The sequence below is a fragment of the Lynx rufus genome, unplaced genomic scaffold, assembly GCF_022079265.1.
Source record: "Lynx rufus isolate CCGP_SWC_20201006 ecotype Redwood Valley unplaced genomic scaffold, mLynRuf1.p SCAF_2, whole genome shotgun sequence".
In the NCBI taxonomy this organism is placed as follows: domain Eukaryota; kingdom Metazoa; phylum Chordata; class Mammalia; order Carnivora; family Felidae; genus Lynx; species Lynx rufus.
The window spans coordinates 130,089,931-130,234,109 of record NW_025814834.1 but is presented as its reverse complement, the minus strand read 5'-3'; the positions used below and the strand labels follow the sequence as shown (position 1 = coordinate 130,234,109).

Here is a 144,179-nt window from a genome sequence, read left to right as displayed (position 1 = left end):
TGATGTTTATTATTTTTCTTCAAAGATAAAATAAGAACACTTAAAAACAAAAAAGGATGGTTTTAGACTAATAAAGAATTACCTGAGACAATAAAAGATCTAGACTACTTTGTAAAGTATGTTAAATAACAACACTGTTAAAATTTTCCTATAATTGTTGGGTAAACAGAAGTGTACTGTCTTGAGATGGAAAGAGGAAATAGAGTTTGGGAATGTCTTTGATAAAGCACAGAAAGGGATATACATTTAGAAAGACAAACCATTTAATAGAATAATGACCATGAAAGTTCTCACCTAGGCATGGGGTGATGCTGCTCTAGGAATCGTCCTCCTAACCAGAAGTGGAGAACAACAGAAAGAGAAAGGAAGAATACTAATCATTCTACCTCCCAAATATTTTCATAAGCTATATGTTGCTCATCCAGACAATCCAAAATGCTGGTGAAAACAACAATCTGACTTGCTAATAACAAGTCTCTAACCTTGAGATTTTTGCTGAACTTACATTTTCAAGTGAAGAAGGTGTGAGTTTGAGAGATAATTTGTTGCTATCTGAAATGAGAGCATTAGAGTAAAACTTCCAGTGCTTTCCATGCTTGAAAGCTACACTTTCATTATTTTTAAGGTTGACACTCGGTAGTTCTAAGATTGCCAAAAATTCTTGGAAATAGGAAGAACACTCATGATTTCCCTCAGCAGAAGCAAAAGAATTGTATTAAGTGGATTTTAAGTCAAATGATGTCCAAACTCTTTTCTTCTGGGAAAGAAACAAAGCAGCCCAAACCTGGTATAGATGTGGCACAAATGGGAAAACATCAAGGTCAAAACCATTACTCCTTTAGTCTCCTAGCCTAAGAACATAGCTGTAGTGAGTTGGAATAAGATTTGACTCCAAATAAAATGAGAATGAAGTGATGTTTTTCCAGGAAACTAGTTAAGGAATTAAGAGGAATGTGGAGGCTATGGCTATTAAAATAAAATTTAGGGGGCACCTGGGTGGCGCAGTTGGTTAAGCGTCCGACTTCAGCTCAGGTCACGATCTCGCGGTCCGTGAGTTCGAGCCCTGCGTCGGGCTCTGGGCTGATGGCTCAGAGCCTGGAGCCTGTTTCCGATTCTGTGTCTCCCTCTCTCTCTGTCCCTCGCCCGTTCATGCTCTGTCTCTCTCTGTCCCAAAAATAAATAAACGTTGAAAAAAAAAATTTTTTTAAATAAAATTTAGTCGAAGTCAATCAAGTATTTAAAAGATAAAAACAATTGTTTACAGTGAGTGAGAAGGCCCCAGTCTATAGTGACCTAAAGGGAAAATCTACAATATAATGAGGTGTCCTCCAACTCCAATCATAATTTGAGGAGTCTCAAGAAACAGAAGAAATGTACATAACCTGTCACTTTTTATGGCAGTGAGTAACAATCAGTTATTTGTAATTACCTTAGAATGGGTTGGCTCCCCAAAATCAGGTATATATGCATACATTGCTCAATTTAGGTTATGGCTACATAGATAGTCACTGAACAATTCATTTTACTTTTCTGTGTTGAAATTTTTTATGGTAAAATATGTCAAAAATTTTTAAAGGTAAAAAGCTAATTGAACAAGAAGGATTTGAAAACAAACTGTATAACGGCTAAATAATTCAAATATCCCAGTAGCTGGTGCCAAAAAGAACCAAATATGATTAAGACTCTTCCTAAAACTTGGTTAAAAGGCACTAATGAAGACTACTTTCTCTCCTAGGCTTATTATAAGGGCTTACATATTTTTATTACATGCTGAGAACTGAGACCCCTGGGAAATGAGGGAAGTGAATAAATTTTCACTGTAGTCTATTAAACATAAAGATGTTTTGGTGTTTGTGTTTACACTAAAGAGATATACAGTATCTGTCAATGAAAATAAGGAAATTCTAAGACCATCAGGTATGTGCCCAGCTCTGCAGATGATATACGCCCCCAGAGGATTCATACTCGGGCAAGAAAATGAGACTATACACAACATAATTAGAAATGATATAAAATACAGAGCTAAATTAAATACAATTTTGGATTAAAATGTACTCCAGATACACAAACATAGGGCATATCTGGTAGACATTAGAATAATGGTCCCTAAAAGATATCCATGTCTTAATCTCTGAGAACATGTTACTTGCCATGGCAGAAGAGAATCTGTAGGTGTGATTAAATTAAGGATGTTGAGATGAAGAGATTACCTGATATTATTATGGTGGTATTACTACAATCACAAAGGACCTTGTAAGAGGGCAACAGGAGATTCAGAGATGTGATAAAAGAAGCAGATGTTGGAATGATGTGGGACAACAAGCCAAAGAATGTGAGCAGCCTCTAGAAACTAGAAAAGGGAAAGAAACTGATTCTTCCCCAGAATCTCCATAAGGAACTTAACCTTGCCAACTCCTTTTAGATTTCTAACTTCCAGAAGTGTAAAATAATAGATTTCTGTTGTTTTTAAGCCACTAAATATATGGTAATTTGTTTAGCAGGAATCAAAAACTAATACATCATATTATAAATGGGGTGCTATAGCAGTCCAGAAGGAGAGAGATTAATATTTATTAAATAGAGAGGAATTTATGGGGAAGAGGAAATAAGTGAAAGGCTTTAAAAAGACCATGTCTTTTGGGGATTCCCTTTGAATGCATGTAACAGAAAGCTATTATAATGTTGTAAACAGTACAGCCACTTATTGTTTCCATACTACAAGGAATCTGAAAGAGAACAAGCTACACTGGCAAGTGACTCTATGACGTTAAATCTTCAGGCTCCTTTTAACTTTTGGTTCCTCCATCCTTAGCTTGTGGTTTTCAGTTTTATGGTTGCCTCATAGCCACAAGGCGGCTGCTCCTTCTCTGGCCTAATATCTTCATCCCAGATAGGAATAAGAAAGCAAAAAGAGGAAGAAGTGGTATCTGTATCAGGAAAGCAAAAATTTCCTGACAGTCTCCAGCAGATAAACCAGACTTGTGTTATATAACCTCTCTTAGCCCCAAGGAAAACTGGCAAAATAAAAATGCTCCAAATAAAACTAGGATTTTGTCAGTAATGAAGAAGAGGAGAATATACACTAGGTAGGCAACTAAGAGTATCTGAAACAAAGGACTTACAAGTTTTGAATAGTTGCAGAAGCCAAGAGGGCATTTTAAATAAGACAGAGCATCACAAACTCAGGTGGAAGTAAACTTTGAAGTGGGTAAGAGAGAAGACCACTATCACTGACTCCAGTACCTGATTCTCCTATCTTAGCATGGTTCTCATGCCCATAAATTTCCTGTGTCTTTATGCTTTGTGGTATTATCAACAAGAAAGCACTCTTTCTCCTTCCCCACCATGTGAAAACTCCCCGAGCTACAGAAACTTCCAGGATCCTCTTCCCTCTTCTCTCTTCCATTTTCTTCTTCCCAAAAAGAGAGGGTATGCTGATATGGACAGGTAAAGAGCAAGGACATTTCCTGGGCAACCATTTTAGGAGCATAATCAAAGTATGATCAGCCTCTCTCTCTCTCTCTCTTTCTCTCTCTCTCTCTCTACCCCCTCCACCTCCCAATATCCTCCTCTGTCTCTCGTTCTCTCTCTCTCTCTCCTGAGTCCATCATGAAAAAATATTTTTAGGGTGCCTGGGTGGCTCAGTCAGTTAAGTGCTTGACTCCTGATTTTGTCTTAGGTCATGATCTCACAGTTGTGAGATCAGCTCTGTGCTGGGTGTGGAGACTGCTTAAGATTCTCTCTCTCCCTCTCCTGCCCCTCCCCCTCTCGTGTTTCTCCCCCTCCCTCTCTCCCTCTCTCCCTCTCTCTCCCTTCCTCCCTTCCCATCCCCCCCCCCACCAAAAAACAGAATTTTTTTTTCCTGGTGATTTCCCTTAGGGATAACTAGAGTGGATAGCTTAAGCCAGATGTGTTTTCAGTTAACAGGAACGTCTCCTTTACTTTTCTTCAGACTGCTTGTTAAGATGATGCCAGAAGAGACGGTAAAAGAATTTGTGCATTGGAGTTTGCCATTTCGTGCTGCTGGAAATCCCCTTGCCACCATATGAACAGCCCAGGCCACCCTCAGGAGGAAAAGAGACAATGTAGAAATGGGCCCAAGCTATTCCCTGCCATCCTTGCTGAATCCCCTGACGTGTGAGCAAGGTCATTCTAGACAATCCACTCCAGCTGAGCCAGTCTAGACCAGAAGAACTGTCCAGCCAACCCACCAAATCCTGAGGAATAACAAATGTTTATTGCTTTAAGTCACTAAGTTTTGGAATCATTTGTTATGCAGCAAAAATTAACTGATATACTGATTTTCCTTGGATTCAGCTTTCTCCACTAGGAGAACAGTAAAATGCTCAGGGCCAAGAGTCGGGTACGGACAGAGGGAAAGAGTCCAGGGAGGCCACTCATAGACCATGTATACCTAAGACTCTGCCTGAGCAAAGGGACTTCTGCATAGTCTGGTCTTCTTCTAGGAAGCAATTTGCAGTTTGAGTCCGAAGCTCAAAATATTAAAGAGTGTCATTTCCTTGGCCTTGTACTATGGATTGGAATTAAGGAAGAGGACTATAGCAACAAAGGACTTAGGTGTTTGGATCCCAGACCAAATACCACCACCCCACCCATAAACTTACAATTATGAGTAGGAATTTATGGGAAAAAAGATTAGATAAATAAAATGGATCCAAATTACAGAGAACTTATGAAAAGCTAGCATGAGGAAAGACAGGAAAAGGAAAGCAGGATTTTTATTATTTTTTAATTTTTTTTAACGTTTATTTATTTTTGAGACAGAGAGCGACAGAGCATGAACAGGGGAGGGTCAGAGAGAGGGAGACACAGAATCTGAAACAGGCTCCAGGCTCTGAGCTGTCAGCACAGAGCGCAACGTGGGGCTAGAACTCACAGACCGCGAGATCATGACCTGAGCTGAAGTCGGACGCTTAACCAACTGAGCCACCCAGGCGCCCCGGAAAGCAGGATTTTTTAAAGACTCATCTACTGGAGCTTTGCAGGGTGTATTTTCAGAAATATAAACTGAAAACAAGGAAGCCACTATGACATTGTCACCATGATTCAGGCATGAAGAGGAAATATAAAAGGCCACTAGAAAATCACTTTAAAGCAAAATGTAGAACGCTCAACAAATATTTTATATAACTATGTAAATTAAACGAAGCAGAGACTGGATGCTATTTACCAATTCTGTTTCTCTTTCCTCTTAGGCCCATAGCTAGTCTACATTTCCCAGACTCCTTTGCAGTTAGGTGTAGCCATGTGACTGCATTCTCATTACTGCCCATGTCATGAGGGGAAAAGTGAGGTACTCCACTTCCAGATCTGATCCATAAAGACTTTGGTGGGATTCTCTGCCTTCTCTCTCTTTCCTTATCTACTGGCTAAATGGACAGGATTCCAAGAATATAGAAAAGGGAGGATCTGCAAGATGAAGGAGACTAGGTCTGCAAACAACCATATGGAAGACTACCCCCTAAGCAGAAACATCTGCTTTGAACTCTGCGGGAGCAAGAATTAAATCTATATTGTATTAAGCCACTGAGATTTGGTGGTTTCTTTGACATAACAGCTAGCATTTCTTACCCTACATAACACAACTATATAACTTCAAACCTAATGATTTATAATATTTTAACAACAAAAAAAGTGGAGAGGGTGCTATATTTTAAAGCACAAGGAATAAAGAACAGGCTAACTTAACAGGAAATGTTAATGGAGAACAGCAAATACAATCTGAGACTTTTAAAGATGGAACTTAAAACTCAATATTGGAAGGGCTTATCTCATTAATAAAAAGCAGATACACAAGAAAGGAGGCAGAGAAATGGCAACACTCCAGAGTAAATCACTCCAGAGTAAAGCCCTGTCTGGGAATCCAGGATTCTGATAATACATGCAAATTAGAAAGTATTTAGTCGGGGATAAAAAGAGAAAGAAGACAAATTAAATGGCTGTGGGCATGCTCCATAGAGCACCAAGCTAGATGAAAGTCACTGCTTTCCTAATAAAAATTAAAAATTCAGTGTAGAGTACAATTGCACTAATGACATCAACAGCTTCTAAAAGTCCCCTTCTGCTACAAATCAAGTATCAGACTCAGTCTTTACTTGCCCTCCCTATAATTTCATCTCTTGGAAGACAGAGGAAGCCACAAAGGGAACTCATGTTCCAGATCTAATTCTGAGAACTAAGGGGAATGTGGTGGGTTATGGAATATGACAGGAAGTAACTATGTCACTTTGAATTTTTAATATGGAAGGAAAGGAAAGCTGCAAAATTTTGGATGTGTACCATCAGCTAGAGAAAATAGGGTATTTGATTATTTTAGAGAAAAGATAGCTATGACCAGAGACCCTAAAGAGGAATTTGACACAAGAGGATTCCAATATTTTCAAAGCATTAAATTCTAGGTATACAGCCCTGAAAACCCTGTCCTCAGAGGGAGAAAAGTGGAGAGACATTTAAATAAATCAATGAGATTGCATAAAAGCTCTCTGATTAGCTCAGATTTAAAACTATATGTTGGGGGGGGGTGGGAATGGGTAGAAATATAGATATAAAACCTGGAATAAATAGCTACAGATATAGACTTGGTGAGGGTAGAAATGGCACCTATTGTCCTTAATTCTCTATCTGTAAAAACTGCACCAGAAAATATAAAAACCTCCATAAATAGACCAAAAACTCTAAGGGTAACTACTGTTTCAATAATATGGTATAATCTCAACAGATGGTAGAAAGAAGACATCTCTATTTTTGCTTCCATATTTTCCATCAAAAAGAATGATCTTCAAATATTTAAACTGGGATAAGCAAGTCAAATATTGTAATAAAGGGGAATGATTCTTTTTTTTTTTTAATTTTTTTTTAACGTTTATTTATTCTTGAGACAGAGAGAGACAGAGCATGAACAGGGGAGGGGCAGAGAGAGGGAGACACAGAATCTGAAACAGGCTCCAGGCTCTGAGCTGTCAGCACAGAGCCCGACGCGGGGCTAGAACTCACAGACCGCGAGATCATGACCTGACCTGAAGTCGGACGCTTAACCAACCAAGCCACCCAGGCACCCCGGAATGATTCTTAAAGTAAATAAGAAGATAGTAATAAGTCATCCAGATTTTTTCAACATGTTTAATTTAAAAACAGTTCAAGAGGACAGACTGTGCATATGTTTGGCTCCCTTTCCACTAGGTCCCATTGATATAGAATAAAAATATACAAATGTAACCCAGGTAAATGCCTGCGTTCTTAGTTACATCTTCAATATGGTGTCTTCTTCAAAGAAAAAAATTCTGACATGTAAGTAAAACAGTGAAGAGTGCATTCTTAATTAACAGCAAACATCTGTAATGTCCTTTTTTCTATCACTTCTTCATCTTCTCCACTTCTTCACCTAAGCAGCATCTATCCCTAAAACTCCCAATGTCCCATCTCTCTCTCCCCCCTCTCTTTCTCTACCCCTCTGTGTGTGTATGTGTCTGTGTGTCTGTGTGTGTGTGAGTGTCAACTTTACCAGATACCTACTCCCTCAGATTCTTGTATTTCCCCCCCCTCCCTACACCCCTGCTGTAATATCTCACCACTCTGCAGCTGGAATGTCTGCCTTCCATGTGAACTGCATCAGATCACTACAGAATTTCTGGAAGACCTATTGTCTCCATTTTTTCCTCAATGAAGGAAATGCATAGAGTTTCCTGAGAAGTATAATTTTCTCACACTAACACATCTTCAAATCTTTATGGAGAATTTGTGACGAAGAAAATCCTCATTATCCAAAAAGAATAATCTATAGATGTGATGAAGTAAGACAAGGTAGCAATCAGACAAATGTTTTTGACAATTTTTGATGGAAAATGAGTCAAATCATACTGACAGAATTGGAAAAAAACTAATGAACAAACAAATAAAACTCCCAGAAGCCTAGAATGCCAGAGGCAGCAGACTAATTTTTCCTTACAGAACCAAGAGGTCCAACTCAAGGATGGCAGGCAGAGAATGCAGCATTCCAACTGGGGCAACAATCAGGTAAGAAGTCAGTGAGATGCACTACTGTCCCTGTCAGGTAAAAGCAAACCACTCTGCTGGTCTTTGCTACTCAGTTGAGAGAAACAACATATTTTCCAGATCAATAGTTGCACACCAGATGTGAGACACTGTGTCAATTGATTCTAGCAAAAAGAAAGTATTAGGAACAATAGATGAAATTAAACTCACAACCTTATTAAGTTTACGATATTTTACTGTCATCATCTAGGATCCATCTGTCTTCTGCATGGGCCAAATAGACAAGATAAATGAAGAAGTAATAGGAATCACCATCCATGCGTCTTTCAAGCCCTTGATGGGAGCATTAATCTCTGTAGTTACCCTATATATTCAATATTGCTTTCGGTTTATAAATTTGTGCTTTCTACTGAAATAAATCTTAAATTACACTTCAGAATGAATATTTTGCTAGTTTTTTAATATGTCTATTCAAACTACACATTCAGGTCCTGGGGAAATAACCACAAGACAGATCTGTGGATCCACTGGGCCCACTGTGATAGACACCTGGGGGAAACTTCATTTAACACCTGCATTAGTCAAGACTGTCAATGCTATGCAGCAATAACAACTCCAAATACTGGTGCCTTACAAAAACAAAGCATAATTTCCTATTCATGTTATATATCATCATTGATTGGGTATAGCTCTATCTTACACTGTCTTCACTCCAGGAGTCAGGCTAATAGCTGCTATCTGGAGCATTGTCTATCTTGTGAGAAAAGAAAAAGAACATGGCAAAACATTTTTTAAAATGTGTCTGAAAGCTGTTATCCAGAAGTGACATATGTCACTCCTGCCCTAATTTCATCAGTCAAAGCAAATCACACAGCCAAACATGGCATAATATAATCATTCCATCATGAAGGCACTTGAAGGAGAAAAAATGTAGTATTTGGCAAATAGTAATAAAATCCACTACATCATCTGACCTGTACGGCCTTCCACCCTGACTGATGGATCACAGTGGCATTTGGATCCCTAGGAAGTAGTTTCAGTCCAGAGGCAGTGGACAGTAATCCCAGAAAAGTCTGGGAAATTTTCTATAGAAGATGTACAATATACAGTTATAGAAATGTCATAGGAGTCTTCCTCCAGGAGATAGACCTTCCCTTCTAATCAAGGGGTTCCAGATTTGAGAACCAGCTCAGGTCTAGAAATAGTAAATACCATTAGCTCACCACTGTGATTAAAATTAAGCCTCTACTCACAGAACTACAACTTTTCTATTTCATACATGAGGTAAAACCTTGCCACATAAAAATAAAGTTTCCCATCTCTATCAGTCTTAGAGATCAATTTTTCATGTCTTCATGATCAATTAGCCAGCTTTAAAAATGCCTGTAGATTAAACCATTCTAATTATCACTATTCGGTCTCAGGCTCACCTTGTCTTGGCATTATCCACTGCCACTCTGTCACTGAGATCCATCATCCACATGGAAATCAAAGAGTCTATTTCTATGGCAGCATCTTCAGCTGTCACCTCCATCCTTCAAGGACAGACACTAGAGCACTTTCAAAGTGCTCCTCTAACTAATGTCTTTCCCCAAGTTTTGATAAAGGTAAAATCCTCTGAAAGGATGTTATTAGTTTACTAGGGTTGTCATAATAAAATATCACAGATGGGATGACCGAAACAACGTAAATTTGTTTTCTCATAGTTCTGGAAGCTGGAAGTCAAGATCGAGGTTTCAGCAGGTTTGGTTTTTGTTGAGACCTATTTCTTGCATCCCTAGTATCTCTTCCTCTTCTTATAAGAATACCAGTTATATTGGGTTAGGGCACCACCCTTTATGACCTCATTTAACCTTAACTGCCTCTTTAAAGGCCCTGGCTCCAAATATACTCACATTGGGTGTTAGGGCTTTGACACATGAATGGGGAGAGGGGCACAGTTCAGTCCATAATACACTCTTTCCTAATATGTCCTAACTTTCAAATATTAGACTTCTTGAGGTAGTAAATTCATTTGTTTTGCAGTTCTTCAGTGTGCAAGATCAAAGTTTTGGTCTGAATTTCGTAATATTGGTCCTATAATTCTAAAAGATGAGATTTTATTTTGGGCAGTCACAGAAACACTCTATAGTTTTCTGAGAATGTCTTAAGCAATAATTTTACAACCCTGAGGTCATCATTTCTTTCTGTAACCTCTCCAGTGCACTCAGAAATATCCAATCTACTAGTTCCTTTAGTCCTCACTCCAACAGCATCCAAATATTGCAGCAGCTAAAACTGTACCATTGGCCTCCCAAAACTGTACCATTAATATTAGGCACTTCATGCTATGCAAGTACAGGTAATAATTTATGCAACTATTTTGTCAGTAGTTAATAATAATCACACTAAGTAGGTCATCACTACTTCAAATCTTGGCAATTCCAAATAACAAAGCCTAAATTCTCCTACTTTTGAAGCTCTTTTTCTTGAAACCCCTCTTAATAAGTATTCAATAAGAAAAAAAAATCTATTATAGGCAGTCCAAGCAGGAAATGATCTAATATAGTGATCTCACGTTGTTAAAAGGGGCTAGAGGGTGGGAAGGAGCTACCCAGCAATCAGGAAACCACATAAATCTGCTGGTAAAACTATAATTGCTAGGTCTAATGGTAAAATGTAAGAAAGACACTGCAGAAGCTCATGTTAATCTATCACCATTTCTGATGGGAGAAAAATAAACCCCATCTACTTCTTCCTTCAAAATGTCATATGAGTACCTTGAATTGGCCTACTCTAAACAAGAATATTGCTGGCAAGGAATTCTGGTAAATGTAGTTCCCTGGCTTCCAGCCTCTACCATGCAAGGGCAAACCATGAAAGTTACTGAAAGCCAGTACATATATCTAGCATACACCTCTTTCCAGAAGCTTTTGAAAGATATGCTCCATAAAAATGAAAAATTACACCAAAAAGGAGGAAATCATGAGATCCTAGAAACTGAGAATTCAGAACAGAAGAGAGACAAAAGAACTTTCCAGGCAAATGGAAACAAGAAATTCTAGAATGACAGCTGTGTTAGCTGCCTAAAGAGCGGCCAATCCAGATTAGAATGAGAGGTTATAGGATTTTTAGAAAGGACTCCAAGGAAAACAAATGAAATTGATAGAATAATCTGACTACATTCAGAGGATTTTTACAGCACTGTTGGAGAGATAAGGAAGAATTAGGTATAAGATAGGTACATAAAAATCTAAACAAATTAACAAAGCAAGGCAATAATTAACTCCAGGAAAAAAATTTTAAAGTATACTACTTGGTTTAACAAATAATGTTTACAGTCACAATACTATAAACACTAAATATTAGTTTAATCAAAATTGTATTAAAATTATGTTGGGTGGAGGGGAAGGAAGGAAAGTCAAGGTGGTTGTTTAAAAGTTAAATTCTTACCTTTTGTGATAATACATGTTAGTTCTAAAATTAGTAAATCTATAAATAATGACATGATCATATTAATTTTTGTCTTAGAGGTAAACATTAGAAGAAATGGTTAAAAGATCCAAAAGTGGTTGATTCTAGGGGTGCCTGGGTGGCTCAGTCAGTTAAGCGTCTGACTTCAGCTCAGGTCATGATCTCACGGTTCGTGACTTTGAGCCCCGCGTCAGGCTTGGGCTGACACTCAGAGCCTGGAGCCTGCTTCGGATTCTGTGTCTCCCTTTCTCTCTGCCTCTCCTCCACTCAGGTTTTTTCTCTCTCTCTTTCTCTCTCCCTATCAAAAAAAAAAAAAAAAAAAAAAAAAACATTGAAAAAAAAAATTTAAAGAAAACCAAAGCGGGAGGCATCACAATCCCAGACTTTAGCCTCTACTACAAAGCTGTAATCATCAAGACAGTATGGTATTGGCACAAAAACAGACATACAGACCAATGGAATAGAATAGAGAACCCAGAATTGGACCCACAAATGTATGGCTAACTAATCTTTGACAAAGCAGGAAAGAGAGTCCAATGGAAAAAAACTCTCTTTAGCAAATGGTGCTGGGAGAACTGGACAGCAACACGCGGAAGAACAAAACTAGACCATTTTCTTACAGCATACACAAAAATAAACTCAAAATGGATGAAAGACCTGAATGTGAGACAGGAAACCATCAAAACCCTAGAGGAGGAAACAAGCAACAACCTCTTTGACCTCAGCTGCAGCAATTTCTTGCTTGACACATCTCCAAAGGCAAGGGAATTAAAAGCAAAAATGAACTATTGGGACCTCATCAAGATAAAAAGCTTCTGCACAGTGAAGGAAACAATCAGCAAAACTAAAAGGCAACTGACAAAATTGGAGAAGATATTTGCAAATGACATATTGGATAAAGGGTTAGTATCCAAAACCTATAAAGAACTTATCAAACTCAACACCCAAAAAACAAAGAATCCAGTGAAGAAATGGGCAGAAGACATGAATAGACACTTTTTCAAAGAAGACATCTAGATGGCCGACACATGAAAAGATGCTCAATGTCACTCATCATCAAAGTTAAAAGTAGAACTACCCTGTGACCCAGCAATAGCACTACTAGGAATTTATCCAAAGGATACAGGAGTGCTGATTCATAGGGGCACATGTACCCCAATGTTTATAGCAGCACTTCCAACAATAGCCAAATTACGGAAAGAGCCCAAATGCCCATCAACTGATGAATGGATAAAGATGTGGTTGAATGGATAAAGAAGATGTGGTTTATATATACAATGGAATACTACTTGGCAATGAGAAAGAATGAAGTCCTGCCATTTGCAGCAACGTGGATAGAACTGGAGGGTATTATGCTAAGTGAAACAAGTCAGTCAGAGAAAGACAGATATCATGTTTTCACTCATATGTGGAACTTGAGAAATTTAACAGAAGACCATGGGGGTAGAGAAGAGAAAAAAAATAGTTACAAGCAGAGAGGGAGGAAGCCAAACCGTAAGAGACTCTTAAATACAGAGAAAAGACTGAGGGTTGATGGGGCGGGGGGGCAGGCAGGGAAAAGGGGAAAATGGGTAATAGGCATTGAGGACGGCACGTGTTGGGATGAGCACTGGATGTTGTATGTAAGCGATGAATCACAGGAATCTACCCCCAAAACCAAGAGCACACTGTACACACTGTATATTAGCCAATTTGACAATAAATTATATTTAATAAAATAAAATAAAATAAAAAATAATTTAAATAAATAAAAATGGTTGATTCTAGGAAGTGATTAGTGGGAATGGAGAAGGATAAAAAAAGGGGTCTGCCATTTTTGCTATGAACCTTGTAAACCTTGTATTATTTGACCACTAAAACCACATACATGCATTAGTTACTTATAAAATAGTCTTTTTAAAAGATCAAATGGGAGATAAGGAAGATATCTTATAGATAAGGAAGATAAGGGAGATAAGGGAGACACTAGTTGTAGCCTAGTGCTTCTCAAACTGTAATCTACATACAACTTACCTGAGGCTTTTGCTTTAGTAGATCTGGTGGGATCTAAGAGTACATTTCTTTCGAGCTCCTGGTCCATGGACCATATTTTGAGTAACAAAATTGCATACTATTCTTTGTCTTAGGGAAAGGGGGACAGAGAGAAATAATTAGAAGTATACCAAGGATAAAAGTGAGGTTTTAGTTGTGAGAGTTTCTATGGTATCCCCATTACCTTCTCCCCACTCTACCTTTTCTGCCTGAAAATCTGATTCTTTAAGACCTAATTCACATATCATCTTCTCTAGGAAACTTCCCTGATCTTTTGCCCTCTCCCAGTCCCAATCAAAATTAATTACTTCCCAGTGAAGGGACTTCCAGAAAAATCTACACCTATAGTTGCATTTGTCTCACTGTATTGCTACAGTTGGTATCTTGTCACTCTTCTCCCACTAACTAAATAAATCATGATTTCCCCTCCCCCATATCTGTGTAATTCTTGAACTCAGCATAGGTATTAGAAATATTGAAATTTAAATGCTTGTTAGAAACAAATCATGATGAATGAACAGAACAACAAATTATAGTCACTAGAAATGTTTGAATGACAGATGTATGCTCATAGAAGAGATTCATTTATTCCATAGGAAGTTGATCATCCTATAAATCCCCTCCAGGATTCCATAATTCTATACCCTGGATGTTATGAAATAATAATAATATGAATATATGAAATAATATTCCAAAGGAGATATGTTATCATTCTTTCATTAACTTATGTGTGGAATATTTTAAGCTTTTAACATAGCTGGTTACAGTTGATGACTAAGTAATAGGAAAAAATATCCTCTAATATGATAGAAATAGGCTTAGGGAATCTACACAAGGTTTTAGCTGTCAAGGTCACTTTGGTAAGATTCAGATCCCACAAACAAAACTGACCTCAACTTGGCAGCTTCTGTACCCTAAATTACAGGGCTGAAAAGAAAGTCAACACTCATTCTAATTAGGGTGATAACCAGCTGTTAGCAATGAGCAAATGGCCTAGAGAGGGTACACTGCCAGCACAATTTTTAAATTGCAGGAAGTTCATTAAAATGATAAGGGAAGAGCCTGTAAGAGACTGACACATTGTTCCAGCTAGTCCTGGGAGGTGGGAAGTGCAGGCCCCAGCTGGATAGATCATTCCAGATCCTGGATTTAAGGCTACAGATGTCTGCTGATACAGGAGCTAATTATCATAACTGGAAAAAAAATTAACAACAAAACTAAACTACCACAAGATGACAGGTAAAGCCCTGTCATCTGCCAAAATTTAGGCTTCAATTTATACCCCAAGGTCTAGAAGGGAACTTACACATCAGTTATTAGTCAGTGGTTCTCATGCCTGGAAACAAGTTAGAATCACCAGGATGCTTAAAAAAAAATTACTAATGCTCAATCCCACAACCAGGGATTCCCATTTACTAGGTCCCTGCTGAGGTCTAGTCTCAAGGTCATTAATTTGCTCAAGATCATCCAGTTTTTAGTTAGTTCCAGGCTAGAGATGATCATCGTTGGTATCCAGATCTGCACATGCTTTCTCCTACCCAGCTTCTGTTGCAAATATCCCCTGATAGGCTACAGATGCAATGCATAAACAGCCTTGCTCAGCATTTCAAGAACATCTTTCATGGTGAGATCAAAAGGGCACTCAAAGCCATGTGTGGCTCAGTCCAACTAGAGAGACCATGTCAAAAGAGTCTTGTTTCTATCAGGTAGAGTACTGTCTATTCCTATTTACTCATATCACAAGCCAATCTTGCAGAAGCCAGGAAGTTCTAAGTAAGGTCTGGGCAAAGAAATAATAATTCTATAATTCCCAATTGGCCTGCTTCATCCTGCAACCAAACAGCTGTTGTCTGTTTGCTGAGTGTGCGTGCCCCCACCCCACACGAACCACAATTCACACTCAGCTACAACCAGTTTTCTCATGCCATTTGCAGCTGCCTCTAAAATCCAGAATGATTTTAGCATTGATGTATTAGCACTTTCCTAAAAATATCAGTATTTAATTCCATTAATGTCCATTCCTGACAAATACCTTGACACCTAAATTATAAATAAAGAAATCTATGTGGCCAATAATTTTTAAATATATTCCAAATGGACAAAAACATATCGTGGTAGCCATGACTCATCATGTTACCATTACTGTGACACAGAACCTTCTCTCCCTCTCCAGATGGCAGTTGGGCCCCCTTTCCTTCACCACGGCCTGAGGACTCCCAGTTAGTCTGCTGGGGTGATCCCGGGGCTCACCTCAGTTCCTTCCCATTCCTCAGGGATCACTGTTCCTTGTTGCCAGATATTTCAATCTTGAAACATATTGAAAACCGTTATTTCATATATTTTGTTCTACTTTTTTAGTTCTTTCAGACAAGGGTTAAATATAGTCCCTCTTATTTTATCTTGGCCCTAAAGTAAAATCCTTGGATGCAATTTTAGTTTAAAAAGAGAAAATATTAAATGTATCATGTTTAGAGTTTGATGAAGAGAAAATAAAATTGCTTCCTAACTGTCCTTACTAGATTCACAGGGGAAAACGATTCAGAGGCTATTCTTTTCACTTTTCATAGCACGTTCTGACTGCCAGATTTTCTCACTTCTAAGGTGGGTCAATTGTAAGACACATCATTAATTTAAAAATAGTATTAGAGGGTTTGGTGAGAAACACCACACTGAATGTATACACCAAGTGTAAGGTATATCTTTTTTTTCAGAAATATTAACCTGTGGAAAACTATTCATCTTAAAATGGAGGAAATGTGGTGATTTCCTTTTAACCTTGCATTTTTGTTACCCTCATTGCAAATGCACCCTTGGCAGGCCATAGCACTACTGATATGGCAAAATGACATGACAGGACCCCGGGATCCTAAACTTTGATGACTAGGTTGGTATGAGTATTTCACTCACATTGTGGATGAAATAATCTACTGTGGACCTTCTTAAGATCCTAATCAGCACATGTAACATTGTTTGAATGGAAAAAATGGTTTCTGGGCAAAGAGACAACCACGTTCTTCCCCCATCCTCCCGAAGTCTCCAGGTTGCTTAGGTGGCAAGAGGGGTACTGGTGGTACTAAGACCATTTCTCCCCCACCTCTTGGATTAGTGGTTCTCAAACTTCACTGTGGGTCGGAATTATTTGGAAGGTATGTTATCACACACATTGTTGGACCCCACTCCAGAATTTCAGATGTGGGAAGTCTGACATGAGGCCTCCGTACTTGCATGTCTAACAAGTTCCCAGATGGTGCTGATGCAGATGGTCCTGGGATCACACCTTAAGAATTAATGGTCTGGAGCTTTGCAAGCATGTAAGAGAAAGATAATCCACTGTCTTGGGAACTCCACTCCCTCTTCTAGATTCACAGGGCATTTATAAATCAGATGTTGCCACTTTGAGGAATCCCCATCCTTAGGGACCCAAGATCATTTATCCTACAATTTTGATACATTTTACCTTTTTGCTTTTTAAAGGAAAAAAAAAAAAAGAATGAGTTTAAGATTGCCATTTTCCATTACAATACTGCAGGGGAAATATATATAGGTTGCTTTTACCCAAGAGAAAAGAAGATGCCAAGCCAATTATTTCTTCTAATCTCTTCCAGTTTTGTTATCCTGTTATTCAATAATCAACAGCCAGTAGTGAAAATGGAAACTGTTGGCTCCTGAAGTCAGGAGTATCTTTATTACTACATATTGCTGGTGACAATTTTAACACAAATCTCATACAGTAACAAACAGTCCCACCAGCTGTCTCTTACTTCTAAATTGTGGGAGGCTCAAAACCCTCATGTCTCTTCTCACCTCCCTGCTGCAAAGCTATCATCTGCTTCGCTTTCCAGCATCAGGCAACTTCTTGCACCTGATCTGTCCAGCTGAGGAGACAGATGTTTTTAAAAATGCAAAATTCGCTAAGATCTTATGTTTGCTTTTTAGTTTATTAAAAAATATATATTGACCCAGTAAAAGGCCTAGAATTCAAGCCTTCTCTTGGCTTTGGAATATTTTGGTGATAAGTAGTTTTCATATTTTGATGTATATCAGAATCATCTTGGGAGTGGGAGCTGGATATGTGTATTTTTTAATTAATTTTTTTATTAAAAGACTTTATTTTCTACAACAGTTTTAGATTTACAGAAAATTAAGGCAATAATACAGGGGGTTACCTGTGCTCCCCTACACAAACACAGTTTCCACTATTAGCATCTTACATCATATGGTGCATTTGTTAATATTAAGGAACCAAAACTGGTGCATTATTATTAACTAAGGCCACATAGTTTACTTATATTTCCTTTGTTTTTTTAATTTTTTAAAAAATTTTATTTTAGAAAGAAAGAGCACAAGTAGGAGAGAGGGGCAGAGGGAAAGGGAGTGAGAGAGAGAGAGAGAGAGAGAGAGAGAGAGAGAGAAAATCCAAGCAGGCTCCACACTCAGCACAGAGCCAACAGGGGGCCTGATTCCACAACCCTGGGATCATGACCTGAGCTGAAATCAAGAGTCAGATGCTCAACCAACTGAGCCACCCATGCTCCCCTAGATTTCCTTAGTTTTTACCTAGTGTCCTTCCTCTGTTCCAGGAGACTATATTATAATATAGTTGTCATGTATTCTTAGGTTCCTCTTAGCTGTGACAGTTTCTCAGAGTTGTTTTTGATGCCCTTGACAGTTTTTTAAAAAAGTACCAGTCAGCTATTTTGTAGGAAGGTCCTCTATTGGAATCTATCCAATATTTTTCTCATGATTATATTGTGGATTATGAGTTTGGGGAAGGAGAATCACAGAGGTAAATTTCCATTTTCATCACAGCATGTCAAGGGTAAATACTGTCAACATGATTTATGACTGTTGTTGACCTTGATCATCTGGCTTATAGAGTGTTTATCAGGTTTCTCTTCTATAAAGTTACTCCTCCCCCTCCTTCCATATTGTACTCTTTGGAAGGAAATCACTATGTGCAGCCCACAAGTGAGGAGTGGGAATATATGGTCCCCCTCCTTTAGGATGGAGAATCTACATAATTATTTGAACTCTTTCTGCATGGAAAATTTATCTCTTCTCCCCAATTTATTAATTTATTCAATAATTTATTTATATCAGTATTCTGGCTTAGGCCATTGGGAGTTCTTTCAGTTGGCCCCTGTGCACCTTTGACATACTCCTTCAGTGTGTGTGTATACATATCTATAAATATTTCTATGTTAACCATCTACCCTGAGTTTTTACTGAAGCCCCCCATTCTAATCCATTATTACATCCCTTCTCTGAAAACATCCATTCCAACAATAAAAAATGGTCCCTACCCAGCCACCGTTCATTTACTTTATTGTTCTATTCCTGCATACATCTACAGCAGTATCAGAATCACTAATGCTCACCTCTGTGAGAAACGATCTTCTGACTAGAGGCCAGTACTCATGTGCACTCCTTCTTGCCTTTGATCTTAAAGACTCCACTCACTTTCAAAGTTACCAGGTCACACACCAGTGAGGGGGCTTCACACTTACGTAACACACTTAGATTGTCTCATACTGGCCTGTCTTCTTCCCTGGGACCCCCTAACCTCCTAAATGATTTTTTTTTAATTTGCATACACTAAGGTTTACTCTTGTGTTGTAAAGCTATAACAGGTTTTAACAAATGCATAATAGCATGTATAAATCATTACAGTATCATACAGAATAGTGTCACCACCCTAAAAATTCCCCAGGCTCTGCCTATTCATGCTGTTCTTTCCACCCCCAAGGACCTGGAAGCTACTGGCTTAGGCTGGCTTCTTTCACTTAGCAATGTACATTAAACACTCTTCCAAGTCTTTTCACGGCTTGACAGCTCATTTCTTTTTACTGCTGAATAATATTCCATCGCATGGAAACCACAGTTTGTTTATACATCCACCTATTAAAAAAACACCTTGGGGGGCGCCTGGGTGGCGCAGTCGGTTAAGCGTCCGACTTCAGCCAGGTCACGATCTCGCGGTCCGTGAGTTCGAGCCCCGCGTCAGGCTCTGGGCTGATGGCTCAGAGCCTGGAGCCTGTTTCCGATTCTGTGTCTCCCTCTCTCTGTGGCCCTCCCCCGTTCATGCTCTGTCTCTCTCTGTCCCAAAAATAAATAAACGTTGAAAAAAAAAATTTAAAAAAAAAAAAATAAAAAAAAAAATAAAAAAACACCTTGGCTGCTTCTAGTTTGGGGTGATTATAACCAAAGCTGCTACAAACATCTGTACACAGGTTTTCAGGTGGGCTAAGTTTTCAAGTCAGTTGAATGAATACCTCCTCAGTTGGGTTGAAGAGTGTGATTGCTGAATCGTATAGTAAGACTATATCTAGTTTTGTAAGAAACTGTTAAACTGTCTTCCAAAGTGGTTGTATGTGTTGCATTCCCACCAGGATGAATGAAAGTCCCTGTTGCTCTGCATCCTTATCAGCATTGGGGTTTTCCATTTTCTTTCTTTTTTTTTTAATTTTAACAATTCTAAAAGGTATGTAGTGATATCTCATTTTAATGTGCAGTGCCTTAATGATAAATGACATTGGGCATCTTTTCACATGCTTCTTTGCCATCTGTATGTCTTCTCTGGTAATGTCTGGGAATGTGTATTTTTTTTTAACAAGTCTTCTAAGTGATTCTAATGAAAACCAAATTTGAGGGCCATCATTCCATAACCATCATTTGCCACTCTCATCTCACCTTAACTGCTTGTCCCTCATTACTATCATCCTAGACAACAACAGGGGCATATTTCCTTTTGCCTGATTTCAGAGCTAAACATTTTTTGTCTTTGAAATTTTACCACTTGCCTCTTCATTAACAATCTATTTAAATAGAAAAGTAATCAACTCCTGAAGGACTGAGATGGAGGTAAATATGAGGATGCCTATGCCTGAGGATGGGCTCTCAGCTTATACCTCTAGCTTATAGACACACTAGTTTCTATAGTTTGGTGAATCTGTACCCAGAGAAGTGTGATTCCATGGGCCATGGCCACCTGGTCCACTGTCCAGGATCTCCCTAGGTGGAGATTTCTGGTTCCACAGCACTCAGTTCACAATTTACAACACATGCTTCTTTTGTGGAAATACAGTTTCTTAAACAAAATAGAACATGTATGTCCATTTGTGAACAGCATGACATGCAATTTAAAATAAGGCTTCAGGGGCGCCTGGGTGGCTCAGTCGGTTGAGCGTCCGACTTCGGCTCAGGTCAGGATCTCGCGGTCTGTGAGTTCAAGCCCCGCGTCAGGCTCTGTGCTGTCCGCCCAGAGCCTGGAGCCTGTTTCAGATTCTGTGTCTCCCTCTCTCTCTGACCCTCCCCCGTTCATGCTCTGTCTCTCTCTGTCTCAAAAATAAATAAACATGAAAAAAAAATTTTAAATAAGGCTTCAAACTTAAGTATAAACAAATAGCTTCTCACACTATAAACATCAATCCTTGAACACTGACCAGTCAATCCAACACTGCTTCTATTTTTCACCTTAAGAACTTTCAACTTTGTCTTATGCTTTGATATCTGAAGTCAGGGCCTGTGCAACTCAGACTTTCTGGGGACTCGTCATTTCACACACCCATTCTCAGGAGCTTCAGAGGGTATTATGGCCTTCATAGAGGAGGGGCTGTCACCAAATCAGCAGCAGGCTGTCCTTATATCCACTCAGATCCTCTCAAAAGGGATTAGTAGTTTGCCTCACATGTTCTATTTAGTCTCTTTAAAAGGTGAGACCACAACAAAATAACAATAATCGTCTGGTTACCCTTATGCATTCCTAAACATTGGCAGGTATCACCAACTGCCATCTCTTCAACACTCCCAGAAAGGGTGTGTCCTCATTCTTCAAGACCAAGTTCCTACTCTCAGTTACCAGCCCCCATGTTTTGCAGCACTGGGCAGCTGTGAATGTTTCTGTAACTAATTCCTTAAAATTATCTGGTAATTAGCCCTACCACCTCCTCTTAAAGCCACCTCTTTTGACTAGTTATTCCTTAAAACCTGTTTTTTTTAATATGTCCAAAAAAAAATTTTTTTTAATCTCTCCAAAATGTTTAACGTTTGAGTAGAGCCATTTTTTAAGGATTATGATGTAGTTTCCTCACAAGGACCCAGCAGTGGAAAACAAGGTCATAGCTACTGCTTTCCCCTAAGGAACACAATCCATCTTCTTTCTGTATTAATTGTCATCTGCCTTGGTTTATGTGGGAATCCATTTGAACGGGGACTATATTTGTCTCTATGCTCTGTATTACATATTCAGTCTGGGCACACTGTTAGAGATGTGTACCTGTCAAATTATGGCCATTGGTTATTCTTGGCTGCAGTGCTGACTTCAGCTATGACCTTCCTCAAGTCACACAGATTTCTCTGTTTTTCAAGTTTCTCCTCCTGTAAAAATACTGACCTACTTAAATAGAAACACTCTGAGGCTTAACCAATAGATTGTTCTGAAAATGTCAGGGTCTATAAATATTGTTATTAATGTGTTAAGCTATAAATATATATATCGAAGAAAGCCCTTGATTTTTAATTTCAAAAAAAAAACCTGTCAGCTTGAATAGTTTAATATTGTTACCTCTATTTCCCAAGTATAATGCCAGATTAAAAAAAAAAAAAAACTACTAACACTTTGTTTCTCCCAAGACAATGGCCAATATACACCAAGGAATTTTTTTAGCTGTTGTTTTTAATTTTTTAATGATCTTTAATGTTCACGTCGAATAGTTTCCTAGAATTTAAAACTAGGAAGAGATAATAATGATGATATCAAGCCTCCTACCCAAAGTAGGGCTATATTGTTATTAAACCATTTAAAGATCTGGTCATCCACCCTCTTGATAAACTCTAGGCAATTGCCCCACTTCATATGGTGCCCTCCCAAGTGAGGTAGAAGCTAATTATTAGCAATATTTTCCTTCATACCGAGATGATTTCTTCTTTCTTTGAATTTCTCCTCTCTGGTCTGCCACCTAGAGCTAAACCCACCAAATCTAATCACTCTTCTACAGGAAAGCCTTTCAAGGGGACAGTTGTCAGAAGCACCCAAAGGTTTTTCTTCTCCCAGTTTCTAGTTCCTTCTCTCATTCCTAAAGCAACATAGCTTCCTGAACTCAGCCTTCTTCCTGTTTACCCTTTCAAAACAGGCCCCAGTTTCTCATGCTACTTTTCAAGTGTAGCACCAAGGGCTGATGACAGAACTCTACAAGTAGCCTCCCTCCCAGTGGGAAATAACGCTGGGGCCGCCCCCCTTCCTGTCCTCTCCCTCATGACGCCCAGCTGCAGGCAGTGATAAGATGCTGTGCACCTGGGCCCTATTCACTTCCACCCACTGGCTAAGGGCTTCAGCTGCAGACCATCAGAGCTCCCTAGAGGCAGGGGCCCCACTATACATCCTGCCGCCTGGGTGCCAAATGCAGGTGCCACTCAGCACCTACCCCACCTCCAGCTTCTGGAGGCCCACGTCACCTTCAGCACTGAAACCTCTTTATGCCCAAGGACTCCTTGTTAATCAGTGACCTGCCAGCCTGACTGCATACTGGAAATCTCTGGGGACTTTACAAACTGCTGCTGTGCCCTACTGATGATGCTATCAGATTCTGATAGAACTGGACTGGCATAGAACCTAGGCATGTTGCATTTTAAAAGCCCCCTCCCACCCCCCAGGAGTTATAATGTGTAGCCAGGATTAAAAACCACTGAGGAGGGACGCCTGGGTGGCTCAGTCTGTTAAGCGTCCGACTTCAGCTCAGGTCATGATCTCACGGTTCGTGGGTTTGAGCCCCGCATCCAGCTTTGTGCTGACAGCTCAGAGCCTGGAGCCTGTTTCAGATTCTGTGTCTTCCTCTCTCTCTGCCCCTCCTCCACTTGCACTCTGTCTCAAAAATAAACATTAAAAAAAATTGTTTTAAACCACTGAGGAAATCTGGATCTTTCCTAAGCCCACTCCTTCCCAAGTGAAGGTATTTTATCTCCCTCTTACAACTGAGTTAGTAGGCGGTTCCCCCAGTTATGTTCCACTGATACACCCAGTCGTAATTGAAGACACTTAATAGAGCCTTAAATGAACAACCTCATGTTGCTTTGAGACCCATACCCTCAAGAGTGACAACCTCTTCTCCACTTCACTTCTGCAACATGCCCATCTCTTGTCTACTCGCTCACATTCACCATGAACTTCACGTTGTCATCTTTCTCACCATCTCGCTATTATCTGCTTGAGGATCAATGGGCATTGATAGACTGTTTCCACACATGGGCTTCCACTTCCTTGATCTTACTCCAGGGACTTCATCTCATGCCCCTCAGCCACCCACTCCCAAGCCCACATGCAGACCTTGTCATCACTCAGAATAGCTCCCTCAGAGATTTTAAACCCCACTGTCCTAGTCCGACCATTTTCTGTCTTGTTCTCATTCTCTTTTCACTCCTATCCCAAATCCCTCTTTCTTGCACAACAAGCTTTTAAAAAGCATTCTGTTTACTCACCAACAAACAGTCAGTTCGCTACCTCCCAGCTATTCCCAACCCGCCTCACCCTGGCTTCTCAGCCAAATGTGTCACAGAAAATACTCTTCCTGGGGACACTTCTGTGTTCATTTACCTGAATGCTTCACAGCAGATGGTGCTTCTCTTGAAACTACTTCCTCCCTCAGCTTCTAGAACCACACTCTCCTGGCTCACCTGTTACTTCACTGACCACTGTCTTAAGTGTCCTTTGCTCTTAAGTGTCCAGGCTCTTCTCATGCAGACTCTTTTTTTCTCTTAAAGAAAGAGAGAGAGGGTGAGTGGGGAAGAGAGGCAGAGGGAGACAGAATCATAAGCAGGCTCCATGCTCAGTTCATACCCCAACTCAGGGCTCCATCCCATGACCCTGGGATCATGATTTACACCGAAATCAAGAGTTGAGAGCTTAACCAACTGAGCTAGCCAGGCTCCCCTCTCCTGCCAGACTCTTAAACATTGCTGGTCCCTAAGTCTCCAGTCTGGTCTCCTAATAACCTTTAAACTCATTTAAACATGCCCATCGCCTCAACTACTGCTCTTATACAGATGACTCTCAAAACTAAATCCCCAGCCAAGACCCCTTATTTGATATATGAACTGAATTTCAGTTTACTACATATCTCCAAAAGAATATCCCACAGTCTCCTCAAATCCTGTATATTCAAAGCAGAACTCATTATCTCCATACTAACATAGGATTCTAAGGCCAAAAGGAACTGCAGAGGCTGTCTCATTCAACCTCTGATTCCACAGCTTTGAGAGTCTCTACAAATACAAGTATTACTGCACAAGAGCAACCTTGTGGTTTATTCAACTCAATACCATCCTGGGAAGAGCCCTTTTGGAAAGTACACCCCAAATTGATCCCTTCCTAGATTCCCTATCTTAGCCTATGGCACCAAACTCACCCCGTTGCAAAAGGCAAAACAAAACAAAACAAAACAAAACAAAACACCATGAGGTCCTGCTAGTTGTACCCTTCCCTCTTAATTCCCCATTCAAGCAATTACCAAGTCCTATTAATTCTGCCTCTCAAAGTTCTCACAGTATTTATCCTCTTCAGTTGTTTCATTTAAAAGTATTTATTGAGATGCAGCACCTGGGTGGTTCAGTCGGTGAAGTGTCCAATTCTTGATCTCAGCTCAGGTCATGATCTCATGGTTGGTGAAATCGAGCCCTGCATCAAGCTCTCTGCTGTCAGCACAGAGCCTACTTCAGATCCTCCGTCTTCCTCTCTTTCTGGCCCTCCCTGCTTGCTTACTCGCTCCTCTTTATCTCTCCCTATCTCTCTCTCAAAAATAAATAAACATTTAAAAAATAAAAATAAAAATAAATATTTATTGAGCATCTACAATCTTCCAGGCACTGTTCCTAACTCTGGGGACACAGTGGTAAATAAGAAAGTTATAGTTTTGCCCTCTCCATTTTCATTCTCAGTATCATTCAGGGTTCAATCAGAAAAGCAAAACCATTCAGGGTGATGGGACCAATTATAGCGAGTTGACTGTATGCAGTTTTGGGGACCTGGCTAAGGAGTTTACGTACAGCTGTTGCTTCTTCATTTGGTGCAGGCCTGAAGTCAGCAGGGCAGGCAGCTGGGAAGGAAAGGTAGACAGGAAGTGGGGGAGAGCAAGGACAAACTGGAACCCACAGGGTAGGTTGGAGCCCAAGAGGACAAGCCGAAACTCTCCTCATTTCCCAGCACCTCTAAGTTTTCACCCTTTATCCAGAATCTAAACCACAGCTGGCCCAGAAGCAGAGGAGCTGAAAGAGGAGATCAACAATAGTTGGACTAAACACAGGCCCAGCTGCTGCCTGGAGCCAAGAATGTGAACGAGCAGATTCCCAACTATGTGTGAGCTGCAACGGCGCCCAACCCTACATCCACTTCCCATGTAAACATGGCTGCTGCTTCCCTCTCCCCTTCCAAATCTTGTGAAATTTCTCTTGAAGCCAGTCCTAACAACCACACAGAGAAGGGAAGTATAATCCCAGTTTAGCTAGTTTGACCCAGTACGAAGCCACTATATCACCACTGAGTGGCTCTACCCACCCCACATGTGTCCTGCTCTAATTCACCTTCACAGTGTCCTGAGGGGGTAGTTCTTTTACATGACTCTGACTGTGTTGCTGTCCCAGCAGTTCTCCACTCAAGTTTCCCACTGCCTCTCTATCAGCAATGGTACAAAATCTAAACTCCTCTGCAGAATGTATTAGTTAGGGTTAGATATGTTTGCAAGAGACAGAAAACTCAAAATAACAGTTGTTTAAACAGAATAGAAGTTTATTTCTCTCTCAGGTAGAAATCTGGTAGATGGTCTGGAGCTGTAAGGTTACCCAAGGCACCAATGACCCAGCAAAAAAAAAGAAATTTGTTGACATTATTTGCTTTCCAGAGTTTATGTAGAAAAAGGGACAAAGACAAAACAAACAAAAAGGATACTCTCATCCTCACTGTCTTGAAGGGCCAAGGCAGAATCCCTGGAATGGCCACATGATATTCTATTTATAGAACTAAGTCAGCTGGCCACACCTAGCTTCAAGGAAGTGTGGGAAATGTAGTCTTCAATCTGAGCTGCCATGTGCCCAGCTAATTGAAGAAGGGAGAAAACAAATATTGGGGGACAATTAATAGTCCCTCCCACATGTGACATATGAGACCCCTTATTGCCTGACCCTGACTACTCCCCTAACTTCATTTCCTGCCCATCTACCCTTCATATTTTAATAGCAAAACTAGAATACTTGATGTTTCTGAAATTTCATGTTTGGTGTTTCTGAACACTTCATGAACCATTACAATTTCATGATTTTGCACATGGTGTTCCTTTGCCTGGAATTCCCTCATCCATTCACCTGCTGGGCAAATACCTATTTATCCTCCAAGAAAAGCTCACTGGCTCTTTGTAACAGGTGTTCCATCTCCTTACATACCTCCTGCCTTTTGAACAAATATTCATTAAAATAATTATAGTATCATATGATAATAGTTTGTGGCTATATTTGCCTCCCTTCTGAGTTCCTTAAGTGTGGGAACTGTCTTTTCAGCCCTGAATCTCAACATTTGGCCAAGTGTCCAGTGCATAACGCATAGGAAATGTCTGCAGAAGATTTGCAGAGTTCAAAGGGATTGGCATTTTATCTCATCCATATGCTGTATTTCTATTAATGCAGTCTAAAGTTGCTGGGGTGGCAGCCAGCCACAGGCTTCTATGGTTGTGGAATTGCTACATTGCTTCTACTGTTTACTGAGGAGAGATCAAGGCAGAGTCTTCCTGACAGAAAATGAGCTTGCCGGAGGAGAGAAGTAATTGCTTCTTTATCTTTTAAACACAGTATTGAGGACAAGCACAGATGGTTCCCTAACTCTTCCTGTGCCTTCAGAGAAAAAGATAATAATGTCACAAGTCTAGAGCCAACATGCTACAGGGTGCATAAGAAGGTTAGAAGAGGGTCCCAGGAGGCAAACTAACAGCCAAAATGATGAACATCACTCATCATTAAGACATAGTATTCTTAAGGTTACAATCTGGTGGCGGGGGGGGGGGGGGGCGGGGAGGATAGCCAGACCCACCCCTGCCAGGAAATACTTACTAACCTCTCTAGGCATCTCCCCAAGAACAGGAAAGCCTTTGAGATGCAACTTTGTCCCCACCCTCACCCCACTGTATTTGCTGTTCTTTTGGAAGGATATAAAGGCTCTTCTTTTGACACACAAATACTCAGAGCATTAGGGGAAACCCTTCCTGGCAATTATTAGTATTACAACTGTCATTATGTTTTGCTGAAAAGCAAATATTAAAGATAAATTCAATAAAAGATATTTTGAGAGAAAGCAGTTAACTGTACTATCTAGTTTGTTATTCAGGGACTCAGAAGTAGCTGTTGTATGTGAACAATTCTAAGCTTTAATTGTATTCTCTTATGGACCATTTAAAAGAAAAGCCACAAGACAATGTATCCTGAATTATTTTCGATGCCTGCGGACAGCCCTCTGCAAAGCCCTATACTCTGTTGGTGTTGGAGTAAACTGGAGTGCCCTTTTACCCAGCAAATTCCACTTCTAGGAAATCATCCCAAGGAAATAATCAGTGATGTACACAAAGATGTTTGTAAAAGGATATTTATCTCACCATTATTCATGATGTGAAAAAACTAGAAATAAGTATCTCCAATTGTTGTAGCAAGATGTTCATGAAGTTAGGTGAAAACATGAAGGTCATAAAAGAGAATCTTCAGTGTGATCCAAATTTTATTTTTAAATTCAAATTATTGTATCAGGTATTACAAGACACTTTGGCTAGGCATGTGCTGGCCCAGACTCAGGATGATGACAGATTTGCATAATGCCCTTCCCAATATATCCATTTGTGTTAAAGCTTAAGAATTCCTGAGTGTCTGACCCGTCTTTATGTATCCATAAATTAAGAGAAGGAGTAAAGATTCTGGAAGACCCAAATCCTTCCTTTTGAGATTCAGAGTTTTTGCAGATTGTCTGATGGGTTAGAAGTGAGAGGGTCTGAGTTTGGATTTTGCGAAATAGTGAGACTACTAAAAGGAACTTACCATGTAGATGGAAGGAATCAAGAGCAGTGGACTGGTCTTGGCATCAAGGGTTAAGGATCAGGATAGTAACCGCTGCATCAGAACTCCTCCCAACTCAGCTACCCTGGAGGCAGATGTATATTAAAAGAGCTTTAAGGGGCGCCTGGGTGGCGCAGTCGGTTAAGCGTCCGACTTCAGCCAGGTCACGATCTCGCAGTCTGTGAGTTCGAGCCCCGCGTCGGGCTCTGGGCTGATGGCTCAGAGCCTGGAGCCTGTTTCCGATTCTGTATCTCCCTCTCTCTCTGCCCCTCCCCCGTTCATGCTCTGTCTCTCTCTGTCCCAAAAATAAAAATAAACGTTGAAAAAAAAAAAAAGAGCTTTAACCCTTGGAGCCCAGTTATATTTCTGTAGGGCACAAAAGGTAAGGCAGAGAGAAAATGAGTAGTCCCTCATCCAGTGAGGTACCACAGATGACTGTTCAGTGGTGGGTGGATAACAGAACAGGACAATGGGGCCAGCAGGAGTGGGGGTTCAACTAGGTCTGCCAGGGCCTCCACAAAGCTGGCAGTGACCGCCCAGCCTGTCCCAGTGGTAGGGGTAAGAGCTACAGAAACAAGGAGCCTTGGGGGACAAACAACCTTGCTTTGAGGCTGCCCTCCACCACCACCTCTCATTTAATTGAGTCTATCATAGAAACTTTCTCTATGAGAGTGAAATTTGGATCTCTGTATTAATAGGCAATACCAATATTTCTGTCCTGCCACCTTCAGAGCAAGCTATTCTTGGCTGATGGTGGACTCTCTGGAGAACCAGACTCATGGCCAACAGTAGCCTCAAGGGGACATCTGAGTTCCTACACTACCTGTAAGTAGCAGAAAGACTAGGACAATTTTTAGGAACAAATTAGCCCCCGCAGTAATTCCAGAAATACCAGAGAAGAAAAAGGCTGAGCAAAGCTCAACTTCTGCTAATTTGGCCAATGGGATCCAGGAGTCATTACTACTTGAGGTATCAATGTGAGGATGACTGGCAGGGAAGAGGATGGAGCACTGTCCAGAATGACAATGGATCTTTGCCCAGTATATTTACCCCACAGACTAATTACCTAGAACAAGAAATATGTTGGGAACAATTGTATGCACTTTTAAGTATGCAGGAAAGAGTACAGATTCTCAGAGGGGACTGGTGGACCCCACTGAAAGTGAAATTCAAGGGATATTACCAACCTTTCAAATGTTTACTTATAAGAGGTTCAAAAGAAACAAGTAAGTTGGTTAACCCAATTAGAAAAATAGAGGGATGTGGTACTCTGTAGGGCTTAACTGCAACAAATGGCCATAATTTTGAAATCACCTTGATGACCACCTAAGTCCCTCCTATTGCAAGCATTGTTATAGGTGGGGACTCCGTGCCCAAGCCCAAATGCCTGCCTCTACTTCAGGCATGTGAGGGGGGAATCTCCTGAAGAAGGGGTGGGAGTAAGGAGGAGATGTTTGCATGCCTGGATTGGGGATGGGTGTGAAACGGGGGACGGGTTCACCAATAGAGTACAACCCTGGTGCATCTCAAGTATCTGCCCAGTACTATACGTGAGAGGCTGGGAAGCTGCTGGATATTCTTCTCATCCGTGTCTGGAGTGCAGAGCCTAACAAAAGACAGAAACCACTTCTCCTGAAGCTTTCACAACTGAGACACCTTGTTTAAATCTTGAAAACTTTTGATTTAAAGACTCTTCAATCCCCAGAGCACGGAAGAAAAGACAGGAGGAAAATACAAATAAGAAATAAGGTTATGTCCTTCCTGAGTATAACAGAATCTGTGTTCAGGGCAACAGCATAAAATAGAGACAGTAGAAACTAGACCCTGAAAATAACACCATAAAAAGAGTTTTCTGCCTTAAGTAACCAGTTAACATCTGGTTACAACCAGCAATTAATGACATCATCTCAAGGGTGATCATATACTTTATTATCTAAATCAGGATAACTTGAATATGAAAGGGGACCCTATTAATATTTATACCCAAGTAACAGGCATAAAATCAAGGCTGTCTTAGACCAACCAGAATGTATGGTCACCCAATTGTTTCTAAGTCCTATAGACCATATGCTTCTATTGGGTTATTGCAGAAAATCAAGACAAAACTTGGAGATAATATGAACTACTGCATTCTGAGTAAATGCACCACAATAGATCTGTGTACCGAAGCCACAAAGCCAGGATACTCCAGACAAGGTGCTAGGAAGCCAGTTGTTCTAAAAAATTGTCTTAAGAAGTAGGTATTTTTTAAATGTTTATTTATTTTTAAGAGAGAGAGAGAGAGAGAGAGAGAGAGAGAGTGGGGGAGGGGCAGAGAGACAGGGAGACACAGAATCTGAAGCAGGCTCCAGGCTCTGAGCTGTCAGCACAGACCCTGACGCAGGGCTCGAACCCATGAACTGTGAGATCATGACCTGAACTGAAGTTGGACGCTTAACCGACTGAACAACCCAGATGCCCCAAGAAGTAGATATTAATCAAACGTATAGGACTAACCAAGATAAAGAAAAGATACTACTCTTGTGTCCCATAAGAGTCCAATTTAAAATGATAGCCCAAGGGATCTTGGAGTAACTGATATTTTCTAGAAATTGATGATAAAATGGTAAAATGATGTTTGTTTCTATGACCTAATTTTATTTGGCAAGACCTTAGAGGATTGTGAACATAATCACTCTCCACCTGGGAGACACAGGCTTATACTTACACCTTGACAAATACCAATGCTGGTAGGTCCTTATTTTAAAAACATGTAAGACATATAGAATTGCAGCAGTGATAAAAATATCTCTGCCATCACTGTCAGCCTAGGTCCATCAATGATAATTAAAAACCTTCAAGTTCAAGGGTCTGAGTCAAAGTGATCAGGTCAGAACTGTGGCGCTATTGCAGAACAGTGGGCAAAAGGGACAACCCAAGGACAGGAGCTCCGAGAACCCTACATACAGCTCCAGTCCTTCTGGAAGAAGCCCTCCAGGGAAAGATATGTGAGCATGTATAAAAGGCCTCAGCCAACTTTGAAATCTGAGTTCATATTTTATTTTCTTTTATACCCTCATATTATCTCTGAGGGCTAGGAACTGTTTTGTCCAGATAATTCAAAGAAGAAGAAACCCAAGGTTTCTGTCTACGAGTTTCTCCAAGACTGAAACTCAATATGTTCATCACAGATTAACCTTCTTGCTGCCAAAGTGCAAGTACAGCTGAGAGTCAGAGCTGTGTTGATGGAGCACCTCTCTGGACGTGGAATGATAACAATCCCCTAAAGTACGAATTCATTACCAGTGTCAAACTAGACATTACTGCGAGATGGCAGAACCTCAGGTAAAAGGTGACAAAGTTGTTTTTATAAACACAAAGGGAAAGTTGAGTCTAAAACTGCGTTAAGACTCAGCTAAGAATGTTTGATACCACAGTGAGGGAAGGGATTCTCTCCACTTCACATTGGATGAGATGAACGGTTGCCTCATGGAGGACACATGAGGTGCCTCAGCACAACAACACATGGGCACAGGGAGACAGACAGCATGGGAGACAGTATCCCAGCAGCAGGGAAATACCTGCTCAGGGCTTACTGGTCACCTGCAGCCCCGGCAGCAGACAACACCCTGGGAAGTAAGATACAAGGCAGAAGAAAATGGCACAGGGGATGCTATAGACTAAATGTTGTCCTTGCAAAATTCATACATTTGAAATCCAGTCCCCGATGTGATGGTCTTTGGGGGTAGAGCCTTTGGGAGATGATTAGGTCATGAGGTAGAGCCTCATGAATGGGATCAGTGCTCTAATAAGAGACCCCAGAGAGCTCACTTGTCCCTTCTGCCATGTGAGGACACTGCAATAAGACAGCTGTCTATGATCCAGAAAGTGGGCTCTCAGTAGACATCAAATTGGCCAGCACCTTGATCTTGGACTTGACTTTGAGAAATAAAATTTCTGTTTATAAGCCACTCAGTCTGTGAGAAATTGTTACAGCAGTTCAAACAGACTAAGTCAGGGGACACAACAGCTGCGCTTGCTGGCTTCCCAAACACCTACGAGATGTCCCAAGGGCTCCATAACCAGGTATAAACTTCTTTCAAACAATGGAAATTCTGAAAAAGCAAGAGGGGCAAATTTTAAAATGCTGTACTGATGCAGCTTGCTAAATACAGGTTCTACACATAAGACACTCTGTTTTCTTTCTTTTTTCTCCAACTTGTGTGATTTTATAAATGATGTTTTTAGTTATAGTTAGATTCAAAAGAATTATGTTTTGATTATGGTACTTATTATCTTATCTCCTATTGCCAAAACAAAGACAGAATGCAAACAATATGTGCACTGTTATTACAACTATCTGAAAATATGCAAGTGTAAGGGCAAAGACCAAAAGGTAAGATACAGAGAAAGAAAACTTAGAGACATGATAATTAAAACCCAAATTATTATTTATATATATATTTCTAGTCATGCTAAGTCTTAGTCACTGATATTTCAGAACAAGCTTTATTCAAAAATCTTTTATCAAAAATAGTTTAGATATAATACGATTACTTTTGCAATTAAAAATGTCAGATTTGGCAATTAATTATACTAATATTTCAGTGAGTTCTCACCAGTTTCTAAGTATTGGATGCTAGCTTCAAATGTGTTAGGAAATAGGATATACATCTGAGTGAAGAAGCAATGGTCCTTGAAGGAAAAAAAGCCTTTCTCTTGGAATGTTATCACCTTAATAATGATAGTTACAAAAGTTCTACCTAGAAATTGGTTTTAAAAATATGACTCCTGTTTTAAAAATGGGGTGCCTGGGTGGCTCAGTTGGTTAAGCATCTGACTTCAGCTCAGGTCATGATCTCACCATTCGTGAGCTCGAGCTCCCCGTTAGGCTCTGTGCTGACAGCTTGGAGCCTGGAGCCTGCTTCAGATTCTGTGTGTGTGTGTGTGTGTCTCTCTCTGCCCCTCCCCTGCTCATGCTCTGTCTCTCTCTCTCTCTCTCTCTCTCTCTCTCAAAAATAAATAAACATTAAATTTAACATTTAACATTTTAACAAACATTAAAAAAATTTTTTTAATAAAATAAAATAAAAATATGACTCCAAGTCCATTGATTATTAAGTGAAAGAACAAAGCTGAAATTCTGGCCTCCTATCTCCTTCCCCAGCACCATTCCTTAATCCTTCACTGCTTTGAAACACAGCTAAACTCCCTGTTCTTGTGCTATCAGAGAAGAAACATTCTTACTCTAAAAGATGTATACATTCCTCATTAGACCTTGCCAAACTTGATGGCCAAATAGTACAAGAGGAAGTTCTTGTGCCTTTCACAATGAGAGGTTTCTAGAAACAAAACATATCCATTCAGCTCCAGTAGAGTAACTGCTGAGAATGGATGGGCAATACTGGATACTAGGGATACTAGGGTATTTAGATGTACAGGAATTCTCCAGAGACGGTGAAATGGCAAAAAGACTTTTCTAGGAAACACATCTGTTTATAATATTAGGAATCCAGGGCACTGGCCTCATGAGAAGCAACTTAAACCACTTCTCACTCTAGCAAATAGCAAGGCCCAAAGGTTGGGTCAACAAAGGGGACTCCAAGGAATTGTTTTACATCCATGCAAGGTCAAGGCCTGAAGACAACAAGCCATCAGCTGGATGTTACACTTGGAAGTCTAATATGGAAGCCAGCATGAATCCCAATTCCCTTGCCAAACAGTACTACATGCTCCTTTCTTGACAGTCTGGGTTCCTCTGTATCTGTTTAAATATTGGATTCAGGAAATTCCAAAAAAAAATCAAGACTTTAAGACAAAATAAATTAATAGATAAATGAGCTGTTATTTCATTGTGTTCAATGCTCGCCACAAACAGAAAACCTAAAAGAAATTAGAAAGCATTCCTGTGGGAAGGGAATGCAAGATTGGAATCAAAGTTATTTTCAGGGACAGTGAGTGACAAAGCCCACCCTCCCTTCATCAGATAGGTGAGCGATGACCCAGAAAGGCAGCTGGAAGGATGGGGGAACCAAAATATTTTTATGTTTGTGTATAAAATAATCCTAAATCACCTCTTTATCTGAATTTCCTCCCTTCTTCCCTTACCACCCACCAAAGTGAAAAGGGACAGTGGAAAAAAGTTAAGAAGTAATCTTATAGTAAGTGCCAGAAATTCTAATAAATTCTTCATTCATTTACTCAAAAATATTTTTTAAACTTTTTAATGTTTATTTATTTTTGAGAGATAGAGAGAGACAGAGAGAGAGCGTGAGTGGGGGAGGGACAGAGAGAGAGGGAGAATCCAAAGCAGGCTTCAGGCTCTGAGCTGTCAACACAGAACCCAATACAGGGCTTGAACCCATGAACCATGAGATCATGACCTGAGCCGAAATTGGATGCTCAACTGACTGAGGGGTATATTATACCCCTATAATATTTTAAATTGTGAGAGAAGGGCTCTTTCGGCAAAACATGAAACTCAGAAGTCATAAAAATAAATAGATATCACAGTATAATTTTTTAAATTCTATATAGCGGAAGATGGTATAAGCAAAGTTACTAGACAAATAACAGATTTGGAATATGGTTAATACACAAAGAATTAATATCTATAATATGCAAGAGTTTCTGTAAGATAATAAGATAAAAATTCAATAGAAAAATATACACAGTATTTTTAAAGGAAATTTACAGCTAAATAATGGTGCCCAATAAATATTTGAAAAGACAATCACCCTTGCTAACAAGGCAACTTTATAACTGAATGTGATATTTTTTGCCCTTCGTGTCAGCAAATATTTTTTAAAGACATAATCATCTGGAGAAATAAGTGCTCACACACTATTGGTATGAGGGTAAATTGATAACCATTTTTTGGAGAGCAATTTGGTTTTTCCTTTTAAAATGTTCATATTTTATTCCTATGAATTTATATGTCAGAAATACTCCCACAACTGCCCAAAAACATACATTTAAAACTCTTCTTTACAACACTATTTGTAATTACAAAAGTTGGAAGCCGTGCTAATACTCATCAAGCATGGAAATGGTTAAATACACTTTAGTTCGCCCACACCATGAGCCATGTGTTCTAAGGTAGAAAGATGCCCAGGAAATATTACTTAACTTAAAAAGCAAGCTGCAGAAAAATATGTATATAGCATAATCCCATTTTGACAAAATTATAATATGTTTAGAAGATAATCGGGGAAACGTGGGCTAAAATGTTGATTGTGGTTATTTTGGGGGTTGGATTTGTTGGGATTTATTTTGCTATTATGTTTTGCTACTGTTTGAATATTGCCTATGTATTGTATTTGTAATCAGACAAAACAAATGTCACGGCTTAGGAAACTCTTCATAATCTCGAAACTATCTATCTCTCCAATCATTTTTACTTCTCGCCACCTGCCAATTTATGCTCTAGGTCACATGGAATTACATACAACTTGTTCCTTACCTCCTTGCCTTTGTTTATGCAATAACTCCCACTCCCTGAGCCACAAAAGAGTCATAAAAACATACCCAGCTGTTATTCATCACTTTACACTCAGCTGAGCTGTGTCCATATCCAGAACCCCCCCTTAGAACTCCACTCTCCACTCTGGCTGGCTTAGGAACTCCTCATCAAAAACATCACAGCACACACTTTTTTGTTATACTCAACATTATATTGTAATTATCACTTAATGTGTCCATCTCCTCCACTACACTGGGAGATCTTGAGGGTAGGGATTTACTGAGTGCTCAGGGTTCTTTGGTTATAAATTCCATGAAAGCATGGGACACAGCACCATTATTCACTAACCTAGTAGCTGATAGATAGTAGGCACACTGATGAATGAATAATGAATCGTGAGTGAATTAACTGTCAACCTACCCACTGTACCTTTATAGTCATCTCTTCAGTTGGCCTGAGTCAATGCCCAGCCCCTATTCAAGAACTTGAGTTTCAGGAATTTATGCCATAGACTTAAAGCAGCAAGAGATTAAAAAAAAATTGAGGGAGAATGCACATTTGTTCACAGCAATACTTTCAATAATAGAGGGGGGAAATGCAGGTAAGCAGACAACCAAAATGTCTAACTGTAAACACGGGTCTTAACCAAGCAAACATTTACCAAGCATCTACTCTGTAGTAAAAGAAAAGTGAGACAGAGTCCCTGTTATGGGTTGAATTATATTCTCTAAAAATATATGCTGAAGTCCTAAACCCTAGCACTTCAGAATGTGACCTTATTTAGTATTAGGATGCTTGCAGGTGTAATTAGTTAAGATGAGGTTATACTGGAGTGAGGAGGCTCCTTAATGCAGTATGACTGGTGTCCTTATAAGAAGAAGAGAGAAATACACAGAGAGAAGGTCATGTAATCACAGAGGCAGACTGGAGCATCACAGCTGCAGACCAGAGAACACCAAGGATTGACACCCAACAGAAGTTAGGAAGAGGCAAGGAAGGATTCCCCTAGAGATTTCAGAGGGAGCATGGCTCTGCTGACACCTGGATTCCAGACTGCAAGCCTCCAGAACTGCAAGACAATAAAGTTCTGTTCTTTACAAGCCACCCAGTTTGTGGTACTTTTTTTACTGCAGCCCTAGGAAACTTTTACAGTCTCTATCTTTAGAAACCCATGATAAGAGACACACACATAAACAAATATTTACACATTGGAGTGACAAGACAAATATAAAATAAAATTATATACAACATTCAAGTGTAATAAAAAGTAGCAGTTAACTTACTGAGGATCTAGGTGTGGGGGGAATTCATGCAAGACTTCACAGATACAGTGATGTTAATTTAGGGCATGGATGATGGCTACAGGAAGGCAAGGTGGGGATAGAGAAAGAGAGGATATTCTTCCAGGCATAGGGACCAGCCTGTACAAAGCCTGCAAGGTGTGAAATGGCATTGTGGGTCCAAAAACTGCAAGTAATTCATTACTGCTCTAGTACAAGTTGAATGGGGAGAGAAAATATTGGCCAAAGAAAAAAATGCAAGAAGCAAAGACCATATCCTGCAGCACTTTCTATGCCTTGCCAAGGAAACTGAAATTTATCCATTTCATGATGGGAAGCACTGGCCAAATTTTGAAAGGAAAAACAGGGTGAGATTAGAAAGGTCACTCTATGGGGCAAAGCGAAGAAGGAATTGGGCAGAATATGGAGTCTCACAGCCCAACAGAAAGACAAATTGATAAGGTGACTTTTTTCCTATCCCTCATGATGCCTGTCTTTCCCTCAACAGCTTTCACCCATTACCCACTGCCAGTACTAAGTGACCACCATACATCAGATCTTTATGTGGAAAGTATTCATTTTTCTCTGTTGCTCCAGGTCACAATTAAGACTAATTGGTGTAAGTGTGAGAGAAGATACAAAAACAAAAAATTCTCTCATTATATAGAGCTTTATAATTATTGTAGCTTATAATTACTGCAAATTACATATTTTCCAAATGTGTCCTCAAATCACTTCTATGAAGAGGTAGAAAAAATTTCATGGTTAAATGTTTGGAAAATTTGGTTTAAACAAAAATTTTTTTAATCTCCTGATTTTTGCAAAGCTCTTGTTACTCTAATTCAGATGATGGCTCTCCAAGACGGGGTAATTCTGTAAAACATTTTCCTAATGCATTTAATCTCAGGACCTTTTTATGCAAATTATCACTTTCTAAAATGGAACACACTTCAGGAAATGTTGAGTTAGAATTTTCTAATGAGGTGGCAGTCCCTGCTTGGGTGCATGTTTTATGAGAGATCAGCCCTCTAAAGAATGATGTAAAAGATTTCTCCATTGAGTGGGATGTTAGATTAAACTACTTCTGAAGTCACTTTCAACTCAACATGCCAGTATTCTGTGACTAGCGATGATTTCTTCATGCTTGAAATCTGATTTGTTCTATCTTCAAGATTTCATTGTATTATTGTTTTTTTTTAAAGGGGGGAGGAAGTTTCACCTATTAATTAAATGGTAAACATAGCTGGGCAATGATGAGTGGATTTTTTTTTTCCCTATGTAAGGTCACTTACCCCTGGGGTCAGACCACAAGGGTTTCCTTAGTGAAGAAACCCAATGCTTTCTGCCCCAGAGAGCTAGCCAGCTCCAACTCCATGCCCAATTGTGTAGCTTCCTTTCAGACATGCACCTCCAAGATTCATAGTAACTTAAGCTACTCTTGACTTTTCCCAGGGAAAATGAGATTTAAATACTTGACTGCCTCAAAGGAATGCTGTCATCAATAATGTGAGGAGGGCTGAAAAAAAGATAGCCACTGTCTAAAGGCAGACTGGCAGAACATACCTGCTGCCACCAGAATAACCAGAGAGGTCGTGTGGAATAGAACTGAGGATGATAGGCTGGAAGAAGGGAAGGAAGAAATCAAGGAAGAAAAATAATTTCTTTGCTGACTGAAGAACGTGCTGCTCCATCACAATCCTGATCAGCCCAATGGAGGCTTCAGAGATCCTGACTCTCTTCCCACTTAACTCAGTTCTAAGTTACAAGTGCATCCGATTGGCAAAACCTAAATTACAACCAGAACCTTTTAAGATCCCGTCTTAAAGATGTGATTTTTAGCTTTCTAGCCTCTGATGTACAGGAAAACATGCTAGAAACACAATGGTCGTGGAGAAGGCCAAACAAGCTGCAATAAGTGACACACCACAGATAGATACAATAATACCTAGAGGAAGCAGATGTTTTTGAAAGAAAACAAAACACAAAATAGAAAGAGTCTATTCAGTGAGATTCAATGACAAGTCATAATCCACTTCAGAAAGCTCCTGGTGATCCACTTACCCTACCAGTCAGTCATGAATAGCCAGTCTCACCTGAGTTGAGTCTGAGTAAGGATGGAGGATATATAGCATACAGCCTTCCACTTTCCCTTCCTATTCCTGTGGCAGACATTAACAATCAATCACATCACTTTTGTGTTAAACCTAAATTCAATTTCAGATTTTTTTTTGAGAACAATGCACCCAGCAGCTGGTAACATCAGTCAGAATTAACAGGTGACTTGGAAACTGTCATCCTTCATTCAGAGTCTTCAGAACATTTTGCTTTTAAAAATTTTTAAACATTTTACATTTAAAAATTTAGGAAGCTGCTGGTCTGTTGGGTATTGCCACAAAAATTATACACAAAAACAAAACAAAACAAACAAATAAAAGACAACTCCCCAAAATTCAGTGATTCAAAGCAACACTCATTTATTATTGTTAATGCATGTTGGCTGACCTACACTGAGCATGTCTGGAGCAGCTCTGTTCCACATGTCCCTCATCCTTTCTGGACCAATGGGCTAGTCTGGGCATGTTCTTCTCATGGGACAGCCAAGGCACAAGAGGGGCTACAGAAATGCACAGCCCAAGATTTGGAACCGGCACACTATCACTTCTGTGCACAGGTCATTTGCAAGAAAAAAAAAATCATGAAGTTGAGCTCAAGATGAAAAGAAGGAGACAGTTCAGCCATGATGAGGCTCCCACAAGGGTGCAGAAGCAAGGGGTAACAGAGAATTGGGTACAATAAAGCAATCTACCACAAGCCCTTATTAAAGGTCATTGTCAGCTCACAATAAAATTGAGTGTAATCTCTAAGTTTCATTGCCAACAACCTTGAAAAATTCTGCCCTACTTTGTAAGACATTGGTTCTTATCAACTAAGAATGTAGATCCACATCAGAGGCCCAGGGTGACAGCACTTTTATATAAAGGCACCAATTTGCTCCCATTACTCAGTGCTATTTATGAAGGAGGTTAATACATTTAAATGTGTGATTTTGGTAGTCTCAGAAAACATATATAGCTTGATGGTAGTAAGTCCTAGAGTATATTGGGTGCTATAAATTTTTGGTTTATTGATGTCATGACTAAAAGAATTGCTAACAAAATATCTTTTTACCATATAATACTGTGAAAACATGCCACTTAACTATAAATCTCCAACATGGAAAGCAACTAAGTAATTTGGTATTATGTATTACATTCATAATCACTATTTTGGCACCAGTAAGAAAACTATGAATACATTTACTGAATCCACCAATGCAATAAATACCTTTGAATAATTTTTCTTCCAAGAAAGCTACATTTCAAAATACTTCGTATTCCTGATTCCTTTCAACACAGCTCAGTCCTAGTATTTCCATTAAAGATTTTCTTTCCTCTTTATCCCTTCATGCTCAAATCTATAATCACCAATGATCAGGTAGAGTGGGGAAAAGGGAAGGAAAAGATGTTGGCTTAAAAAACTAAGTGAGAGAGAGGCACCTGGGTGGCTCAGTAGGTTAAGCGTCCAACTTCGGCTCAGGTCATGATCTCACCATTCTGGAGTTCGAGCCCCATGGTGGGCTCTGGGCTGACAGTTCAGAGCCTAGAGCCTGCTTCAGATTCTGTGTCTCCTCCTCTCTCTGCCCCTCCCCCACTCATGCTCCATCTCTCTCTCTCTCTCAAAAATAAATAAACATTAAACATTTTTTTAAAAACTAAGTGAGAGGAGGGGCGCCTGGGTGGCTCAGTCGGTTGAGCGGCCGACTTCGGCTCAGGTCACGATGTCACGGTCCGTGAGTTCGAGCCCCGCGTCGGGCTCTGTGCTGACGGCTCAGAGCCTGGAGCCTGTTTCAGATTCTGTGTCTCCCCCTCTCTGACCCTCCCCCGTTCATGCTCTGTCTCTCTCTGTCTCAAAAATAAATAAACGTTAAAAAAAAAATTAAAAAAAAAAAAACTAAGTGAGAGGATACTTTTAAGGGAAAATGATCTTTTATTTATAATATCTTGATTGGCCTTTTGTTGTACAAAGATATCCCTTTAGATGATGCAGGATGGGCCACGAGTGAAGAAAAAAGAATTAAATTGTTCTACACAGTAAATAAGTTTTTGTGGAAGGGGTGGGGGTGTGTCTGTGAACATGAGAGAAACTGGGAGAAGAGATATAAGAGGATGAAGAGAGAAAAAGAGGTACAGTGGCCGAGAACAGATTGCTATGCAGAAACTCAAAGTTGTGGCCTAGCTATTGATCTTGAAGAAAAGGGGTAGTTAATATTCTATTTTAAATTGCCTGCTGGGCTCTGCTGCAATATCACACAAACCTGACGTCAACCTCCAAGTCATCAGTATAAGTCCACGAAGTATTTCATAGAAATCAGAAAAAAGAATTGTTCCCTTGAGGGTAACCAAGAGCAGAGAGAAGGAATACCTATGAAAAATGAAACAAAGAGAAGCAGAATTCAGTGGAAGCAGAAAATGTGAGCAAGAGGTAACTAGAAGAAATGACAGCAGGGTTTCCAGATGAAATAAAGGACACCAGCTTAAATCTTAATTTATGATAACAAACATTTTTGGAATATGTATTATCTCAAATATTGCCTGCGATATACCAATACTTTAAAAAGTAGTATTGTTACTTATTAAATTTAGCAATACTGAATGCAAGCCTCTTCTACCCCCAAATCCTTAGTTCTACTGTAGCAAGTATGTGTTTCTGTTTTTAATTTGAGATGGGGTTTCAAACCAGTTTTATTTAAATTCATTAAACATAATTCCCCACCTTCCAGCAGACAAGAGGACCTAAGGAATTCCAGACAAGGGAATAAATGACTAACCTTATCAATTTACTTGTTACTATCTAGTAATCAATACTAACCCAGGCATCTATTTCCCCTGTCTTTTTGGTATGGTCATAGCACTTTAAAATAGGGACTACTGTCCCAATGACTTTTCCTACTGTGCTACAGAAAGAATAAAAAGACCAGAAGTAGGCTTCTTTTTCTGGCATTAGGAACAGATTAGATACTAAGAATAATCTTCACAATCGAATAAGCTGAAATGCAGGATAAAATGTTTCTTAAAATATTTTAAATGCATCACTGAGGTGTCACAAAGGAATCTATAGAGTCCAAAAATGAAATGAGAGCAGGAACTCTACGTGGTAAGCAAGTATGAAATTCTGTATGGAAAGTTTGTGCTAAATCCTAGAGACACATTTAATAAAACTGCAGAGTACATGGCCAGGGGTGAGTGGGGAGTATAAATCCTAGCTACTACCCAGGGTAGGCATCAAATGGAAAACCCTGCACAAAGCTGAGATTGCAAAGGCCTACACCCTCAGGATGAAATAAAAACCAAACCCCTCCATGCTGAAAGGGATAGTCCGCCTCCATCTTGATGGTGGGTGGAACAGGAAAAAATATTCTCCTTGAGATCTCATAACCACAGAGTGCTCTCATGGGTTCACAGTCTAAATCCACATCAACTCTGTGGTCCAAACACCCAAGCAGAGAATTTAAAGTGGCCCCAGGGGACTTCTGAAAAAGAACAATGGTAGCAGCATAAAGTTGTTAAGTCTCCCTCAAACTCATCCTGAAAGCAAACCAAACAAACCAAAAAGGCTGGCAAAGACTCACCACCAAAAGAAGACTACACCCAAGTGGAAACCTAGGGAACAGGTGTAAGGGCCACCTGCTGAAACTGAGAGGAGCCCTCCCAGGCTTCAAGCCTCAGCTCAAGAACTACATGTGGGATGGGAGAGGACAGACCCTGTTATGGTAGTCTCAGCCATCTCAGATTCCTTTCAGAATCTCAGAAATACCCAGTCCTTTCCCCCTAGTACCTCTCACTGGAAAACCCATGAGAAGCCAGCTGACATGGGAACCTGTGTCAGCTTCCTACACTACAGAGCAAAACAAGGGAAGGATGAAGAATAGGGCCATGAGCAGCCAGGCAAGCCACTCTTTTCCCTGCTGCTGTGATCATGGCAACATTTGTCAAAGAGTGACTATGAGGGGCAGAGCCTCTGCCGACCTACACTGAACTTGTCAAGTTTGACGTCATTTAGCATTGCAGCACAACCTAGGCTTCCCTTGACAGGCACAGAAATTAGTATCAGAAGGGGGACTCTGCTAATAAGAAAAATAATAACAAATACCCTCAATGGGTGACATTGGCTTAGTGGTCACTGGCAAGGAAACTGAGTAGAGGCTAGAATAGCAATCTGTTTTATACATTAGGAAGCATTTGGTAGAATTGTCACTACAGGAACCTGGAAGGCAGCTCATGTACCTAGTGAATTTGTAACCCTAGGGAAAAAGCTCAGAAGACAAAATGTTACGTACATGCTTTGGTTACGGTTGGCTGCATTCAGAAAGTGCCAACAGGAAGAAAGGAGCTCAAGGAAGATTTGGTTGGCTTTCAGAAAGGGGTGAAAGAGAACAAAGCCCACAAATTCAGGGACTTGTATAGTACAGGAGGCAACCACTTCTCACCCATAAACAGTAAAAGGTAATACTGAAGAAGTCTGGGCACACAAAGGTCAATAAAAACTCAGTTTAGGGGCAAACACCAGGCAAGGTATAGACATCAGAATTCAGAGATCAGGTCCTTCAAAAATTGATAATAGTGGCTGGAAGTAGAGGTTGAACTAGCAGTGTGGCAATCAAATCCTTTCACTGGAAAATTGGTTCAGGGAAAAGATATTGTGCCTATCTGGGATTTGGGGTTGTTTATTAAAACACAGATACTAAGATCAGAAAATGATAAACAACTTTTTGTAAATTTGAAAACCAGATGAAACATATCAGTTCTGGAGGATGGAGGGGAGTCCTTACCTACAATAACTGAAGAAATAGAAAATCTGAATATTCTTATAACCATGACATAAATTTAATCAACATTTTAAAACCTTCCCCAAAAGAAAACTAGGCCCAGGGAACTTCAGAGGCAAATTCTATCAAATATTCAAGTAAAAAATAACTCTAATCTTACATAAGCTCTTCCAGAAAACATAAAAAGAAGAAATGGGGGCACCTGGATGGCTCAGTCAGTTAAGTGTCCAACTCTTGGTTTTGACTTAGGCTTTGATCTCACAGTTTCATGAGTTTAAGCCCCGAGTCAGGCTCTGCACTGGCAGCCCAGAGCCTGCTTGGGATTCTCTCTCTCCCTCTGTCTCTTCCCCTTCCCCTCCCCCACTTGCACTGTCTCTGTCTCAAAATAAATAAACTTTAAATATTTTTTAAAAAGAAGAAATGTTACCCAACTCATATTCTCAAGCTACCATATTTCGTACCCAACCCAGACAAAGACAGAACAAAAAGGAAATCAGGGGTGCCTGGGTGGCTCAGTCGGTTAAGCATCTGACTCTTGATTTTGGCTCAGGTCATAATCTCATGATTCGTGAGCTGGAGCTCTGCATCGGGCTCTGTGTTAACAGCATGGAGTCTGCCTGGGATTCTCTCTGCCTCTCCCCTGCTCGTACTCTTTCTCTCTCTCTCTCTCTCTCTCTCCCTCCCCCCCCACCCTCTCTGAAAAATAAATAAATAAACTTTAAAAAACAGGAAATAAATCACCCAGGTCAGGTAAATTCATGAACACAAATGTAAATACCTTAAGGAAAATATTATAATTCTGAATCCCAAAATGCATAAAATAATAATGTAACATGATCAAGTTGGTTTTCCTTCTCAGGAATGAAAGTTTGACTTAAAATTAAATATCAATTAATCAAAATGATTATTTCAATAGATATGAGAAAAGCATTCAATAAAATTCCATATCCACTCATGAATAGAAATAGAAAGTCTCTAACTTGTCAAAGCATCTCTAAAAATAACTGGTAGTCTGGTAGCAAAGCATACTTAAATGTACTGCTTCCAGCATTTCACTGTTAGGCACTGTCTGTTACAAGACACAGATGCCTATTTAATACTGCTTCCACTGAACACTGTACTAGAGATCTTAGCCTGTACAGTAAGACAAGAAAAATATACCAAAAATGGATTTGAAAGGGATAAAATTGTCAGTATTTGCATCTCCTATGACTGTCTACATGTAAGCCATAGGAAATTATTAATTAGTAACAGGGTTTAACAATCGCTGCTTACAAAACCCATATGAAAATGCCAATGGCATTGCTCTACACCCTCAACAATTAGTCAAGAAATCATAATTTTTTAAGATACTTTTTTTAAGATGTAGTTAGCTAGGGAAAAAAAACTAACAAAAGATGTAACACATTGTGCCGAAAAAATATAAAACTTTATTGCAATACTGAAAACCCTAAACAAATGGAGAGATATGTAATATTCCTGGATAGAAAGATTTAATATCATAATGAATTCTCACCAAAATGATCTTTAGATTCACTTACATACTTTTTGGATTCCCAAAATATTTTTCAGAAAAACATGCAAAAGGAAAACAATTAGGAAGAAGTAATGTCAAGGTAGTTTCCTTTAGGTGGGGTTGAGATGAGAAATAAATTAGGTTCACAGGAGGCTTCTGAGATTTTAGTAATGTTCTGTTCCTTAAACTGAAACACAGCTGTGCAGGTCTTTGTTTTATTATTTTTCATTAAACTTTACATTACTGTTTTATACACTCTGTACATTTCAAAATAGAGATTTTAAGGGGTGGCTGGGTGGCTTAGTTGGTTAAGTGTCCAACTTCGGCTCAGGTCATGATCTCATAGGTCATGTGTTCAAGCCCCACGTTGGGCTCTGTGCTGACAGCTTGGAGCCTGGAGCCTGCTTCAGATTCTGTGTCTCCTGCTCTCTCTGCCCCTCCCCAACTCATGCTCTTTCTTTTTCTCTCAAAAACAAACATTAAAAAATTCAAAACAGAGATTTTAAAAATAATATTAGTAAATAATCTGCCCAAATTGTCTACTTGCCTATAGTTGTTTAAAAACTTCCTGAAAATGTTAATCCATTACATTTGGTAAGTACCAAGAAGGCCAATACTAGATCTTATTGTTCATCCCATTTCCCATTGTCTAGTACAGTACCTGGGATGGAAAAAATAGCTCCATAAATATTTTTTTTAATGAGTGAATAAACAAAGCCTCATTACTCCTCTATACTGGCATGCATCCATGCCAAAGCCAATTATTCTCATCTTTACAACTATGCTTCATGTTCATGTATCTCTAAGCCCTGCTGGTGTTCCTATTATTTCCTGCCCACTGTCTACTGGATTTCCTCTCTGCTGAAATGCTTGACTCACTTCCTCATATATGTTTAATGAAGTTGTCAGCAAAGCACTTTCTCATCAGACAGCCTGGCTTATGTTTCACTTAAGGTCTGATTAGCATGCCTAATTCTACTTCCAGAAAACACAGTTAATTAAACTACCAAATCTGTGAATATGGCCTGATATCACTTGGCATTTAGTAGCATTTACACATCGAGAGAAATTGAGGAACCCAATCCGTCTGCTGGGACTTGAGTAGCATGGCAAGAGTCCCTGGGCTTTGTCCATGAAGAAGGAACTGAAGCAGTAGTTGGACCACCAAAGGAGCTTGGGCACAAATACCAGCAGCAATAGCAGCAGGAGCCCAGTTACTGCAGCCTCCAGCAACAAACTGGAGGCTCAGGGCGCTGGGCTCAGTCCTTATGAAAAGCTGCCGTTGCACACAGTATTTCTCCCCAGGAGGTTAGTGCATTTTTAAAAAGAGACTTATGGTACCCTTCATATTTCCCAGGGGTTCATATTCATGAGTGGCTTTGGATGGGGTATCTTCTGATGACCTGGACAGGGTAACATCAAGTAACTTGGGGATTTCTAGGCCATTTTGGGAGAAACTGAGGCTCTGGGGAAGATGAGGCAAAGTTGACACATATCCAGACTAGCCCATTCTCAGGCAGCCACGGAGACCACCTAATTTTATCAGAGGCTCCTCCTCCTACCATTCCTCCCCATGCTTCCCTCCAGATCCAAGGCTACATATGTAAACTGAGTTCCTGCCATAGACCCAAAACTCCCTAAGGAAGATCTGCAGATTAAACTCTAAATGTAGCTCTGAGCTAATTAGATACAGAAACATAAATTCAGAATAGGAAAATAAACTTCACAGAATTCTAGTTCTTGGGTCTCAATTGCTTCCCAAGGTGGCTTATGTCACAGTCATGAAGTTGAGGCTCCTTCTTGCCTCCAACAGCATGTCCTCCAAATAATACCAGCAGTTTATGGCCCTGGTGATGGAATTCAGGGGGTACCATTTTGCCTGGGAATCCAAGCTGTCTTCTGACCCCCAAAGCTATACAAAGATGTATAGCTTTGAGTATGGTCATGCCTCCCTTTCTTCATTTGTACAATGGGGATCACAAGGCTCTCCTTGTAGGGTTATTAAGAGGGTTAAGGATATGACATATAGGAGATGAGTTGTACACAGTAGGTACCCAATAAACTGAAGCTACGTGTGTGTTAATATTATCATTATTATTCCATTACTCTCTCACCCTGCCTCCTGACCTTGCAGAGATGATCTCTCCCTTCCTTCCCAGAAGTGCTCAGCAAGACTTAAGCACTGACTTGATTCTGAAGTCAGAATATTCTGGGTTCCAATTATGACTCTGCCAATTAATAGGGAGGGCTATGACTGTAAGCAAGTCACTTACTTTCTTGAAATCCATTGGAATGATAACAGTACCAACCTCAAAAAATCCTTTATCACCTAATTCATGGAATCAGTTCTTTCAGTTCTCCATAAACAATAATCATTATTATTATTTTCTCAATTCCTCAACTCAAATTCCTAGTATCCCAATACAGATAATCTTAATTTATACTAAGAAAGAAATTATTAACAGATTTAACCCTAAGAATAGGTTATTTGCTAACCAAGAAAAAATTCTAGTTAGTGGGAACATTGAAAAGACGCTTTTGAATGGGAGGCTCTCCCGGCCTCATGGGTCCCTCTCTCCATACCCACATACTTTACAGCACAGCTTAGAAATTGCTCCTGACTTCCGAGAGGAGCCTGACGCCTGCTCTGAACCCTTAGAGACCAAAAAGAATGTTCCTGTTCATATTCTTGGAAGAGTACAACAGGGGTTATTAAGCAATTATTTCCTTGATGTGATCCTCTCCTCAACTCTTTTTTTTTTTTTTGGCAATTGTTTCCTCTTCTTTTAATTTGGCAATTTAACATCTCTAATTAAAGATATTTCTGTAATGCAGAACCACTGTGAGTATAACTTGCATATCTACCCTGGGGACGCATAGGGTATTACCAAGGCTCACTTTGCACAGTGTCCCTGTGCCTTGTGGGAAACAGGATATTGAGGTAAGGAGGGTGGCAGGGTGTCTTTGAGGCTGTTTGAGGACAGGCTGATCTGGCTGAGCAGCAACAGTGACTCTTAAAAATTTTTTTTTAACATTTATTTATTTTTGAGAGACAGAGAATAAGCAGGGAGGGACAAAGAGAGAGGGAGACACAGAATCTGAAGCAGGATCCAGGCTCTGAGCTGCCAGCACAGAGCCCGAAGTGGGACTCGAACTCACAGACCGCGAGATCATGACCTGAGCCGAAGTCCGCCGCTTAACCGACTGAGCCACCCAGGCACCCCAACAGTACTCTTATAGCACTTTTCTTTCATAGTAAAATTCCTTAACATTTATAATAAATGAATTGGAGGATTATCTGTTTATTGACCAAACACACACACACACACACACACACACACACACACACGTACACACACACACAGGATATTATCTCCATGAGGCTGGAATTTGACCCCACAACATGTCCAGCACCTACCACCATACTGTCCACCAAATATGACTTTAATACATGTCTACTGAATAAATGAGTAAATTTAAAGGCCCCAGTGGAAGGAGTTTCTTTATGTCCTTTTTTCCTTTAGAATAAATTCCATTGTTGGGTTAGGGTTTTAGGGGCCAATAATTCAGAACCGTTGTAAGAGAGGGGGAAAAAAGGGAATCAGACATCTTTACTACTTACATAGCTGGAGTGAAGCATGTAGCCTAGATGTGTAACTGCAATGACTTACAAGCACCCACCCCTCATCCCCAGCTGAGCCATCAGAAGCCTCCATGACTGGGTCAGGGCAAATGGTATACAGCAGAAAGCAGATCAAAATAAGTCTATTCCATAGATAGGTGGCTCCAAAAGAGACTGAGAAGTGGAGGGTGGCTGGCCAGGCCACAAGTGTTCAGTGCCTCCCAAAGGCAATCAAATAAATTGCCTCCCCCCACCCCCCATGCCTGGGGAGGAATGAGTGGAGGGTCAGATTAAGAACAAGGCTGGACGCATCACTTCAAACTGGCAAGACTGGCTTCATTGAGATCAGCAAGCAGTCAGCATGGGTCCAGTGAGCCCCAGACTGCAGTCATGATCCTGAGCCTACAAAGAGCCAGACTAATTCAGTGTGACAGGTAACCAAAAGAGGATCGTCCAGACCTGGCCTGGACTGTCCCATTAGGAGACAGGGAGGATGAGGTTTTCATGCTGTGAGCCATCATTGCCACCAGAGAAACACCCCGCCACACACACACAGCACTATCACTTTCCTAGGACCCTGCCTAGCCAGCTTAGAAAATGTCCCCAAGTTTCCATGTAAATAGCACTGGAGCAGTCAAAAGAATGGCCACATCCTGAAGGTCAAATGACAGCTTAGGCTTGTCTGGAAATGGGACTCTTATCAAAGGTCCCTGAGGGTGTGGAGGAGCAGGGCAGGTCCTATATACTGTCCAGAGACATTACTCAGCCCCCTTTTCTTGTACCTCTCTCTCATTCCCCTCCCTTCCTTCTGGCATGTGGTCTCCCCCACAGAGTTCCCAGTGCTCTTGCATTTCCTCTAGCTTCCCAGAGCCTACTCAGAACCACTCTCCCTGAAGTGTCCCCCACATCACAAAATTAAGTCTCCATTTTTCCTATCATTATTCTCATCCTCAAAACTCAGTCTTTCAGGAAAGCTAAACCATGTTTGGGAAGAAAACATGTCATTGAACTAATTCACACAAAACTTCCTCGTTTTTATCCAAAACACAACCGAGTAGAATTACACCAGAAGGTGGGTCCCTTCTTTGCCTCTGCACTAGTCACCTCTGAATGTAATTCCTGGAATGCTGCCTAAGTTACAATCCCATGGGAAACCAGCCTTGAGCTGTAGCTGATATTGAAGGCAGAAGAACAGAAGACGAAAGGCATCTGGTCCTGGAGGACACAGCTGAGCTAATGATTTTAAGGAGCCTGGAGCCTTCCCTTTTCTTCCTATAGGTTTCTTGTTATGTAATATAGGAACTTCTCATTGTTTAAGGGCCAGGATTAGGAGGAAGTGAGTAAATCAAGCAGGTGTAGGATCAGATTCTGTCCTCATTTAAAATTTTGATATTTTGTTCATGATGGATTTTTTTTGCATTAATGTTGATGTTTTAAAACCCTACATTAAAATGGTATAAATCTTTATTACTGTTTTTTGGTGCCCCCCCCAGTCCCAAATCTGCACCCAAGGTGAGTTCCTCAGTTGTCTGACTCAAGTCCTGGCCCTGCTACTTTCAGTTGCAACTTCTGTTACTTGCAGCTGAAATCATCTTCAAGGTGGAAAAAAAAATGAAGAGTTTGATAAAAGCTGTTAGAGAAATTAGTTATCCACATGGGATAAAGGTTCAAGTAAGATTCTAGCTCCAGACAGACCCCACGAAGAGCCAATATGCTAACCCTGCACTGTGGGAAAAAGTGAGAGCAGATGCATGGAGGTGAGTTAGTGAGCTGGCCCAGCTTTGCCATCAACACAGCTCATCACTTGGTCTCACACCATGTCTCCAAAAAGGCCAAATGAAACCACTGCATCTTGACAAAAAGAGAAATCAAGGAATTGATCCCATTTACCACTGCACCAAAACCCATAAAATACCTAGGAATAAACCTAACCAAAGAGGTGAAAAATCTATACACTGGCAACTATAGAAAGCTTATGAAAGAAATTGAAGAAGACACAAAAAAATGTAAAAACATTCCATGCTCATGGATTGGGAGAACAAATATTGTTAAAACGTCAAGACCACCCAAACAAATCTACATATTCAATGCAATCCCTATCAAAATAACACCAGCATTCTTCACAGAGCTAGAACAAATAATCCTAAAATGTATATGGAGCCAGAAAAGACCCCAAATAGCCAAAGCACTCCTGAATAAGAAAACCAAAGCTGGAGGCATCACAATTCCGGACTTCACGCTGTATTACAAAGCTGTAATCATCAAGACAGTACGGTACTGGCACAAAAACAGACACACAGATCAATGGAACAGAACAGAGAACCCAGAAATAGACCCACAGACATATGGCCAACTGATCTTTGACAGTGCAGGAAAGAATATCCAATGAAATAAAGACAGTCTTTTCAGCAAATGGTGCTGGGAAAACTGGAAAGCAACATGCAGAACAATGAACCTGGACCACTTTATTACACCATACACAAAAATAAACTCAAAATGGATGAAAGACCTAAACATAAGACAGGAAGCCATCAAAATCCTAGAGGACAAAGCAGGCAAAAACCTCTTTGATCTCATCTGCAGCAACTTCTTATGCAACACATCTCCGGAGGCAAGGGAAACAAAAGCAAAAATGAACTATTGGGACCTCATCAAAATAAAATGCTTCTGCACTGCAAAGGAGACAACCAGCAAAACTAAAAGGCAACCAATGGAATGGGAGAAGATATTTGCAAATGACATATCGGATAAAGGGATAGTATCCAAAATCTATAAAGAACTTATCAAACTCAACACCCAAAATACAAAGAATCCAGTGAAGAAATGGGCAAAAGACATGAATAGACACTTTTCCAAAGAAGACATCCAAATGGCTAATAGACACATGAGAAGATGCTCAACATCACTCATCATCAGGGAAATACAAATCAAAAACACCATGAGATATCACCTCACACCTGTCAGAATGGCTAACATTGACAACTCAGGCGACAACAGATGTTGGTGAGGATGCAGAAAAAGAGGATCTCTTTTGCACTGTTGGTGGGAATGCAAACTGGGGCAGCTGCTCTGCAAAACACTATGGAAGTTCCTCAAAAAGTTAAAAATAGAACTACCCTACAACCCAGCAATTGCACTACTGAGTATTTATCCGAGGGATACAGGTGTGCTGATTTGAAGGGACACATGCACCCCAATGTTTATAGCAGCGCTATTGACAATAGCCAAAGTATGGAAGGAGCCCAAATGTCCATTGACTGATGAATGGATATAGAAGGTGTGGTTTATATATACAATGGAGTATTACTCATCAATCAAAAAGAATGAAATCTTGCTATTTGCAACTACGTGGATGGAACTAGAGGGTATGCTAAGTGAAATAAGTCAGTCAGACAAAAACAAATATCATGACTTACTCATGTGTGGAATTTAAGATACAAAACAGATGAACATAAGGAAAGGGAAGAAAAATTATATAAAAACAGGGAGGAGGACAAAACATAAGAGACTTTTAAATACAGAGAACAAACTGAGCATTCCTGGATGGGTGAAACAGGCAAGGAGCATTAAGGAAGACACTTGGGATGAACACTGGGTGTTATACATAGGGGGTGAATCACCGGAATGTACTCCTGAAAACATTATTGCACTATATGCTAACTAACTCAGATGTAAATTAAAAATAAATTAAATCAATCAATCAATCAATCAATCAATCTTAGAATGAGCACTGGAATTAAAAAAAGAAAAGAAAAGAAAAGAAAAGAAAAAGAAACCACTGCATCTTGGAGCTCCATGGGATGAGGACAGGCAACCACACTTCCCCTTCCCCTTCCCCTCTTCTCTTGCTTTATAGAAGTCCACCTACTAGGGCCTTGACTCCCTTACACTTCTTGATTGTGTCCCCTCCAGGCAGCCACTGGAGTAGTCCGAGCGTCCACATATCCCATCTAACCAAGGTGCAGGGATGATGGACTCTCCTTGTCAGTCAGTGCTACAAGGGGCTCCTCAGGCTATGGGATCAGTGGCTACGGCTTTATGACCATGAGAACAAAGTGAGCCATTTCCAGGGTCCCTCTGGCCAGGCAACAGGGCAGGTGGCCAGCATCCTGGCTGCTCCTGGCAGACCTGGGATGCACAGAAACTGGCTTTGCTACAAATCCACACTTTCCATTTCACACGAAAATAATTTCTGGGGAATTAGAGACCTAAATACTTTTTAAAGAACAATAAACTATAAAAGCACTAGAAGAAAATTTAAAAAGCATGCCTTTATTATTTGGGGGTTAAGAAAGGCTTCCTTAAATAAGACACAAAAAAGCAAAATCGTAAGAAAAAGCCTTATCAATATAATCATACTAAGAATTAAGCTTTGTATAAACAACAGTTCTTGACTGGGGACAATTTTGCTTCCCAAGGGACATTTGGCAATACCTGGTGACATTTTTGCCTGCCAAAACTGGGGAGGGGAGGTTGGATATTACAGACATCTAAGATAATGAGGCCAGGGTCACTGCCAAGAATCCTACAGTGCACAGGACAACCCCCACAACAAAGAATTATCTAGCCCAATATGTTAATAGTGCAGAGGTTGAGAAAGCCAACCATAAATAAGGTTAACAGACAATTTAAAGACTAAGAAAAGTAGTTTGGCATTCATATCTCTAATAAAATATTAGGGTCTAATATGGAGAAAAAATTACAAAGCAGTAAAAAAAAAATTCAACAAAATAAAATGAAATCAGGGCATCTGGGTGGCTCAGTTGGTTAAGCGTCTGACTCCAGTTCAGGTCATCAATCTCCTGGTTTGTGTGTTCGAGCCCCACGTCAGACTCTGCTGCAGCTCAGAGCCTGGAGCCTGCTTCAGATTCTGTGTCTCTATCTCTCTCTCTCTGTCCCTCCCCTGTCCGTGCTCTGTCTCTCCCAAAAATAAATAAACATTAAAACAAATTTTTTAATTTAAAAATAAAGGAAAAAATGAGATTTCTCATCCTTTCAATTGCTAAAATGTTTTCAATAATATCAAGTGATCATGAGAATATCAGAAAAGAAGACTCTCATATACTGCTGGCAATCACGTAAATAAGTACAACTACCCAGTACAATAAGTTATTCAACAGAATTTTCTAAACTTTGATATGTTCATATCCAACTAGTTGAAAAGCAGTAAAAGTGAGGTTTGCCCCTTTTAGTTCTATTCCTTACAACACCAGGTGTCAGCTCCTCCATGCATTTCCTCCCTTCCTGATGATGGGATTTAGAGCTACCATTGACCTATCTTCAATCATGCAGAGAAGGGTAGCACACAAGGAAGGTCTGTGATTGGCCATGTGAACAAAGCCACCTTTCTACATGAACTCTTCACTTTGGGACTATTATGTGAGAGAACATAAACGTTGACTTTCTTTAATCAACTATCTTTGGGGGCCCCTTTGCTGAACTAGCTTGCTTTTATCCTAATTAATACACTGCAAGTGTGTACTATGTGTGTAAAAAAGCACAGGGAAAGATCTGGAAGACTACACACAAAACTCAGTAGTGTCTTTTTGGCTACAGGATGGGTTTGGGAATCAGCAGTCAAAGAACTCTTTCTGTGATGTTTTCCTTTTAAACAAGAGAAGGTATTCACATACCGTGCATTTTAAAAACTGCATTTTTAGGGGCATTCAGGTGACTCAGTCAGTTAAGCATCCAACTCTTGATTTCAGCTCAGGTCATGATCTCACTGTCATGGGATTGAGCCCACATGGGGTTCCGCGCTAAGCATGGAGCCTGCTTTGGATTCTCTCTCTCCTTCTTTTTCTGCTCCTCCCCAGCACTCTCATGTGCTCTCCCTCTTTCTTTCTCAAAATAAATAAATAAACTTAGAAAAACTGCATTTTTAAAACAATTGACTGATATTACGTTGCCAAAGCACATTCAACACATGGTAACAGCGATTAGTAAGAGGCAGATGCAAGATAAAAGCATATGCTTTGCTCTCAGGAGACCCAGGTCTGCACCCATGTTCTGTTTGCTGCTGGACCTTGGTCAAGTTGCTTCATCTCTGAAGCTAAGACCTTTCATGCAGAGAATAAAGACAATAATACCTCCCTCACATGACTGTTGTGAGGAATAAAGGAAATAGTGTATGTAAAATTCTTAGACAGGTGACTGGTATTCGGAAAACACTCAACAAATGAAACATTTGCTATTATTAATATTAGGACATGAGTGAAAAGTGAAAAAAAGTTCTCTATTCTTCTAGAAACATATTTTTGAAAATAAAAATAAAAGGGTTATATGGCTGGTAAAGAAGGAAAGAATAAAATAAAATTTAGTTCCATTTAACGTGCATACAGTGAGCACCTATTATGTGCTAAAATGTCAGGACAGGGGCAGTACAGGCAAGCAGGAGGCATGTAGAAATAGATGAAACAGGGAACCACCAGTGTTGCTGGAATCTAGGCATGAAGGTAGTAAGAGTGAGAGGTGAGACTCTGGGGGTATCAGAGGCCAAAAAAGGAAGAGCCTTGAATGCCATGTTGAAGAATCTAGCAGCACTGTGGAGGGTGGATATGGAGAGGGCATGGCTGGGAAGCAGGAGAGGCTCTTGCCAGAGTTACATCAGTGAGAATAGTAAGCACAAAGGGGACCCAGAAGAAAGACTATCTAGGTGGCAAAAACCCTCTTGGACATGAGGGAGGAGAAAAGAGAGGAGCTCAGGATGGCTGTCAGGTTTCTAGCAGGTTGTGTCTCTGAAATACAGAGTTCAGGCTGCAGGAGAGAGCTTGTTCAGTGGGTCTATTCAGAAAGCCACCCAGTTCCTGTGCTGCCAGGTCTGAGGGTGTGAATGCTTGAGTGGCACTCCCAAGTCCTGTGGAGGGGTGCTTACAGGCAGGATTAGGAATACATCAGAAGAGGGAAAAGACAGCTGTTGGCCTCTGCCCTCCATAGACTCCTAGAGTCTCCTAAGCTTACATACACCACAGTATGGCCCACCTCCACGCCTCAGTTCATCCCCATCTTTCCCGGGAATTTCTATTTGCATTTAAACCTTACAGGCTGTGAGGGCTATAGAGACAAAAGATGGAAATGTGTTATCCTGTATTAGAGTCCCTGGTATCTGTGTGCTTCATCTTTCATATTTTCAATTAAATCATGAGGAAATAATTATGCAAACCAGAATTTCACCATCCATAGGGAAATGGTTAGTTTATTATCCTTGAGAGGTTTATGCCAGGGCATCTAAATCTTTAGATAAGGGGCTAATTTAATTTTGGTCCCCCTTCTGCTAAGATTTCATACTCCAGGGTAATATATCCAAAGAGAGAGAGAGAGAGAGAACACGTGAGGTCTCTGGGTCAAGAAAATTAGCATGATTATTAATAAATAGAAATGTAGCCGTTTTACCTCATAAGTCTACAGAGTTCTTTCTCACATCTCCTCTTAAACAATACATATTTATTCTTAAAGTTAGTATAAAGCAAACACTCCAAAAACAAAACATCTAAGTTATACTCGAGGCCAACTATTTTAGGAAAAGATATGTTTATATTACCAAATTTATAACACCTTGAATCATAGAGTTTTCAGGCTGAAAGAGACCACTGCACAGGAACTTAACTCGTTTGAGAGGTGAAATGAAGACTTCAAGCAGAGCAATAGCTTGGCAAGTCTCACTCAGCAGGTCAGTAGCAGAGCCGGGGCGGGAAGCCAGGTTCCCTATTCTCAATCCAGCATTCTATCCTCTACAGCATACTAATTCCACGACTGACATCTAGTCATTTGTCTCAAAGATAAATTTTAAATTACAGCTTAGATTCTTGTACTTCCCACTTTATACAGAAATTGGGTTTTTTTTGTGTGTATCAGCCTTTCCAATAGATGGTGAACTGTGAGAACAAAAAGGACCTATTATTTATTTATTTTTAATTTTTAATTTTTTTTAATTAAAAAAATTTTTTGTAAGTTTATTCATTTTTGAGAGAGAGAGAGATAGAGCGTGAGCAAGGGAGGGGCAGAGAGAGAGGGAGACATAGAATCCAAAACTGGCTCCAGGCTCTGAGCTGTCAGCACAGGGCCCGACTCGGGGCTTGAACTCACGAATCATGAGATCATGACCCGAGCTGAAGTTGGGACGCTTAACCGAATGAGCCACCCAGGCACCCCAGTACCTCTTATTTATTTTTTATATATGTCTAATGCCTGGCAAAGTCTCTGGCATGTTGTTAGCACACATCAACAAAAATTGCTGAGATAATTACTCTGTTCTCAGTGGGACCGTGAATGCTTGGTGCTGGTGCTTCCCATCAATATCTAGTATGTTCCAGGCTGATTTTATGTATTTACAGTTGTCCACATCTCACAACTTCTTCTTTGTTCTATTTATGTACTTTAAGTGGAAAAAGCAAAACCTGACCACTTTTCTGATCCCTCAGGCTCCTCTTCTTTATTAAGTTGAAATCAAAAATATTAAAACCACAAAAAGACTTTTGGCTCACACCCCTCCTCCTGTAGATAGCAATGAGGACAGTTGTTCTTTCACTGGATTTGATTAATTCTTTCATAATGGAATCAAAATTAACTTCACAGAAATGGTACATACAGCCAGAGGTAATTCAATGCCTAATGAATGAAATATTACATAACCAAACAGCTTAAGTGGCTATTCTTGATTCAAAAGGCACGGCCTCTGTATTTTACAACGTTTAATTTCCTTTCATTCTTTCTAATTTTGTCATTGTGTAGTAATTACTACTCTTTGAAAACCATGCCTTCCGCTGATTCCATTCCTGCCCTTGTAAATGAACCACGCCCACCCACGCTAGACTTCACTGGGGTTGATTTGAAGAGTCCCAGCACAAAAAAGCAGGTCATTGCTCTGTCTCCAGAAAACTCCCAGGCCCCCTCCTCCTTGCCCATACCACTGTCTCTCCCACTCAGTTTCCAGGTTCCTCCACACCCTGACATTTGGGGTTTGTACATGGCCCCTAACGTGGACTGATGATTCAGTTTGGACTTCCCTCCAGGATGGAATTTCTCAGATCTGCCTTCTTGCTCCCCTCTGTGACAGCCAGCAAGCAGTGCTCTTCTGCCTCTGGCCATAGCACCCCTGGGAACACAAGCTCCCAAGAGCCCTCACCTGACAGGGAGGGAGACTGGCAGGCTTCAACGCTGCTCACGTTCCTATTTCTACCCATCATCCTCATGCATCTTAAATTCTGTCCCTCATCATCTTCCTTCTGTCATCAACATTTTTTCCCCACTTCCTAGTTACTCACTTTCATTCATTAAAGACTAGGTAACTAGGTCACCAGAAACTGCCCTCACCCCACACTGTTTCTCTGTCTCAAAATCTCAGTCTGGCCCAACTGCTCTCCTCCCAGGTGATCTGCGATCATTCTCCCAACCTGTGCTCTTCAGATCTTTTAGGACCCATGGACCATCAACCCACACCCTCCTCAATGCAACAGTCTCCCCTCCGTTATGCTACTTTGATTCCAAGGTCCTAATGTGCAAAACTCCCTCTCTGGGACTCCCACCTTCCCTTCCTGTCTGTGCTTTCACACCCCTGCCTGTTGAACCCTAGTCCAATCAAGCTATCTGATGTTAAACACTGCTGGAAAAAATCCGGTGCACTACGGCAGAATTTTCTCTCCTGTCATACACTTCTCTTCCTCTCCTTCCTCTGGCAACCTCCATGGAGTGAAAGCCAAGGGTCCACTCTCAGTCCTCACCTTACCTAACATGGCCTCTCCTCGTTCCGGCTGTCCTCCTACCTCGCCACTGCTCCTTCTCATCACCCCACCTGCTCCCTCCTCATCCCTCTGACCTCCTACAGGGTGTGCCAGGCCCTGGTCTTCAGCCCTTAATTCCTCTCCCTTGTCTACACTTACTTCTTAGGTAACCATCAGATCTCCAGGCCTTAAATACCATCTCAATGCTGAAGACTCCCAGATGTGTGCGTCTAGCCTGGATTCCAGAACTGCCTTCTTGGATTTTTGCCTAGGCTACCTCTTGGGCATCTCAAATTTCATATGTTCCAAACCCAGTTCTCCCCCCACCCCCGCCAATCAGCCCCGCCTTTTGGGGGGATTCGTGCAGTCTGCCCATGTCAATAAAAGGCAGCTTCATCATTCTATCTCTCTTGGGTCAAAAACTTGACTCAACAATTTCTGTTAAACTTCTACCATATCTGTCAGCAAATCCTGTTGACTCCCTTCCAGTCTCCTCTCTGTAGGAGGGCACTGGAGAGCCTGTCTTTTTTCTTTTTTTAATGTTTATTTATTTTTGAGAGACAGAACACAAGCAGGGGAGGAAGCAGAGAGAGAAGGAGAGACACAGAGCCTGAAAGCAGGCTCCAAGCTGTCAGCACAGACCCCTACGTGGGGCTAGAACTCACAAGCCCTGAGATCTTGACCTGAGCCGAAGTCGGACATTAAGCCCACCCAGACACCCCGAGCCTGTCTTCTTTATATCCTTTTATCTCAGCCATTCACAATGTCATTTATACGCAGTGGTCAGGAGGCAACCAGTTTGCAATGGTTCTCAGCCTTGGCTACACTGGAATCATCTGGGGTGGCAGCACCTTTAAAAAATTCTGGTGTCCCTGTCTCAACCCTCCACCTGAGATTCTTATTTAAATAGTCTGGGGTGTGGCCTGGGATTTTTAAAAGCCACACCAGACCCCCACCCCAGGTGGTTCTAATGTGCTGGTAAATTTTCTAGCCACTGTGTCAGGGCTTAACAAAAAGAGACCTGGTGAAAATCATTAGTATTTATCAGTGCTTATCAAGTAGATTTTAGAATCAGCATTGTACACTAAAAAAAAAAAAAAAAAAAAATCATCCCAGGGCGCCTGGGTGGCTCAGTCGGTTGAGCGTCCGACTTCGGCTCGGGTCATGATCTCACAGTTCGTGGGTTCGAGCCCCGCATCAGGCTCTGTGCTGACCGCTTGCTCAGAGCCTGGAGCCTGCTTCAGATTCTGTGTCTCCTACTCTCTCTGCCCCTCCCCCGTTCACGCTTTGTCTCACTCTGTTTCTCAAAAATAAATGTAAAAAAAAAAAAAATTTAAAAAAAAATCCCCCAAATCTAAATAAACAATAAGAATTAAAACTGGGAAGCTATAGCATTTTCTATTCTCTTGAACAAGCCTTATAATCCCAATCTTTCCTTTTATATTCTTTTCTTTCTCATTTTTATAACAATCTTTTTTATTCATTTTAAAATAGGGATCACTGGGTGAGAAAATCTTACCCTGGCTAAAAAACTGGCCAGAATATCACCAGATCTTAGCTCTGGATCCTCTGTGTTTTCTCTTCAGGCACAGACATTTTTCTTTGAATTTGGAGGGAAATGAGCTGAAAAGCTCATCTCAGTTTTAGGCAGGGTTGAAGGAGTTTAACAATTTAATGAGGTCAGTTTCATCACCTTGATTTTCCTCTTCAATTTTCATTCACTTTTCCTGCAAAGGCCTGCAAGCTGCGGCTTCTCACTGGTAACCTGTCTGCAGTTTGTTTATTACTAAGTTAACAAACAAGGGGAAAGAGATAATTGGGAAGTAAAGAAGGATCACTAAAAAACACCAGAGGACTGGTGGGTGGGAGGGAGGAGAAAGGAAGAGGAAAAGGAGGCCAGGGCCTGGCGCCTCTTCTCAGTTCCTATGAAGGGGGTGTGGGGAGCAGGTAAACATCTGGTAGACCCTGTAAGAGGGGAGGGGCCCACATCACATCAGAATCTAACAGTCCTCTTCCCCATCCTACTTTCTACTTTTCTCTGATCGAAATTTGTAAATATTTCCACCTGTTTACTAGAATTAATGACTACTCCAGATTAACCCAAAAATTCAGGTTGAGTTGCCTTATCTTCTTATTAAATTCTTCCTCTGATGCTTATACACCAGAGAAAATATATCTCAATGTGAAATCTAAACTGTATTTCTTTCAAAATATGTCAACCAGAGTACTATACAAATCAATGAAAACAACTTCTTGTAAAAAAAAAAAATCCCTTACAGGTGTGCTGTTTCTAAGGGGTACATGCACCCAATATTTATAGCAGCATTATTTACAATAGCCAAAGTATGGAAAAAGCCACTGACAGGTGAATGGATAAAGAAAATGTGGTTTATATACACAATGGAATATTACTTGGCAATCAAAAAGAATGAAATCTTGGGGCACCTGGGTGGTTCAGTCAGTTGAGCGTCCAACTTCAGCTCAGGTCATGATCTCACACCTTGTGAGTTCGAACCCAGAGTTGGGCTCTGTGCTGACAGCTCGGAGCCTGGAGCCTACTTCGGATTCTGTGTCTCCCTCTCTCTCTCTGCCCCTAACCCACTCATATTCTGTCTCTGTCTCTCTCAAAAATAAATAAACATTAAAAAAAATTTTTTTTAAAGAATGAAATCTTGCCATTTGCAATTACATGGATGGAACTAGAGGGTATTATGCTATGCAAAATTAGTCAGAGAAAGATAAATATCATATGACCTCACTCATATGTGGAATTTAAGATACAAAACAGACGAAGATAAGGGAAAGGAAGCAAAAATAAAATAAAAACAGGGAGGGGGACAAAACAAGAGACTCAAATAGAGAGAATCACTGAGGGTTGCTGGAGGGGTTGCGGGTGGGGGGATGGGTTAAATGGTAAGGGGCATTAGGGAGGACACTTGTTGGGATGGGCACTGGGTGTTATACATAGGGGATGAATCACTGGAATTTGCTCCTGAAATCATTATAGCACTATATGCTAGCTAACTTGGTGTAAATTAATTTTTAAAATTAAAAAAAAAATCCCTAAAAGAGAATAGAGCAAATTCAATTTTGTGGTGCATTTTGCTTGTTTGTTTTATTTTATTTTTACAGTTATTTTACCGCACTTGCACTTCATGCTGGAATTATGAGTACACCTCTCAAATTATTTTAAGTGAATGAAAAAATATTCATCACACTGTGAAAACAAATGTCTCAAAATATCTTCTATGGTCACAATGCTCATATCTGAACATTTAGCTATAACCCTGTATAGGACCAGTAATACTTGTGTGTGGTTTTTTTTTCAATCATTTGTAATTTTACTTGTAAAACATGAAATTTTTTTCTATTTTTGAAAAACTGTCTAAAAAAATTAGAACAAGCCTTTCTCTCCAGTGCTACATATAAAGGATCTTTGTCACCTTCTCTCCTGGAATGCTAACAGACCGACCTTACCTTCACTCCTCTAACCAAGGTAATGATGGCTTGCGCTGGAAATCTAAATCTGGCCAGAAGCAGCCCAGTGATTTTCCAGATGGAAGCAAAGGGAGAAAGCGGCCCAAAGAGGCTCTGTGTCCCTCTCCTGGCACCTGCTGTCGGCAGAACTGGGAGACGTCTGCCACCTAGTGGAAGACAGAGGCCAAGGCTGGTTATTTGCAATAGTTTTGTGCCAGGGCCTCAAGGCCATCAAGAACGGCTTCTATACACGGACACCTGGGCCACAGCTTCCCCTTGGGACATGATGTACTATCAAGAAACCACCCACTACCAACTAAAAACAATATTCAAACCCAAGACACAAACCATACCTTCCTATAAACGAAAGTACACAACAACACCTCTTCATATACAAAGTGCCTCTTCATAAAGTAGTACCACGTAAAGTACTATTCTACTTAACAAATCCCATTTCTACTTAACAAATCTCATTTCCAGTGGTTACCAATGTATTTTGTGTGTATTTTCATACACGGTGAAAACACAGGTGGGAAGTATACCTATCCCCCATTATAATGATTAAAGTTGTACTTATGAATTTTCTGTACAGAGAATATTTTTCAGCTGTTCATACCTGTGCAATAATTTATCCCAGTTTATGGCTGCAACTCAAAAATGATTAACATGTGCAAGTTAAGTTAAGGGATTGGGAGGTGTACCCCAAGTCAGGCCATGAAGATATGTTAGTGCTCTCTTCTTTTGATTCCACTTGTCACAGTATTCTAGTTTGCTCTATGTTTCAAAGATTATTTTAAATTGAAACTAAAATAGCATATGTACAGGTATCTACTTGAGTGCATCAGTCCCCTGTTCTACCCACTCCTACTCTAGTCCTGTTCCCTAGAAGTAATTACTTAATAGGTCTGTTAGATGCTTCTTTTGCTATGTTCCTCCATAATCTCTAAATAAAATGCGTTTGCTGCTCATCTGGATCTATTGGTGGTGGACTGCTCTGGTTTGGATTCTTTTGGAAGCAGACCATGAGGTTAAGGATTCCTTGGCAGGATGGGGAAGTGAGATGACACAGGAAAGGAAGCCAGGAAAGGGAATGGCATCAAACCAGCTGCTACTGCGAGCACCTAGAGCCAGACCCCAGTGCAGAAATAGGAGCCAGTGAAAAACAGAGACTAGGATTGCCAATTTAGGGCTGCTTTTGACACATGGGCAGCTGAGTGAGCTTCAGCTGCAGGAGAAACTCCAAAGCGAAGACATGCAGAAGCTGCCTGCCTCATTGGACACAGAGCTGCTGTATGCAGCCATGGTCAGGGTCAGGTATCTGGGCAAGGCACTGTTGGCACTCACTTAAGGCCATCTCACCTAGAAGAGCAAGCCACTAACACACACAGCCATCTCCCCTTCCCATCTTCCCGATTCATCATTTTAAGTCCTTCCTTGGAAACCTCCATCACTTTCAGGATATGCTAACAGCTTCCTTTGGGGTTCCATCCACAATAGCCAGCATCTTATCCTCTAAGATGAAGACTTTAGGGCCCCCATACTTCCCTTTAGCTGTTCCTCCTCTTTCCTACAGCTCTGCTTCTGATTATATTTGATTTCTCATTTACCTTATTCTATAGCTATGTTTTAAGTCCCAGATGCTCAGCCTATAGTTTGATTCTAAAAAAACACACTGATGTGATTCCATAGTATTTTTCACTGCAGAGCTAATGTTCATAGAGAAAGACAGAGCATGAACGGGGGAGGGTCAGAGAGAGGGAGACACAGAATCTGAAACAGGCTCCAGGCTCTGAGCAGTCAGCACAGAGCCCAACGCGGGGCTCGAACCCACGGACCTCGAGATCATGACCTGAGCCGAAGTCGGCCGCTTAACCGACTGAGCCACCCAGGCGCCCCTCATTACATTTCTTTTGTATCTGAGCTTTTAAACGTTTCCTGAAGTTTCTAACCACCTTTTAATGTTCTTGCCCTTTTTGCCTTTATTTGACATTTTCCCCTACCCTCTTGTGCCAATCAGGGATTGGTATTCTTTTGAGCCCCTCTTTCTCTGTATAGTTTCTATGTATGCCCTCCATCTTACTGCTCCATTGTGGAGTCCTTCTCTGCACCCGTTGTTATCCTGAGACCTTCTGACACTGCTTTCCCAGGTTGAGGCCACTGTTGCCTGTATCCCATTCCCTCTTTTTTCTTGAAATATTTACTCCCTCATTTTGCTTGACTATATCCTAAAAAAAACTGTGGAAAGTAAATTTCCTTTCACTTTGGACATGTATTTTTCTTATCTTTAGCTTAGCAAATTAATGCTTTTAACTCTAAATTAAAAATCACTTTTCTACTTTCTAAAGATACAGTTGCAAAATCTGATATATTTTGATTCTTATTCCTTTGCAGATGATCTGTGTTTCCCCTTCTACCTCAGAAGCTTTTAAGATCTTTTCTTTTCATCCTTGGTGTTCTGAATTTTGCAACTGTGGTGTAGATATGTGTGTCTTTTGTCATTTACTGTGCCGGGCAGTGGGGGAAAGTGGAGACGGGAAAAATATCCTCCCTTCTCCCTTCCTCTGCCCTCCAACCTACTGCCACTGGCCAGCTCCAGCTGGGGGCAGCAGACCCAGGAGCCTGGGAAACAAGTTTGGAGGAGTTTGGCCCCATGATACAGAGCACGGCAGGGGGAAGACAAGGAATGGATCTGGGAGCAGACACATCTAGGACTAGACAGTTAAGAGGACAGAATGTCACACAGAATATAACCTAATATTGCTTTTTACAGTTTTAAAGATTATAAAAGTAAAACATATGTAAAAACATATTGCTGTTGACACTTTTAAAGATTATACAAGTAAAAGAATTTAAAAAGTAAAACACGTAGGGGCACCTGGGTGCCTCAGTCAGTTAAGCGGCCAGCTCTTGATTTCAGTTCAGATCATGATCTCACTGCTGGGGAGCTGGAGCCACGCCTGGGGTTCTGTGCTGACAGCGCAGAGCCTGCTTGGGATTTCTCTCTCCCTCTCTCTCTGCCCCTCCCCAGTTTGTCTCTTTCTCTCTCTCAAAAGATAAATAAACATTAAAAAAAATTTTTTTAAGTAAAACATGTAGAAATTTGAATATGTAAGTTTACATTTAAAAGTGAAAGTTCGGGGCGCCTGGGGGGCTCAGTCAGTTAAGCATCTGACTTCAACACAGGTCACAGCTTGCGAGTTTGATCTCCAGGTCAGGCTCTGTGCTGACAGCTCAGAGCCAGAAGCCTGCTTGGGATTCTGTGTCTCCCTCTCTCTCTCCCCCTCCCCTGCTCACACACTGTCTCTCTCTCTCTCAAATATAAACATTAAATAAATAAATAAATAAATAAATAAGAAAGTTCTTATGCACATGCCACACAGCTCTGAGTTTTTCACTAGAGATTCTTATCTATGCATGTACAAACTTTAGAAATACATGTATATGCACCATCTGTACATAATATGTTCTCATTGTTTCTTTCACATCCCCTTTGCTCAATTTTGTTAGGCTGGTTAAATTCTCATTTTCTGTTCTTTTCTTTGGGGAGATTAGAAATTATACAGCTATTTCCAGTCTTATGGATTTGATTCTTAAATATTTCAGTCAAATATTCTATATGAAAAAAATGTATATATAAAATACGATGACTGTGTCTCCATTACTCAGCCTAAGATACCACAGTATTATTGACTATCCAGAATGCCCTCTAAATCATAATCCCCTCCCACTCAGCAGTACTCACTAATCTGAATCTTGCTTTTCTTAAAACTGTACTTTATTTTCATTTTATTTTTTAGTTTATTTATTTATTTTGTGAGAAAGAGTGGGGGAGGGGCAGAGAAAGGGAGGGACAGAATCCCAAGCATGGACCCAGTGCAGGACTCAATCCCATGAACTGTGAGATCATGACCTGAGCTGAAATCAAGAGTCTGACATTCAACCAATTGAGCCATCAGGTACCACTTAAAACTGTATTTTAAACAATTTCAAAGACTATCTTGGTAACTGATTGTGGTGGGAGTTTTTTTAACTTTATATAAAAGGTGACATTATCAGAAACCTTCTGCAACTTGCATTTTTCAAAGTTATGGGTTTTTGTTAGCTTTGTACATATTGCTATGAAACTACAAAACACTACCGTGAGAAATTTTAAAAATTAATATATGGAAAGGTATACATTCTTCATGTGTCAAAAAATGTCATTTTCCCCCAAATTAATCCATAGATTCAATGTAATACCAAATCAGATTTCCCACAGGCTTTATTGTAGACACTGACAAACTAATTCCAAAATTCATATAGAAATGCAAAGAACCTAAAGTAGCCAAAACAACCTTGAAAAAGAAGAAAAAAAAAAAAGAACAAAGTTGGATGATTTATAGTACTTGATTTCAAGACTTACAAAGCCACAGTGATAAAGACAGTGTCTCAATGACTTAAAATACACAAACAGATCAACAGAACAGAGTCCAACAATAAAAGCGCATATCTATGGACAAATAATTTTCAACAAAGGTACAACGGCTATTCAGTAAAGAAAAAATAGTTCTTTCAACAAATGAGCCAAGAAAAATTGAATACATGTATGCAAAAACATGAGCTTCAATTCATACCTTGTACCATATAGAAAAATTAACTTGAAACATATCATAGACCTATATGTAAGGTCTTTACACAGCTTCTCAAAGAAAATACAGTAGAAAATTCTTGTGACCTTCGTTTAAGCAAAGGTTTCTTAGGTATAATACTATAATTCACAAAGAAAACCTTAATTAAATTTCATCAAAATTTAAAACTGAGCAAGTTGATACACTGAACTGGATTAAAATTAAAAACTGTTCGTCAAAGACACAGCTATGAAAATGAAAAGCAAGCACAGACTAGGAGAAAATACTTGCAACCTTATATATCTTATAAAGGACTTTTACACAGGATATATTAAAAAAAAAACAAAAAAAACTCTCACTATTCAATAATAAGCAAACAATTCCCCCCAAATGGTCAAAAGACCTGAAAAACTACTTCAGAAAAGTGAATTTTTTTTTTAAGTTTTGACTTAGGTATACACCCATAAACACAGTGGCAAAAAACTAATGGCAAAAAAAAAAAAAAGCACATATGAAAATCATCATTAGTCATTAGGGAAATATAAATTAAAAGCACAAGGAGATGGCACTTCTCATATTAGAATGGTTCAAATGTTAAAAGACAGGCCACAAGGCAAGAATGTAGAGTAAATAGGACTCTCAGTGATGGGAATAAAAAATAATAAATATATGACCACTTTGGGAAATAGTCTGGCAATTTATTAAAAAGTTAAATGTATACTACCATATGATCCAGCCATGCCACTCCTAGGTATTTACCCAAAAGAAATAAAAACATATGTCCACATAAAGCTTGTACATGAATGTTCATAGCAGCTTTATTTGTAATAGCTGGAAAAAATAGCTGGAAAAAATTCTAACATTCATCAATAGTTCAGTGTCCATAAACAAACTGTAGAGTAGCCCTACAACAGAACACTACTCAGCAAGAGAAAGGAATGGACTGTTGGTACTGTGAAGAAACAGAGTCAAAGAAGCCAGACATTTCGTCAAATTTATAAAATCCAAGTTAATCTACAGTGATAGCAAGAAAGATCAGTGGTTTCCTGGTGGAGTAGGAAACTCTGAAGGCTGATGGTATGTTCATCATCTTGATTGTGCTTATAGGGATTTGTTTAAACTCATCATATTATACACCTTAAATACGTGCAGTTTATTGTATTTCAATTACACGCCAATTAGGGCTGTGTAAAAAACACTACTTACGAAGACTCAACTGTGTCTAAGATCTGCTTAAGAAGTTACAATGGCTAGAGGCACCTGAATGGCTCAGTCTGTTAAGCACCTAATTCTTGATTTTGACTCCTCTGGTCACGATCTCACAGTTTGTGAGTTGGAGCCCTGCGGTGGGCTCTGTGCTCCTGCTTGGGATTCTTTCTGCCCCTCCCTCACTTGCGCATGTGTGTTTGTGCTCCCGCGCACACGCTCTCAAAATAAGCTTTTTAAAAAAATTACAATGTCTAAAGGTGATCCCTATCAATATTAGCTCACTTTTGTTCTTCCAAGCAATTATATTAAATTTATAATGTCCTCGTTAATCTGCATTATAGTTCTCCCTTATCCCAAGGAGGATATGCTGCAAGACCTCCAGTGAATGCCGGGATAGTATGGAACCCTATATATACTGTTTTGGGTTTTTTTTTTTTCCCTATCTGTACATAGGAACATGTGATAAAGTTTAACTTATAAATTAGGCACAGTAAGAGATTAACGACAATAGCTAATAAAATAGGACAATTATAATAACATACACTAACAACAGTTATGTGAACACGGTCTCTCTTATCACAGGAACTCATTGTACTGTACTCACCCTTCCTGTGATGATGTGAGAGGATAAAATGCCTGCGCGACGAGATGGAGTGAAGTGAATGACGCAGTTATTGAGACTTCAGCGAGTTAGACCACTATTGACCTTACGATTCGTCAGAAAAAAAGATCAGCTGCTTCCGGACCACCGCTGCCGGGGCAGCTGAAACTGCTGAGAGCGAAACCACACAGATAGGTAAGGGGAGACTCACTTTGCATATCTTCTACATGTTATTGGCGTGATTTACATAATTACTGGCTCACTTTGGAAGTACTGGAGGTTCAATAAAAATACCGATCTTTCCTCTAAACGGAAATATGTGGTGCAGTGGGTGACGCTGAACGGTGAAGGAAGCCTGGACAGGGCATCCTAACACTAGCTTGGCAATTACGTATATGCATTCAGTTTACCCAACCACAGCTGTCAGCGTCCCTATGAGGGCTGCAGTCCACAAGGATGCCGAGACATCCCCATCTTCCAATTAGATGCTCCATTCTATTGCCTGGGGAAAAAAAAAAGACACCTCTCAGAAGAAGCATATAGCATTTTGATTAAAATTTATGTGCCTGGAGAGGCGCCTAGGTGGCTCAGTTGGTTAAGCATCCAACTCTGGCTCCGGTCATGATCTCATGGTTGGTATATTCCAGCCATGCATCAGGCTCTGTGCTGACAGCTCAGAGCCTGGAACCTGCTTCAGATTCTGTGTCTCCCTCTCTCTTTCTGCCCTTCCCGCAAACTCTCTCTCTCTCTCTCTCTCTCTCTCTCTCTCTCTCAAAACTAAATAAACATTAAATTTTTTTTAAAAAAAATTATCTGCATCAGAAGTATAAACTTTAGACCCAACAGACTGAGATAAACTTGGCCCTACCTCAATTTGTATATCATCATAAGCTGGATCAACTCAAATGTAGCAGTCTTACCTGTGACTATGTGAAAAACTAATGCGATATAGACTATGGTATTGAAAAGTAAATTAAAAATTGGGTTTTAACAGTTCATACTTTTTAAATGGTGGTCACTAGGCTGCTATGGGGAAAGTTCTCATGACCAGCACCTTCAAAGCCTTATGGTTGTGGGCCAGGTGTTATTATTTTACTGGTCCAGTGCTATTGCTACAACAGGCAAAAAATAGCCTTCCTATTTCACTTTGCATTGGATGATAGAATCTACAGAGTTTTGTAACTCCTCTGTTCACAGTCAGTAAAACAAAGGGTAGACTATGGCAAGAAACCCTTGGAAAATACTACCTTTGGGATGAGGCTTTTGGCCATTTATCATGTAACCATCCATCTAGGAATAGTCGAGCTTGATTGTATTAGTGTTCCCAAAGCATTTGTTTCCAAAGAGATAATTTATACACGATCAACAAGGGAAGAGATGAAATGAGCTGCAAAAGTCATAAATCACCTCCCTCTCTCCCTTTCCCTCTCTCTCTGTCAGAAATTATGCATACTTGACACTTGCAATGCCTGTATTAAAATAGAGAACCATATTTATGGTCCTTGGTGCCCCAAACAGGCAAATCTATAATTGAATAACATCATGAGAAATTATCAGTTATAAATCAGGATGTCAGTTCACTGCTTACCTTAAGGCCATGTCCACAGAGCTGCACTGAGGCCAATTCCCATGCTCCCTCTGCCCAGCCCTCCTGACCAAGGAGACTTCCACTGTGCAGAATCTGAAAAGGGGATGGAAATACCTCACCAGAAGTTACCATCTGATTATCAGTTAATAGTACCATGAAAAAAAAAAAATAGGAAGAACTTTGCTGAATGACCCTCTTGACCAATGTATGTCTCTTGATGTTCTGAATCTTTTTGCTCATGCCTTATATAAAAAGTGAACTATCAAGGCTTGGCATAGAGAGGAAAGTCTCCCATAATCTCTGGTCAAAATTCCCTAAAATAATAGTCATATATTTTTACTAGTCATAGAAAACACACATAAAAAAGCAAAAATTTAAAACTATAGCAGGGGCGCCTGGGTGGCTCAGTCGGTTGAGCGTCCAGCTTCAGCTCAGGTCATGATCTCACAGTTTGCCCGCATCGGGCTCTGTGCTGACAGCTTACAGCCTGGAGCCTGCTTCTGATTCTGTTTCCCTCTCTGCTCCTCCCCCGCTCATGCTCTGTCTCTCTCTCACCTTCAAAAATAAATAAAAACATTAAAAAAAATTTTTTTAAACTATAGCAAAATTCTTCTATTGTCTGACTCTTTCCTCTCCTTAACATAGTTTTATTACCTTATGGAAAATTTTTTCGTATCTCACCAGGAGGAACATCTCAGCAAATAACAAAGTGGGAAGGAAACAAAATCAGAAGAACAAAGATCACAAGTGCATAGACTTTAAAAATTCTTCCTTGGGGTGCCTGGGTGGTGGCTCAGTTGCTTGAAGGTCCCACTTCAGCTCAGGTCATCATCTCTCGGTTCATGAGTTTGTGGGTTCGTGCCCCACATTGGGCTTTGTGCTGAGAGCACGGAGCCTGCTTAGGATTCTCTGTCTCCCTCTCTCTCTGCCCCTCCACCACTCATGCTCTGTCTCTCTCTCTCAAAAATAAACATGAAAGAAAGTTAAAAATTCTTCCTCACCTTTAGGTTTCTTCCAGATTCCTCTACCATAAAAAGTCTCAAGCACCTGAACTTATTAATACTACCTACACTTGCACTGTATCATTTATGTATTCCCTATATCATCCAAAACAAAAGATTCAGAAACAGTTCTAGACTCAAAGTTACTCTTTTCCATATTACAACTAATTTTTCCCTCTATTTCCTTTCTCCTCCCACGCCTTTGAAAAGTGTCGACTCTCAATGATATTGCTGACTTTTCCTTTTAGACACTGTTTATTGAGCTGTCTGGCTATAAAGCTACTTTGCCATGTACTAATAAAGTTTTGGAGATTCAGAGATTCAGTAAGTGGAAAAATGTGGTGTTTCCCTGCATAGAGAGAGCCCCCTGCTCCATGGCACAGTAAGACTTACCCCTGAGAGAGACTGCCAAGGAGCAGGAGGAATTTGAGAGCCTATAGCAGGATAACTTAATGAAATACTAATTTGTGTTTATTCCTCTATATGTTCCCTTTCAATTCACTTCAGACAAGGAGCCAAGCCTTTAGTATTTCCTTCTCTGAGTGATTTTTAAAAGTAGAAAATAGAAGTCACTTTGATCAAAGTCTGTTCTGTCTTTTGCAAACATCTAAGTTACCTGGAGAGAGGATTCCAGGGGTCCCAGGGGGAAGAGGAGAGGAATACTTTTAAGAGCAAAGAGATAAAGAGGCAAACCCAGAGTCTGGGAAGGAGACAAAGGTTGAAGGTACTAGGGTTAAAAGAGATTTATATTGGACACCTCACCCCCTCAGAATGGAAAGGCCAGACCCCAGGTACAGATGCCCCACAGGTTCCCAGCTACTCCCTTGCCAAGCATGGCATGGATGCTGGATCATGACCTGCGTCCAGTGAGGCTAAGACCCCGGGTCGCTGGCACAACACTGAGTGGTATCAGAGCTTTCAAATGGATTTAAGCTGATATAAAGAAAATTAGGAAATACCATATTTTTTGCACAAGCCAGTTGGTGCAGTAAGATTCTTATAGGGAGGGGTACCTGGGTGACTTAGTCAATTGAGTGTCTGACTCTTGATTTTGGCTTCACACTGAGTGTGGAGGCTGCTTAGGATTCTCTCTCTCTCCTTCTGCCCCTCTCTTCCACTTACACACTCTTTCTAAAAGTAAAAATTAAAAAAAAAAAAAAGATTCATGTGAGGACCTCCTGTGGGGGCTGACTGATGCATACCTACAGCCCAGACTGATTATAGGTGCTTGGATTTGGGCTAATTCATCTTGAGCCCATGGTCTTGACTGTGTTGTACAACTGGTATATATGGAGACAAGTATAAACTCTTGGAAAACATGACTGATGAGCGAATGCTGAGGGTGGTAGTAAGTTTAAGTTTTTGAAAGAGTACTTTATAATGTTTTAAAATCCCTGGCAAGACCAGCACCTTTTCCAGGAGTAACAAAACACAAATCACTTTTTTGTTACTATTATCTTGATTTTGTGGAAGTGAATTCAAAGCAGGACAATATCAACTAACAAAATATAAATAAAAGGATTGTTTCCAATATTGAACAATTGTATAAATGATAAACAAATCCTGGGCAGATACAAGGTGGTTAGAGAAGAACATGAAAAGAGCTATAGCCTTGCTAGTTTGCTGAAATTGAAGTTCTCTGTAATTCTCCGGGAAATATCTAGAAAAATTTTAGGATCTCTAATTTCTTTTTTAAAAAATTAAATTTCTCAGGGCACCTGGGTGGCTCAGCCAGTTGAGCGGCCGATTTTGGCTCAGGTCATGACCTCATGGTTCATGAGTTCAAGCCCCGCATCCAGCTCTGTGCTGACAGCTCAGAGCCCACTTCGGATCCTCTGTCCCCCGTCCCTCCTCTCTCTCTGCCCCTCCCCCACTCGCGCTCTCTCTCTTTCTCTCTCAAAAATAAACATTTTTTAAAAATTAAAATTCTCTTGGGGCGCCTGGGTGGCGCAGTCGGTTAAGCGTCCGACTTCAGCCAGGTCACGATCTCGCGGTCCGTGAGTTCGAGCCCCGCGTCGGGCTCTGGGCTGATGGCTCAGAGCCTGGAGCCTGTTTCGGATTCTGTGTCTCCCTCTCTCTCTGCCCCTCCCCCGTTCATGCTCTGTCTCTCTCTGTCCCAAAAATAAATAAAAACGTTGAAAGAAAAAAAAAATTAAAAAAAAAAAATTAAAATTCTCTCTGGAGAGGGACAGGCATACAGCAGCCAATAGACATGCTGCCTGGGAAGGGGTCCATGTGTTGGACTACTTTAGGGACAACTGTACAGATGGACATGAAGGTTACCAGAAATGGCTGGCATTTTCCAACAAGGTTCCAATAATGAAAGTCCCACCCCCAAAGGGGAGACATTTGAATCTTGTCCTGGAGTCCTAGAGACTGAGAACTAGACAAACGCACTGTTGATATGCCTCCCACGGTAGCCCCTTGGCTGCATGGCTTACACCCTCCCCTCCCCCTTGCTCACTCGGCTCCACTGCACCTGCGGCCTGTATCTGCATTCCCTCTGCTTGGAATGCCCTCCCCAGATATTGGTATGACCCATTCCCAGACCTCCATTGTGTCCCTACTCAAAAAGCACCTTCTGGGCCAGGCCTTCTCTATCTCAAATTACGGCCCCAACCCCAACACTGCCTTCTGTGCTTACACCATCAGACATATTACTTATTTTACTCTGTGAATTTCTTGTCTGTCTCTTCCTTCCAGGTGATCTCCATGAGGAAAGGTGCTGCGTCTTCTGTTCAATGCTGTGTCCTCAGCCGCTGAAAGTGGCACAAAGTAGTGTTTAATAAATACTGAAATTAAAAATGACACATAAGTTCTTATGGAATAAGATGCCCCAGTGGCCCAGGCTTGAGGTCCTTCTTTCACAGAAAACCATGCTGCAGTGGCTGTGGCTGAGCATCTGAGTTCATGGCCATGGGACCCAGTGACAACCAGGGAACATGCACATCTGGTAAAAAAAAAAAAAAAAAAACAAAAACAACACACACACACACACACACGAAGAAAAACAACTTTCCCACCAGCCAGAGGGCTGTGAATAGGCATCTTCAATCGCACTGTGGCCAGAGGGCAGCGGTGGGTCCAGGCTGGGGCAGCTTGGACTTCAGCACAGCTCTGGGCTGCACTGGAGGGAGAACGTGGCAGGGCATGCTCTCCCAGAGAGCAGTCTAAAGGAGTTCAGTCCACCCCACCCTAATCCCAACAAGGGAACACAGCAAAGCAGGAGAGGAGGGTTGCTGCTTGCTCCTCCCCACAAATATCAATACTCCTGTGGTGCACATCGAAAGAAAGAAAGAAAGAAAGAAAGAAAGAAAGAAAGAAAGAAAGAAAGAAAGAAAGAAAAGAAAAAAAAGAAAAGAAGAGAAAAAAGAAAAGAAGAGAAAAGAAAAAATTCCATAAGAACAAAAGGGCAAGTAAAATTCCTATCTGGAGAGAAGTAAACCAGGACATACTTTTATACATGTGTCCTGATATAAAGCTCAAAGTATAAAATAGCATAAAATATGATCCCTGTTTACATGAAGCTTCTCTTGATGTGGATACAAGGTTGAGAAGTAAATGCAGCAGCATTTTTCTAACCAAGGGTTCCTGAAAACAGAGGAGGGTTCATATGTTTATTCTTGGAGTCTGAGTGGCATCTGAGTTGGAGCACAGAAATGTCTTTGCAGTCTTATGTTTTATTATTTTATTTTTTAAAATCAAATTTTGTATTTAATTGTAATCTGCACTGTAAAAAAGTGTTTTAATCACCACTAAACTTACTTAGCTTTGCTTCCCACAGCTTGAAGACAAACTGATACTCCACTAAGATGTGTCAAGAAGTCCTATGATTTTGGGGGCACCTGGGTAGCTTAGTCAGTTGAGCGTCTGACTCTTGATTTGGCTCAGGTCATGATCTCATGTTTCATGAGATCGAGTTCCTACAAGTTTGAGCCCCTGCATCTGGCTCTGTGCTGACAGTGCAGAGCCTGCTTGGGATTCTCCCTCTCCCTCTCTCTCTGCCCTTACCCTGCTCTCTCGCTCTCTCTCTCTCTCACAAAAAAAAAAAAAAAAGTCATCCCATGATTTTGAATTCTCCTTGACACCATGAACCCCCAGGGGTGTAGCCCTAACTAATAAATGTGGGATTTGGACATCATGAAAAACATCTTATGCCAAAATGTATGACATTAACAACAATTGCTGTGGCTGTTCAGGAAAATATTTGCAGACTATATGGAGTCAGATGTGAAAAGTATCAGTCAAACTGCTGCCAGTGATAGAAGCTGTGTAACACAGCCATTTTTTTTTCTTTTTTGCCTATTTTTTAAAAATGAGGAAACAAATCATTTTTAAAACAAACATATATATTTTTTAATAGAAATGCAAAGTACATATGCAATAATACCAGAAATAAACATCTTCAACTCTGGGCTCTTTTCAAAAGACACAAGATCATTTTTTCAAAAGATACATGATGCACAGATAAACCACATTCATACCTTACAATGTTAAATAGCAAACAATTTAAATTCATAATGAACAATGACTATTTTTCAGTAGCTTAAAATTTTAGTTATTCATCCCATAATTCTTATGAGTAAAAAAATAAAAAGCTAATCATGTACCTTAATATTGTCATTTATGAATTACTCCAAAGTACAAACAACCCTGAAGATAGAGTTCCATGCTTATCATGGGTATTATAAAAATACCAAGACATTTATCAGGCATAACTAATGTATTAAAAGCTATATTTTAGAATATGTTTCACAAACACAGCTCCAACATTTCTCTTTTGTTCAAAAAATATAAGAGGTAGGTTCAAATAAATGCCTATTATGTCACTAGATTTTCACAAAAAAATGTTGGCAATTGATAACCGAAATCTCTAGAAATCAAACTACATTAAAAAGCTACAGAATAACTTCAACTAATAAATATTTGTCTAAGTCTTAATCACACAAATAAAAAAAGATGATTGCCTACAAAAATGCCTTTAGTAAAATAAAAATATGCCATCAATCTTACAAATTTTCTACATCATAATGTGTTCCTAAAACTTGGCACAAGGGAGAATATGAATGTATATGTTTATAAATTGAGCCTTTCATTTAAACATAGGTACCTAACATATAATATTAATATACACTACTATTAAAATGCACTATTCTCCCAGGGTTGCACTGCCCAAGTTGAGAATTGTAGGTTCAAACAAATTCAACACTGAGGGGGAAATGAAGATGTCATTCACCCATGATCAACCTACTTGACATAATTAAGAAATGTTCGATTACCAAGAATGCTCCCTAGAAGCCTTCCTGATTAAAAGAGAATCTGATTCAAGTAGGAAACAAAGGAGGACAAAGATAAGACAGCTGTTCTGCAGATGCTGATATAGGTAAAAGGTTGTGCTTCCTGGTGCTTTTCAAAGCAATGACAGAATAAATAGAATCTTTCAAATAAGTTGCCTTGCATTGAAAATTTAACAGCAATATACTGGCAATCAGTGTGTCACTCCAGGAACCAAATAACAGTGCAAGGAAAATGGAAAGGGGCACATTAAAGTAAATACTGTTTCATCACTTCTCCTTATACAAAAAATGTAAATGGACTAGAGTTATTTGCATGCCCTGGAATTCTGCCACTTCAGTTCATTCTCATTCAGCTTAAAGAAACACAGTGATATAAGCCCTATACTTACTTGGCTGCTGTAAGGTATGTTTTCATGCAATGATTTTCTATTAATGGTTCTACAAGGAAATTTTAAGAAGTCTACAAAGACATTCAAAATACATTAAACAACTTAAATTTCAAGGTTTTCTGATCATTTTGTTTTTTAGAAAAAGACATTTAAGTATTAAGGAACTGGCATAAACTTGAACCAACCAAAATAAAGATTAGTAATTTATAATTACCACACAAAACACATTTAATTAAAGCAATACACTTTTCAGATTTAGGACTCAGGGCATAGCTTTGTCGAAAGGCACTAATATGAAAAGATAAAATACAATTTTGTGGCCTTTTCAAAATTGTGTGAGCTTATCAAAACTATGATTTTTAACATTTCTGTATATATAAAATTGAGCCCAAATATTTGAAGTAATCATTGATATGCTCTTCCTTTTTGTGACAAATATATGGTTTCTTTTGCCATAGACCTGTAATTCTAGGTGGTAAAAGTCACTCCAGAGGACTGATGAAAATTTCAATAATCACCCTAAAGCAAAAATTTCAACATGTCATTTCTGGGTTACTCTTAAAGTTTGCTTCATATTTTCATAAACCACATAACTGATGCCCACAGCAGGGAGCACCTTCATGAAGTTTGGGGTGATGCCTCTGTAAAGTCCTGGTATTCCTTCTTTGGAAATTATTCGTTGAAAGAGGCCAACCATGTTCATTTGTTTGGTTCCTTCTATCATGGCTAGGAAAAGAAGAAATAAAGAAAGAAGCAAGGCTAATTTAATATTCAAATATGTTTTATTTGTGACTCTGAATGATATTCTAGAATATATAAAGTATCCCTTTATATATAAATCTCCTTGCATGGCACCTAATAGTGAGTTCCATAATTACAGTAACAATGGTAACAACAGTTATTAGTTCAGTAATTGCTATGTGTTAGATACTGGCTTTATTACTTTATATACCAATCCTGCAAGGTAAGTATCATACCTATTTTATAAATGAGGAATTGGAGGTTTAGGAAGATGGAGAAACTTGGCCTAATATACTTAGCCAGCAAGTGGCGGGGAGCTAAGAGTAGACAGTCTTTCTGACTCCAAAGTTCACACACTTTCTACCACCCCACACTGCCATGGCCAGCCCTCCTCATTAACCAAGCACTGAAAAGAGAGTAGATCAATCCTTGGAATTAAGGGGAGCATGGGAACACTTTGAGGAGCTTAAGAAAATGTAGGGTTCCTGGGCCTTGAAAATGGCCTCAAGAGTCAAGAAAGGGAGGAAGAGAAAGCCCATGCTGCTGACACCACAAAGAAAAGTAGGGCACATGGGGGCACTACATGGGGACTGCTGATGTGGTTATTACACAAAGGGTATCCAGCGCTGGAGGTGAGTGAGGCAGGGGTGGGGAAATGGAGAGGAGGAGAAAAAATAAAGTGGGGCCAGATTACTAAAGGCTTTGAAATTCCCACTAAGAACTTGGGAATTTATTCTGAGGACACTGAAGAGTCACAAAGATTTCTGAACAGGAATCAAGTGAACAGACCTTGACTTTAAAAACAACAGATCTGGGTGCCTGGCCAGCTCAGTTGGAGGAGCGTGTGACTCCTGAGTCTGGGGTTTGAGTCTGAGCCCCGTTTTGAGTGTAGCGATTACTTAAAAATAAAATCTTTAAAAAAAGAAACATAGGTCTATCAGCCACGAGAGGACTGGATTGGAGTTGGCAGATGGGAGAGGGGGACTTGCCAGATGAAGGTTTCAATCAGACTGGCTGGGTTTGAAGTCTAGCTCCACTATTTACCAATGTATAACCTTATGGAAGTTACTTTATCTCTTTTTGCCCCAGTTATTCACCTATAAAATACAGATAATACTAGTATCAATCCCAAAGATGGTTGTGATGGTTAAATGAGCGAATACAAATGAAATATTTAGTTACTACTTTCCATTTTTCTCTCCAGGCATATGATTTTCTTTCAGCTCCTCAAATGGACCCCATTTTCTCCTGCCTCAGTGCCTTCACATATGCTTTTCCTCAGGCTGTAAGGCTCTTTCTTTTCTACCTCACCCCACCTTTGACCAGCTAACTTCCACCTGTCTTTCCAGGTTGAACTTAAATGACAATGTCCTCTGGCTCCCAAGTAAGGTTAGAGCCCCTTGCTCTGTACTCCCCTGACAAAGGGGAGGTGATTTAACAAGTTTGTTTACTTGCTACATGTGTGTCTTTTCCACTCCACAATGGCAGGGACCACATCTGACTTGTGGACTGCTCTAACCCTAGCATCTGGCAGAGTGTCCAGCACCTGACAATGGCTCTGAAAGTATTGGTTACTTAACGAGTGACCACTTGGTTGGGGGCAGTGGGGTGGTTGGTACTTGGAGGAGAGACTGGGAATAGAGCTGTAGATACCCAGGAGGTACTGTTTAAAGAAATGATAGTAGGTGAGTGAGACTGGCCAGCAAAGAGCAAAAAAAGGAAAGAAAGGCACAGGCTACATACTTTAAATAGCAATAAAAGCCAGCAAATCTTTTAAGAATAGAGAATAATCAATAAGATGGTAGAAAAGCCAGGGGACACAGTATAATCAAAGCCAAGGGAGAGGACAGGGTCACAATGAGGAGGGATCCCATAGTTCAAAAGTTGTAGGGTCCAATAAGAGCAAACAATTCCAGCCACCATTTACCAACAATTTGCCAAAGGCCAGGTGCTTTACATATATTGTTGCCAATTCTCACAACAATGCACAGTTCTCATTCCCATTTACAGATGAGTAAAGGAAAATCCAAAGAGGTTTGGGGCAAAGAGGAAAATCCAAAGAGGTCTGAACCCAAATCCGTCTAGATACTTAAGCTTATATACTCTTAAAACATGCATTCTCAATATGGGCAAAACCAAATCTCACTGTTGACCCATAAAATGCAGATATACACAGAGTACATGTGCAGTGTATTTGTGATATTAAAATTTCATGAAGAGGGAGTGATTAGGAAAATAATTTATGAAAGGGTTCCCTAGGGAGGCAGTAATGAAAAAAATAAATAAATAAAGCTTGTGAAATACTGTCTGAAAAGCATATTCTGCTACCTCAGAAGAACCTGAAGCTCCAAAAGCATGTTGCTGGTAGAGTACTTTTATCAGCATCATTCATCCATCAAAAACTCACCTTGAGGGGCACCTGGGTGCCTCAGTCAGTTAAGCATCTGACTGTTGATTTCAGCTCAGGTCACGATCTCACGGTAGTGGGATTGACCCCCACATCGGGCTCTGTGCTGAGCGTGAAGTCTGCTTGGGATTCTCTCTCTTCCTCTCCCTCTGTCCTTTCCCTACTCATGCACACGTATGCATGCATGCATGCACTCTCTCAAAATAAATAAATAAAAACATTAAAAAAAACTCACCTTGGGCCTGCATGCGTGTTTTCACCAAAGCCAAGGGGTAGCTGGCCAACTGACCGCAAGTACTAGATACGATGCCACATCCCAGCAACACGATGACTCCAGGGTTTACAGAGTCTTTGGCATAATTATCCAGCCAGTAGGACTTCAAGAGCTGCCAGAGAAACAGAAGAGAAGAAAAACAGTGAACAACTAACATTACAACTGCTTTCGCTCAACATGAACATTTTCACAGACACCCTCATCCTTATGAGAGACAGGCCGCACATCTGTGAGATCAGGTAACACATTCCCAGCAGTGGCAGTCACTGGAAGAGGCAGCAGCTCCGCACACAGGTGTGGTAGCCACTGGGGATTCAGAACACATGAGCTTTGCACAGGTTTCTCCTTTTCTTCTGAACAAATGTTAAGATCAACAGCACTCCAAATGTAGGACCTCAAGCACATTTCCAATGGTATTAATAAAAACAATGTAATTCTACTAACTGCATCTAATTGTGTACTTTACATACATGTTATTTCATTTAGTCCTTTCCCTGATGTGGAGCTATTCTTCCAATTTTGGAATGAGGAAAATGAGTCTCAGTGGAGTTATTTTTAACAAGAGTGCAGAATCAAGTGTACTGATCCCCCGGCCATGCCTTTTTCCCTGTCATCCTATATCCTTGTAATTCCATTAGAAGGTGATAATTTAGAGTAACTGTATAAAACACATATGCTAACCTACTTTTTAAATATACAATATTTTAAGTATAAGAATCTATGCACATACGTGGGAAAATTATTGTTATGGTAGCACAAGCATAGTAATACACTACTTAAAGCAATCTAAGGATTCAGTGCAATCCCTACTCAAATCCCAAAGATATTTTTTGAGGAAAAAGAGAAAACTACCCTAAAATTCATATGGAATCTCAAGAGACCCCAACGGCCAAAATAACCTTAGAAAAAAAGAATAAACTTGGAGGCCTCATACTCCCTTATTTGAATAAATACTACAAAGCAACAGTAGTCAGATGGTGTGGTACTGCCGTAAAGACAGATATATAGATCAATGGAACAAAAACAGAGAGCCCAGAAATAAATTGTTGAATATATGGCCAAATGATCATCAACAAGGATGCCAAGACTACATACTAGAGAAAGAACAGTCTCTTTAACAAATGGTGTGGGAAAAACTGAATATCCACATGCAAAAAATAAAGTTGGACCTTTACCTTACACCATGTACAAAAGTTAACTCAAAATGGATTAAAGACCCAAACATAAGACCTAATACTATAAAACTTCTAGGAGAAAACACAGGTTAAATGTTTCAGGATACTGAATTCGGCAATGATTTCTTGGACATGATGTCAAAAGCACGGGCAACAAAAGCAAAAATAGATAAATGAATTTCACCAATTTAAAATCTTCTGTGCAGCAAAGGAAACAATCAGCAGGTGAAAAGGCAATCTACGGAATGGGAGAATATATTTGCAAACCACACAACTGATAAGGATTAACACCCAAAATATATAAAGAACTCCTATAACTCCACAACAATTAAAAAAAATTAAAAATGGGTAAAGGCAACAGATATATGAAAAGATGCTCAACATCACTAATCATCAGGGAAATACAAATCAAAACCATAATGAGATATCACTTTATACCTGTCAGAATGGAATAAAAAAGACAAGAAATAACAAGTGTTGGTGAGGATGTGGAGCAAAAGGAACCTTCATGCACCATTAGTAGGAATGCCAATTGGTATGGCCACTGTGGAAAACAGTACAGAGGTTTCTTGAAAAAATAAAAGTGGAACAACCATATCATCCAGCAATACCACTACTGGGTATTTACCCAAGGAAAATGAAAAGACTAATTCAAAAAGATATATGTACCCGTATGTTTACTGCAGCATTATCTATAATAGCTAAGATACGGAAGCAACCTAAGTGTCCATGGACAGATAAATGGATAGAACAGATACACTGTGTGTGTGTTCATGTGCATGTGCATATACACATATATATACATTCATACATACACACACATACAATGGAATATTACTCAGCCATAAAAAATAAGATCTTGCCATTTGCAACAACATGAATGGACCTAGAGAATATTATGAGGGTATTAAGTGAAATAAGTCATACAGAGAAAGACCCTTACCACATGATTTCATTTATATGTAGAATCTAAAAAGCAAAACAAATGAAAAAAAAAAAAACAAAAAAAGGCAGATACAGACTTTTTAATGTTTATTTATTTATTTTGAGAGAGAGAAAGAGTGCACAAGCAGGAAGGAGCAAAGAGAGAGAGAGGAGAGAGAGAATCAGAGAATCCCAAGCAGGCTCCACGCTGTCAGCTTACAGCCTGACACAGGGCTCGATCCCACAAACTGTGAAATCATGACCTGAGCCAAAATCAAGAGTTGGCGTTTCAACTGACTGAGCCACCCAGGTGCGCAGAAACAGACTCTCAAATACAGAGAACAAACTGATAGTTGTAAAAGGGTGGAGGATTGGGGGATGGGCAAAATGGATGAAGAGGAGTGGGAAGCACAGTATGGAATAAATAAGTCACAAGGATGAAAGGTACAGCATAGGCAGTATAGCCAATGGTATTATAATAGTGTTGTATGGTGACAGATGACAGGTGACACTACTGGTGAACATAACACACAGAGTTGTCAAATCACCATGTTGTATACCTACAATTAGCATAACATTGTGTATCAACTATACTTCAACAAAATTGGCAAAAATTTGGATAGACATTTCTCCAAAAATATATATAAATGGACAGTAAATGTATGAAAAGATCTTCAACATCGCTATCATCTGAGAAATGAAAGTCAAAAGCATAATGAGACGCTGCCTCATCTCTGTTAGGATGGCCACTATTTAAAAAAAACAAACAGGGGCACCTGGGTGGGTCAGTCGGTTGAGCATCTGACTTCGGCTCAGGTCATGATCTTGCAGTTGACAAGTTTGAGCCCCACATTGGGCTCTGTGCTGACAGCTCAGACCCTGGACCCTACTTCAGATTCTGTGTCTCCCTCTCTCTCCCCCTCCCCCGCTCATGCTCTATCTCTCTCTATCACAAAAAAAAATATAAATGCTAAAAAAATTAAATAAGTAAAATAAACAGAAGCTATCAAGTGTTAGCAAGGATGTAGAAAAATTAGAATTCTTGTGTACTGTTGGTAGGAATGAAATAGGGTATAACCATGGAAACCAGTTTGACAGTTCCTCAAAAAGCTTAACATAGAATTACCATAGGACCCAGCAATTCTATGCCTCACTATATACCCAAAGGAATTGAAAGCAGAGACTTGACAAGATACCTGTACCCCAATGTTCACTGTAGCATTATTCATAATAGCCAAAAAACAGAAATGAGCCAAGTATCCACCAACAGATGAACAGATAAGCAAGATGTGGTATATACATACGATGGAATCTTATTCAGCCAATAGGAGTGAAGTTCTGATACGCTACAACATGGATGAACCCTGAAAACATTATACTAAATGAAATAAGCCAGACAAAAAGGGACATGAGTCCCTTGTAGAATACATGATTCTACTTGTATGAAATAACTAGAATAGGCAAATTCATATAGACAGAAAGTAGATTAGAGGTGACCCGGGGCTGGGAGGAGGGGAGAGTGGGGAGTTATTTCATAACAGATACAGAGTTTATGTTTGGGATTATGAAAAAAACACTGGAAATAGTGGGGATGGAACACAGTACTGTGAATGTAATTAATATCCCTGAATTATAATACCCTTAAGGATGGTTAAAAATGACAAATTTTATGTTACATACATTTTACCACAATTTTAAATTAAATTTTAAATTCTAAAGGCCACTGAACTGTACACTTTATATGAATGAAATGTATGGCATGTAAATTATATCCTAATAAATTTGTTTAGAAAAAAAGGTAAAGTCCTCTAAGAAAACATTCATTACACATGCCACCCTTCCTCTCAGCTATAGGTGGGGTCCCTTCCAAATGCGCCCAGGCTTATTTCTATCACAGCACAGCTAACCACACTATGCTTTAGTAGTCTGCCTATCTCCCCGACCAGAACTTCAGTTTTTCAAAGGCAAAAACTGAAACTGTTTGTCAGATTCATAAATTATTAAACGGTTCAATGGCAGAGTTGACCCAAGATTTGTAGTCTAAGTTGTCTTTTCAGTACCAGGGGTGAATCTGTGCCATATACACCAGTCTCTCAGCTTTATCAATGTCAGATTTTAACAAATCAAAGAAAATGCGCCCTTCTTGCTTATTTTGTCTCCCCTCAAAAAAAAAAAAATCCTTAATACCATCTTCTCAGCTGAATAACTATACTTGAATGTGAGTTTGCTCACTTCATTAATAAAAATAATTTGCAGGGAGAGGCACCTGGGCGGCTCAGTCGGTTACTAAGCTTCCAACTCTTGATTTCAGTTCAGGTCATGATCTCACAGGTTTGTGAGTTCAAGCCCAAGTCTGCACTATCAGTGCAGAGCATGCTTGGGATTCGCTCTTTCCCTCTCTCTCTATGCCCCTCCCCTGCTCATGCAGTCTCTTTCAAAATAAATAAATAAACATTAAAAAATTTTTAAAAAATAATTCCCAGGGAGATCTGATACAAAGGTGACCACAGGCATATGGGGTCTTATATTCAAGGTACTTGAAAAAAAATGATTAAATAACACAGCCCTGAATCTGCTTCTGGTCACAAACTATTTCCTGGTATATATGTGCTTCTTTATATGAAGTCAAATTCTAACAATAGGAACTATATTAACTACATTTTCAGATTTAAAACATGGCTGCAAACTCACCTCATACACAGCAAGATCTATACCTGCATAAGGTACGATGCCTAATAAATTGGGAATATAACCTTTGTAAAAAGCTCCCACGCCTTCATGTTTCAAAATCTTCTTGGCACAATCAAATATTCCATAATATTGTCCAGTTTTGCCTACAGCCAGCCTGGTTTTTATAACCTAGTTATAAAAGAATATAACAAAATGTTATTATTTATATTAAGTCCATCATGGAATTCAAAGTATTTTACAGAGAACAAATACCCAGCACATAGTGTCCCTCAAATGACTGTCTAGTTTGTTGATGTGTTATCCCTCACATAGCATGACTAGTGAAGGGCTAAGATGACACCCAAGAGGACCTATTTACTTTAAAGAGGATCTGAATGAGGGTAGTGGCAGAGGAAATAGAAAATAATTTACAGAGGTCTTAAAATTAGATATGGAGGGTAAGGGAAATGGTAGCACAAAGGATGATCCCAGTGTTTCTAGCTTGAACACAGGAGGGAGGCAGCAGAGAAGTGGGAAACTGATGCTATTAACTGAGATGGAGGCTATAAGAGGAAGACTATGTATTCCATTAGGATATTTTTAAGGGGTTATGGGAAATAATATGAATAACCATATTAAGATGCTTGCAAGGAAAGCTGTATTAATATGCATAGCACAAAGGTGAAAATGAAGGGTATTTTTTGCTTAGATCTTATTATATGCTGAAAACCCCTTTGTCATACCAATAAAGATAGCCACATCTGTAATATTATTTTCGCTCTAAAGCAAGAGTTGGCAAACTTTTCCTGCAAAGGCCTCATGGTAAATATTTCATTCTTTGCAGCCCTAAAATATCAGGTCTGTTGCATATTTTTTAACCTCCTTTTAAAAATGTATAAAATCATTCTTAGCTCAAGGGCTATACACAGTATTACACAGGTACATGGTTTGCCAACCCCAGGCTCTAATGATAGGATGTCTAGTTAGGACTACCATTACCTAGTCGAATCTTGAGGTTCCATTATTAAATGTATGGTACAGAACCTCTTTGGAGGGAAATGGGTGCTATAATTCTTATCAACACTGTGGCAGCCAGCCTCCAAGAGGGGCCCCAACTATCCCTGCCTCCTTGTGTTCACACGGTGTGTAGTCCCCTCCCACGCTCCACCAGGGCTGGTCTGTGTGACCAACAGAATATAGCAGAAATGACAGAAGATTGCAGCTTCCATCCTAAGTGCTGGCTAAAACATTCTCTCCCTCTCTCTCTCTCTCATATCACCAACTTGGAGAAAACAGCTACATGTTGTGGGGGTACTCAAACAGCCTATGGAGAGGTCCCTGCGATAAGGAACTGATATCTCCAGCTAATAAACAGGGAGGCCCAGCAACAAACATGTGAGCAAGCTTGGAGGCAGACTCATCTGCAGGTGAACTCTGTGGTGGCTGCGACCCTGACCCACACCTTGATTCTAGGCTCAGAGAAACCCTGGGCCAACGGCACCCGACTAAGCTACTCCCAGACTCCTGACCCACAGAAATCCTGAGATAATAAATGCCCATTTTAAACTGCTAATTTGGGGGGCACCTGGGTGGCTCAGTCGGTTACGCATCCGACTTTGGCTCAGGTCATGATCTCACGGTCCCTGAGTTCTAGCCCCACATCGGGCTCTGTGCTGACAACTCAGAGCCTGGAGCCTGCTTCAGATTCTGTGTCTCCTTCTCTCTCTCCCCCTCCCCTGCTCATGCTCTGTCTCTCTCTGTCTCAAAAATAAATAAAAACATTTAAAAAAATTTAAACTGCTAATCTGGGGGTAACTTGTTACCCAACAGTAGATAATTAAACAAATAGCACCCACACAGTCAGACTTCAGAGTGGTACTTACCTCCATAGGATAAATAATAGTCTGTGCAGTTGCCCCAGCCAAGGAACCAGAAATAAATCTGTCAAAGATTCCTATTTTTTGTCCTTCCACAGTAAGCAACTTCTTATACTGTATAAATACATATTTAAATGTATATTAATACCTGCTATAGACTGAATCATGTCTCCCCCTCCCAAAAAATTCTTATGTTGAAGCTGTAACCACCACTGTGATGATACATGGAGATGGGGCCTCTGGGAGATAAACTGGAGTTAGATGAGGTCATGAGGGTGGGGCTCTTTTAAGCGGCCAACTTCGGCTCAGGTCATGATCTCGCGGTCCGTGAGTTCTAGCCCCGCGTCGGGCTCTATGCTGACAGCTCAGAGCCTGGAGCCGGCTTCAGATTCTGTGTCTCCCTCTCTCTGACTCTCCCCTGTTCATGCTCTGTCTCTCCCTGTCTCAAAAATAAATAAACGTTAAAAAAAAAATTAAAAAAAAAAAAAAGAAAGTGTCCTTAAGAAAGATACCAGAGAGTTTTCTCTCTCTCCCTCTCTTTCTGTTTCTACACACACATGTATGAGAGAAAGGCCATGTAAGAACACATGGCAGCCATGTGCGAGCCAAGAAGAGAGCCCTCACCAGACCAAAACTGACCAAACTGGTCAGCACCCTGGTCTTGGATCCCGCAGTTCCAGGACTGTGAGAAATTAATTTCTGTTGTTTAAACAATCAGTATGGTATTTTGTTATGGCAATGCGAGCTGACTAGGTAAATATCAAAATACAAATTAGCTCCTAAATTGACAATATGATGATGCTTTTCCAAATACATACAGTGCGTTAATACCTCACAGAAAAAAGCAAGGCTCAAATGCTAATACATTCAGTTTACTGGACAGCGGTTTTCAAGTTAGATTTCCACAGAACACAGATGTTCCACAGACGGGACCCAGTTGTTCCTTTGCTAAAACACAATTCATAGCACTCATACAGGGTTGATGAAGTGTTTACAATTTTTAGATGTTTTTCTCATAGTTTTTCTTTTTTAAGATGAGTTTATTTTCACCAGTATAAATAAAATAAGTGACAAATATTAACAAAACAACTTAGAAAGATTTCTGTAGGTAATACATATAATTACTCTACCACATCAACCCCAGAGCCCATCTGGCCCACTGGTACTAAAGCAACCAACACAGCCAATCTGGCCAAGGGTAAAATCTGACCCCGATGCATCCAAAATGTCCACAGACCAGGATGATAATATCACAGGCTCCAGATACAGGCAGACCTGGGGCTGGAACTCCAGAAACATGTGGCCCTGAGCAAGTTCATGAGCATGTTTCCTCACCTATGATAACAACCTATCTCACAAGGTTGCTAAAAGTATTAAATAATATAATACAGCAGAGTGTTGAGGACATGGCGAATGTTCAGCAAATGTGATCACTATTACTCTTTACTTCTTACAACTTGGAAAGAAAAGCTGTGCCCAAACAGACTGTGGTCATAAACCAGGCAAATCAGACTCCTTGTTTTAGAAAGGTAAGGAGAGTCTACAAAGGTAATTATTAACCACCGACCCTGGAGGGAGAAGTGGAATAAATCAACAGAGAGAAGCAGGAGACTAACTGAGCCCTCAAAGCCACCCTAAAATCCTTTTGTCTGTCCTTTTCCATGTGTTACAACACCTATTTCAATCGTTTCCATCCTCCTCTAGCTTCCAATACCACTTCCTCCCTCATTCTCAGCGACTGTCCTTTCTTGGGAACTCAAGTAAGAACAGAGGCTACCAGGCAAGGGTATTCCTGCCCATTCTCTGCAAAATTATCCACATCCACATATATCTTCTTTCTTCCCAAAGTGACATAAGAAGAGTCCCCCGTACCATCAAAGCCAATCCTTCCCAGGGCATCTGGATAGCACCTATGTCTCCCCAGCCCTTCCACCCCCATCCCCACTTCCTGTGAACACCTGCTGCGTTTACCAGCCTCTCCCACCTATACTTTTAACTTCATTCTTTGTGTTGACATGCTTGCTTCAGCAATGGGCACATTAAAATAAAACATATCAAAACCCTCCCTCTGTCCACCATCTTTCTATCACTCTCCTTCATATCTTCTTCCTTTCACTCAAGTCCAACTTCCCAAAAATGTGTCTACACTGTACAATTATTGTCACCCCCTGGTTTACAGTCATTTCAGAATGGTTTCTCATCTCTTTACTTCACTGGAACATTTATGCCAAGTTCTCCTGTCTGTGTGTTGATAAATCCTAAAAGACCCTTTCCTTATTGTATTTACCAGCCTCTAGCACTTGACCCTTCACAAAACCCTGTTAATCCTCTGACTTCTAGGCCATCACTCTCTGCATTTCCTCCTGTCCCTCTGGCTATTCCTTCTCAGTCTTTTCTGCAACGGGCTCCTTTTACTTCTCCCTGGCAGATTCCCAGAATTCTTCCATTCTATAAGCCTTCCTCAGCAATCCATTTCAATGGCTGCAACTCAAAAATAACCTCTCCATCAGAGATCAAAAGTCCCACTGGACAGCTACCTGCTCGTGTTGCAGAGATGTCCCAAATTCAGCTTGTCCAAAATGGAACATGTCACTTTAGCCGAAAATCTATTCCTCTTATTGTATTCTCTATGTATTTTAATTGTTCAAATTAGGAACCAGAGTATCATCTCTGATTCCTCTTTCTTTCTCACTTCAATATCTACTCAGTCAGCAAGTTGTGCTGATTCTATTTCCAAAATATTTTTCAGTTCATTTCCTTCTCCAATTTCTCCAGCCACCACCCTGCACTGGTGATCATCATTTCTTACCTGAATTATAGAAATATTTCCTTAAATATTAGTCTCCCTGCCTCCAGTCTGACCTCACTTGCCTCTAATACATCCTCCATTTTTTCCGTGTTGGTCTTTCTTAAATGTAGATATACTCATTTCACTTCTCTATATAAAATGTCCAATAGTCCCTCACCCTATTCAGGATAAAATCAAAATTCCTGTTACATTTGGCTTCTGCCTACCTGTCCAGCCTGCTTTCATCATTATCTTCCCAGAAACACACTCCACTGCACTGGAGTCAAATGAACCACCTTCAATTTCCTAAGTGAATGATGCTCCCCTGTGCCTGCATTTCTGCTTCTGCTTGAAATACACATTTTCCCTTCACCCTAGTGGACTTGAGATGCAGGCAGGCTTGGGCTCAAATTCCAGCTCTGGGAGCTCTGTGCTTTCACTCATCAGTAAGGACTCACTGTCACTGGGCAGAATACTGGGAATATAAACCTGCAAAGAGATATTGCCTAAGGAAGCTCTCATTAAGGAGAGAGAGAAGCACTGAGATAATCAGAATTTAGTGTGATAATTCTAATAGAGGGAAACAAAGGAACTGTAACAGTGAAGAAGGTTTCCTGGAGGAAATAACTCTTGAGTAAAGTCCTTCAGGATGTTCACCACTATATGACACTCATTTACAAACACTTATTGACCACTTCTCACAGGCCAGGCTCCAAGTGCTAGAGTCCCTGGAGAAGAAGCCACAACCCTGCCCTCATGGAGCTTTCATTCTAATTCAACTCCACTTTATTACAATGTCAATACACAACTTAAAAGTTTTCCTCCCAGATCTTAGATTGGGATACTTTGATAAAACATACGTTAACAGGCAGCTTCTGCTCTGAATTCAAAATGAATAAACAAGGGGCACCTGAGTGACTCAGTCAGTTAAGGGTCTGACTTTGGCTCTGGTCATGATCTCACTGTTCGTGAGTTTGAGCCCCGCATTGGCCTCTGTGCTCACAGCTTGGAGCCTGGAGCCTGCTTCAGATTCTGTGGCTCCCTCCCTCTCTGCCCCTCCCCCACTCACACGCTGTCTCTTTCTCTCTCATAAATAAACAAACTTCTTAAAAAAATTAAGAAAAATGAATAAGCAAAAATTCTACATTTCTTTTAAGAGCTACTAAGGAAAGAGTACAGAATTCTTTTTGATCACTGAATAATACTCCACATATATATACCACATCTTTTTTATCCATTCATCTGTCAATGAATATTTGGGCTCTTTCCATACTTCTATAAACATTGAGGTACATGCTGCTATAAGCATTAGGGTACATGTGCCCCTTCAAAACAGCACACCTAACTACATGGCAATGAGAAAGAACGAAATATGGCCCTTTGTAGCCACATGGATGGAACTGGAGAGTGTTATGCTAAGTGAAATAAGCCATACAGAGAAAGACAGATACCATATGTTTTTACTCTTATGTGGATCCTGAGAAACTTAACAGAAACCCATGGAGGAGGGGAAGGAAAAAAAAAAAGAGGTTAGAGTGGGAGAGAGCCAAAGCATAGGAGACTCTTAAAAACTGAGAACTGAGGGTTGATGGGGGGTGGGAGGGAGGGGAGGGTGGGTGATGGGTATTGAGGAGGGCACCTTTTGGGGTGAGCACTGGGTGTTGTATGGAAACCAATTTGACAATAAATTTCATATATTGAAAAAAAAAACAGCACACCTATATCCCTTGGATAGATAACCTTGTAGTGCAATTGCTGGCTCATAGGGTAGTTCTATTTTTAGTTTTTTGAGGAACATCCATACTGTTTTCCAGAGTGGCTGCATCAGTTTGCATTCCCACCAGCAGTGCAAAAGGGTGTTTCTTTCTCTGCATCCTCACCAACATCTGTCATTACCTGAGTTGTTCATTGTAGCCATTCTGACAGGTGTGAGGGGGTATCTCATTGTGGTTTTGATTTGTATTTCACTCATCATCAGTGATGTTGAGCATCTTTTCATATCTGTTAGCTATCTGGATGTCTTCTTTGGAAAAGTGTCTATTTGTGTCTTTTTCCCATTTCTTCCCTGGATTATTTTTTGGGTGTTGAATTTGAAAAGTTCTTTAGATTTTGGATACGAACCCTTTATCTGATATGTCATTCATTTACAGGTATCTTCTCCAATTCTGTTAGTTGCCTTTTAGTTTTGCTGATTGTTTCCTTCACTGTGCAGAAACTTTTTATCTTGATGAGGTCCCAATAGTTCATTTGTGCTTTTGTTTCCCTTGTCTCTGGAGACATGTTGAGTAAGAAGTTGCTGCAGCTGAGGTCAAAGAGGTCGTTTTCTATTTTTTCTTCTAGGATTCTGATGGTTTACATTTAGGTCTTTCATCTATTTTGAATTTATTTTTGTGTATGGTATAAGAAAGTGGTCCATGTTCATTCTTCTGCTCTATCCTTCAATGGAGTATTAGTCGACAATCAAAAAGAATGAAATCTTGCCATTTGTGACAACGTGGATGGAACTTGGTATTATGCTAAGCGAAATTAGTCAGAGAAAGATAAATATCATATGACTTCACTCATATGTGGGATTTAAGATACAAAACAGATGAACATAAGGGAAGGGAAGCAAAAATAATATAAAAACAGGGAGGGGGACAAAACATGAGAGACTCTTAAATACAGAGAAAAAACTGAGGGTTGCTGGAGGGGTTGTGGGTTGGGGTAGGGCTAAATGGGTAAGGGGCATTAAGGAGGACACTTGTTGGAAAGAGCACCAGGTGTTATACGAAGGGGATGAATCACTGGATTCTACTCTTGAAATCATTATTGCACTATATGCTAACTTGGATGTAAATTTAAAAATAAATAAATAAAATTTTTAAAAAAGAGAGAAACAGAAGAAAAAAGAATGAAATATTGCCATTTACAACAAGGTAGATGGAAGTAGAATGTATTATGCTAAGCGAAATAAGTCAGTCAGAGAAAGATAAATACTTGATTTCACTCATATGTGGAATTTAAGAAACACAACAGATGAACATAGGGGAAGGGAAGGAAAAATAAGATAAAAACAGAGAGGGAGGCAAACCATAAGAGACTCTTAAATACAGAGAACAAACTAAGATTTTTCTGGAGGGGAGGTGGGTAGAGGGATGGGCTAAATGGGTGATGGGCATTAAGGAGGGCACTTGTTGGGATGAGGACTGGGTGTTGTATGTAAGTGATGAATCGCTAAATGCTACTCCTGAAACCATTATTATACTATACGCTAACTAATTTGGATTTAAATAAAAATTTAAAAATATAAAGAAAGAAAGAAAGAAGGAAAGAAAAGAAAAGAAAAAAGAAAAGAAAGAAAGTCTTTTTTTTTTTTTTTTTTTTTTAGGGGCACCTTGGTGGCTCAGCAAATTGAGCATCTGACTCTTAATTTCAGCTCAGGTTACAATCCCAGGGTTGTGAGATCGAGCTTAGGATGCTCTCTCTCTCCCCCTCTGGCCCTCTCCCCAGTTCATGTGTTCTCTCTCTAAAATAAAACAAATAATAATAATAATAAACGTCTTTTTTAAAATAAATCACATGAAATTAAGAATCCTAGAGTTTAGGGACGCCTGCGTGGCTCAGTCAGTTAAGTGTCCGACTTCAGCTCAGATCATGATCTCACAGTTCATGGGTTCAAGCCCCACATCAGGCTCTGTGCTGACAGCTTGGAGCCTGGAGCCTGCTTGGGATTCTATGTCTCCCTCTCTGTCTCTGCCCCTCCCCTGCTCACGTTCTTTCTCTTAAAAATAAAATAAACATTAAAAAAAAATCCTAGAGTTTAGTCATAAGGAATTTGAGTTTATCTAGTCTAATCTCCTATAAGAGAAATTCCTCCTGGAGTAGATGTGGAAAATTATTATGCATTACAACAAGAACCCAAAAAGCACTGTATGTTCACTGCTATTGAATCAGTTTATTAACTCCTCTTTGTTAATAAATTCCATAGGTGATAACAATTACCTGTTCATATGACCAGAACTTAACAGCTGTCTCAGGAGCAATTTTAAGGACATTTGTACCATTTCCTCTCCAAAGGGAGCGGATACCTCCTTCCTTCACCATCTGTCGAAAGCCGCCATATATGTTCATTTTGCCTGATTTTGAACCGTGGACCTAAAAATAAAAGCAGAGTGATACAAAATACTGGTGGCATGTTACTGTTACTATTTCTAAGGTAACCATACAAACCACCCTCTTTATTTCAACACTATTTATTACTGCAAGAAGATATGTTTAAAAATAGAATCTAGAAAAAATAAAACTAGAATATAGAATATAGAAAGCTCATAAAATATATAATGATGGGAAGAATTATTACCACATTGTAGAGGCTGATTCCAAATCTAAAACTAAGAAAAATCAGTACCCTCAGTGTGGGAAAGCAGGCAGACAGGACATGATCAAAATTAAAATTATTACAGACAACAATAAGATAACATGAACCAAAGTATGTATTAGACTACAGAACTGCCCTTGGAATGTGAACAAGTTCAGTTTAAGAGACTTTTAAAAATACACTGCAAGTAATATACTATCTCTCCGCTCCCCAGAAGCAATACCACCATGAAATATAAATGGGTGTGAAAACAATTTTGTATTTTGTATATCAGAGCCATAGACAATGGAATGCACACAGCCTCCCACCAAAACTTAAAATACCTTCAATGGCTTATCTCAAAGCCTCTCTAGGCAATAAATTCATGGCAGTACCACTTGCCTCACCCAGTGAATACTTGGTTTATACCACAGATGTGATCATTATTTAAATACACTAGACCTTATAACTGCCTCTGTATAACAATGACAAAATCTAATAAGCCAAAAACAGTTATAGAAATCAGCTCGTCTTCTGATCATTTTGGTTATGGTTATGAGTGGCTACTGAATGAGTGGCTACTGTAAAAAACAGAAAAACAATATGTGAAGGGCTGAAGAATAAATGTCAGCCACGTGGGCAATATATGATTGATCCACAATAAAAACTCTGGACATCAAAGACTCAGACGAACTTTCTTGGTTGGTTTGCAACACTGTGCATATTGTCATACATCAATGCTGGAACATAACACATGGCAACTCTACAGGGAGAAGAAAACAAAAACTCTGCATTTGGTGCTTTCCCAGACTTGTCCTTATATGCTTTTTTCCTTGGCTGATTTGAATCTGTATCTTTCCTTGTAATAAACCACATCCATGAGTATTAAAGCTTCTAGTATATTCTGTGAGCCTTCCAGAATTATTGAACCTGAAGGTAATTTTGAAAAACCCCACCCACCTACCCCACAGAACTTGCAGGAAATAAAGTCCAGAGATATCCATTTTATTTTAAATGAACTTCACAATAAAATATGACAAAGGAAAAGATGAATGCTTATTCAAGCTCTCTCAAAGTCAATTTACTATCATTCCTAAAGAAAAACACAAACACCAATTCCTTCTTATTCTTCTTTAATGCACTATTTTTACCCCTAAATATATCTTGGGATTTAGGTACATTCTGAATGGATGCTGTTAAAAATATTGTCAGAAATGTTTTTATACCTAAATCTAATGACAAGTATAAAAAATGTTGACCACAGGTATGACAACACAACTTGTAAAAACTCATTTTTAAGCAACTACTATATTCCAGTAGGGTTTTCCAGTTTATCAGGCATTTGCACATACTTTAAATCATCTAATTCTTACAACTAGCCTTGTTAGATATTCTTAATCCCACTCCCAGATGAAGGAAAATGAGACCTCAGGGGTTCCATGCAGTGTGAGAACCACAGCTCTATAGCCAAAGATACTCCATTCCTTGTCTAATTTGCTATAAAGGAAAAATTATTTACTTCTCTGAGCCTCAGGTTCTCCAGAGATAATGTGAGAATATAATACCCACTTGCTATGAAGATTAAATGGGTTACCATAATGAGCACCAAATAAATATCAATTCCTTTCCTTTCTCCTTCTTTCCACTCTGATCAGCCAAAGCCACATTGCAGGTAAATAGCAAAGTCAGTCTATAAATCCAGGTCTTTTCTACTAACCTTATCTTTAGAATGATTTTAAAAATCACATCCCTGTTCCCAGATTCTAAAACTTAGAAACATTCCACTTTGAGAAAGTACACAAAACAGAAGGAAAATATAAATAATTTAAGGAGAATCCTACAATAATGGCCTAGAGATTTTTTTCTCATTAAACATTTGAAAAGTCATAGAATGCCAAAGACTAAAAGTTCATCACACAACAATTTAAGGTTTTACAGAACACTGAAATACTTACATGGACTGAATTCAGGATTAATAGCAACAAAATAGAGCTTTCATACTTTCTTTTTTAAGGTATGAAAGAATATTACTAAGAAATTTTAAAACTTCTTTTTCAAACCAGCACATTTCTCACTGTTTCAGAATATGTAGGAGAAACTTAGACACAAGATCATAAAGTTCACCTGCATCATGACTTTCAGACGATCCAAAGGGGCAGTGCTTGTTCGAGAGACGGCACCAGCAATACCTCCTGCCAAAAGCTGCCTCCACCACTGTCCGGACTTCTTTTCTTCTTCAGTGAACTCATCCGGAATAGTTAAACTGTCTCCTATGTCAATACCCTGTTAAATGGAAAGATCCCCATGCCCCTTCAATTAAAAATAGATCACTCCAGAAGGTTTCTCTTGGAGAAGAATCCTGTGTTAGTTTATAGTGAACATCAACTTCATTCCTTAGAAAGTATACTAAGCCAAATTCCACAGAAGATGGTGGAGCATCATGGAGACCCTGAACTTGTCTCCTCCCTGAAATGCAGCTAGGTCAGCACCAAACCGTTTTGAACAACTAGGAAACTGATATGGGGACTAACGCAACAATCTACGTAACTTGAGCCACAGAACTCGGCAGGAACGTGGCATGAAGAGGTGAGCTGGGGTCAGAAAGGCTACGGAGGGTAGGGAGCCATTTTCCTGGGAAGAGGACAGAGAGAGAGAGAGAAAGGGGAAGAGAGTGGTGCATCAGGATTGCACAAGAAAAGCACACCCCTTGAAAGTAGCTGGAGAGAAAGAGAAAGAGTGTAAACACTCACAGGGGACTGAACAAGAAATCTTTTCACCCAAACCATTGATGGGGAGAAAGGAGAGGGTTTCAATACCACTAGGATTCTATAAACAGTGGAGCATAGAGTCTGAAGTTTCATCTGAACTAGAGCTTAGAACCAGGATAATAAGAATACTAGCTGGGGTTGAAAAAAGCATAGAAGACACCAGAGAATCCCTTTCTGTGGAGAAAAAAATAAAATCTAGTCAGGAGGAAATTAAAAATGTTATAATCAAGATACAATCTCGAATGGATGCCATTACAGCAAAGATGGACGAAGCAGAACAGTGAATAAGCGATATAGAAGATAAAATTATGGAGATTAATTAAGCAGAAAAAAAAGAGGAAAACAAAGGCAAAAGATCATGATACAAGACTTAGAGAATTCAGTGACTTATTAAAAAGGAATAACATCCGAATCATAGGAGTCCCAGAAGATGAAGCCAGAGAAAAGGCGCAGAAGGTTTATGTGAGCAAATTATAGTGGAAAACTTTCCTAATTGGGGAAGGACACAGACATCAAAATCCAAGAAGCACAGAGAACTCTCATTAGATTCAACCAGAACTGACCATCACCAAGGCATATCATAGTCAAATTCACAAAATCCACAGACAAGGAAAGAATTATGAAAGCAGCAAGGGGAAAAAAAAAAAGTCCTTAACCTACAAGAGAAGACAGATCAGTTTCACAGCAGACCTAACCACAGAAACTTGACAGGCCAGAAAGGAGTGGCAGGATATATTCACCGTGCTGACTCAGAAAAATATGCAGCCAAAAATTCTTTATCCAGCAAGGTTGTCATTCAAAATTAGAAGGAGAGACAAAGAGTTTCCCAGACAAACAAAAACTAAAAGAGTTCATGACCACTAAACCAGCCCTGCAAGAAATTTTAAGTCAAACTCTTTGAGTGGAGAAAAGACAAAACAAAACAAAACAAACAAACAAAAAACAGAAGCAACAAAGACCAAAAGGACCAAAGAACATCAGCAGAAACACCAACTCTACAGGCAACACAATGGCACTAAGTTCATATCTTTCAGTACTCACTCTAAATGTCAATGGACTAAATGCTCCATTAGTCCAGTGGACTAAATGCTCCAAAGACATAGGGTATCATAATGGACAAGAAAACAAGAACCATCTATAAGTGCTTACAAGAGACTCATTTTAGACCTAAAGACACCTGCAGACTGAAAGTGAGGGGATGGAGAGCCATCTATAATGCTAATGGTTATCAAAAGAAAGCTGGAGAAGCCATACTTATATCAGACAAACTGGATTTTAAAAATAAAGACTGTAACAAGAGATGAAGAAGGGCATTATATCATAATTAAAGGGTCTATCCAACAAGAAGATCTAATAATTATAAATATTTATGCCACCAACATGGAAGAACCCAAATATATAAATCAATTAATCACACATAAAGAAACTCATTGCTAATAATACCATAATAGTAGGGGACTTCAACACCCCCACTTACAGCAATGGACAGATCATGTAAGCAGAAAAGCAACAAGAAAACAATGGCTATGAATGACACACTGGACTGGATGCACTTAACAGATATATTCAGAGCATCTCATCCTAAAGCAGCAGAATACACATTCTTCTTGAGTGCACATGGAACATTCCCCAGAATAGATCATATACCAGGTCACAAATCAGCCCTCAACAAATTCAAAAAGATCGAGATCATACCATCCATATTTTCAGACCACTGAAATTCAAAATCACTATGAAATTCAAAATCAACCACAAGGAAAGATTTGGAAAAACCATGAATACTTGGAGATTAAAGAACATCTTATTAAAGAATGAATGGGTTAACCAAGTAATTAAAGAGGAAATTTAAAAATACATGGAAGTCAATGAAAATGAAAACAGGACAGTCCAAATTTTCTGGGATACAGCAAAGGCGGTCATGAGAGGGAAGTATACAGCAATCCAGGCCTTCCTAAAGAAGGAAGAAAGGTCTCAAATACACAACCTAACCTTATACCTCAAAGAACTGGAAAAAGAACAGTAAATAAAGCCCAAAACCAACAGAAGAAGGGAAATAATAAAGATTCGAGCAGAAATCAATGATTTTGAGGAAAAAAAAAAAAAAAAAGAGTAGAACAGATCAATGAAACCATGAGCTGATTCTTTGAAAGAGTTAACAAAATAGATAAAATCCTATCTAGACTGATCAAAAAGGAAAAGGAAAGGACCCAAATAATAAAATCACAAATGAAAGAGGAGAGATCACAACCAACACTGCAGAAGTATGAACAATAATAAGAGAATATTATCAGCAATTATATGCCAACAAATCGGGCAATCTAGAAGAAATAGACAAATTCCTAGAAACATATAAACTACAAAAACTGAAATAGGAAGAAATAGAAAAATTTAACAGAGCCATAACCAGTGAGGAAATTAAATCAGTAATCAAAAATCTCCCAACAAACAAGAGTCCAGGGCTGTATGGCTTTCCAGCGGAATTTTACCAAACATTTAAAGAAGAGTTAACACCTATTCTTTTGAAGCTGTTCCAGAAAAAAAGAAATGGAAGGAAAGATTCCAAACTCATTCTATGCAGCCAGCACTACCTTGATTCCAAAACCAGACAAAGACCCCGCTTAAAAGGAGAACTACAAACCAATTTCCCTGATGAACATGGATGCAAAAATCCTCAACAAGATACTACTAGCCAAACAGATCCAACAATACATTAAAAGAATTATTCACCACGATCAAGTGGGATTTACCCCTGGGCTGCAGGGCTGGTTCAATATCTGCAAATCATATTAATAAAAGAAAGGACAAGAACCACATGATCCTCTCAATAGATGCTGAAAAAGCATTTGACAAAATACAGCATCCTTTCTTGGTAAAAAAAAAAAAAAAAAAAAAAAAAAAAAAACTCAAAAAAGTAGGATAGAAGGAACATACCACAAGATCATAAAAGCCATATATGAAAGACTCACCGCTAATATCATCCTCAATGGGGAAAAACCGAGAGCTTTCCCCTTAAGGCCAGGAACACGACAAGGATGTTCACTCTCACCACTGTTATTCAACGTAGTGTTGAAAGTCCTAGCCTTAGCAATCAGACAACACAAAGAAATAAAAGGCATCTAAATTGGCAAGGAGGAAGTCAAACTTTCGCTCTTTGCAGATGACATGATACTCTATGTGGAAAACCCAAAAGACTCCACCAAAAAATTTGCTAGAACTGATACATGAATTCAGCAAAGTCTCAGGGTACAAAATCAAAGCACAGAAATTGGTTGCGTTTCTATACACCAATAATGAAGCACAGAAAAAGAAATCAAGGAATTGATCCCTTTTACAATTGCACCAAAACCATAAAATACCTAGGAATAAACCTAACCAAAGAGGTGAAATATATATACACTGAAAACTATACAAAGCTTATGAAAGAAACTGAAGAAGAAACAAAAAAATGGAAAATTTTCCATGCTCCTGGATTGGAAGAACAAATATTGTTAAAATGTTGACATTACCCAAAGCAATCTACATATTCAAATCAAAATAACACCAGCATTCTTCACAGAGCTAGAACAAACAATCCTAAAATATGTATGGAACCAGAAAAGACCCCGAATAGCCAAAGTAATGTTGAAAAAGAAACGCAAACCTGAAGGCATCAAAATGCCAGACTTCAAGATGTATTACAAGGCTGTAATCATCAAGACAGTACGGTACTGGCACAAAAACAGAAACACAAATCAATGGAACAGAACAGAGAACCCAGAAATAGACCCACAAATGTATGGCCAACTAATCTTTGACAAAGCAGGAAAGAATATCCAATGGAATAAAGACAGTCTCTTTAGCAAATGGTGTTGGGAAAACTGGACAGCAAGATGCAGAAGAATGAACCTGGACCACTTTCTTACACCATACACAAAAATAAACTCAAAATGGATGAAAGACCTAAACGTTAAGACAGGAAGCCATCAAAATCCTAGAAGAAAAAGCAGGCAAAAACTTCTTTGACCTCAGATTCAGCAACTTCTTATTCAACATGTCTCTGAAGGCAAAGGAAAGAAAAGCAAAAATGAACTATTGGCACCTCATCAAAATAAAAAGTTTCAGCACAGCGAAAGAAACTATTAGCAAAACTAAAAACAACCAACAGAATAGGAGAAGATATTTGCAAATGACATATAAGATAAAGGATTGGTATCCAAAATCTATAAAGAACTTATCAAACTCAACACCCAAAATACAAAGAATCCAGTGAAGAAATGGGCAAAAGACACGAATAGACACTTTTCCAAAGAAGACATCCAGATAACTAACAGACACATGAAAAGATGCTCAACATCAATCATCATTAGGGAAATACAAGTCAAAACCACAATGAGATACCTGATACCGGTCAGAATGGCTAAAATTAATAACTCAGGCAATGACAGATGTTGGCGAGGATGTGGAGAAAGAGGATCTCTTTTGCACTGCTGGTGAGAATACAAACTGGTACAGCCACTCTGCAAAACAGTAAGGAGCTTTATCAAAAAATTAAAAATAGAACTACCCTATGACCCAGCAATTGCACTACTAGGTATTCATCCAAAAGATACAGGAGTGCTGATTTGAAGGGACACGTGTGTCCCAATGTTTATAGCAGCACTATCGACAATAGCCAAAGTATGGAAAGAACCCAAATGTCCATCGACTGATGAAGGGATAAAGAAGATGTGGTATATATCTACAATGGAATATTACTCAGTGATCAAAAAGAATGAAATGTTGCCATTTTCAACAATGTGGATGGAACCAGAGGGTATTATGCTAAGCGAAATTAGTCAGAATAAGACAAATATATTATTTCACACATATGTGGAATTTAAAAAACAAAACAGATGAACATAGGGGAAAGGAAGCAAAAATAAGATAAAAACAGAGTGGGAGACAAACCATAAGAGACTCTTAAATACAGAGAACAAACTGAGGGTTGCTTGCAGGATGTTGGGTGGTGGATGGGCTAAATGAGTGATGGGCATTAAGGAGGGCACTTGTCAGGATGGGCACTGAGTGTTACATGTCAGTGACGAATCACTAAATTCTATTCCTGAAATTATTATTATACTATATGTTAACTAACTTCAGGATTTAACTTAAAAAAGAAAAACAAATGCAAAAGCTGCAAAAATTTTCAAGTAAATATTTTAGTACAGTAGATTACTAGAAGAGAATAAAAATATTTAGAACTTTTTTATTCAAAAAAAAAGTACACTGAACTAATTTGAGCATATAGATAATTATAAATAGACTATCCACACTAAATGAAGTACAGTATCACTTCACAGGAAATGAAAGTTAACAGTAATTACAAATTTACAAAACCAAAAACTACAGCTTTCTTTCTTAATGATTCAGAACAACTTTTCTCTTCTTGGTCTAAGTTAGAATGAAAGATCAGCCTTTTGTCAAGTGTTGTGAATCCTTTTTAGCTACAGAAAGAAATTAGTTTGTCAATTCTTCAAAGATATTCCCTTTATCTCAAAATTCTAGCCACATTATTCTTTATACCATGATATATGCTATAGACCTGTAAATAAAAATTAAAGCTATATATGTGAACACTTCAAAACTCATCTGCTATACAGACTGTCTATAAATATTTTTATAGACTTGTCATTTAAAACATGCAACAAATTCTTTATAAAATTTAGCTAACAGGGAAATACTGTTTAAAAATAATCCTTCATCCTACTCACATCACCATAGATTAAAAATATAGCTTGAGATAAATTGAGTTCTATAATGATAGTATTTCTACAACTTTATTAGCTAAGTGCTTCTGGTGTAAAAGATTTTATAGGTAGGAGTGTAGGGATAAGAGGCTACACTATAGTAGTAACCCTCTCTTTCTTAATTTTACTATCAATAAAATGAATACATGACTATAGCCTCACCTGTTATCAACTATCTCCAAAGATACAGTAAGAGTCTGATTATGTAAATATAACTTCACATAAGTAGAAAATTTATCTAGGCAACTGAACTACTAATATATTTTCTATATTCATAGAAATGAGGCATTAATCATCAATCATTTTATAATGTTCTATTTAAGTTTAGGCATTGCTACCAGCAGCAATGTGAACCCTAGGCTTTATTTATTATGTATAAAATTTACTGAAATCCATGAATAAGCATAGCAGACAAACCCACTAGAAAAATTAAAATTCCTTCAGAGAGCTCCCATTGTTTTCGGGAGCAGATTTAACAATAATGTGAACTTCAGGGATGCCTGAGTGGCTCACAAAGAAGTATAATGTAATGCACATAGCATACTTACAGTAGAATGTTTCCAGAAACGGATAATTTCCTCAATGTCTGTAACAGGATTAAATAAGAAATAGTCCCTCCATTCATTCCAGTCTATTGTCATTGTCCCATCAGTATCAATACTGAAAATAAAAAGAAGCAAATTAAAAAACAAAATAAAATTTATAAGTAAAACATTATTGGCCATTTTGCAGAATGATAGTTTCTTTTCAAACTCAGTATTCTTATTAAAAAATTCCAGTTCACAATAATAGATTGTTGGAAATGGCAGCAAGTTTTTGATGTTCTGTTAGATAGTTTTAATCATTTAGATAAAGAAGGGTCCCAAAGTTAGAGAGCTCTCACTGAAGACTACTTTCGGCACTGTGTCAAACTCTAATCAGTGAGCTATCAAACACTAAAGCTTGAAGATTAAATATTGGGAGGGAAATGAATAGATTTATGATCTATCTTTTTTTCTTGCACTGGACCAGGAAGATATTCCTTTTTTTGTTTAAAGTGTTTATTTTTGAGAGAGAGAGAGAGAGAGAGAGAGGACAAGTAGAGGAGGGGCAGACAGGGAGACAGAGGATCCAAAATGGGCTCTGCATGGACAGCAGAGAGCCCGATGCAGGACTTGAATTTACGAACTGTGCGATCATGATGACCTGAGCTAAAGTCCAAAGCTTAACTAACTGAGCCACCCAGGTGCCCCAGAAAGATATTTCTTAACTCTCTGTTAAAATATTTGGATGTGATTTGGGAATATACGCAAAATATTCTATCAATTTCCTTCTCTAACTTCCTCAAAGCTAAGAAAATGAGCAGTATTTATAAAAAAAAAATCTAACTTGCTGATTGGGGCTTTTGAATCTTAAGAAATCTGGGTACCTCATCTTCAACATGTAACATTAATATACTGTAGTCTTAGATATTTGTCATTAACTTTTTGCTTGTTTTACAAGTGTCTTCATAGTGTGTCATTTAACCAGCTTTTTCCTAAGATCTACTCTGTTGCCTGCCAGGATTTTGATTGTTTTGTTCACTATCTATACTCAAGACCTAAAGAGGCTGGTACAAAGAAGGTGCTCATTTATTTGTTGAATTAATGAATGTCTCTGAAGAAAAGTTTGAGTGTCTCCTCCAAACTTTATATTTATTCTATAATTTGTGTGAAAATGATACATAAAGATGGCGGTCAAATAAAAAGTAATTTTCAGGCATTTATTATCATGTTTTCTAGTGCCAATTTCTAATTTTGACTTCCATGTGTGAAATTACACTTAAACTTCCATTTGTCTCAGCACATGGGTATTAACATTCCACATGTGCATGAGAGTCCTAGTTACTACTAATGTTTATAACATTGTTGTGGGCTGCAATACTTATAGCCACTATTTTCCATTTTAATGCAATTATTTATCATCTGACCCTACCCCTCCACCTCCCACACAGCCTTCATAAGTATCTTCCACAAGGCAAAGATTTTCGTTGATTTTGTTCACTGATATGACCCAAGTGTCTAGAACAGCCTAGCAGAGAGAATATTTACTGAATGAATACATGAATTCCAAATTCTGGAGCTTAAAGCCACAGAACACTGATAAACTTAAATAAAATAGTCTCATTGTGGTTTAAATCGCATTTCTCTTCAAATCACTAATGATGTCAACCATCCCTTACCATATTCATTTGCTATTCAGGTTTCCTTTTACTTGAAATGCCTGTTTGTCTTTTGCCCATTTTCCTACTACATTAAGTGCCTTTTTCTTTTATATGTACAGTTCTTTATATAGTTGATTCTTATACTTCAAGTTATAAATTAGCAGATACCTTCTCTTTGTTCACTTTGTTTATGGTATCTGTGAAAAGATGCTCTTAATTTTAATATAGCTGAATTTATCAATCTTTTTATTTGCACTACTGCCTTTTGTGTCTTTTTTTTTTTAAATAAATCCTTCCTTACATGAGATAAAGACATTTCCTTTTCTTCCTCTATAAGTATTCCCAGTTAACTTTGACATTTAGGTTGATTTTTGTGTCTGGCGTCAGGTAGGTATCCAGTTTCACATGTGTCTGCACGGACAACCAGATGCATTAGCCTCACATACTACATAGTCTCTCCTTTCCCTTTTCCTGTCTTCTGTGTGACAAATCCTAAATATGGATGGGTCTGATTCTGGGATATTATGTTCCACGTACCACCTTGGCTATCTGTGTACCACCACCACTGTCTTAACTATAGCTTAATAACAATCAGTATCTGGCAGAGCAGGTCCCTGCTTCTCACAGCTCTTCAGGAGTGTCTTGGTTATTCCTGGGCCTTTGCTCTTTGGTATAAATTTGATGCTCAGCTTGACAAGGTTCTTGACAAGTTTCAATGGCACTGAATCATTATCAATTTGGAAAAAGGTACAGCTTTTCTGTATCAAGTATTCTAAGAAAAGCCCAAAGCTAATATCATCCTAAATGGGGAAAAACTGAGAGCTCTCCCCCTGAGATCAGGAACAGGACACGGATGTCCACCCTCACCACTGTTATTTAACATAGTGTTGGAAGTCCTAGCATCCACAATCAGACAACAAAATGAAATAAAAGGCATCAAAATTGGCAAAGAAGTCAAACTTTCACTTTTCACAGACGACATGATACTCTACGTGGAAAACCCGACAGACTCCACCAAAAGTCTCCTAGAACTGATACATGAATTCAGCAAAGTCACAGGGTACAAAATCAATGTACCGAAATCAGTTGCATTTTTATACACCAATAATGAAGCAACAGAAAGAGAAATAAAGAAACTGATCCCATTTACAATTGCACCAAGAACCATAAAATACCTAGGAATAAACCTAACCAAAGATGTAAAAGATCTGTATGCTGAAAACTATACAAAGCTTATGAAGGAAATTGAAGAAGACACAAAGAAATGGAAAAACATTCCATGCTCATAGACTGGAAGAATAAATATTGTTAAAATGTCCATACTACCCAAAGCAATATACACATTCAATACAACTGCCATTCTTCTCAAAGCTAGAACAAACAATCCTAAATTTGTATGGAACCACAAAAGACCCCGAATAGCCAAAGTAATATTGAAGAAGAAAACAAAAGCGGGAAGCATCACAATCCCAGACTTTAGCCTCTATTACAAAGCTGTAATCATCAAGACAGTATGGTACTGGCACAAAACCAGACACATAGACCAATGGAATAGAATAGAGAACCCAAAATTGGACCCGCAAATGTATGGCCAACTAATCTTTGACAAAGCAGGAAAGACAGTCTCTTTAACAAATAGTGCTGGGAGAACTGGACAGCAACATGCAGAAGAATGAAACTAGACCACTTTCTTACACCATACACAAAAATAAACTCAAAATGGATAAAGGACCTGAATGTGAGACAGGAAACCATCAAAACCCTAGAGGAGAAAGCAGGAAAAAACCTCTTTGACCTCAGCCACAGCAATTTCTTACTTGACACATCTCCAAAGGCAAGGGAATTAAAAGCAAAAATGAACTATTGGGACCTCATTAAGATAAAAAGTTTCTGCACTGCAAAGGAAACAATCAACAAAACTAAAAGGCAACTGACGGAATGGGAAAAGACATTTGCAAATGACATATCGGATAAAGGACTAGTATCCAAAATCTATAAAGAACTCACCAAACTTCACACCCGAGAAACAAATAATCCAGTGAAGAAATGGGCAGAAGATATGAACAGACACTTGTGCAAAGAAGACATCCAGATGATCAACAGGCACATGAAATGATGCTCAACGTCATGCATCATCAGGGAAATACAAATCAACACCACACCAAGATACCACCTCATGCCGGTCAGAGTGGCTAAAATGAACAACTCAGGAAACAACAGAGGCTGGCAAGGATGTAGAGAAACAGGAACCCTCTTGCACTGTTGGTGGGAATGCAAACTGGTGCAGCCACCCTGGAAAATAGTGTGGAGGTTCCTAAAAAATTAAAAATAGAACTACCCTATGACCCAGCAATAGCACTGCTAGGAATTTACCCAAGGGATACATACAGGAGTGCTGATGCATAGGGGCACATGTACCCCAATGTTTATAGCAGCACTTTCAACAATAGCCAAATTATGGAAAGAGCCTAAATGTCCATCAACTGATGAGTGGATAAAGATGATGTAATTTATATATATAATGGAATACTACTTGGCAATGAGAAAGAATGAAATCTTGCCATTTGCAGCAACATGGATGGAACTGGAGAGTATTATGCTAAGTGAAATAAGCCAGTCAGAGAAAGACAGGTATCATGTTTTCACTCATATGTGGATCTTGAGAAACTTAACAGAAGACCATGGCGGAGGGGAAGGGGAAAAAAAAAGAGCTACAAACAGAGAGGGAGGGAGGCAAACTATAAGAGACTCTTAAGTACAGAGAACAAACTGAGGGTTGATGGAGGGTGGGGGAGAGGCGGAAGGGGGTGATGGGCAGTGAGGAGGGCACTCGTTGGGCTGAGCACTGGGTGCTGTATGGAAACCGATTTGACAATAAATTATATTTAAAAAAAAAGAAAAATCTAGACACTAATATCTTTTGAACTTAAAAGAAATTTTAAGTTGCTCTTTTAAAAGTATTGATTGTGGTACATTATGCTTTCTATGTACAGCTAATTTTTTTTTCTATACAGCTAGCAGATCACTAATATTTTCTCTAAAATATTTATATTTATATCATAAATGATGCTGGCCTATAATTTCCTTCTTTCATTAGTTGTCAGCCTTTGCTGTTAAAATTATAATGGCCTCACAGAATGGGTCAAATGCTGTTCTTGTACATTCTACATATATTTGTAGATCTGTTCTTTGATAGTTTATGAGAATCATCTAGGGCTAAAGTTTTCTTTATGGGAAAATTTTTAATTACTGGTGTAATGTGTTTGCTTAGGCACTGTTGGCTATTTCTTCTTGATTTAGTTTTGGTAAATTACATGTGTCTGCAAATTCTTCTATTTCATGTTTTCAAACTTATTAGCATAAAATTATCCATGATATTTTATTATCTTTGAAAAATTTCTGACATGTCTACTTACAATCAAACATTATTTATTTATATCTCATTTCTCTTTTTTTTTTATCAATCTCTCCAGAAGTTTGTCTTTTCCAATAACCAATGTTTGGTTTTGTTCATCCTATTACTATATCTCTACATTCTGTTTCCACTGCTTCCTTAATTATCTCCTCCTTCCTACCTTCTTTGAGAATATTCTGGTTTCTTCCTTTAAATTAGCACACTAATTTTCAGCCTTCATTCTTTTCTTTTGAATTTATTTGTTTATTTCCCTTTCAGGTACCAGACAAAGTAAAAAAGATGGAAGGATGAAGACAGGGACACGGCTGGCCCTGGGGTAGGAGTGGGATGGACGCGGGGGAGGGGCCCAGTTCACATCACATCTACAAAGAACTTACTAGGGTATCCCATGGCCATGCGGAAGGACTGTGTGCTAGTGGTCAGTTTGGTGGACATGGAGGCCAGGTCTTTGCCTGGAGGGTTCCTGGGGGCCCCAGGGCCATAGGTAGTGGAGGCATCATCAGCATGGGGGAACTGTATAGAAAGAAGGAATGCCATAGGGGGCCGTAGCTCAGATGTGTGCGGTGGCTGCACAGGCTGCTGGTCATTGAGTGCTGGCTGTGGCAGCTATGCTGACCGGGCGCTGGCTCCCACAGCCCCGCAGGCTACTGTGGATTGTGTGGTCCCACTCGCTGCTGTTGCCACCCAATTTCAGGTCCTTCTCCTTCCACCAGTCGCTGCCACTATGGTTGGAGCCACTGTTCCAGCTGTCTTCACTATACTGACTGCTAGCACTGCCCCCACCATAGCTGTACCCCAGCTCTGGGAAGCCCGGGTGCAGGTTGTAGGGATGCAAGGGCAGCAGGTACTGGTAAGGGAATCCATGGATCCAGGAGCAGCCCCCAGATGTGGCAAAGGGGCCCGGCATGTCCTAGTCAGAGGCTCTGCTGAAGCCATTGTAATCATGGAGGGACACGCTGACCATGTTGCCACAAAGGCTGCCAAAGATGTAGTAGCACTGCCCAGAGAAGTTGACCTTGTTGACAGTGTGGCGGATGAAGTCACTTTCAGCAGGCTGCTGGCATACTTGCTGGTCTCCTACCAGTCAGTGAAGCCTTCCACACTGTGGTACAGTCCCCCACATCCAAGCCAATGAAAGCACTGAGGATGGTAATCTGGAGCCACACGTGGCTAAGACCTCCAGCCCAGATTCTGGGGAGGCCATGGCTTTGATGATGGCAGCCATGTCACTGTGGATGGACAGGTGTAAGTGGTCCAGACGCTCTGTGTCGGGTTTGGAGCTGGTGATGGAAGAGCCAGTGGAGGTGATGGTGCTCAGGGAGGAGCTCATACCATACGTAGGAAAGGTGTTGGTCATGGCTGCAGTGTGGGAAACTCAGGCTGCAGGGTCAGTGGGTTGCATGGGCTTGCCCCTGGGCATTGTGAAGCAGCCACATGGACCTGGGTCCTACCACCTTGGCTACAGTCAGGGTGATGGGCCCGGTCTGTGCCCAGTCTCCAGAAGAACACGGACCGCATTGTCATTATTCATGTTCTCAAAGTTCATCCAGCTTGCCTGTAACAGCGTATCTCCTGGCATGACGTGTTTATCAGCAGCCAGAGCCCCAGCCTTCATGACAGAGCCAATGTAGATGCCTCCATCACCATGCTTGTTGCCTTGGCCCATAGTGAAGATGCCCAGAAAACTACTTTTCCAGGAGAGTGACTGTGATGATGTTGAGAGACATTGTGGAATCCATGAAGGACTCCTGATCTGCTGAAGGATCAGGACCACTCAAACTGCAAAACCTCCTGCTGCCACCACTAATGCTGGTCTTCTCATTCGGTATGAGGCACTGCCCTGCTCTGTGGAGCTGCTGAACCTGCAGGTGCAGTCATCCTCATCCGAATGGAAGAAGGTGGTCATCTCCACGTCACTGTTCATAAGGTGGATGGGCTATTCCAACCCCCTGGCTCTTGCCGCTGCTCCACCTTTGCAGTTCTGTTTACCTGGGTTGTGTGCTCTGGGCCATCCCTCCTTCATGGCCACTTATGCTGAGCAGACACCAGAGAGTCTGTCTCTGTGTCCCTGTCCAGGTTTTCCTGGCTGCCCCCAACAGCACAGAGTGGAAAGACAGGGCCGGGAGTCCCCAGAGTCCCATGCGCTCCATGGGCAGTGGCAGTTACAGTGGGTTGTCAGCACAGAAGGGAGCTAGCTCTGGGTGCAAGCCATCAGCGGACACCAACCTCAGCCAGGCACTGTTGTTCAACAGCTCCTCCTTCACCACTCCAAATCTGTGGTCCATAGCCTTGAAGAAGAACATAGAGCTGGTTCGCTGCAGAATGCCCTTCAAGTCCGCCAAGGTGATGCTCTCGGAGAGCAGGGGCAGCTCTGCTAGGTACCACATCTCCCGCCCATCCAGGTTGTAGATTATCTTGGTCTCCTCACGGGTCTGGCCTGGCAGCCCACGCACCCCTTGATAATTCTCTAATACAAGCTTTAAGGCTATAAAGTTCCCTCTAAGTACCACCTTAGCTATACCTCACAAGTTTTCATATGTGATATTCTTTCAAGTCGAAGTATCCTTGAATGTCTACTATGATTTCCTCTTTGACCCAAAAATTGAGAAGTATATACCATTTCCAAAACCAATGATATTTTTAGAACTTATTTCTGCTATTAACTTCTAAATACCTATATGTGGTCAAAGAAGATGGTCTTTGTGATATCAATTCCTTGAAATGTATTGAGCCTGGTTTTATGGACTACTATAAAATCAATTTTTATACATGCTCCATATGTACCTGAGAAAAAAATTTTTCTTTCTAATTTTTTGGTGCAAGGTTCTATTGCACACCCATTAAATCAAGCTTATTTATTTCTCTTCCATCTTGACTAAATTTTTTTTCTATGCTTGATCTAACAAGTACAGGGAGATCTATGTGAAAACTTCTCACTACTATGAAGGATTTGTCAATTTATCCCTGGAATTCTATCAACCAGCTTAAAATTGTATGTCTTTGTGAATTTTAAATGTGGTGACAGTTTATTTCCCACTAATGTTTTTTACCTTATAATTTTATCTGATATTAATTAGCTACAGCAGCTTGCACTTAGTTTGCAGGATTTTGTTTTACTTTTTCTTTCATCTGACAATCTTTCTGTTCAAACAAATCTTATGTTAATTTTTAGTTTGATATACATTAAAAATCCACTATAAGTAGAGAGCATAAAAATATAGTTTCATGCCACTGTGACATTAATATTTTTCAATGAGTGTATTCTGTCACAATACTACAAAAATATTGAAATTATTTGTCCCCACCATATTGTACACTAAACTGAGAAAATCCTGACCTATCAGAGGCAATAACCTTCTAACCTACTCTTCTCCCATGCTACACCTCCCAAAAAGATAACTTTATTTAACCTGCCCCATTTGGGAATGGAAGTGAAAAGAAAACAGGACCTAACATTTTTTCAGGGTACATTTTGACAGGGTTTTGTTGTATGTGAACTTATTTCTCCCGTCTTATCATTTGTTTTCTGTCTCATTTTTTTCTTTGAATTGTTTTCCTCCTTTCTTTGTTGAATTGCCTGAAACTAGTTTCTTCCTATACTTTCAAGGTTTACCTTGAATTTTTGCTAGATACATATAACAAAATCTAAAGATACTATTTGATCTCCCTCTTCTAAGAATAAGGATCTTAGAACAGTTTAAGACAAATTATTCTCTCTGGTCTCACTATTATTGTCTACTAATTCAGCGGTTCTTTTTCTTAAATCCCAGAAATTGTTCATTATTATTATATTCATGGCTGTTTCCAATGGGCCACTCCAACAGCTCATAGACCACTAGCTAAAAGAAAGACCACCAGTGGTCTGGAGAGGATTCTGAAAAGCACTGCCTGACCCATTTCCTGAGTGTGGTGTTCACACGCTTCCATGTCTGCACAGGTCTCTCCCTCTACCTAGAATGTCCTTCCCCCTACTCTTTTTCACTAGGATGACTTCTACTCATTCTTTAACACATTCTTCAATATTTTCTGAGGGCCCACTATTGCAAGGTGCTGAGTGTAGAACACTTAACAAGATGGAAGTGGTCTGTGCCCTCAAAGCTTACAGTGTAGCAGGAAAAACAGACACTGAACAGTAGCAAGTAATAGCTAATATTCATAGAGCATTTGCTAGGCATTGTTCTAAGCACTTCCCAAGTAAGTTCATTTAATCCTTAAAACAATCCTATATACTTTCTATTGTCTCCATCTTATAGACAGAGAGAGACTAAGTATTTTGTCCTAGGTCACAGGCGTGGTAAGTAAAACAGAATATAGTATTTCAACCCAGGCCTTCTAACTTCAGAAACTGTATTTCTAAACACTAAGCTATACAAATGAGCTTATGATTACAACCTGTAAGAGCGATGAACCAGCAACTTCATAAGTTGCACAAATAAATAAAACTGCTGTAGGGTGGAGGGGACTGATTTAGACAGGGTAGATCTCTCTGACTTGAAGACTGAAGTCAAACATACGGGAGGCATTTAGTCCCTTAAGCAGTGAGAATTACAAGTGAAAGGCTCCAAAGTTGGAAAAGACTTTTAGAGAATTAAAAGAACTGAAAGAAACATGGTGAAAGCAGAGTCATCAGATTTCATCCATGCCTAGTTGAACTTGCTCTTTGAAGCCACAGAGAATGGACAGAGTGGCAGGTGGGAATAGCACGGTAAACATTTAGAATCACTGTGGGGAATGGAAGACAAGGGTGGCCAGGAACACAGACACACAAAGCTTTAGCCTGAATGTTTAGTAGAGAATAAAGGCTGTGCATTTTAGGAGTACTAATCTATACAGTCTCATTTTTCTCTAGAAATGTTTAATAGCCCAAATGTTGGGGCAAAGAAGGCAACTGGTAGGATGGTTTGGGGATGGGAGAAAGGAGGAGTGAAAAAGTGGAAGGAAACGGATCAAGATATTGAGGAACCAGTGTAAACAAAGGGGCCAGAGATCCGTAAGTCAAAAAGCAAGTAGAGTGGGAGAAACACTACGTAAAATTTGGAAGAGGGGTCAGAAGGTAGGATACGGGTGTGTGAGACTTCAGTTTCACGCTTCTCGAACTGAGCCAGCCAGGCACACCCTCCACTCCTACGCTTTACACGTGTTCATACAAAATTAAAAGGAAGACAAAGTAAGATATTGAATGTACATGAGGAATGGTAAGATGTAGGGAGTTTTAAGCTATACTTAAAATGAAGATCTCTAATATAAGATATTAAAATCTTAAAAATAATAAAAAAACATAAAATTAACATCAAGGAACCCCCCACAATTGTCAGTAAGAGAAAGAGCTTACCTTTGAAGAATCAACTCTGCTTGTTGTTCAGAAATAGTTAGACCTAATGTCTGAAGAGACTGGACAATTTCAGAAGCCTCAATTACTCCTTTAAAAAATTAAAAAGAGCATAAACTCAGATTCAGAACTGATAAGGATCTTAGAAATCATGAATTTTACATCTCTCATTTAGTAATGGAAAGTCTTGGACTCAGTAAGGCAAAATTTTTATGAATCTAGGTGAGTTATAGGTTTGCTTAAATACACACTTCCACACCAGCTCAAAATTTAACAAATAGACTAAACAAGTACATAGACATTATTTCATTCAAAAATCATAAAGCCTCGTAGGTGAATAATGATATGCCATCTAAAGAAGAAAGCTTATGTGGCATGATCAAGTAGCATTAAGCAGCAGCAGAACTGAGATTCAAATCAAGACACTCTAACTTCGAAGTAAATTACATTAACTAGGATCTATTCATTTCACAACTTTGCACTTCTATACTTTGATAAATGAGTAGGCATCTCATATGCATAAAGATGCATTGCACTGGCTTAAAAAGAAGTAGAAAATGACCAAACGAAGCCCAAGAGTGGGGACTATTCCTTTGAGAAATCTGGCAGTAAAAATAAAGAAATCAGGGATAGTAGGACAGTGGAAGAAGGAAAATTATTATTATTAAAGAAATCAGAGCATGTTTATAGACAGAATGAGAGGACTATGAAGAAAGGAACAAAGAGAAAATAGAAGCAATAAACTGGAGCATTAAATACTACTTTCCCCTCAAGCAACTCACAGATTCATGATCCCAACATCGATATACATGAAATAGGATGAAACAAAACAAAGCATGAGAGGGTCCGATGCCAAACTAGTACTAATGGCAAAGTTCTCCAGGAAAAGAGGAGGACAAAAATGACTGTTAGCGATGAAAGGAAAGACTTCATCTAAGAGAAGGACTTTGAAGAAATCCCAGAATTCAGGGGCACCTGGGTGGCTCAGTTGAGCGTCTGACTTCAGTTCAGGTCATCATCTCGCAGTTCATGTGTTCAAACCCTGCATCAGGCTCTGTGATGACAGCTTGGAACCTGAAACCTGCCTTGGATTCTGTGTCTCCCTCTCTCTCTGCACCTCCCCCACTCATGCTCTGTGTGTCTCTCTCTCAAAAATAAATAAACATTAAAAAAAATTAATTAAAAAAAAAAGAAATCCCAGGATTTGGAGAGTTTTCCTGGAGAGAGGAAAAGAGAAACACGAGAATCTGAACAATGTAAGAACATCTATTTGTTAACAATGAAATTCCTTATATATCACTCTGAATATTCTCCTTTATTTTTCATTTTTTCTAACATTTATTTATTTTTGAGAGACAGAGCATGAGTTGGGAAGGGGCAGAGAGAGGGAGACACAGAACCTGACACAGGCTCCAGGCTGTCGGCACAGAGCCTGACGCAGGGCTTGAGCTCACAAATCATGAGATCATGACCTGAACGGCAGTCGGATGCTTAACCAACTAAGCCACCCAGGCACCCCTGAATGTTCCCCTTTATAATTGCACTCTTAAATACAGCCGATTCTCATTATTCATGGCAGTTATGTTCTACAAGTTCACTATAATCCCTGAATTATCAAATACTGAACCATTATTCCTATGGGAAATACAGGGGTAGGTTCCTGTGAGCCTCTGATCACAATATTTTCACCAATCAATACAAAGCCTTGTCAATATAAAACCTTGTTATATGTGTATATAAATATATGGTACTACATAATACCATATTATATTGTTGATTCAATACCAATTGAACTCATGGCTATTAGTACTACAACTCATGCCTGAATGAAGTTTATCTAATATACATATTTTCTTCCTAAGGCACATCACAGCCTTCTTGCATTCAGGAATGCTAGACAGCACTTCAGCACCATGCTTGGGAGCCACTTTGAACAGCAAAATCACCAACAAAAAGCACAAAAATGCAAAAAACAAAAACAAAAAACCATGGCACTAAGTAGACTGCAGAAGGACACTTGTCTACAGTAGGAGTGCTAAAACAAGAAAGCAGAGCATCACTTTCTTCTCAGCTAGAAATGTGCTCGTCAAGCAAATGAAATTTGTTGCTACTCTGCACATGTCCGTGAAGGACTGAAAAAATGCTGTAAGCATTGATTTTGGAATTACTTCTAGAGTTAAATTTTAGCAAGTAGACAAATTCTCAAATATAGAACCCACAAATGAGGAAAGACTATGCTTTGCTTTAAGAGGTCTGATAAACAGGGGTGCCTGGGTGGCTCAGATGGTTAGGCAGCTGACTCTTGATTTTGGCTCAGGTCATGATCTCGTGGTTTGTGGGTTTGAGCCCTGCATCAGGCTCTGCACTGACAGGGCGGAGTCTGCTTGGGATTCTCTTTCTGACCCTCCCCCACTTCACTAGCTCTCTCTCAAAATAAATAAATGAACTTTAAATATATATATATATATATATATATATATATATATATATATGAGAATAGAGTCTCCAGAGTCTATTAAAAAAAAGAAGCCTGATAAACACAAATATGAACTTACAATAAGAAACTATTTCAAAATCTACAAACAAGATAAATTAAGGGAAAACTGTTTTCATTTACTACAAATGTACCATAAAATTTCACCTTTAATTATTTCCTCTGGATCATTTAGAATTTTCTGGAATGGACAACTGATATGTGCACAACTTACATACTGGGATGATTCACCTCTGCTTATCTGGCAGATGATCCTGAGGGGGTTCCATCTCCCAGCTACTGCCTGCCTTAACACTATACACACAGTCCTACCTATTTGACTGAACTGTAATGGGTTCAACATAGGATGAATGTTTGTAGAGAAGTAAAGCTCATAGTAAGAACTGCATTTTGCTAAAAGATTGGACTAAGGCTAGACTTGGGGACATATAATGTGTAAGGCTTAGAGGAGAAGGTAACAAATGTTCGAATCGGACTGGTTTCCACCACAAACTCAGCTTCTTAGATGACTGTCACAGACTTGAACCATCATCAAATTCATTCAAAGGTTTAGTTGTTTGAAGAAACTTGCTTTATGCCTAACTAAAGTTTATATTCAGTATAAACGAGGGGCCAACAAACTATGACCTTCCAGCCAAATGAGGCCTGTTGCCTGCTTTTATAAATAAAGTTTTATTGGAACACAGTCATGTCCATTCATTTACATTCTGTCTAGAGCTGTTTTTGCATTATGACAGCAAAGGTGAGTAGCTGCAACTGAGACCACATGGCCCACAAAGCAAAAATATTTACCCACTGACCTTTTACCAAAAAAATTGCCCACCCCAACTGTGAACTATATTTTCTCCTCAATATATTTAATGTGTTTCTTGAATAACAAGTCTGTGAATTAAATGGCCCTGACTACTCATATATAGGAAGGGGTTTGAGGATCCATTTCAGTTTTTTTTATTGTTTCTTATGCATTATAATTTTTAAAAAATAAATTCTCACTTCCTATCAAAGGCTGCCTTGAGTGATAAGGGTTTCATGACCCCTCCCTTTCTCCTACTGTGGCACTTGTTTTTGCTCTACACACTGGGACTCCATTAACTCCAAACTATTAATCTAAATAGTGAAAGCATAATTCCAGTCAGAAGATACATATTTAGGGGCACCCGGCTGGCTCAGTTAGTAGAGCATGCAATTCTTCATCTCAGGGTGGTGAGTTCGAGCCCCACACTGGAGGTAGAATTCACTTAATTATAAAAGAAAAGAAGACACATATTTAAATGTCTATCTAGTACTTTTCCCCAATTTCCATGATCTGAGAACAGTTGCTCTAAATTAATTCTTTCAAAAGACTATTAAATGTAAGACAATTTGAAATTTTTTTTAAATTTCAGAATATATAACATTTTATATTTAGAATATATTTAACATTTTAAATTGTAGAATATATATGAATAAAAATAAATATCTCTTGCCCAGAGAGCAAGGAAACATAACTATTTTTAATCTATAACTTTAAGTCAAATTGGCATAATACTCCATAGTGAACATCTTATAAACCGCCCTACTCAGTTTTTAATTCAGTAGACAAAGCTATGTCTTTGTCTTTTCTTCACTAAGACATAAATCCTATAGAAAATCACTTCACTAAGAAAAACAAGTACACACACACTATTAACAACTGTTTGCCAAATAAAAAAAGAGAGACCAAAAACACATTGTTTTATACTGTTGGAAGTATGAGAAGGGCTTCTTCATAGCTGGTGATGAATAGAAAATAAAGACACACCATCATTATTTTTGTCCAAACTCTTAAATGCCAATTTCATTTTTTTCTCATGGTCTTTAAGGTACTGCATAAATTCTTCAAAATCCAGCTTCCCATCTTTGTTGATATCACCAGTAGTTAAGATTTTCTACAAAAAAAAGAAAAAAAAGAGTTTTAAATAGGCTAAACTGCAAAATTATTTGGACATACAAACACTTTGAGCAGATTGCCTATTTTCCAGAAGACATGCATTTTATAAACTCCAAGATAAAAAACACACACCTGACTTAGTATAGGATTTAAATGTCTAATATAGTGTTTTTCCCTTTGATTTCCAAAATTAAATAATCTTTTCCTAAAAATGATCCTTATAAAAAGCTGTCATATCAAACTATCTATCTCTATTAATACAAATCATTGCTTTTGAGAAAGAAATAAAATTATGTTATTTGATATTACAAACAAGCCTTCTACTACCACCATTCAAAATATAAACCTTCTGCCTGTTAAGACACTCATAATCACCCACTCAAAGCTTATAGACTCTATTAGTTTAATGGTCACACTTTGTGGAGAAAATAACGTCTCATTGTGAAATAATGCCTCGTTGCAGAATGTGAAATGGCCAGACCTCCAAGCTTTGGACTCAAAGAAAAGGATCTGAACTCCATAAGATGTAACAAAAGCCTGGAGGAACATTTATGATTTTAAATGCATAATTTGAAGGGCACCTGGGTGGGTCAGTTGGTTAAGCGTCCAACTTTGGCTGAGGTCATGATCTTGTGGTTCGTGGGTTCGTGAGCTGTGTTGACAGCTCAGAGCCTGGAGCCTGCTTTGGATTCTGTGCCTCCCTCTCTCTCTGCCCCTAACCCACTCGCATTCTGTCTCTGTCTCTCTCAAAAATAAATAAACATTAAAAAAAATAAGTAAACATTTTTTTTAAAAAAAGAAAGAATTCTGAGTGCACTAGGGTAAAATTATACAGGTGAGCTGAAGCCTTGAACAAATGGGTAATAATTTACCAGGCATAAAAGAGGGAGTGAGAGCAATGCCAAGCAGAGAAAAGAAAATAAAGAGACAAGTGTCCATGGTTGTGGCCCAATCAGGGAAACAGAATGTTGGGGTTTGGGAAGAAGACTAACAGGTAGACTGCTACCAAGATGGAATGGGTATTTTATGCCTTAAGAAAGACTTTTTCCATTTTTTTCATTCTTTCCAAAATAAAGATGTCATCCCTTGAGGGATAAGATTTTAGAATATAAGGAGAAAAAAGATACAGATGTTACATATTTTAGAACATTTGACATAAATGTATTTGGAATTCATTGTTTTTCTTATACCATAATCTCCCTGCTATGATGTCCTAAAATGTACCTCTATGATTTCTTTATCATATTCTCTTTAGTAATAAAGTTTCCGACAACTGAAATGCTAATGAAATAAATCCCTCTTGTTAACAGAGGAATTATGTCATGAAGTAAAACCCTGAAAAGAAATTGCATGCAAAGCAATACACATTTGCTAAGCTACTGTTTTTGTATGTGACCCGATTCCATCTGTAGTTGTAAATATAAAATTTATGGACAGAGAGTCAAAACAATCATAGCATGTCAGAGTTGGCAGACCCCTTAAATCAGGCTGTCCAGTCCAACCACTTGTCAGACACTGCCTAATCGTTTAGCATACACTCAAAACCCATTAGGACAGAGGGTCCTCAAGTCCATCATCTAGTACCTGTGACATCACATTTTAAAGGCTTTTCTACATGAACTTTCATATCCAGTCACATGTGATCTTGACAAGAGCTCAGTCGGTTAAGTGTCCAACTCTTGATCTCAGCTCGCATCTTGATCTTAGGGTTGTGAGTTCAAGCCTCATGTTGGGTGTGAAATCTACTTAAAAATAAAAAAGATCTCTGTCCAAGAAAGATATTTGCATTTTAAGAATAATGAAAGTAAAGCAAAGGGTTAAGTGACTTGACCAGGACTACACAGTCACACCACGTAGGGACCTCATTGGCCATGCTGCTTCCCATCCTGCTCTCGGCAGTCTCTGCTGTGAGAGTCCTAGACCCCTTATGATGATAAATCTCTCCTAAGAAAGTTACAGTAAGACTTGATGCACATGAAAATATGGCAAACAACTTAGTTTTAAAACTGCCTGTAATTTACCTGGTTAACTAAACACATTTGTTAAATCAGCCAGCTCTGAACCTGGATACAGGAATACCTTCATACTCTATGAATTCTGACCCCCATTCTCCTCCACATCCTACTAAAAGAGGAGTCACTAAAATGATGCCAAGATTGGAGAAGGAGGAAAAATATCTGTAAAATCCTTTGGGCAAGATCCCCTTTTTTCATTTTATTGCCTGAATTCAAAATTTGGGGCATTTATTGTTTTTTTGTTTTGTTTTGTTTTTGGCCCTACACTGTTCCAAATTCTTCCAAATTGTTCTTCTAAATTGAAACAAAATAAGCATAATTCCAGCTAAAACTGCTGACTCTTCCCCATCAGTTTATTTTCCTCAGAATTTCCATTTGGGTAAATTAAAATTCAGATTATTTCCTCTATTCTTTAATGTTCTAAAACTTGTTCCTTAGAGTACCTCAAATGGCATCCAAACATTGGGACTGTATTTTAGAATGCTCTAATGTAGCCTTTGACGAAAAACAATAAGGAGGAGGAAAAAATAGAAAATACTCTAGGGGCGCCTGGGTGGCTTGGTCAGTTAAGCATCCGACTTCGGTTCGGGTCATGATCTCACGGCTGTGGGTTCAATCCCTGCATCAAGCTCTGTGCTGACAGCTCAAGCCTGCTTTGGATATTGTGTCTCCCTCTCTCTCTCTCTGCGCCCCCCCCCCACCCCCACTCGTACTCTCTTTCAAGAAAAATAGACATTAAAAAACAATTTAAAAAAAAAAAAAAGAAAATATTCTAAAAAGCAGAACTTGCTTTGAAATCTTTTCCCTGGGTAGTTTTGCAACACTTAGTAATGGTTAGCTGTATTCCTTAAGACTCTCTTCTACACTCTACTTTTATATTCCATATTCTTTCCATTTAAGTTCTAAAAGAACTTAAACAGAAATGTGCTGTCTTCTAATTACTGAATTCATTACAAACGCTTGGAAACATGGAGAGGAGATATTATCAGATGGAAATTTAGAGAGATTTCACTTCATGCTGAATATTTGTCTTAGCTGCAAACTATTAGGCTTCCCTTGAAGAGTCACCTCATAGTTCTCATTTCTAGGTACTCAAGCAAATAATCTCCCCAATCCTTGACATTATGCAAACCCTTGACCTATGCCTCTGAAACTCTCCCCCATACAGACTGACCATGTGATCCTAATTCCAAGTACTTGGTTAGCTACTGTTTCCCAGGCTTGCTTTAACCCTCTCTTCCTCCACTTATTTCCCACACGGCCACCACAGTGATCTTCCTTTTAAAAACATCAGTCTGCCTGTGTCCCGCTCTTACTTAACACCTCTCAAGGCTCCCATTGCTCATATAAAAGCCAAACCATTCAACAGGCCCAAAATGCCTTTGAGGATCTGGCCTGTCTTCCCCTGATATGACACTAATTTTTCAAGAAGACCAACCAGGCACTAAGTGGAAAGTCAGCTGTACTGAGAGGCCTTCTGTTCTGGAAGGGGCACTGGCTCATCCTTACAGGAATAGATAACCTCCTCCAGGTAGGGGTTTCCCTTTCCCCTATCTGGAGGCTTATGGAATACCTGATTGACAGGCCTGAAATCCCCACATAACACAGCGTCTGACCAGGGAATCTGCTTCATAGTAAAAGAGGTGTGGAAGTAGGCCCATGTCCAAGGGATCCACTGGCGTATTACACACCACACTGTCCAGAAGCAGCCATCCTCACAGGATGCTAGAGGGGCCTACTGAAACCATAACTGAAGCACTGAGGAGACAATATTTGGCCAAAGTGAGTTGCCACCCTTCAGGATGCAGTATATGTATGAGATGAGAGACCTCTGTATGGTTCTGTGCCCCCAACAGGAAAAAAAAAATGTGAGTTCAGGAACCAAGAGGTAGGAGCAAGAGCAGTCACACTTACTAGCATTCCATGTGACCCACTGGGAGACTTTTTGCTTCCTGTTCCCACAACTCTGGGCTTTACAGGGTTAGTTTCTAGTCCCCAAACAGGGAATACAGCAAGGGTCCCCCTGAACCATAGCTACAGCTACCACCAGGACACTTGGAACTCCCTGTGTCCAGGGACCAACAGGCAAGAAAAGAAGTCATTGCTTTAGTAGGTTTCAGTTGACCCCGATCAGCAGGAGACAGGGCTGCTTTTATGCAATGGAGACAAACAGGAATAGGTATGGAACTTAGGTGACCCATGTGGACACCACAAACGCTACCTGGTACTCCACTGCCCAATTAGAACTGTGAATGGAACAAGTAGCAACACTGGCTTGAGAAGCTCAGACCCCTCACAAATGAAGGTTTGGGGCACACCGGAAGTCACAAAGACCTGCAGGTATTATAGCTGAGTATGAGTGGAATTTAAAGGAGACAGTCAAGAGGCGCCTGAGTGGCTCAGTCGGTTAAGCGTCTGGCTCTTGACTTGGGCTCAGGTCATGATCTCACGGTTGTGGGATTGAGCCTCACATCAGGCTCCACACTGAGCATGGAGCCAACTTGAGATTCATTCTCATTCTCACTCTCTCTCTCTCTCTCTACCCCTGCCCTCCGGCTCACACTCTCTCTCTCTCTCAGAATAAATAAATAAACATTGTTTTTAAAAAATAGACAGTCAAGAAGGGAAATGAGTACCAGCTGTGACTGGAATGGAGACTGTAGTTTGTCCCACTGACCTCCCTGAGAAACAGAGGGAGAGAACAATGAGGAAGTATTCCCCACAATGATGTAGAGAAGCAGATTTGCGTGGCACAAGGAGAGGTCTCTGGTGGCTAGGTCAGATCACCCGTGAAGGGAAACTGATGTGGGAGCAGAGCTGACTGACGGCTGGCCTTGCCACACCCTTGGACCCTGCTGCAACAGCTCTGACACCAAGTACGTGCTTGCCCTGGGCTGCTCCAACCAAACACTGGCCACAGCAGGGGACCAGCACAGGGCAGCCTGTGACACAGGACTCCACTGACAACATTTGCCCTGTGACTCCCTATTATCTTAGCTGAGACTTTCTAAGAACACTGCTTTGATCTAAAGTTGTTCCAAAATCATTCTTTCTTCAACTCTTCTAACAGGGGTTAAATTTATGTCATGGTCTTAAGACCCCCTCGACTTACTCCTTTTTTCGTCCTCCTTACCCTTCACAAGCATTGCTCCCAATAAATCTTTTGCACACTCAATCCCATCTTGGGTTTCTTCCCCTCAGAAGACCAGAACTGACAGTACAAGAGAAGTTCAACACAAGAGGTGATAACATGGGATCCGGCAACTGGCTCACTCATCACCCAACCAGCAAAGAGCCCTGAGTGGAATATGGCACAAGAATAATGTTTTGCACAAGGTGGGAGCACAATGCTGATGATTTCCCAGTGGTGATCTGGGAAATGACTGTTTGAGGACGACACCATGGTATAATAATTCAGGCATTTGAAAAATATGCTATAAGGGTAGGCAAGACAGTGTACTGATAAAAGGATCAATTTACCAGGAGGATACCAAAATGCTAAATTTGAACACACCAGTAGTATAGTCCACTATATAGTCTATTTTTAAAATATAAAAGGGAAAATTGACAGAATTATAAACAGAAGTTGGCAAATCCACAATCACAGAGGGAGCTTTTGACATCTTTCAGTAGAGATTGTAGTAACAATAGTCAATAATTTAAAGGCTAGGGGCACCTGGGTGGCTCAGTCGGTTGAGTGTCCAACTTTGGTTCAGGTCATGATCTTGCACTCCATGAGTTTGAGCCCCATGTCAGGCTCTGTGCTGACAGCTCAGAGCCTGGAGCCTGCTTCAGATCCTGTGTCTCTGTCTCTTTCTGCCCCACCCCTGTCTCTTTGCCTCTCTCTCAAAAATAAATAAACATTAAAAAAGATTTAATAATAATTTAAAGGCTAATTGTTGGGATGCCTGGGTGGCTCAGTCAGTTAAGCACCCAACTCTTGATTTCAGCTCAGGTCATGAAATAAGGGTCGTAGGATCGAGCCCCATGTCAGGTTCCATGCTGAGCATGGCGTGGAGCCTGCTTAAGATTCTCTCTGCCCCTCCCCAACTCATGCTTGCTCTCTCTATAAATAAATAAGTAAATAAATAAATAAATTTTTTTTAAAAATAAAGGCTAATGGCTGATTGCTTATTAGGTACCAGGCAGTTTTATAAGTACTTGACATATTTTAATTCATTTATTCTTCATAATAACCCTATGATATAGGAACTAATGTTGCTTCTGTCACAGTTGAGGAAACTGGGGCAAGAGAGGTTAAGAAAATTGTCCAGAAAGGGGTGAAGCCAAAATCGGTAAAGGGGAGTTACAGAATGAATAAGTCACAGGGATGAAAACCACAGCATAGGGAATATAGTTAATGGTATTGTAATAGTGTTGTATGGTGACAGATGACAGCTACACTTGTGAGCACAACAGAACATACAGAGTTGCTGAATCACTATGTTGTACACCTGAAACTAATGTTAACATTGTGCGTCAACTATACTTCAATTAAAAAAAAAGAGAGAGAAAAAGAACATTGTCCAAAGTTAACTAGTTAAGTAGCAGAACCAAGATTCAAACCCAGACAGTTTGCTTAGATTTCTCCTATTTTCTTATGCATGTAAAAAGATGTTTATCTGCCAAAACTATGAAGACAATAAAAAGATCAGCAATGGGGGACAGGGATGAGTAGGCAGAGCACAGAATTTTTAGGGCAGTGAAAATTCTCTGTATGATATTGTAATGATGGATACATGTCATTATACATTTGTCCAAAACTACAGAATATACATTCCTAGAGTGAACCCTAAGGTAAACTATGGGCTTTGGGTGACAATGATGTGTCAATGTAGGTTCACTCTTGGTTAAAAAAAAAAGCACCATTCTGTTGAGTGATGTTGACGATAGGGGAGGCTATGCATGTCATGTGTAAGGGCAGAAGGTATATGGGAAATCTCTGTACCTTCCTCTCAATTAAACTTAAAAATTGATCTTAAAAAATAAGTCTTCATTTAGAAAAAAAAAGATGTTTCTCTTATTTTATCCAGCATTTCTTTGTATCTTGCAATAGGAGGATTTTTTGGTTATCTTGTCCTACATAGGCTGGAAATACAAGTACTAACAACTGCTTTACCCTTAAATTTTATCTTTTTCTCTGCAATTATCTCAAATGGGCCTCTGCCTTGTTTAGGCTGTTTCAAATCACAGGCCTAAATATTTTTGTATTACAGTGTTTAGGTGACTAAGACACGACCCTCATCTTCGAGACGGTTGGTCTTATTGGAGGGCACAGGCAGTAACTGAAAATAATACCTTTTGAAAATGATAACAGTAGTGACATGTGAGACAAATGACTTACACATAGTAGGGTGTGATCAACTCTTCTATAGAGGGTGGTCCAAAAAGGCTCATCTCAGAGGAGGTGATACTTATAAAAACAAAACAAAAACCTCTTTTTCCCCCTAATCATAATAATATACAATTATTTTTAAAAATTGAATACAAAAATTGTGAAGAAAAAAGTAAAAAGGTAATTTAACTCCAGTCATCCATAAATAACCATTATTGACCTTTTTTTTAAAGTTTATTTATTTTGAGAGTGTGCAAGCAGGGTAAGGGTAAAGAGAAAGGGAAAGAGAATCCCAAGCAGGCTCCACACTGTCAGTGTAGAGCCCAATAAGGGGCTTGAATTCATGAGCCATGAGATCATGACGCAAGCTGAATCCAAGTCAGAGTTTAACTGACTGAGTCACCCAAGTGCCACTGCCATTATTAACATTTTATTGAAGAAGTCAAGGGGCACCTGGGTGGTTCAGTCAGTTAAGTGCTGGACTTCGTCTCAGGTCATAATCTCAGTCTATGAGTTCAAGCCCCACATTGGGCTCTGTGCTGACAGCTCAAAGCCTGGAGTCCGCTTCAGATTCTGTGTCTACCCCCTCCCTCACTCACGCTCTGTCTCTCTCTCTCAAAAATAAATAAATATTTTTTAAAAAAGAAGTCAAAAAAGAGTGCTGGGAATAGTTAATATCTAGCATAAGCACAGGGAGTAATGCTGTATATGTATATATGTATGCATAAAATACATTTTATGCTTATGTATAATATATGTGTGTGTGTGTGTGATAGTGATAAATATATGCCATCCTATTCTATGTTTGCATTCACATAATTTTATACAACTTACTTTATAATTTGTTCATATATAAACTCTGGAAAACTAAAGGCATTTTTTATTTCTGATTTTAAGTTCTTATTTTCTTAATCAACCTTACCAGAGGTTTGTCTATTTTATTCATATTTTCAAAGAACCAACCAAAAAAGCGTATCTTTGGAAATTTAAAGCACACATTTAAATAATTCACGGGTCTGGGGCACCTGGGTGGCTCAGTTGGTTAAGTGTCTGGCTTCAGCTCAGGTCATGATCATGGTTCTTGGGTTCGAGCCCCGCATCAGGCTCTGTGCTGACAGCTCAGAGCCTGGAGCCTGCTTTGGATTCTGTGTTTCCCTCCCTCTCTGCCCCTCTCCCACTCACATACACACACTCTCTCTCTCTCGCTCAAAAAAATTAAAAAATCTAAAAATTAATAAATAATTCATGGGTTAATGATGAAATCACATTGGAAATTAGAAAATATTTGGAACTAAATAACAAAAATACAAATTTGTGGGATGCAGCTAAAAAAAGTGATTAAAGGGATACTGTAGTTCAAAATTAAGTCATCAAACATTCAACTGAAAAAATTAGAAAAAGAGCAAATGAGTAAGCCCCAAGAAAGCAGAAGGAAAGACACAAATTAATGGGAAAAAAATAACAAAGAAACCATCAGCAAAAAGTACCAAACGTTCATTCTTTCAAAGTATAAATAAGAAAAATCTTTGACAAAATTGAAGGAGGGGGGTGGAGATCAATATCAGAAATGAAATTGAACAACTTAATGACACATAGTCAGAACTTTTTAAAAACTGTAAGTGAATATTATGAACCTTGGACAAAATAGTTTTCTAAAAATTGTAACTTACTAATAAGCCTGACCTCGGTAAGAAATAGTAAACTAACAGGGGGCCTGGAACTACTAAAGACATTGAACGAGTAGCTTAAAATGTAACTGTGAAACAGTTGTTGGCTCTTATAGTTTAATCACCTTCCCTCTTGGGATAGGGAATGTCGAAGTGTCCTCTTATGTTTCAGAGCGGTTGGCGAGGTTCCAAGTATCCCCACCCCGCTAAGGGGGCTGAACTTCAGAGGCACAATCAAAATGACTCATAGGAGTTGAAACTGCTCAGCGACAGGCCAACCCTTTAGGTCAATATATGTACTGAGGACATTAAGAAGGTCTTAAACAAGGGAATGTTGCCTGTCCTCAACAGTTAGCTGGCAGGAAACACACGGTTGGTTTTCACAAGTTCTGAAACACTAGACAAAACTAGCTGGTGTAACAAAGCAGCTTCTGAGTGTCACAAAGTGTGAGCCTTTTTTACAGAACCTGGAGCCCACGTAAGTCTGAGAACTTGAAAAACAAACAACAACAAAAACCCGAAAGAAACAAAAAACTTAATGAGAGCTAAAAAAAAAAAAAAATTCTTTATGATTAAATTTTGCAAAAAGGCAGGTAAAGGAGCCGGGATGCATTCACACAAAAGTACTGCGGTACAGACGTTTTAAAACGTTAGAGCGGGCTACAGTGTTCGCTGCGCTAACTTCCTTTGGAAAAATACCAGGAGGCTTTCAGGTGACGAGCACCGGTCCCGGGGGACCCTGGCCCCGCGCCCCATTCCCGAGCTTCGGCACCCGATCGCCGACTGGAAGCCGCACAGTTCCGCCTTCCTTGCAGCCCGCACCCAGAATCTCCGCAGCCCTCCCGGCCCTCCCGCTGCGCCCAGCAGCCACCCACCTCCTCGCCATCCTGGCCCAGGGCGACGCCCAGGCCCTTGAGCCCCTCCTGCAGCTCGCCGATGTCTACCACGCCGTCCCCGTTGCGATCCAGCTTCTGGAAGAGGGTCTCGAAGCGCGTCGGCGGCGCAGCGTCCTGGCAGGCCGCCGCGGGCAGCACGAAGCCCCGCAGCCAACGCAGCATGGTCCCGGAGGCGCGGGGCGGCGCAGCCCAGGGGAGTCACCGGGGCGAGGACTCGGGGGGTGGCGGGTGCAACGAGGACCAGCGTCCCGGCCGCCGCCTGGCTGCGAGGAGCCCGCCGGGTGCAGGGCGCAGGAGCAAAGACCCCAACCCAGCCCGGCTTGGCGCGCAGGGAGTGGCCGCTCCAGCTGCTGCTCGGGGAGGAGCTCGCCCGGCGCCGGCCTCCCTTAGAGGCGTGGAGGGGCGGGCCTAGCGCTGCCTAGAGCGGAGCAGGAAGTGAAAGGGCTGCCGTGGATCTCCCGAGGGGCGGTGGGACCCGGGCTGGGGAAGGGGCGGGGGGGTGCGGGGAGGAGGAGGTCTGCTCGCGCCCAGTGGAGCTGTCAGAGGTGCAAGTTCGAGGAGCAAGCCCCCAGAAGCTGGGGGTTTTAGCATCCGCAGGTTAAGTGCTGGGGCGGGGGGAGAGGACGTTCGAAGCTCAGGTTAACTTCACGCCCCCTTTCCCTAACAGCTTGGAGTTTCAGCAAGCTGCCTGGAGGTAGTCCTCTCTGCATGGAAAGTGAGCCGTGTCGGTCGGCCCAGATATCTGACTTTTTCGTGTGGCTCCACAGATACTACACTTCCAGGCCTGTTTTCCATTAACAAAAAGGAGGAAGTTGGGTGTTTGCACACCTGGGATGGGAATTCTTTAAGAAACAGAGAAGTTAAGGGGGCGCCTGAGTGGCACAGTACTTTCAGCGCCCCACTGTTGAGTTTGGCTGAGGTCAGGATCAGACGGGTTCATGGGATGGAGCCCCTACGATGGGCTCTGCGACAACAGCACGGAGCCTGCTTCAGATCCTCTGTCTCCTGTCTCCCTCCCTCTCTGCCCCTCCCCCACTCGCTCTCTCTTCAAAATAAACATTAAAAATTTATTTAAAAAAAGAAACAAGTTAAAGCTGAAAGCAATTTAAAAAACAAAAAACACCTAAAACTAATACAGTATTACATGTCAATTATGTCTCAACACAACTGGGGGTAAAAAAAAAAAAGGAGAAACTGAAGGGTCTTTGGCAGAAAAGACCGACGTTCATCCAGGTGGGCAGTGGTAAAAAGAGGGACTACTTTGCTCTACAGCTTAGTAAGATCTGACCCTGACAAATCATAGGGAGCATTTGCCAGCAGCACTTACCAGGAGGACCTCAGGCCCCTCTCTTTCAAGAGGGGTACAGCTACATGGCTTAGGGCTTCCTTCATAACATGGAATAAGACAAGGAACACCGGGGATAGAGAGAAAGTGGCAGGGTCCTAATTCTTCTGCTGTGCAAACTTGGAAATGTGGCATAGCTTCTCTATCAGCCTCTCATCAGTGACATGAGAGTATGAATATCTGCCTCGTAACAACAGGGTTTTACATTGTATGGGAAAGGTCTTAATACTCTCAAGTGCCAATAAAATGAGATTCACCAATTGTAATAATTCCCTGTTCATCCACCAGCCGCTTAATAGAAACTGTTGTTGCATTCCTCTTATCTGCAGGAGCTATAACTCTGTACTTATAAGGCTTTCCCCACATCCTCTGAATAACTAAACAAGGCTAGTTCTTCCAACAAAACCCAGGAACTCAGACCAAGAAATCACTTCCCCTCATGCCATTTTATATATTGAAGGCACAGGTGAATCTAGAGTTTGTAAACTGAGGACTGCCTGTTTAGTTACATCATTGTGAGACCAATCTCTTCATACTACTTCTGAATTCCAATCTTGTTATCAATTATCCTCTTCCTTTGGAAATGCCTTCTAACCACATCAAATTTTCTATCTGTCCTTAAAAACCTCTTTTAACCACCACTGTGGATACTCTGTACTCGAAGAGAGGCTGCTTGAAATAGTCCTCCCAGACTTAAATGTTTTTTTCTTTTTTTGTAGTAACTAGAGGAATTAACTGTCAAAACTTTGAGAAAATTTATTTTAAACACAAAGCCTTGGGGCGCCTGGGTGGCGCAGTCGGTTAAGCGTCCGACTTCAGCCAGGTCACGATCTCGCGGTCCGTGAGTTCGAGCCCCGCGTCAGGCTCTGGGCTGATGGCTCAGAGCCTGGAGCCAGTTTCCGATTCTGTGTCTCCCTCTCTCTCTGCCCCTCCCCCGTTCATGCTCTGTCTCTCTCTGTCCCAAAAATAAATAAACGTTGAAAAAAAAAATTTAAAAAAAAAAATAAATAAACACAAAGCCTTGTACAAGAAAGTTTACAGCAGTTTTATTCATGATCATCCAAACCCAAGAACAAGCAAAGTGTCCTTAAATGAGTGAATGGATGAGCGATCTGTGTTGCATTCATACAGTGGAACACAGTGGTAACAAGGAGTGTCTCACTACACCATACAACACGCTATATGGCATTCTGGAAAAGGCAAAACTATAGGGACAGAAAACAGACCAGGGGTTGCCAGGGGCTGGGGGGTGGGAGGTGTTGACTATGTAACAGCATAAGGGAGCTTTTGGGGGTAATGGAGCTGCTCAGGTTTTGGTTCTGGTGGTGGTTACACAACTGTCACTTTGTTAAAATGCACAGCAGTGTATACTAAAAAGGTTTACTGTCACTCTGTGGAAATTATACCTCATTAAATCTGACTTTAATATCTGACTTAAACATAAGTAAAACAGAATAAGAATTCTTAGTTCAAAATATCACTGTGAAAATCAAAACAGTTTGTGACTTACTACACAAAAGTATGGTTGCAGACCAGCAGCATCAGTATCACTCGGGAGCTTATTAGGAAATACAGTCTCAGGACCACCTCAGAGTTGCACTTATGCAAAAGCCCCAGTGATCCTTTCCTACATCAAAGTTTGAGAAGCTTTGCTGGTATAAAGTAATGCCACTCAAAGTGCGGTTTGCACACTAGTGCCAGACTACAAGCTCTTCCCTGTTCGCAAAAAGTTTAGTCAGAGATTAAGAGGAAGCATCCAGAAACATTATAGCAGTTTTGATAGAGTACTTTTATATTTGTTGAGTCTAATAATGACTCCTGTATTGTCTTTTTAATTTTAATTCTCTAACAAATCATTTTTACTGTATTTCACAATGGTTTATGTATCCACAATGGATTAAGAAAACACTGTTGGGGCGCCTGGGTGGCTCAGTCAGTCAAGCGTCCAACATCAGCTCAGGTCATGATCTCACGGTTCATGAGTTCGAGCCCCGAGTGGGGCTCTGTGCTGACAGCTGGGAGCCTGGAGCCTGTTTCAGATTCTGTTTCTGTCTCTCTTCCTCTCCCCTATTCACTCTCTGTCTCTCTTTCTCAAATACAAAAAATAAAACATAAAAAAAATTTTTTTTAAGAAAACACTGTTACTTGGGGCACCTGGGTGGCTTAGTTGGTTGAGCGTCCAGCTTCACCTCAGATAATGATCTCATGGTTCGTGAGTTCAAGACCCACGTCAGGCTCTGTGCTGACAGCTCAGAACTGGAGCCTGCTTCAGATTCTGTGTCTCCCTGTCTCTTTGCTCCCCGCCCCCATCCCCGCCAATTGCACTCTGTCTCTCTCGAAAGAAAGAAAGAAAGAAAGAAAGAAAGAAAGAAAGAAAGAAAGAAAACACTGTTACCATACAGAATAAAGGTAAAATTAACAATACAACTTCCTTCATGAGAGAATAAAATTTTACATAGACATTTAAACACACGCACGAGAGACAGCATCCCTACCCATTCCTATGTTGATAATTCCCAAAGACCAGTAGCTCCGACAGAGATCAACAGGAGAAACCCTGAACTCCGATGTCCTTAACCCAATTCATTTCTGTGGTCAGGACAAAAGTTGAGGGTTCAGCCCAATTCAGCTTGCCTCTGTATTTTCCCAGTTCCTAGCTTTCTTAAGCACTACCATCCTCCATTGGGAGACCTTCAAACTTTATAAATTTCATCTATTTTGGTCTTCAAAGACCTTTTTCAGCACCTACCTTGAAATCCTTGTAGTTAGGAAGAATCCCCTTGAATGATCATTCTAGATGTTCATAGTTTTAGCTGGTAAACAGGTTTACCCTTTTTACCTACTAGACCATGCAGTTACTGTGGGTGCTAAGAAAACCAAAGTCTCAGCCTCTCTACAAGGAATAACTCTATGTCAAAATTCTGTTCACTGCTGTCTCAAATTTAAGGAATTACAAAGTGGGCTATGTAAGGGAATTCAATTGGTTCAGGGTAAAGCCATCACCATCACCAGAAAGCTAGTTTTATCATATGTATTTTAACCTTGAATATCCAGGTAGTCTTTAGAGAGACAAGAATCGTTTTAAGTTTTAACTCTATCTAAGCTACGTGAATATTCCCTTGAGATTTCCCAAGTCATGTAGGAGACAGAAATCCAGATAACCAGAATTCTGTGTATTGCTCACTACCCCTCATCATCCACTACCCCTAACCATCAATAAAGTAAACGCAGACATGGCGCTTAATTACTGGAAGTTTGACATCATTACTAAATCGTGTAAATACTTCCCATTTCAAAACAGTTGTGTCAAGTTCACACTGGCTTCAAAACCACATCCCTCACTACTTTGAAAATAACTATGTAAAAGACTGTGTTAAGAATGTCTTCAGTTTGCGAAAATTTATGTAAATTTTGTTCTGAAGGCTGATACATTTAAAATGAAAAAAAAAAGCACATCTATTAAGGAATCAATAATTATGAAAATTAGATCAATATTCTATGTATTTTTGCTTGTAAAGCCACCATCTCTCTCCCCTCCTTCCCTTCCATCCTCTCTTCCTCCCTCCCTCCCTCCCTTCCTTCATCACCAGTTAAACGTCATTAGGCAGGCTTGAGGAAAGCTGCCCAGAACGGGTCAGAGCTCAGGGAAAGAAGATGGGCAGGGCAGCAGCCTCCTGGGTTGGGAGGCTGGTTACATATAAGGGGCTTGAGCAAGTAAATAAATATATTGAGGATAGTAAGAGCTAGGCTTCCTGCTCTCAGAGAAAGGAGTTAGAAACGTGCAAAAGAGAAAGCTAGAATGAACCCTACAGCGTTGCATTTGAATTAGTGGTATTGGTGCGAACTCACGGTTTTAAATATTCTTGGATACAGAAATATAAAGAGGTCTTTGTTCTCATAGGGCATACAGTTCAGTCAGAGGAAACAGGAAGTAATCATACCTCTGGGGTTCTGCAGCTAGAAGAAGTTTGGGTTGTATAAATAACAATAAAATTAAGAATCTATAAAAACAATTTAAAAAATTGCTCCCCTGGCATTTATTTTTAAAGTTATGCTGTGCAGGGGCGTCTGGGTGGCTCAGTCAGTTGGGCGTCCGACTTCAGCTCAGGTCATGATCTCACAGCCCGTGAGTTCGAGCCCCGCGTCAGGCTCTGGGCTGATGGCTCAGAGCCTGGAGCCTGCTCTGGATTCTGTGTCTCCCTCTCTCTCTCTGCCCCTCCCCCGCTCATGCTCTGTCTCTCTCTCTGTCAAAAATAAATAAACATTAAAAAAAAATTAGTTATGCTGTGCAGAGAGAAATTTCCAAATGCACATTTTCCCATTTTAAAATGTTCATCACTCATTTAAAAAAAAATTTTTTTTGAGAGAGAGACAGAGACAGAGCACAAGTGGGGGAGAGGCAGAAAGAGAGGGAAACACAGAATCTGAAGCAGACTCCAAGCTCTGAAGCTGTCAGCAAAGCCAGACGCAGGGCTGGAACACACACACTTGAGCTCATGACCTGAACCAAAGTTGGACGCTTAACCGACTGAGCCCAGGTGCCCCCATCACTCATTTTTAAAACATAAATTTTTGCTGTTTTTTTTTCTTTCATGCCTTTTTGCTATATATATATATATATATATATATATATATATATATATATATAAATTTTTGATGTCTTAAAGTTTGCGTACATCTTTGTGATGTCTTCAAACTCATGATCACTTGTATATTTGTACTAACGTGACTGTACTTGTATCTTTGTAGTAAGTTTCAAAGAGTTTGAGAGCAATTCAATTTGCAGAAAGTTCATCTCTTGAGTACATTTTCAGTGTTGTTCTCCCAAAGAAAAAGCCAGCATTGGGGAAAATGGCCACCATGTAATGTTGCTAACATCTCAATAGAGGGTGCTGTTACCTAAAGATGAAGGACGGTCAGGGCTAAATAGAAGCTGGAGTGGGGGTAGTGAAAGCAGACGGGGATCCAAGGAAAGGAAGAAAAGTGGGTCTTTCTTTTTTGGTCATCAATATAGTTATAGATCCCTAAACTACACTAACAAAAGATACAAACTGAAATGTTATTTAAAACCTGGGTGTAACAATATACTTTCTTTCCATTAAAAAAAATAGTCTGTCTATATCCATTCCTGCACTCTAACAAAACTAAAGTAAATCAACAGAACTATCATACATTTACCTTTAAAAGTTATTTTATATATTGCAAAAACAATGCATCACATTGGCATACTTCCTCTGTCAATAACAAAATCTAAGGTTCCTCTGGAGTCTGGAACTTTATAATCCTTGTGAATGATTTCTCAGTGACTCCATCATCTACTTAAGCCCTGAAGTAGATAATGTAACTCCAAATTAGATAATGTGCTCCAAAAAAGGCCAAAAGATGGTTAAAATTCTTTTTGTAACCCTTGACATCTTCTGCTGCCAAAGTGTACCACTTTTTTTTTTTTTTTCATGTTTCTCACTGCCTTTGATCAGGTCTTTATTCAAAATTAGCTGTCCAAAATGATTTGACTTTTATGGAATTTTTTTTAAGTGTCCCACTTTTTAAAGTTGTTACAGTATTGATACATTTTTGTTGTTGTTGATTTTACTTAACCCTTCCTTTTCATGACTATACAGCTTCAAATGTCTCCTAGATGTTGGCTCTATATAAGGCACTATAATACTTGTGCGTGTATATACAATAAATTTATAGTCATATTAAAACTTAATTTTTATATTTTCTGTTTTCAAAACAATTTTTTTTACCAAGACACCTTAGAAGTCTATCAGGAGATAGGGTTTGGAGAGTCCAAATGCCAGAAATCCCACTTGCGTTAACTTAGCAACAGGAGAAAGGACTACAGCTGGAGCTGGGGTGAAATGAGAACCCCAAATTGGAGTAGCCTGGAGATTCTCTCATGTTCTCTGCTCCCATCTGAGCTCGTTTCCATCTTTTCCCACAGTTCACCTCTGTGTTCTACACGTGGTAGAAAGCATGCTTGCAACAGCTCTCAGTTTTATGTCATGCCCCCTCAGGGCCAGAGAGAACCTTTGCTAACACTCTCTGATACAAAGTCTCCAAGTCTTCATGCGGGACTCCTCTTGGGGTTAGGCGCTCACTGCTGGAATAATTAGCCATGGTCCCAGGATTATGTCAATGCACTGCAGTTCCCAGGGAAACCAGATAAAAGGAAAGGGGAGAAGGGCATTTTCTGGAAGAGGATATAGATGTACAGATAGAGTTTCTTTATTAAATGTAATTGCTTTGGGCTTCAGTATATCAGATTCTATCTAATTTGTCAAATACCCAAAAGTCAGTTCCACTTAAAAACAAATCAGATAAAAACAATAAAGTATCTCTGAAACTATTATTCAAGTCAACGACAAGATGAGATTCAATTAACAAAAGCTAAATTCATACTCAACATATAGGAACACAAATTTTATATAAGGTAATGCAGAATGAACAGGTAGTTAAGTAGAATATTAGATTAAGTTACCAAGACCACGGATAACCTATTTCAAAATGATATGCACGACCATAATGCAGAATTTTCAAAGGAAGTCATGGTGGTAAGTGAGAACCCTCACCGATACTGAGGGTAAAAGGGATTGCATTAGAAGAGGATATTTGGAACGAGCTGCTGCTGCGTTGAGTCCCCTCCTCTACCCAGCCCCACCTTCCACCTGGGGGAAGAGGTACGTGCCCCTCATCTCCAGCTTAGAGCAAAGAGCTTTAGTGAGACTCCCTGAAAATCTGACACGAGTTTTGAGGACTGATGGACTGTGGACACAGTTACAGTTACAGAATGTTTGCTGACTGTTATCACCAATAAAGTGAAAGAGAAGTTGCTGCCTTAGGAAAGTTACACAGTCTGTTGAAACAAAGAATGTATGAATGTTTCTTCTGTATCAGATGTGAGTTGTGCAAGGTGCCCCAGGGAAGGACTGTGTTGTCTTGGGTCCTGTCTAAAAGGGCTGAAGGGCTGTCTAAATTCAGAGATAAACTTCAGCAGGAAAAAAAAAGTAGAGGCATCATCAGTTGTGTAGAGATGAAGGAAGGAAATATAACTGACCAGCCAGGGAGAGTGCATGATACCCAACAAGAAACTACAGAATAGAGTTTCCTAGTGACTGGGTGGGATAGGAAGTCTCCACGGAAGCCACGAAAGAGCCCCATTAAAGAAAGATGTCAGGGCAGGGAACTCAGTGCGGCTCCTGTCAGCATGTTAGTCACAGAAGAACTGGCCTCCTGGCCTTTTCCTCTCCTTTCTATTCTGTTCACAGGCTAGAGAAAGAATCCTGGAAGGGGAAAAGAGAGAAGCCAAACACGCCCAGCCCCCTCATTGCAGAAGGCCTTAGCAAAGGCAGAGGGAGAAGTTCTTTACCTTCAAGATCGCAGTTGTGATGACTGCACTGCACCCAGCATATTAAATATTTTTTTGAAGAACCTTTTGTTAACTGAAAGCAATCAGGAAAGCTGTGGGACTTGCCCCAAATTTCATGCAGACCAAGCACCAGCCCCACACGAAATAAAGTCAAAGTGACTCTGGGAAACACAGTTAAATGGCTTAGTAATTCCATCCCATAAGATATGTTTGTTTTCCTACTTAAAATACTCAGCTGCAAGGGTCTCAGTAAATATAGAGATATTTAAGAGAAATGAATGAATACAGCTGTTAGAGTAACATCCTAAATTCCCGATAATCTACTTACATTATTCTCATTTAAGTCTCCTAACAATCTTCCAAAGTAGGAATTAATGACCCTCCCTTTTCAATATTTATTTAGAGTGTGCATGTGTGTGTATGTGAGCAGGGGAGGGGCAGAGGGAGAGGGGAGAGAGAAAGAGACAGAGAGAGACAGAGAGAGAGAGAGAGAGAGAGAGAGAGAGAGAGAGAATCCCAAGCAGGCTCCACACTGTTAGTGCAGAGCCTGACCTGGGGCTCAAACCATGAACCATGAGCTCATGACCTTAACTGAGATCAAGAGTCAAATGCTTAGCCGACTGAGCCACCCAGGTGTTCCAAAACCCTTTTTTTTACATATGTGAAAACTATCAGCAAGATTGAGTGACTTTCTGATAGATACCAAATGTTTTCACTCATGTGGATCCTGAGAAACTCAACAGAAGACCAGGGGGGAGGGGAAGGGAAAATAAAAGTTACAGAGAGGGAAGGAGGCAAACCATAAGAGACTCTTAAATACTGAAAACAAACTGAGGGTTGATGGGGGATGAGGGGGAGGAGAAAGTGGGTGATGGGCATTGAGGAGGGCACCTGTTGGGATGAGCACTGGGTGTTGTATGGAAACCAATTTGACAATAAATTTCATTAAAAAAAAAAAAGATTGAGTGACTTTTCCAAATGACAGTCATGATTCATGTTCCTATAGATCTGGTCCCAACAACCATGTCCTTTCTAAACACCACCTTAGTTCCCAGGTCCTTCCTAGACATTTTTAACTTCCAGCAAACTTACCTAAAATCTCTGAGCTCCAGTTTCTTTGTGGACAAGTCTGGATTAGTAATACTTTCTCTGCCTTTCTCTAAGGGATATTGGAAGAATCGTGAGATAATACACTATAAAGCACTTCATTAATTCCAAAATATTGTTACTGGAGGAGGAGAGCAATATCTTATCGTCCCTTCTTCTGCAGACAGAAGAATTATCTTGGAGGCAACCATATTTTGTTTGGGACCGTACATCATCATCACAAATTGGGATATACTACATCACTAAAAGCCATTATATCCTCTCTGAAAAAATTCAAACCAGAAATGCTTGCTTAAAAAATAAGTTTATTGGTCTAAAAGCCTAACACTGCTACCAATAAAAACCCAAAGTAGAAAATGGAGACCATTCTTTTTCATTTTATCATTGAATTAAAAACATGTATTTGGGTTATACAAATCATCATCAATCTAATTATGACTTGCCTGCAGTAATCCAGAGTGCACATGAATGAATGGAGTAAGGCTGGCCATGATGCGCACCTGTCTAAATTTTCTTTAGCCAAATTTATTTGTTAAATCTCGGAAGAACTTCCCACTGCCCACACAACATCTTGCACAGACTTCTTGGTTGCTTTTTTTTTTTCCTTTGTGACCTGATAGGGTGAGTATATATATACAACATTATGAGCACTTTTTTACCAAACTCTTCCTAGAACAAAGGTTATTTATGAGACAAGACTTGATGGCTAAGAAATCAACTATAATAAAATTACTAAGTTTTAAAAAATGGATTAAAATATGCCTGTCTTATTCTTATATTTTTATTGTTTAAATGCTGTTGAAGGCATTTAATCTTAAAAACAAAGGAGCTTCATTAGCCACATATGTTGTATTAGAATTTTTTCAGCCACCTTAAAATTCTCTCCTTTATAAGGGCACCTGACTGGCTCAGTTGGTGGAGCATGCAACTCTTGATCTCAGGGTTGTAGGTTTGAGTCCCACATCGGGTGTGAAGATTACTTAAAAAATAAAATCTTAAAAAAAATTCTTGGGGCGCCTGTGTGGCTCAGTCGGTTAAGCGTACAACTTCAGCTCAGGTCATAATCTCACAGTTCGTGGGTTCAAGCCCCACATCGGGCTCTGTGCTGACAGCTCAGATCCTGTAGCCTGCTTCAGATTCTCTGTCCCTGCTCTCTGCTCCTCCCCCACTCATGCTCTGTCTCTCTCTCTCTCTCTCAAAAACAGATAAACATTTTTTTAAAAAGAATTAAAAAAAAATTCTCTCCTTTATAATTTCTCTCATTATTTTTAAATGACTTTTGTAATTTCATTTTTTTTTAATGTTTATTTATTTTGGAGAGAGAGCACAAGCAGGGGAGGGGCCGACAGACAGAGCGGGACAGAGGGTCCAAAGCAGTCTCCACCCTGACAGCAGAGAGCCTGATGCAGTGCCCGAACCCACAGACTGTAAGATTATAACCTGAGCTGAAGTCGGACGCTCAATGGACAGAGCCACCCAGGAGCCCTGCAATTTCATTTCTGATTATAAAACTGATATGCATTTGTTGTATGAAAAATATAGAAAATCACCGAGGAAAATATACTCATGATCTCACTGTCCAGAGATTTAATTTAGATATAGTAAACTCTATCTCTCTCCCACCCGCACCAACTCTGCTTTCCATGTCTGCTTTATTGCATATTTCTTCTTTAATAAAATAATCTCAAATTACATATAATATTTTGAGTACTGCTTTTGCTAGATGATTTAGTATAAACATTTTCCCACATCATTAATATTCTCCTATATCAACATTTCAAAGAACTGCTTAATGTTATAATGTGTTATAGATTTAAACTAAGATTTCATGAATACATATTCATTACAATTCTTTGCTATTATAAACAATAGAAAATATAAACACTCCAGTAGATAAATCTTTTTTAATATCTATGATAATTTCCTTAGGATAAATTTCTAGAAGTAAAATTGCTCAGTTATGGCTTTTTCTTCTTCTGCTAAGTATTGTCAAATTGCCCTCCAGTAAGTTTGGACTAATAATACACACTTCCACAGGTAGTGTATGAAAGTGCTTTATTTAATTAAAAATGCAATTAAATATTAGAATATTATAAACTTTCTCAATTTTTTTTTAATTTTTATTTTTCTAGAGAGAGTGTGTAAGTCTCTCTAGAGATTTTATTTTTCTAGAGAGAGTGTGTAAGACGGGCAGAGGGAGTGGGAGAGAGAGAGGGAGAGAGAATCCTAAGCAGGCTCCACACAAAGCGTGGAGCTTGATCCCACAACCTGGGATCATGATCCGAGCTGAAATCAAGAGTCAGACACTCAACGGACTGATTCACCCAGGTTCCCTTTCAGAAACTTTCTCAATTTAAGAGATGAAAATGGTGTCTTAATTTAATATGCAATACTTTGAATGGTAGTGTTTCCACTTTTACATTAAGATATGACCTATTCCAGCTAACTTTTTGTGAATTGTGAAAGGTAAGAGGAGAAAAGTTCATATTACTCCATATGGACATCCAGTTGTCCCAGAGTCATTTGTTGAAAAGACTATCCTTTCCCCCCATTGGATACCTTGGCACTTCTATCAAAATTCAATTGACCACATATGCATGGGTCTGTTCCTGGGCTCTCCAGTTCGTTTCATTAATCTGAATGCCTATCCTTATGCCAATCCCATCCTGTCTTGTTACTGTAGCTTTACAGTCATCTTAAAATCAAGTAGTATAAATCCTCAAACTCTGTTCTTCAAAATTATTCAGGATAGTCTATTATCAAATGGAGTGAAATTTCTGATTTCACTGCACTGAGATCAGAGAACATACTATGTATGATTTTAATCCTTTTTAATTTATTGAGGTTATTTTATGACCTAGCATATGGTTTATTCTGGAGAATGTTTCATGTGCACTTAAGAAGAAGGTATAGCCTCCTACTGTTGGGTAGAGTGTTCCATATATATTAGGTCTAGTTTGTGTATAGTGTTCCTCAAATGTTTTATTTCCTGTTGATCTTCTGCTTAGTTGTTACATCCTTTATGAAAATGAGAATATTAGAGTGTCTAAATATTATTATTAATTGTCTCCTTTCAATTGTCAGTTTTTGCTTCAAATCTTTTGGGGCCCTGTTGTAAGGTGCATATATGTTTTTGATTATTATAACTTCCTGATGGATTAACCTATTTATTATTATAAATGTCCCTCTTTATCTCTAGTAACATTTTTTTTGTTTTGAAGTCTATGTTGTCTGATATTAGTATAATCATGCTAGCTTTATAATTGCTATTTACAGGATACATCTTTTTCCATTTCTTTGCATTCACTTGATCTTAGCCAAAAGGCCAAGAAGCAATCCATTTCTTTACTTTCAACCTAGCTGTTATCTTTTGATCGAAAGCATATCTCCTTGTAAACAGTATATAGTCAGATTTTTTTTAATTCAGTCCGATAATCTCTGTGTTTGACTGGATTGTTTAATGAATTCACATTTAACATTATTACTGACATAGTTGGACTTGCCATTTCACTTTTGTTTTCTAGATGTCTCAAGTCCTCTTTGTCCCTCTATTCCTTTTTACTGCTTCATTTTGCATTAGGCAAATATATACCACATAAAATGCCCACACCTTAACAGGGTATTAGCCCTATGAAAGATTTTTCTTTCATTCACTGACTACTCAACAAGAGTCTCACATTAGGATACTTTATGTTAGTCTAACAAATACATCCAAAACTGTAATTGCTCAAACTCAAAAGTAGTTATTTCTCATTCATATAATAGTACTATACAGGTCTTCCAGGTCACAGATAGCTCTCCTCCATGCAGAGTTTCAGGAAATCTCCCTTCAGGTCCAGAAATTGAATACGTCGCTTCTGTTCACATTCCATTGGAAAGAACTTAGTCACATGTCTACCCTAACTGCAAGGGATGCTGAGAAATGTTTAGCTGCATTCCCAAAAAAAGGGGGAGATTGAATATTTTGTGGGAGCTAGACATCTCTAACTCAATACTATGCATAAACTTGAGAAAAAATTTTCCTCTGGAAGGTTCAATAATCTGGCATTAACTGTCCAATTTACAAGCAAAAATCCAAAGGAACTTCTATTAAAAGAAAAAGCATTAAGCAACATATGTTGTTGCAAAAGCAAATTTATAGTAGGCTAAAGTACCGTGATGCCCTAAAAATTTGTTAGACACCCACAAAAATTAGGGTAAGCTTATCTTTCTAGGATCACCTGTATAAGCTGTTCGCATGCAATCTTCTACATCACCTTCTGTTTCATAATGTGTCTGTTGCACCACTACTTCATGGTCTATTTACACTACCCATTCCTGGTGAGGTTTTTGTCTTTCCTCTGACATAATCTACTTTCTAATGGCATACTGTTCTCTTTATCTGACTTTTCTACTAATAAGGGAAAATTTGATATTTTCAGACAGTCTTGTCTTAACAAAAGTCTTCTTTTAGTCATTCACATAGCTTTTATAGAAGCAAGGAACTCATGAGTTTATAGAACTCATAGCTTTCATAGAAGCAAGGAACTTTTTTATAACCCTCTCTTTCTGCTATGTCCAGTGATTATAGTTCTTTTAAAGGAGATATAGAAAGAATATGTCAGGTTGGAAATTCTTTCCCTTCTCTTGAGGATTGTCTGATTACAGATCAACTATCTTTGTTAAGAAAAAGACTCTGCTGAGGCTGGTGTGTATTCTAACAGAATAATACCACTTTTCTAAGAGGCCAGTTTCTACTATAAGCAGCAAAGAAAATGAGCTACACTAATTGCTTATAGGAAAATCTCACCAATGACAGTTTTTGTCTTTCCAGGAGTAAGTCTGAGAATCCCACCCCAACATGTATTACTCTCAATATTAGGATTTAACAAGAAGCCCGACTTGTTCCCCATTTCCCTCTGGAGTTTACCAATATCACTATCATCAATATTATTACTGTAATTAATATCATCATCATTATTACAATTACAAAATGGGCAGCAAACCAAATTACCTAGTGAAAATATTTCACACAAACTCCACGGCAAGTGAGACAACGTCCTTATCTATTCCTAAAAAGTTTGTGCATTCCACCTTACCTTCAATTTTTCTAAGTGAGCAAAGAGAGGTAAGACATCAGAGTTTGAAGTATGGGACCAGTTCAGTAGGTTCTCAATGAGAATAATACCATCTCCTAGGGAGCTCCTAGGAATCAAGTTAGAAATTTGTGGAGGTATTTTAAAAACAATTTGTAAATAAAATTTTAACTTTAGAATAGTTTTAGACTTGCAGGAAAGTTGTGAATACAGAGAATTTCCAGGTACCCCTTGCCCAGCATCCCCCTATTATTAACATCTTAAATTAGTGTGATGTATTTGTCACAATTAATACTGATACATTATTAACCAAAATCCATACTTTATTCAGATTTCCTTAGTTTTTAACATACTGCCTCTTTTCTTTTCCAAAATTGCACCCCAGATACCACATTACATTTAATCGTCATGTCTCCTTAGACTCCTCCTTGCTTGGCTGTGACAGTGTCTCAGACTCTCCTTGTGTTTGATGACCTTGACAGTTCTGAGGAGTACTGATGAAGGACTTTGTAAAATGTCTCTCAAGTGAGACTTCTCTGATGTTTTTCTCATGATTATGGGATTATGGGTTTTTGGAAGGAAGAAACAGAGGTAAAGAGCCATTCTCATAACATTATGTCAATAGTATATATTATCAATATAACTTGGCCCATATTGACTTTACCTGGCTGGGGCATGTTTGTTAGATTTCTCCAATAAACCTACTCTTTTTCCAAACCCTTTCCATATTGTACTCTTTGGAAGTTACTATGCCTACACCACACTTAGTGAGTGGAGAGTTGAAGGAGAAGTATCTACATTATTATTTAGAATTCTGCACAGGATATCTGTCTATTCTCTCCCATTGATTTATCTATTCAATCATTTGTTTACATCGGTACAGACTTACAGATATTTATTTTATATGTTGGGTTATAATTCAACACTCCTTCATTAATTTCATTGCTCAAATTGTTCCACTTTTGCCGATCGGGAGCTCTTTCAGCTAACTCCTGTGTCCCTTTTACATATCACCATTAATGTGTGTATGTGCGTGGGTTTTGGTTTTGAATTTATGATCACTTCCTTGCTTTCTGGCACTACAAGATGCTTCAAGCTCATCATATATGTATTTACTTCCTCAGTC

At 39.7% G+C, this 144,179-nt stretch overlaps 1 protein-coding gene and 1 pseudogene across 2 annotated transcripts; both read right to left on the bottom strand.

Moving 5' to 3' along the window:
* Positions 1–75,829: 75,829 nt before the first annotated feature.
* On the bottom strand, positions 75,830–128,484 carry LOC124515297 (calcium-binding mitochondrial carrier protein SCaMC-1). 2 transcript variants are annotated; one of them, XM_047084068.1, is made up of 10 exons: positions 128,134–128,484; positions 118,113–118,239; positions 113,842–113,929; positions 103,461–103,572; positions 96,504–96,662; positions 94,025–94,177; positions 87,259–87,366; positions 85,397–85,564; positions 80,568–80,718; positions 75,830–77,910 (listed from the first exon to the last, which is right to left on the bottom strand). In XM_047084068.1, exons 1-10 carry the CDS (start codon positions 128,314–128,316, stop codon positions 77,726–77,728), a joined length of 1,434 nt encoding a protein of 477 aa, XP_046940024.1. In that variant the 5' UTR covers positions 128,317–128,484; the 3' UTR covers positions 75,830–77,725. The 2 variants fall into 2 exon arrangements, with proteins under 2 accessions (XP_046940024.1, XP_046940026.1); XM_047084070.1 differs by lacking the exons at positions 85,397–85,564; positions 87,259–87,366.
* LOC124515299 (segment polarity protein dishevelled homolog DVL-3-like) lies at positions 108,170–110,629 on the bottom strand (annotated as a pseudogene).
* Positions 128,485–144,179: the final 15,695 nt, after the last annotated feature.

Coding starts and splice junctions, on each gene's coding strand:
- LOC124515297 (XM_047084068.1), bottom strand. CDS start 128,316: ATGCTGCGTTGGCTGCGGGGCTTCGTGCTGCCCGCGGCGGCCTGCCAG. Junction 118,240..128,133: donor TGGGCCAGGATGGCGAGGAG/GTGGGTGGCTGC, acceptor TTTTTTTTGTAG/AAAATCTTAACTACTGGTGA. Junction 96,663..103,460: donor GTTTCTGGAAACATTCTACT/GTAAGTATGCTA, acceptor TCCATTTAACAG/GGTATTGACATAGGAGACAG.